Source organism: Chlorocebus sabaeus, chromosome 21 (genome assembly GCF_047675955.1).
Source record: "Chlorocebus sabaeus isolate Y175 chromosome 21, mChlSab1.0.hap1, whole genome shotgun sequence".
In the NCBI taxonomy this organism is placed as follows: Eukaryota; Metazoa; Chordata; class Mammalia; order Primates; family Cercopithecidae; genus Chlorocebus; species Chlorocebus sabaeus.
In genome coordinates, this window is record NC_132924.1 from 110,288,685 (window position 1) to 110,432,863 (window position 144,179).

At 37.9% G+C, this 144,179-nt stretch overlaps 1 protein-coding gene and 1 non-coding gene across 3 annotated transcripts; one reads left to right on the forward strand and one right to left on the reverse strand.

Moving 5' to 3' along the window:
* Positions 1 to 9,602: 9,602 nt before the first annotated feature.
* On the reverse strand, positions 9,603 to 118,847 carry PTN (pleiotrophin). 2 transcript variants are annotated; one of them, XM_007983043.3, is made up of 5 exons: positions 118,488 to 118,847; positions 36,569 to 36,684; positions 35,174 to 35,347; positions 32,884 to 33,045; positions 9,603 to 10,333 (listed from the first exon to the last, which is right to left on the reverse strand). In XM_007983043.3, exons 2-5 carry the CDS (start codon positions 36,681 to 36,683, stop codon positions 10,281 to 10,283), a joined length of 504 nt encoding a protein of 167 aa, XP_007981234.1. In that variant the 5' UTR covers position 36,684; positions 118,488 to 118,847; the 3' UTR covers positions 9,603 to 10,280. The 2 variants fall into 2 exon arrangements, with proteins under 2 accessions (XP_007981234.1, XP_007981233.1); XM_007983042.3 differs by having other exon boundaries at positions 9,603 to 10,336; positions 118,488 to 118,840.
* On the forward strand, positions 62,549 to 62,626 carry LOC119621635 (small nucleolar RNA SNORD81). Its single transcript, XR_005238181.1, has one exon. It is a non-coding gene; the product is annotated as a small nucleolar RNA SNORD81 (small nucleolar RNA).
* Positions 118,848 to 144,179: the final 25,332 nt, after the last annotated feature.

Sequence of the window (144,179 nt, forward strand, 5' to 3'; positions counted from 1 at the left end):
GCGGCTGATGAAAACCAAATTCAGAAATGAATCACATCACTTGTTAAATTTGATAAGGTGAATTGACACATATCTTACATGAATCTTGAGGACAATAATGGGATATAAGCTGTTTAGGAGTTTTATTAGTGAGGATTTTAGGAACCAGAAAACCTGAACCACCAAACCTCTCCTCAACATTCCTACTTTGAATCCCTTGCTTGAGGAAGCAGTGTCTCTCACAAGAAAAATAAAATGATTCCTCTAGCACCCAAACCTCAGTGGGGCCTCATTTCTCATTGCTCTGATGATCTCTTCCTCCTTTTTTCCTTTGCTTTCTTTACTTCATTCACCAGCTCCTTGTTATTCCTGGAATTTGCTAGAAACTTCCATCTCACAGCTTTTGCACTCACTGCCCTCATGGCTCTCTCTGCTTGAAATGTTCTTTTTCCCAGGGAACCGCATGAGTTACTCCCTTGCCTCCCCCAGGCTTTTGAACACTGGCATGTTGCCTGCTTCAGGAGGCCTTGCCTGGTTACTGCATTTAAAATTCCAACCCTTGCCCAACACTATGCACTACCCTTCCCTGCTTTCTTTCTATTGAATTTACCATCATCCAACATACATTTTACTTTTTTGTATACTTTGTTCCCAAACTTGTCCTCTGATTAACTATACCTCCCAAGATTCGCTTTCTTGTGTAGTCGACTCTCCTAAAATCTAGGCTGGACCTGGGACTTGATTTAATTATTAAAATGTGGCAGAAATAGTGTGGGGTCAGTTTCTGGCCTAAACCTGAAGAAGGTTTGGTGGCTTCCAATTGTGTGATTTGGAGAGTTCTATGCTGCCACATAAAATGGTTGGTTACCCTGACAGACAGACCATGGAGACAGAGATTGATGCCTTGTGGGAAGAGTGAAGCCTTGAGACTACATGGAGAAAGAAAGAGACCTAGCCATTCAGTATCCCACCTGAGTCCAATTTTCAACTATTTCCACGAAGAAGTTAGACATGTGATGGATACATCCCAGCCCCTCAAGCTGACATTTCATAAAGCAAAAGAACCACCCCAAGAAGTCTGGTCAAACCACTGGGAGAATCAGGGAGTAATAAGATGATTGTTATTTCAAACCATTAGCTGGTTTGTTATGCAGCAGTAGATAAACAAAGCTCTACTCCCTTCTGTGTCCCCCACAGAAACGTAAACTCCATGAACACAGATTTTTGTCGGTTTTGTTCTTTGCTGCATTCCCAGAACCTATGAAGTGTTGAGCATTTAATAAACATGTTAACTAAAGGAAAGCATGGATTAGTTAATGAATTTAAACTAGTAATAGTAGTCTATGGGGTGAAATGCATAATCAGAATTTGGAAAAGGAAATATACCCAAAGAGATTTTTCATGAATGAATCACCATAGTCTATACAATTAACATAGAATTGTATTTGTTCAAGTAGACTTTGGAGAATGAAATTTCTAAGAAGATAGAATATTATTTGGGATATGTTATAATTTCTTGATAAGGATGAATTCACCAGAAAGTCTGAATTCAATTTCCTCTAGTCAAGTTTCCTCATTCAGTTAATGAAAACCAAACCCAAATATTGCTAAACAAAAAAATACCTTGGATGGCCAGAGAGATTTAACCTTATTATAAAGAGAAGGCAGTCAAAGAGTTCAGGTGTGTTAGGTAAGAGCAATTATTCACATCTTGCCCATTCTTTCTCTTGAGTACACCTCAGAACCTCTCCCTTCATCTCTGCTATGAGACAATAGAGTGATGATTCTCTAAATGAATCAGAAAGAATTTCCATTATTGGTTATTCTCTTTTGGTCTGGAAAGCTTGAAATCTAGAGTGCTAGAAATTCAACTGAAGTTTCCATCAAAATAAGTTCTTTTATGCTAGCTGGAAGTGGAGAAACTCTGCTAATCAGGCCAGGAGGGGGCAATTAATTTCTGAGTTGATGTGGGCTTGCTAATTTTAAAAGCACACCACATGAGGAAGGATTTCTTTTGCTTGGTGGGCATGGTACTTCACTTTTACCCTAGACACAGAAAACACCAGTGTTTTGACTCCATGTCACAATCTAATTCATTGGCTTCCTCAACGTACCTCCAGATATTATAAAGTTTTACAGCATTTACAGCAACATGCTGATATGACTTAAGTTGGAAAGAATAAATATTCTAGATGGATTGGTAAGATAATGTGCAAATGGCAGGAGTTAAATCTTGCAAAAATAAAGAAGCTTGTTACAAATGAAGACTGTTTCACAATAGTCAACAGAACTTCATATTTATTTGGTTGGTGCAAAAGCAATTGCGGGTTTTCACGTTTCTTTTTTTAGTAATGGCAAAAGCAAAATGCCCAAAGTGAAGAGTCATAGTAATTTGCTCTCCAGGACAAACATGATTCTGTTATAGATCTTTGATGTTTTCTTCCCCTAGATGAATACTGAAACCTCTTTACAAATTCTAAATATTTTGCTAGTAGGTCTTTTCTCATATACTTATGGCTACCCTTTTCAAAGAGCATATTTGAAGTATGCTAATTTATGATTATGCATCTTCCTCATCTAATCTTCCTTAACTGTTATGAGGATCTTCATCCCCCTGCTAACCAAAAGGTAAATCTAGGAGTATATCTGATATTATACTCAGATGTAATACAAAGTTTGTAGGATTGGGTGTTAAAGAAGTATCTTCCTGCAATTCAGTTCCTTTAAATGGAAAAGTTTCATTTGTATATTCAAAATTCATGTTATCACTCACAATACCAGTTACCATAGTAAATTTTCCTGGGTACAATGAGCAGGGACATGTGAAGATATTCCCTTCAAAATGAAGAACAAATTATGGACTTTACAAACCCTAACAATGGAAAGGAAGTACATTATCTCATAGCCCCCCTTGGAGGGAACATATGCAGTATTTGGAGTCCTAATTGCCCTACTTACCTGTATCTGAAAAGCTACACATTTGAATGAGTCCCAAATCAGAAGCAGGCACTACAGTTGGTAAAAGCAGATTTTCCACTTGTCTTGTGTGACCTGGCAGATCCAATGATTCTGGAAAGCTTAAAATCTAGAATGCTAGAAGTTCAACTGAAGTTTCCATCAAAATAAGCTCTTTTATCCTAGCAGGAAGTGGAGAAACTCTGCTAATCAGGTCAGGAGGGGGCAACTAATTCTGAGTTGATGTGGACTTCCTAATCTTAAAAGCACACCACGTGAGGAAGGATTGCTTTTCCTTGGTAGGCATGGTGCTTCACTTTTACCGGAAAGACCCCAAAAAATATAATTAGCAGAATATTTTAGAGTTTAAAAGTAAATCACACTCCTATGTCAGTCACAGTCCTAGCAGGTAATAGATGGCATGCTCAAATAAAGAATTTAATCAAAGGGCTATTTATTTCTTAATAACCAGGAGTGCTATATACTTCTTCTGTGCACAAAGAAGTATAAGGAGAGAGAAGATACCAGAAATACAATCATGGTGTGAGAGAGAGAGAGAGAGAGAGAGAGAGAGAGAGGAAGGGAAAAGAAGGGAAGGGAAGGGAAAGGAAGGGGAGGGAAGGGGAGGGGAGGGGAGGGGAGGGGAGGGGAGGAGAGAAGAGAGACTGTTCCTGATAGGCACCAAGAACTTAATCAAGAGATATAGCTATGGAACCAAAGCTCTCTTCCCTCCTTTATTCTGTTCCCTTGTGATACTCTTCATTTGCTAGAGCCAACTGGAAGTAGAGGGCAAGGGGGCCCTTGATGAAATTCACCTGGGTCAGGGGACATGGCGCAGAATGTAGATGCTGCAGCGTGGACCTGTATGGGCAGATGGAAGGCATTTAACACCACCTCTCTAATAACTATTCTCTTTTTGATGAATATCTCCAGATTGCTTTTAAGTCTAGAAACTGAATTACTATCCACAGGACATCAGATAACCATGTGATCTGACTTGGCCAGCATGATTTTGGCATATTATGAGCCCTCTGTCCATATTTAGGGTATGTCTAGCAACACCCATCCACTAGAAGAAATAAATAACATATTTATATCTGATCACAAGCAGACTTAAAAGGTTTAATAAGAGGAATGATCAATTTGTGCTGGACTGCTTTTCTCCTCTCTACCACTTCTATGGCCCCTTTGGGGATTCCTTCTGTCCAATGGACAAGGAAAGAAAAACTCTAGGCTCTTGCCCATAGAACTTGGTCTCACTAGGGATGATTCTGTAAAACAGTGGAAAAGAAAAGTCCTTGCAATGGGCAGAGGTTGCACCAGTATATTTCTTTCCCTAAAGGAAAGATGTCCTGAAATCAGTATCTACACTAATTCTTGCATGGGAGACAAAGTCTGACTAAATATCAAGTATCTGTAAGAAAAAACAACTGAAGTATAGGTTTTGATCCATACGTAGATCATAAATTAAATTTAACGGATTGTAACCAACTTTAAGAAGATGAAATACAAGAGAAGAAAAATGTCAGTGTACATAGAACATAGTATTGAGAAATATTATTTTCCAAAACTTGTATTTCATTATTTCATTTTGTGTGTGTGTGTGTGTGTGTGTGTGTGTGTACATGTGTCTATGTGTATGCATGTGTAAATGTTGTAGGGATGCTGCCTGTCAATGCTAAATTCAATTTTACATGATGGTAGAAAACATTGTAAAGAAACTACCTTAAACTTTAAGTAAATCAGCTTAGCTATACTAAATAAATGTGGTATGCTGCTAACATGTATAACTGCACCTTTTTCATATCTTTACTCTTAAAATGCCTCTTTTATCCTCCACCAAATCCAGTCCATCTTTCAAGGGAAATATCAACCCTGAGTTCTTTATGAATTCTCTAATTACTCCAGCCCAGTGATTTCTTTGAAATTCATGGGTCTTGCCCAATCTTAATCCTTTCTATTATTTTATATTTCTACTATTTTACATTACAAACTCTTTCTTTTAATTAAAAACAAATTTTTGTATATTCAGGATCTACAAATAAATGAGTTTGGAAGCTAGGAATTCTAAATTTTAGTTGTTTTCTTCCAAGAGTGCCTAAATCACATTATGAAGATAATTGTAATTCATTGAATATTTGATTATATCACTAAAATAATTAATAAACACAAGGACTAGTCAGGCCCTTTAGTATTTTTAACTTTATCTTACTTTTTAATGCTATAATATTATAATGGATCTAGCCTTATTTTCAAAATAGGGTGTATTATTACAGAATAATATTTTTTTCTTTTTTTTTGAGACGCAGTCTCGCTCTGTCTCCCAGGCTGGAGTGCAGTGGCACCAACTCAGCTCACTGCAAGCTCTGCTTCCCGGGTTCACGCCGTTCTCCTGCCTCAGTCTCCCAAGTAGCTGGGACTACAGGCATCCTCCACCATGCCGAGCTAATTTTTTGTATTTTTAGTAGAGATAGGGTTTCACCGAGTTAGCCAGGATGGTCTTGATCTCCTGACTTCATGACCCACCCGCCTCAGCCTCCCAAAGTGCTGGGATTACAGGCGTGAGCCACCACGCCCAGCTTACAAAATAATTTTTGTAGGGAAGTTTCTCCATTTTGTAGGTTGTATATGGACCTTCTATCTCCATGATATTTAAAAAATGTTCCTTTTTCAATGGTATGGCATTAAGACAAAAATGCTAATTTACGAACAATGATGGTACATTTTTCTATTAGAGACGTTTTATTATGATAACTAATAATTTCTATTTGTTCTCAAAATGGTCAATGCTTAGTAGTGCTCCTTCATATCCAATCAACATGTGAAATGCAAGTGAGATAAAATGTAGGTTGAAAAAGGCAGAGATTGCTCATAATACCAGTAGTTGCTGATGTAGAAATAATAGATAATGCTTGAATATATCTGACAAGTCCAAGGATAAGGACAGCAAGGATTATTTTTTCTAAAAGGCCAGGAAAAAAATGTTTGCTTAATCCTGAAATTTAATTGTGTATTTCTTTATAAAAGTCACCACGTGATACTATCCAATAGCTCAGAGAGTAGTATATACTTTATTCCATCTTCATTAAGAGACAAAATTTAAAAGAAGATACATTTGTTCTGAAGGGTCTTGTTGCTAGTTTTTTACTCCCTCAAATTGAGTTCAAGGTTACATCCTGGTGGAGTGTTCATTCAATCCTATGATCCATGAGGAACACACAAGAAAATATTTACAACTACAACTGCCATGATAACAAAAAATAATAACCTGATACTCACGGGGACAGGAGTAAGTCTTCAAGAGCAGTTTAATTTACATTCACGTTCTTTAAAAAATAGTGTGGTACTTTTTTTTTTTTTAACAGAAAGATTATCAGGCAAAAATGACTACCTTAAAAGCATGCAACTTTTAGGATTTAGAAGTCTAAAATTCATGTCATTCATTGCAAATATTTCAATCTGTTGATTATTCACAGTAAGGGATGCATTCATGTAATTATCCAAGAATCTCACAAACAAAGATAATTGAAGGTTTGCCCTATGTTTGATGGATCTGACAATGAAACAATCAAAAAAGGGAAAGTTATTCTCTGTGATTATTTATCTTATGTAACATCTGTATTCCACTAAGAGCTAGTTGAATGTGTGGATACAATCTCTATGTGTTCTCTAAGTTATCCCAGGAGTTCAGGGATAGGATGGTCAAGATTTTTCATGTTTTCATTCTCTAATAAGGTATAATATGGCTTCCATGCACATTTTCAAAGAACAAAAGAAAATATGAAGTGATAATCTACATATAAACCTCTTTAGCCAACCCCATGAGTAACTTAGTACAATCATGGTAATAGATACATGTGTAAGAAATACATCAATGTTCTGCCTGTCATGGTTTCGTTCTTTTTTTAAAAAATGGCTTTACAAAAATTAAATGTTGGGAGCTAATTCTTTATTTTTCTTTTTAAATAATAATAGTTTTTAAAGTAGATCTGCTTTTCTAATGAGTACTGGAATGCTTATGAATTACATTATTTTACCTGTGACCCCAACAGGATGAAGCATTTTTACTTTCCTTTTGTTTCTCTGCTTAGAAGAACAAAGGATTGGGAAGAACAGAAACAGTAGAGGACAGGTGAGTTTCTAAGAGTAAGACGTGTTTTCCTCTGATTAAAAATGCTCCATATATTTTATTTCTGGTAAAAATAGAGTGCAAATTTTGAAGCAGGCATTCCTTGCTGGATGCTTAGAATAACATTATGCCCTTTTCTTCTTATATTAATGTATTCCAAGACTCTTATCACTTTTAAAAAGTAGCTTGAATGCTTTGATATTCTATATCCAAGGATATTGATCTGCCTTATTATTTTTGGAAAGGTTAATGAAAAGAAAGTCCCTTTGCTTCACTCTGTTAGAAAACCCCACGACTCAATGTAGATAAAGTTCTAATTTTTATATTTGGAAACTACTTTAAAATAATTCAATTTGCAAAAGACAGTACTTTCTATTTCCTTTTTCACTGCTTTCTATAGCTTATTTACCTCTGTTATTCACTTAAGGAAATTATATAATAATTCATTTAAGACTTTCAGAATTATGGAGCCAATAGATGTTACAGAAGAAAAAAAAAAGATCTGTATCTCTTATTCTTAAAGAAGTATCTGTCTCCTCAATGGAAAAGAACTATAGCCTTTTCTTTCTCAATGAGATTTCTCATGGTCAAGTATAATTATTCAATTTTTTTTCATACCCACATCTTCCCAATTTAGGAGAAATTCTCTTAAAAAATATTTAGAACTTTAAACTCTGGTTGAGTTCTACTTCTACTAAGTTAAGAAGATGTTAATATGTCATTCCAGGAATATATGAAGTCAAAATGTCTATCCAAGATCCTCTTCTTCACAACCTATATATAGAAGAATGTGACAGCATTCATATATCCTGAATAAATTAGAAAGTCTATCAGAGAACAAGTGTGAGAGATACCAACTCTGAGCTGAATGAGGACACTTTCTCATCAGGGAAGATTTGTTTTTGCCTGCATCTTGGTAAAGTTGCTTTTTACCCTCTCAATTATTGGACAGAAAGTTTGTCTTCCCTCTAAGGCCATTTAAAGGAACACAGATGACTTCTTTACATTTTTCCTTCCCTTCTTCAAGGCTTAATGAACTTTAGGGTGAAGTTTATAAAGCCCAGAACAGAGAGCTTGCTCGAGAACACTGTGAAGTGCCCGATGACGGTCTATTTTTTCCTATTTGTGAGAATCAGAGATGTGGAGAGCTTGTCCTTTTGCATTTATGTTTCAACACTTCAGTGTGACTTAACAAGATGTTTAAAGCTGAGGCTGGGGTAGAATAATTCTTGAGACTTAAGGGATGTTGAATTTCACACTCTATATAAGGGAGCTTAGCATACCAATCTTTGCTTTAGGGGAGAATCAGGAAGCTATTCTAGGGCTTGCTAAGTATCATAGTTGACACAGCAGAGAAATCTTTCACTTTTGGCTTCCTGCCATGCCCTGTGAATAAAGGAGTATGCCACAGTTATTTACAGGACTGTTTTTCCCTTGGGAGATTTAGTTCTAGTTCACCTTAACTCATTACTGATTCACGGGTTGCTGCTTTTGGCTAAATGTGTTAGAGGAGCAACATTAGCTGAGAGGTTATCAAAATTTGCAATAGGCTCTTCCATCCTCCCATCCTTTTGGAACTTTGCTGTCAAAAAGTCCACTCAAGACACTGCCTTTCTTTCTTCTCTTCCATACGTCCCCATGAGTACTTTTTCCAATTAAGGTCAGCTTATAAAAGGACTACATTTACTATTCATGTTTCTATCATTTGCACTTTACAAGGCACTCTTTTTGTTAAGCACCAGTCCATAAAATGCCTGGAAGTTCATCTGTTTTTTCTATTCCCCACTGACAGGTGGCTTTGATGTAGAAGGGAGAAATGGATCTGCTCAACATTCCTAGCTCAAGTAGAGTCATAGGCTAGATGGCAAAAGTAGTTTGGCTGCTAAGACCCTTTGGCTGCATCACTAGACCAGCATGTAATTGTGTATTTTATAGTTAGCCCAGGGTAGGCTGAAATCATCATTTCCCAAAACGGACTTAGCAATTATCTTGGTAGACTGGTATTTGTTTATTGAGTCTTATCACTTTAGAATTAAAGAGTACGTCAAGAAAAACACTTTAAAGATTATCCCAGAGAATTTTCTATTATTCCCTGAATAACAGGAGAACAGACTTGTTTACTTAAAAGTTGTGCTTAGAGACCAACAGATAAGGAAGTTATACAGATTGCCTTTGGCACTCATGGCATGTAAAAAAGTGAAAATTTTTGGTTTATGGAAACTAAGCCCAAACTACCATTTTGCACATCATTACAGTGATCCTGATTTGGACTGGTGCGAACCCAAATATATCCACTATAAGAGCATTTTCCTGCTCCACCAAACCCTAGACTATTGTGAAACTTTTGTTGAATTCAGTAGTACCAATTTAACCTATTAATTACTGATAGAAAGTACCAAAAAACTGTGTGACATTTGTGCCCAAGAGTGACTTAGCTAGTTTGTACGACAATTTCTCTGTGCTAATAAGTTGACTGGGGGAGTATAAATGACTAAAGGAGTAGGGTTACAAAAATCACATTATTGAACACAAAAGCAAATTTTTTTCAGCATCACCTTGATTTATTTTCCTAGTATTTTTTTCCTCAGATGGAAAAATAATTTCATCAAGAAAACAAATTCTTCTGCCAAAGTGAAAGAATTTTATGTTTTAATGCTTTTCTTTAAAAAAAAAAAAGTCAACATTGAACTAGGGCATGCTCTGCTTCCCCACCCCCATTGTGCTGACTACATTTTAAAAAATCTATTGGCAGAAAACAAGATAGTTTCTTCAAATAGAGTGATTATGTTTTATTGCTATTTTGTTTAGTATATATTTTTCTCAATTGGGAAAAAAGTCTAGGTGAAAAAAATTACCTAACAAGAGAAGTAGTTTACATAGTCATAACATTTAAATTGTTGCCCAAAAACTGTAAAAAAAAAATTTAATGTAAAATGTCACATAACTTCAAAAAACTTACCTCAATTGTCTATCATTTATCATGTACTATAAGTCAACTTCCTAAATAAGATTACAGTCCTTTATTATAAGCCCCTAGTGGTACTATAGTATACATTTAAAAAACACTACTACAAAAATTTTCTTTTCCTTTTGTTTTTGCTTATTGTGTACTTAGCTATAGATAATTTTTGAATAAAAAGCCTACGGTACATATAAATGCAATAGTTAACTGATCTTGTTTGCCGATGTCCTTTTTATATTCCACAGGTGACATCTTTTAATCCAGCATCTTCTCCTGTTTCTTGCCTTCCTTTTTCTTCTTCTTAGATTCTGCTGTGATTACAAAAGAGAGAGAGAGAAAGAGAAAAAGAGAAAAATGTCAAGTTATTAAATTGCAGGGAAGAAATAGCCACATTTCTTATAATTGATCAGGAATGAAAAAATCAGATTGATACACAAGTTGCTTGCTCTTGGCAGTTTTCTTGGTAAATTGAGAAAAAACTATGTGTGTGTGTGTGTGTGTGTGTGTCTGTCTGTCTGTCTGTCTGCTTTTGCCAAAAGAGTGCCTGTGAGAGTGGGCAGGAGGAACATAGCCTGCTTCTGTGTTAATTCTATAAATGCCTGTTATCTTACTGGTTGCCTTTACTTGATAGGCAAGATATTGACTTGGGGTCCTGCTTAGAAAATAGAAATACAGCAGACATCTCTTAGTAAATTACCCAGGTCACTGCTCAATGGAAAGCTATGAGAGCTCTGCTTGGCACCTCATTTCTCCCACTCCCTTTCTGTGGGACTCTTTAGTAGTATATTTTCTGAGTAAACAATTCCAAAGTGGTTCCACTCCAGGTCGGCCCTTTGCTTATATATTTGGCCACCTATCTATATAGGAAGAACCAGTTATAAACCATATGTACTCTCTCTGAATCTTTGCCTACAGGAACTCCTAGTTTGGGGTAAAACAAATGGAATGTGTCAACACAGGCTGTAGGAAAATAAAACATTCAGGATTTCAATCAAAAGACTCCATTCTTTTCCATTCAATCATCTTTCCACTTCTCTTTTCCTAACAGGAGAATGCAATATAGAATAGAACACATCTAATTTGGCTCCAAAGACAAAAATGGTCAGTCACTGGGCTAGCAAGTGAGTGGATATTGCTAAATATTTCTGAGCCACTTCTCCAATTTGGTCCATAGTAGCAGTAGAAATAGACTGGTTAAGTACAAGCTCTGGAGTCAGACTGCTGAAGTTTAAATCCTGGCCACATCATTAAGTTACTGTGAGACACTGAAAAAGTTAATTAATGTATTTGTTTCTTAGATTACTCATCTTTCAATAGGCATATGAAAAGTATCATAGCATATAGTAACCACAGGGTTTATATCCAAATTAAACTCATTCTATAAAATCTACTGAGAACAGAATATGATACAATAACATGTGGTTAATTAAGGATAGCATTTATCATTAGTGTGATAATGGAGCAAGAACAAGAAATCATTACCCTGTATAATTAAAATCCCTAATGATCATCAAGACATATTGATTGAGCAGGTCAATGAATGTGCTAAGCAACATAGGGTCACTGGGACAAAAACAATGACCAACGGGGATTAGGTCATTGTTCACTGGAGCACACAGCCTGTGTCCAAGAGGACCGTAAGACTTATGATGACAGAAGATATGATATGATGCCAACCAGAAATATTGTATGTTTCTCAGCTCATACTTAAGTAGAACTGGAAACTTTTCCATTTCTGTGTACTATCTCCATGACCTCCTCAAGTACGTTCCAAAGTCCATTACACCCTAGTAGTATTTCTGTTCAATGTAATTGTCCTAATTTTCCTTTACTCAAATTTCAAGGGTACACCATATGCAATTGGGTCAGCAGTTTCTAAACCCAGGCTAAATTGTTGCCCATAATTGTATTCATTTCATTCATGTCTTCCTAAGTTTGCCCCACTTCTATATTAAAGAAATTTAACCTTTCACTCTCTCTAGTTTTGTTCATTTTCTCAAATATCTCTCTTTCACCCTGTGAGAGGTTTAATAATCAGAATTTCCAAGTGAAAGATACCTTTTAGGTCAAAGGAGATATTCCGTGTAATTTCTGAAAAATTATTCAGTGTCTGAAAATGTAATAATTCCCAATTTTTGGTCAACATTTTAGGCAACAGCTGTATATTAGGATGGTACCTTCAGAGAACAATGTCGGATTTCAACTGAGACCTAACTTTGATTTTTCCTGTCTCAGTTTCCTCATGTCCCTTCCTGGGAAACCCTCAGGAACTTGTTATCTTTTAGATCTCCAGTAGAGTGGATATCTAAGTAGCAATTTCCATATTTTGGCTAATATGTTCCTGTTTCATACATAAGTCTGAGTGGATGACACACTAATCAGGCTTTTGTATAAAAGTTTCATAAAACTTAAAATTATTCTGAACATAGGACACTATTTTATCCGCTAATGTAAGGTTGTCCATTTCAAAGAACACTTTGGGAATAGGAATCTGTCACCAAATTCTTCTTGGTAAAGGCAACAGCACACTCTCTCTGTTACCTGAACCTGACATTGGTGTTTTATTCATTAACTGACAACTTTCTAGATCACGGGAAATCAACCACTTGCTTATTAAATCTGCACAATGTCAATGAACTTATTCTTCTGACACAAGTGGCAAGTCATCATGGCACTGCCTGGACACCCTGCAGAACTTGAGTCCACTCTGGACTCAATCTAAAGAGAAAAATGAAGAGTCTTCAGTAAAAAGGAGGGGAAGGAGGGAAGAATTCATATTTGCAATAAGGTCAGTATAGTTTCTTACATAACGAAGCGTTCAAATTTTTGTGAAAAAAAAATCAGGTCAGTATTATTGCTTCTAATCAAAAGGAGATTTTTGTGACTTTTATGTACATTCAACTGACAGACTAAATGAGCTTTGTCACTGCTTATCTCTGTGGCCTCAAAAACTTATTAACAACCTCTCAATCTTTACCTAGTATACATGAAGGGTTTAAAATAGTATCAAAAAATCTATGATCTAGAAAAAATGTGATCCAACTCCCTTATGTAATAGATGAAGAGACTGAAACATTCACATCATCCCTCTTTACTTCCATCTTCATACTTATGCTTATTTTAGTTCCCCAAATACATCTTTCCTGTTTGTCTCTCTCTAGTCTCTGGCCTTCAAATTCACTCTTCATTCCATCAACCCCACACTTCCACTACTACATATGTCTCATTAATGCCTCCCATTTTTCAGGTACCAGCATTGACATCACTTCTAGTTTGCTGACCTCTCAGTCTGAGTTAGAAGTTGTTTATCTTTCCTGCTCTTGTTAGAGCACCTATCTCTAGCATTGTAATTGCCACCAAAATACAAGCTGTGAGAGGGTGCAGTTTCTACTCTCTGTTGTACCTCCAGCCCATGGCACAGGGCCTTGTGTATAAAAGCTGATTAGTAAAGCTTTAGTGAAAACAAATGGATCCATAACATGGCGATAATATGTCTCACCCGTCTTCCTTATGAAGGTTCTTTGAATTTTCTTTGCTTCTTTCCATCTTATCCTTTTCATATTATTTCCTCTTGGCCTGAGTGTTCCTTCTCCTACTACCCCAGTTTGCATAGTCAGCACCTAGTCATCCTTAAAATCTTAGCCTCAGCTTCATTTTCTCAGGGAAGCCCTCCAAGAGCTCTCAGATAAGCAGATTCCATGCACAGACACTCTCATTGTGCCTTTCATTGATTTTTCCAAAATTAGAACTGAACTATTAATTTTTTCTCTAATTATTTGGTATGTTTTCCCTTCCTATGACAACAGAGACCCTATCTGTATTTTGCATCTGTATATTCTGTGCCTGAGACATAACAAGCACTCATGAAATACTTGCTGCATGCAGAGTGGATAAATGAATACTTGAATGGGAAATAGTTCAACCCATTACTATGTAGAAAAGAGTGTTTCTCAAGGAAAGTAGAGAGTGTAAATCCAATTAGAATCTGGTCAAATTTCAGTCTATCTTTAAAGACAAATATTTTATGAAGAAGAAAATTTACAAACACATGTATATGAAATTTATCCAGGTTTCTTAACACTTTGTCTTTAGAATAGAGACCTGATTAAACTCTGCGGGTAAAACTGTCCCAGTTTAGTCGCCTTTCAAGGTTAGAGTGAGAGAAATGTTTACTATGAGATGTGGGTCACAAATTAGCCTGGAGCAGGGCTATAATTAGTTAAAGTCAAATGCTTTTTTATTGAAGTCATATAGCAGCTACTCTAGAAGGTTCTGAGAGCCAATAGGATTCCTACCCTGATGTGAACAGTAGGGCACTTTAGTTCACATTGAACAGAGCCAAATCAAGAGAAGGAAGTACACACACACCACACATCAAATAACACTCCGGGCCACATGTCCCTTGTCCCTGCCTGGATTGAGGCTGCAAAGCAGAAATGGATGCCAACAGAGAATGAACCATTGTCAACATGTGAGAGTAAAGGGTACCTGCCTGAAAGGTGACTTGTTCTGTTCCTACCAGGACATCACTGCACTGGAATCTCACAGCAGTGCCCTGGGTACATTTTAACTTACTGGATTTTGAAACTTTCATCCTTTCTTTCGCCAGTTTTTGAGTTGATAGAGGCTAGTACTCATAATAATTGGGATACAGAGATGAGAAAAAAATAGTAGGTATGTATTTTTGTATTTCTGTAACTTTGTGGGTTTTTAAAAATATAAATATATTGTTTTAAGATATGTTTGAAAGTGTTCAGAAAGTCCTAAGGCTTTCCTAAGAAAAAGTACTCTAGAAAGGATTCCGACTTCTTATATTGCTATGAATCATAGGATCCAAAGGGCCATGTTCACCATATTCTATCCAGAAAACTCAGAATTTACCCAAGGAAATTCTTTCAATGCATAAAAACTCCTGATAAGAAAGAAGACAGGCAGTGATATGTTTTGACTTTGTGTCCCCATCCAAATCTCACCTCAAATTTTAGTCCCCATAATCCCCATGTGTCAAGGGCAGGACCAGGTAGAGGTAATTGGATCATGGTGGCAGTTTCCCCCATGCTGTTCTGTGATAGTGAGTGAGTCTTATGAGAGTTGATGGGTTTATAAGTGTCTGGCATTTCCCCTGCTTGCACTCATTCTCTTTCCTACCACCCTGTGAAGAGGTGCCTTCCACCATGATTGTATATTTCCTGAGGTCTCCCCAGCCATGTGGAACTGTGAGGCAATTAAACCTCTTTTCTTTATAAATTACCCAGTTCTGGGTATTTCTTCATAGCAGCATGAGAATAGGCTAATCCAGTAAATACAGTGAGAAAAATGAGTAGAAATTAAGATGAGCCATGTTACAGTAAGTTCTGAGCCTGTGTGGTTTATTCCATGCTGAATCGAAAACAAAATCTTGATAAATGCTAATGTATTAAGTGACACCATGGCCTTTAGGTACAGTGAGACAATGAAAAAATCATGAAGTTTTTGTTAGAATCATACTAAGAACTAAGTCCTAACCTAGAGAATTGGTTCAAATAGATGTTTGCCACTTAACAGCTCTGTGATCTTGTGCAAATCAATCATTCTGCCTCTGTTTCCTATAAACTGGGGATAATAAAATCTATATCCTCCTCAGGGGGCCATTGTTAGCATCATGTGAGATTACGTCCTCTGCAATCTCATCTTACCACTAATGTTCAAAACACATTAATTTATTGATTCAGCAAATATGCACTCCATCTCCACTATTATAGATACTAGGGTATAAAGGTGAATAAGACAAAACTCTGCCTTCACACAGCTGACATTACAAATAACACTTTCAAGGTGGCTTTATGGGAGAGTCTTTCAAAATTGTAAAGTGCTTTCAAGTACATACTTATATTAAAGATCATGAGTACGTGGCAGCCATTTTTATGGTTTTGAGACCTAGTTTTCTTGTTGCTAATTTACTACTACAATCCAGAGACATGTGTTATGAAAAATAGAGCAGCTAGGAGGAGGATTAATTACTAGAAAGAAAGAGTATACCTACAGTAGATTTACCCTAAAGGAAAAGGAGGGTTCCCCCTCTCGGGGTTATTTCATTTTTCTTACAAAATATTAATTACTTGTCTCACTTAAAAAGTATTACAGACTCACAAAAACCAAAGAAACACAGACACACACACACACACACAGATATATATATACACACACACACACACACACACATACACATAGAGAGAGATTACTCTAACTTCACAATGTAGAAACAACACTTTTAACAATGAGTTCTATTTATGTTTTCTTTCTATGACTTTACGTAGGAATACTTTGACAGTTGATACAGTATTTTATGCTAAAAATTCAATTGTATCTATTTTCCATGCCATTGCATATACCTTGAAACGTGACCAAGTAATATTCCTTTATATTATCCTACTCCATATATTTTGTAACCTTTCATCTTTTGTAGGTCAGTTGGATAGTTCTGACCTCTTGTTATTATAAATAATGATGCAATGCTGATTTTGTTCACAAATCATTGAATGCTTAAATTTTGCCTTAGTGTAGATTATTATAAAAGGATGTACTGGATCTAAGACATTTTAAAAACTCTAGATATGTACTGGGAAATTTAATCTTTGAAAGGAAGTAGTAATTTAAATTCTTATCAGCAATTTATATGAGTCTGTCACAGCAAAGTTACTCTTGAACAGCAAATAATCAAACAATATGCATCATCTGTTTTCCATCTTTTCACAGGCCCTTTGGAAATAGAATTGCCATGTAGTTGGTATAAGTAAACATCTACTCCCCACTTTCAACATTAAGAAAATCTCAGAGAAATCAGATTGGAAGTGGACCTTAGGAGAAAGACATCTATTTAAAGATTTTTCAAAGACCTTAAGGGGAGATATTTTTCAAGAAGTAAGAAAGTAGAGAATTCTGAAATAAGCTTATCTCATTTTCTCAGTAAAAGGTCTTGCTTTGATTACTTATTTTCAGATGGCCTGCTGTGTATACAGAAAAACTAAAAAGGAAATTAGGAGATGAAATGATTTCAGATTGAGGGGAGCCCAGATTTTAACTAAAGTGAGTCAGCCCCTGTTTGCTGCTGATTTAAATAAAGTGTCTTTGGGTCATTAAAGCAGTGAAAGGAAGTATTGATTAGAATAGAAATATAAAATCTGCACCTTCTAAGAGACAGAATTCACTTTAGCTAAAAGAAGCTAAAATCATTCAGAAATGCACATTGCAGAGGTCAAGAGAGACAGCTGAAAAGGAACAGCTGGAAGCATACCATCGAGACCACTGAAAGTTCACTTTTGAAGACATGTTCAATAAATCACAAGAACTTATTACAGAAAAAGGATCATATCCCTGTCAAATAGTACTATCACAATGTAAATACGTTCAAAAGCCTGGATATCACCAAGATCTTTTTAATGCTTTGTGAACCTATTTAAAGTAACTCACCTGTGCTTAAGAATTAACTGCCTAGTCATCTAGAACTGCCTAATCCCTCGCCCCATGCCAGCTATGCTTCAGAACTGATAAAAAGGCTTGTCGAATTGTGAACATACGGCTCGGTGATTCAGGAACTAAAATCCAGGTACTGGTTGGCTACCCTGCCTAACATGGCACTGTTCATTCAATTTCCAAATATTTCAGTTTAAATTTGAGTAGCATAAATTAAGTGGCACAATTGAGAAAAATATTTCTGTTAAAAATCAAAAGTATAATCTTTTAAACATTTGCTTAATGCATTATTCACAGATATACTTCAGTCTAATGCCTATGTAATAATTTTGTTGTTTCTTCTTTGATTTCTTATTTTGTAGTATCACTTGCTTCATTTCCTTTTTTATGGACTCAATGCATTTACTTCTATGATATGTGTGGAAAACATGTGTAAATGCATACTGCCCCTCAGTGCTACCCACATGCTGATACTTTGCTTCCTCCACACCTCTTCTTTCCCTCACTGTCCAACTTCCTCTTCATTCATCAATCTATTTCATAACAATACCTTCTACTCCTGCTCAACTATCTGCTCTTCTGCACTCATTTGCTTTCTGATATCAAGTATATGTGAATAAAAGATAGTATACATATTTGTGTCTAGATGCAGACTAAAAAACACATCTAGACAATTTCAGGACCTGTTTTGTCCCCACTCACTTTGGGAGCCGGCTCAGCTTTTAACTGCATCTCCTCAAAATAGAAAGTTTAGCTGTGAAAGCACTAGTGAATAAAGCAGATTTAATAGAAGGTTTAGTGAAGATGAAATTACTCCATCATCCATGCAGAACAAAATTAATAAAAGTCCCCAACATGTCAGTTATTTTTCAAATGAACTCACCAGTTGCATCAGTAGACTAATCCATCTCTCTTCACCCAAACACTCCTCTCTACCATCTTTTCAAACTCTCCCCACTCCTGTCTCTCCATTTCTCCTTCTTTATAAGAAGGAATTGAGGTATCTGCAGCTTCTCCAAGTCATAAAGGGCCCGTTTAGGATGCACTTTCTTTATACAGTAGAGTCAGGGGTGGGGGAATTAGTCACACATGAGCATGTTGGGATCAGTCCCTGATCTGACCCATACGCACATGTATACCAAGTAGAAAATTGTCAATTAAACTCCTATTTGTAGCTCAAAACATGCATATCATCCTTATTTGTTATTTATGCACACACACATGCATGCATGTGTGCATGCATCTACACACATACACACACAGAGAGAGAAAACCACAGATGTGGAATTAATGCTGAGTTTCTTTTGTTTAGCAAAAGCCTCTGCCCTTCCTCAATCTGTAGACCACTCTCAAGATTTTACATTTCTTGACAGTGACCGTCCCACACCACACAGATTCATCGACTTCTAAACCCAAACACAAAAGAATGATTTATCTCTGATATGACATTTAAACGTTTAAGAGCTTATTTCTGCAATAATGAGGGTAGAGGTAGAAAATTTGCCTTATTATAAATTATTGTAAATTAGAAATGAAATGTAGTATTATAAACAGTAATAAGTAGTTCCCACTTAGCTAATCATTGTTTTCTATGATCATATCTAACGTTTACTTTAATATAATATAGCCAGTACCCCTAGGAAATCAAATTATAATTTGTGAGAAAAGGGCAAAGTTTGAACTCCAATATATTTAAATTTTTAGTAGGTACAGTCCCATAAATGTTTTTCCTATTCATAACCAAATAAATGTTTCTTTTGGTTCAAAAAATTGTAGATATAGATATAGTTAAATAGAATCAGTTATTATGGCCTGACTTGCATCCCTCCCGAAAATTCATGCTGAACTCCTAACCCTTGTTTCTCGGAGTCAGAACATATTCTAGAGATAGAGTCTTTACAGATGCAATTAAATTAAAATGAGGGCATTCAGATAGACCCTAATCCAATGTGACTGGTGCATTTACAGGAAGAGGAAATTTGAACACAGACACATATAGTGAGGACACAAGGAAAAGACAGCTGTCTATAAACCAGGGATAAGGGCCTCATAGGGCACCAACTCTGACAATACCTTGACCTCAGACTTTCAGACTCCAGAACTATGAGAAAATAAAGTTATATTTAATCTACTGAGTCTACGGTACTCTGTCATGACAGCCCCAGCAGACGAATGCATCCGTGAATTCGATTTCAGACTATATTTTTGTGTACCTTCAGAGCATTCTCACCAGCTGTAGAGGTGCAAAATAGGATGTTAGTTTATTGTTATTTTTAAATTTGTCCTCCAGAATTAAATTAATTTTTAAATTTTCAGTCATTTAAATATGTAACTTAGGTGCTAAGTAATATAAGGTTTTATGCTCACCAGTAATGTCATAAATCTTACTGCATTAATTCTTTCACCCTCTTCAAACATGTCCTCCCAGCTGTAAGCAGTTGAGTTATTCCCCACTACGTGATTTCTTCTGCCCCAAGAGACCCAGCAGTCTGTCTATAGCAGCAGCAGCAAAAGGTAGATCTAAAGATCTTTGTCTATACTTTACATGTTTTTAGGCAGTAGCCTTCAGAGCAGCTTAATTTATTACTCCTGTACATCTAGGTGAAGATCCGAAAACATTCTTTTCTATTTTCTGTAAGAGTAAAAATAATTTTTGAAAGCCTAGCAAGAGAGAGGGCCATGAATGTGTTAACCTGCCATCAATATCTGTGGGCCTTGCCGCCTGCATGCATGAACACTAGGATACTAGAACAACTTTACCTCCTTCTTACTCTTTGGATTCCTGATGAGTTCTACAAATTGTTTGCTCCTCTAGAAAAAGTCTTTATTCTTTTATTTTCATGGCCTCTGTGCACTGAGCAACAACCAGCCTGCTCTGATTTCCCTGTAGGTTTGTATCAGTGAGAAGTAGAGCAGACTGGGAGTGTGCCAAATGTCCCCACCAGCAGTTCCAGTTACCAGGAGAGCCATCCCCTGAATCGTGGTGAAGTACCAGAATTGCTAGGAATCTCATAGCAGAGGGAAGACAGTCATGAATCCAGGCCAGGGCCCAGCCTGGGAGAGCTCTGGGTTAACAAGGCACCTTGCTGTTCACCCTTACTCTCAAGGAACATAGCTGCTATAAAGAACCCCGGATTGAAAATGCAGCACTAAGAGTGATCATTTGTCTTCAGAGTAATTTTTGTACAAAGACAAGCTCAGGCCAGAAATTATCCAACAGGACTCAATCAATCATAAATAACTCTGAATATGCTTATATGAATGTTTAGGATTATCATGGAAACAAAAAACAAATTATTAATTTCTTTTAGAATATCTAAAGAGATCCGGCAGTGATCAGTTGGTTTGGGAAGCACTGGTACAATGGAAAAGAACTTGAAACAGATTGTCCTGACTTCAAGTTCAAGTCTGATCTTTCACTGTTTGGGTAACTTCGTGAAAGTTGCAACCTTAGTGTGTTATTTTGTAAAATACGAAGATAACTACTTTAGGCTGCCATGTGGCTTAAGTGAGACAATGCAGGCTAAGGGCTTATATAATGCCTATCATATCATAAATACTCAATAAATAGGATATACTTTTACAATACTCAATAAATAACAACAGGTACAATTTAAAATACAAGTAGAAAGCCTCAGTTCAGAAGTTAGAAGAGAGAAATGCAAAAGCTTCAGGAAGGAAAAAGGAGGTCCCGAAACCCAATAACTAATATGCAGCTTTCCTTAGTACTAATTATTCTATAGCTGTTTTGTGAGTATACAGCTAATGATGCCTTGAGCATGGAATGTGCCCCGGGAGATGAAAGCAGACACACAGTTTGAAGTAAACCTACAAATATTTATAGTTCCTAGTTCTCACATCTGCCCCAGCCATTAGGACCAAAAATTCATTAATAAGGAGGGAAGTAAAACACAAAAATGACTCTGATTCCAGGTGAGCTCATTGTGCCTTAACGGTGATTTCTCTATACATTTTTGAAGCCAGTGTGAATGATGTAGTCTAGTTGGATACATCATTCATTCATTCAAGTCAGTATTCTTCCTTGAGTTTTCTCATGGGCGAGGGACTATAAGATGTAATTTTCTTTTTTTTTTTTTTCAATTATATTTTAAGTTCTAGGGTACATGTGCACAATGTACAGGTTTGTTACATATGTATACATGTGCCATGTTGGTGTGCTGTACCCATTAACTTAATTTTCAATGGTGAATAAGAGGTAGTATTCAAAGAGATTTCCTGTTAGGAGAGGCAAACATGCCCTCGGTACAGCATAATGGATGCCTTATCAGAGGAGTGACATCTCCTCTCAGAGGAGACAGTGACTTAATATTTGGGAAGGGAAATCTGGCAAGTTTTAATACTGATCCCTTTTCTAGTCATTGAGCAAAACAAGCAGTTTTTGACCTGAAGGACTTTGAACTTCCCCTTGTTTCATTTAGAACACCAGTATGGCTAGTCCCTTCTCTCGCTTCCAAACCAACTTCAAAAGTTACCTTGTCCAAGAGGCTTTCCTGGATTACTCTATCTCACGTACTCCTTTCCTATCACTCTATCACTTGGCTCTGTTTAGTTTTTAAGGTCACTTATGCCAAGATGTACTTGCTGATTTAGTTATTATTTATTTCTCTCTTTCCTTCATTGTCTACTCACCACCACCACCAGTAGAACATAGCAGTCAGAGGGAAGGAACCATGTTTGTCTAATATCACTAGCACTTAACATACTATGTGCTCCATTGCAGGCTCTTAATAGATTTTATAAAAACCTGAATACATTAGAAACAATGCTAAAGGACTCTCCACTTCTCTTTCTCATAGCATTTGCCACTCTATGTGGTACATTGGAATTTATCCCTCTGCTTCTCCTACTACACTGTAAGAGCAGTAAGGTCACTAATTTATCCCTGGTGCTAACTAGAGCACATAGCACTTGCTCACTAAAATATTTGTTGAAAGAACAGTAGAAATGTATGAAAGAGTAGAAGAAGGAAAACAGTTCTAGGTTTCAAGAACTACAGATGCAAAGAAATGGACACATAAGACATCATGGCCCAGTCTGCCATCTCCTGGAGTTTGGGAGTTTGGTATGGCTGGGGCAGAGCTTGTAAGCAACGTCTAGAGAAAGGATCAGGCAAGTACCCAGCCAAGAAGATACATTAGCAAGACAGCCTGGTAAGGATTCAGGGCGGGTCTAAAATTCATTCACTTTCTGAGGTAAGAAACTTAGATACCTGTATAAAATTGACACAGAGGAAGGAGCTGTGCATGCTGCAGGAGCTCTAGAGTTGACTGCCTTGCATTTAAATCTTCTGCATATTAGTGGTATAACCTTGTGCTAGGTATATGTATTCGTTCATTTTCACACTGCTATAAGGACACTACCTGAGACTGGGTAATATATAAACCAAAGAGGTTTAATTGACTCACAGTTCTGCATGGCTGGAGAGGTCTCAGGAAACTTACAATCATAGCTGAAGGTGAAGGGAAAATAAGGTATGTTTTATATGGCAGCAGGAGACAGCAAGAGCAAGGAAGTACCACACTTTAAAACCATCAACTCTCATGAGAACTCACTCATTATCAGGAGAACAGCAAGAGGGAAACCACCCCCATGATACAATCACGTCCCACCAGGTCCCTCCTTCAACACTAGGGGTTACAATTGGAGATGAGATTTGTGTGGGGAAACAGAGCCATATCATTGTCTAAATTCTCTATAGCCTCAGTTCCCTTGTATATAAAATTGGATATAACAGTGACTATTTCACAGAGTTTTGTGAATATTAAATGACACCCTGTGTGAGCAATGAACTAAACTTTACTCAAAACACACTAAGCTCTCCATAAATATAAACTATAATCACTATTGTTGTAATCACCATCATTCTCCTTTTGCCTGAAAAGGTGCTAAAGGAAAAACACCTACTTCAAGAAATTCATCTGGAAGAAAGGAAATAGTCTTTAAAATACTGCATATTTACCAAGCATTCTTACTTATAGTGCTTCATTTTATCTTTATAACAATGCTATGGTGTATTCACTGTCAACTCTAATTTAGAGAAGACAAAATAAGTATCATTCTACCAAGAAAAGGACAGAATTAGATCTCTCCATTACCAGTACGGTATTATGGATGGAAAATAAAACATAGGTGTTGAAAGACGTTTTCTCAAGCAGAATAAAAAAGAAATAAAAACTTGAGAACCAACGGAGTACAAGTGTTTTCCTCTGATCAAGAGGAACAGAATTCCCACAGGGTACCCCATGCTGCCTCTTCTGGCCAAGTACAAGGGCAGTAATCATCAACATCTTTAGGGGGCCTTGGAGGGGAGGGAACCAGTCCCAGGCCAGCCTGTGGTGGGATTCTGCCCCCTCACCTCTCTCAACACAGTTAAAAGTCTCCCAGCCTAGCAAAGCCCATCCATACAGTGTTGCCATGCTCACTCCTAAGGGATGTCAGAGCCCAGAACATAGACAGAAATGTTGGGGGGAACTTCTTTTATCTTTAAAAGAACTAACAAAAGAATCTATTTAGCTGGGGAGAGAATTGAGAATGCTGGGAATATCACTTTCCTGACCCCTTTTTTTCCCATGTAATAATCAGCTGCCAAAAGCTGTGTCCTGCACACAGTTGAGTCTTGCACTTAAACAGTTTCTGTTCTTTTGATCTTTAAAGATGAATTGTCAAACATAAGAGAAGGCTAGGCGGCTTTCCAAAAAAGAGCAGCAAGATGGCAAAACTTTTAGAAATAGGAAAAAAGAAAAAGAATTGAGGTTATCAAGAGCAGGAAAATTGAACGAGGATCTGGTAACAGCAGTGTGTGACTTCGTATGGACCACAGGAGGGACTGACATTCATTCCCTGACTCACTTGTAGCACAGACATCTCTCCATGTGTTCCCATCTCTGCTGTCCCAGAAACAATCTGAGAATTTCCCTTTTCCCAACAAACTTGGAGGCTGGCTTATCTGTACTAAAAAGGGCTTCACAGTACCCTTCATTTATGCATCTGATTTAAAAAGCAACAACTAATAATTGCCAGGTGAACAATAACCCCAGATACTAGAATGTTCCAAGATGATCATTAGGCAATATCAGCTGTGGCTGGAAGGATCCTCTCAGCTCTCACTGGAGCCTCTCACACAAGCCACAGCCCCTGCTTCAGCTTGGCTCTGCACTCCAGTGACAAATACCAGAAGCCTGCTCCATGGGCTGCACCATACCCTGACCCACGCAGACAGGACTGCCTATAGAAGAGCCACAGCACCCCGACAGATGGGTCCATCCGGGCAGGGATGCTTGTTCTTGCCATCTTCTAATTCCATCGTGAGCCATCATCTAAAGGGACCACTGAAAAACACGTGTGGCTTGGAGAAGAGTGATTTGCCCTCTGAATAGTTCTCTGTCGCCAGGCTAGAGTGCAGTGGTACGATCTCGGCTCACTGCAACCTCTGCTTCCTGGGTTCAAGCTATTTTCCTGCCTCATCTTCCCAAGTAGCTGGGACTACAGGGATGCGCCACCACACCCAGCTAATTTTTGTATTTTAGTAGAGATGAGGTTTAACCATGTTGGCCAGGATGGTCTCAATCTCTTGACCTCATGATCCACCCACCTCAGCCTCCCAAAGTGCTGAGATTACAGGCATGAGCCACTGTGCCTGGCCTACTCTGACATTTTATGCAAAGCTGTTAGCAGAGACAGACTCTATTTTCCAACTTTCTTCATTGTTTGCAGATCAATTATTCCTGCAGAAAATAAAAAGTAACTGGTAATTCCAATGAGGAGAGATCCAACTCTGTGTACAATGGTGTAATCACCAGTTCTAATATAAGATTACCCTTGGCAATTTTTCCCCATGGGGTGGCATCAATGCGTCATCTAGCCCCAGAGGAGAGAGGGGTAAGTCTAATGATATACCCCACGACATTTTGACATTCTTGCACACTGTGGTAGATTTGCTCACTACATGCCACGCAAGACCCTTGAAGCTTCCCTTCTTGTGTTTAGAGGTAGAATCTAGAAAGTTAAATATTCATTTTCCAGGCTCCTTCATAGCAGGATTTTCCATGTGACCAAGTTTGTATCAAGCAGGCACGCTTAAATGAGATGTGGAGGTAGAAGTGACCAACTAGAAATAGGGGTCAAATGTGGGGAGACTGGATAGTCCCTCGAGAAAGGGGACAGAAGTGTCTGGTTTTGGAAGGACACCTGTGGTGGACTTTTCAGTGTTCAGTTCTAAGTATTGTATGTGCTGAACAGACAGTAATTGCAGCAGAAGGGTTTCTGCTAGATCAGTGACATGTGGTGTGAGTAGATATTTCTTGCAGATCTGTTGACTTTGGCTGCATTATTCCTGGTCTTGCAGCAATCCAAGCCAGATCTTTGGCCCTCCCAGAGATTCTTTGAGCTATATAATACCCTTGAATAGACCTCTTTTGCTTAACGAGCTAGAGTAGATCTCGCTGTATCTAAAAGCTTTTGACAGATACAATGTTTTAACTAATTTAATTAATCTACATTAATTAAACTCAATCTCTTTTCTTAAGAAATTAAAATCTCAAGTGTCCAACACAATTGTTCACCAATTTATCCCTGCCAGACTCTGGTAATCATTAAGCAAATTCCAGCTACAATCTTTCAGTCAAGCAATGAACCTTTCCCAGAGTAATATTGCCTCCATCCCTGGGAAAGCTAAATTCCCGATGTGCACCTTTCAATTCTTATTTCTGCATAAGAGCATGAATATTCTCTCTGCTTCTTAGTATAGAATAGCAAAGTGAATAACTAAAAGCTCTCCTCAGGTTAAGTGGGATTCTAACCCAAGACAATCTTCAACCAAGGGTTTCCAACTTCACATCTAGTATCGAAATTGCAGACTGAGGCTAGAGTGTGGAATCTGTATGACATTGACACAGCAAAAGAAGGATTGCTTCTATACCTCAAGAGGTAATGCTGTTAGAATGGACTATGATGAATTTTTAACCAAAGTCTGTGGGATATTTAGTAATTTCCTGGTGTTTGGATAGCAACACTCGATATTACGCTTCTCCCTATCTCCTAACCAAGTCACTTAATCTTTTAGCTTTATTATTACCAATCAAGTAGCAAAGATATTCTCCAGCCTTTCCTCAATTTAATGCTGGGTATTCACCGACTTGCCAACATATTTATGTTTCATTCTAAAATTTAAAGAGTATGATTTTCACACTGAAAACCAAGTGGTTTGCATATTAATCCACAGCTATTTCCCAAAACAAAAGTGGTCAGGAACTAAGCAAAGACGTTCTCTAAAATGAAAAACAAACAAAAATCAAACAAACAAAACAGATACTGATCGTATGTTTGATTAGAATGATAAAGACAGGAAAAGAAGGCACTTTCTGATGATGAGCTGAGTGACTAGATTATATGTAATACAGTTACGCACCACATAGCAATGTTTCAACCAAGATGGACCATGTATAGAACTGTGGTCCCATGAAGGTACAGTAGAGCTGAAGAATTCCTATCACTGATTAACATTGGAAGGCGGCACATTACTTACATGTTCATGGCGATGCAGATGTAAATAAACTTACTGCACTACTAGTCTTATAAAAGTAACACAGACAATTATGTACAGTCATAATACTCAACAGTGATAATAAATGACTATGTTACTGGTTTATGGATTTACTATACAATACTTTTAATCATTATTTTAGAATGTATTCCTTTTTCTTGCTAAAAAAAGTAAAAAAGCTAACTGTAAAACAGCCTCAGGCGAGTCCTCTGGAAGGTATTCCAGGAGGAGGCATTGTTATCATAGGAGATAATGTGTTACTGTCCCTGAAGACCTTCCAGTGGGACAAGATGTGGAGGTGGAAGACAGTAATGTTGATGATCCTGACCCTGTGTAGACCTAGGCTAATGTGTGTGTGTGTCTTAGTTTCAACAAAAAGTTTTAAAAAACTAAAAATGCTTATGGAATAAAGATATAAAGAAAGAATATATTTGTTATAGTTATGCAATGTGTTTGAACTTTAAATGTTATTTTAAAAGAGTCAAAGTTTAAAAAAATTAAAAAGTTTATAAGCTAAAAAAGTTACAGTAAGCTAAGGTTCATTTATTGTTGGAGAAAGAAAAATATCTTCTCATAAATTTAGTGTAGCTTCAGTGTACCGTGTTTACAGAGTCTATGGTATTGTACTCTAATATCCTACGCCTTCACATTCACTCACTGTTCATTCAGTGACTCACCCAGAGCAACTTCCAGTCCTGCAAGCTCCATTCATGGTAAGTGCCCTACAGAGAGGTACCATGTTTTCTTTTATACCGTATTTTTGCTGTATCTTTTCAATAATTATACATGTTTAGATACACAAATAGCTATCACTTAACCTACAGTATTTAGTACAGTAACATGCTGTATAGATTTGCAGCCTGGGAGTAATCGGCTATCCCTTGCAGCCTAAGTGCACCATAGGCTACACATCTAGGTTTGTATAAGTGCACCCTATGATGTTCACACGAGAATGAAATTACCTAAGGATACATTTCTCAGAACATATCCTTGTTGTTAAGTGACACCGGACTGTAATTAAACTCAGATTTTGAAAACTACTGATTTTCCTCATGACTGCAATGCCCTTTACTGATCACTATAAAAAGTCCCTTTCCTATCATTCTCATGTTTGAAATAAGGCAGAAAAACGACATCAAAAGAGAACAAAACCTGGGACTGACTCCACTACCAGAAAACAGAATGGACACGGATAAGTCATTGATTTTCTCTGTCCTCATTTATTCTATGGGTATTAGACCAGACATTAGGCAAGGTGCCCAGAAGCTCTGCCATTTAAAGCTTCTAGACATAAAGATTCATCTAGTAAATATGACCAGAGTTGCCTGAGTTTATAATACCAAGAAGCAGTATTGTACAATTGAAAGGGCAGTGGGTCTTTGGTATCCGTCTGACTTTACATTTGAATCTGGTTGTGCAGCTTGCAAGCTGTGAAACCTCAAGTGAGTTGCTTAACATTTCTGAGACTATGCTTTTTCATGTATAAAGTAGGATAAATAAAATGTATGCTTAAAGTTGCTTTAAGGCTTAAATTAAATGACTGGGAGCTCCTACCCCAGTGTCCAAAAATTAGTGAGTTCCCGACTTCTCTCTATGTCCTCCACATATTGAATTAAAATAAGAAAAAATCTTGATGATGTACTCTTTCCTGAAGGAAAAAATAATTTATAAATGCATCATTTTGAGAAAAGCTTCGTTAAATGACTACTGCGGTTTCCACCCAAAAGAAAGGAACTCAGTATATTGAAAAGGTGTCTGTACCCCTATGTTTGTTGCAGCACTGTTTACGATAGCTAAGATTTGGAAGCAACCTAAGTGTCTATCAATGGATGAACAGATAAAGAAAATGTGGTACATATACACAATGGAGTACAATTCAGCCATTAAAAAGAATGAGATTCAGTCATTTGCAACAATATGGATAGAAATAGAGGTCATTAAGTTAAGTTAAACAAGACAGGCACAGAAAGAGAAACATTGCATGTCCTCACTTATCTGTGGGATCTAAAATCAAAACAAACTCAAGGACATAGAGAGTAGGATGGTTACCAGAGGCTGGGAAGGGTAGTGATGGGGGGTTAGGATGGTTAATGGGTACAAAAAAGTAGAAAGAATGAATAAGACCTACTATTTGATAGCACAGCAGGGTGACTATATAGTCAATAATAAGTGTACATTTTAAAATAACGTAAAGAGTGTGATTAGGTTGTTTGTTACTCCAAGGATAAATGCTTGAGGGGATGGACACTGCATTCTCCATTATATGCTTATTTCATATTGCAGGCCTGTATCAAAACATCTCATGTACCCCATAAATATATACACCTACTATATATCCACAAAAATTAAAAAGAAAAAAGGCAAAGTTCACCTTCTCCTATTTCAAAGGCAATTAAAACCTATGGAGGTTAGTTCATACCCCTTTGTGATTTAGGTGAAAAATCAGCAGAATACAAAAGATCATATGAATTTAGAGTTAGACGAATCTTGGCACTGTCATTTATTAGAGATATACCCCTGGTCAAATAAATTCACCAGTGTTCTTCAGTTTCCTTCATAATAATACCCACCTGCAAGGATATATGGGACTTTCTAAGTCCCTTATGGACTTTACTGTATAGAAAACACCTAGAGCAATGTATAGCAGTAGAAACTGAATAGCGATAATGATAGTACAGATTCCATTCATTACTATTTGCTTTCCCATTGACTAGTAGAATGTGAGCTATCTTAAAGTTAGAGATGTGCAAAGGAAAAACTGTAATATCTATCCAAGTTTATTTGAGAAAAATAGTACAAAAATAAATACAACTCACATATGCCACTCATTACATTTTGGTTTAAACTGGGAAAAATATGCCATGGAATGTGTGTGTGTGTGTGTGTGTGTGTGTGTGTGTGTGTGTGTCCCCTACAAAGATTTTATATCTGACACATCTTCCTGGTTCAACTCCTACAATAAGAATATTCTTTTTGCCAGGCACGGTGGCTCACGCCTGTAATCCCAGTACTTTGTGAGGCCAAGGCGGGTGGATCATTTGAGGTCTGGAGTTCAAGACCAGCCTGACCAACATGGTGAAATGCTATCTCTACTATAAAGACAAAAAAATTAGCCAGGCATGGTGGCACATGCCTGTAATCCCAGCTACTCAGGAGGCTGAGGCAGGAGAATCACTTGAACCCAGGAGGCGGAGGTCACAGTGGTCCAAGATTGCATCACTGCCCTCTAGCATGAGTGACAGAGTGAGACTGTATCAAAAAAATATATATATATATTCTTTTTGCAGAGTGTCTCAGTGCCAAAACAGCATTTATAAAACTCTCCACTGTGGGGATGGAAAAGACTGGTTAGTTTTAACAAAGATATGTTATACACAAAGGGAAGGATGAATTTTAATGACTTATAAATTGCATAACTGGTAGTTCGAAATATAAAACTCAGAGTAATCACATTTTCAATTAATTATATCAATTAATTATAAACCATAATTTATTTATATATGAATATTACAGAATGTCTACCCACTTGAAATATTTTTAGTGTCATTTTTTCAAGCTGAAAGCCTGAAACAAACTTAACGTTCATTATTAGATGAGATACTGTATAAAGGTGAAATATACAACAGTTCAGGTAAAGGAAGACTTCACTTATTTCCTACATCTCCTTTAGGGGTCTCTCTTAATCATGTTCCCTGCTGTGTTCCATTTATTCCAAACTTTTCACCATTTTATGTGTTCATCTAGCCCTACTATCTTCCACCTAATCATGTCCCCAGTTTTTCTCCCCTATTATTAAGTTGAATTTTCTCTTTCCCATAGGAAATAACAGGACAGTGCACGTGTGTGTGTGTGTGTCTGTGTGTGTGTGTGTGTGTGTGTGAGACATGTGCATGCATGTGTGTGTGGTCTCTTGTCAATGGATTCCATACTAGGGCAGCAGTTCTCAATTTTGGCTGCATCTTGAAACCTTCTGAGATGTATTTACAATTTTTAAACTACTGATGCTGATTGGGTTAGTCTGTGCTATACTTGGGCACTGGGAATTTTGCACGTTCCCACACAATATTCTAATGTGCAGCCCAGGTTGAGCATCACTGTGCCAGAATGTGGAAGCTTCTTTAATTTCTTTTCCTTTCAATTCTGTATTTATGCTGCATATTTTGGTTCTACAGCTGGATTAAAAATAAATTATTTTGATGACAGTAACTCTGAGTTCTGCCATTTTTGGAAATGTTTCACTTAGTAGTTATGGCCCTGATTTGGCTTAGATTTATGTGGTTGTCTCTGGACAAATGACATTTGGGAAGTCAGCATAAGTACTCACTGCAGTCACTCCAGCCCTGCTTCATGCCTTCCTAAAACCATAGGACAACAGGTAGAGATTTCCATGATCTGGAAAGGGCAGCCTTAATCCTAGATTCACCATTTGCAGGTCCAGCCTGTACCTGGCCATCCTGAAGTTGGAGATAACCATTTCTATGGACAACTCCATCAGAGGCCGAAAAGCCAGGCCTGTGAAAAATAAAGTCCTTTCTGGTCACCAGCAGGAAACCAGCCAATCTCCCTCAGCTTCTGTAGATTTGTTTTCTATTTTTATTTATTATGAGCATTTCTTACATGGTCATTTTTCTGAATCTCTCCTTACAATTTCTCTGGCAGTATGAATGTTCAGGACCATCTTAGAGTTGAAATATATGAGTAAAGGCCAAGAAGGTATTTGAATTTGGAGTTCATTGAGGCCCATTTTGTTAGTTGGCTATAGCTGCCATAACAAAGTACCACAGAGTTGGTGGCTTAAAAAACAGAAATTTATTTATTTATTGTCTTGCAGTTCTGGAAGCTACAAGCCTAATGCATCTGTAGGGCTGATTTCTTCAATGCATCTATAGGGCTGATTTCTTCAATGCATCTGTAGGGCTGATTTCTTCTGAAGGTTCTCCCTGTGGCTTGTAGATGGCATTCTTCTCCCTCTGTCTTCACACAGTCTTCCCTCTACGTATTTCTGTGTCCTAATCTCCCTTCTTATAAAGACACCAACCACACTGGATTAGGGCCTACACTTGTGACTGTATTTTATCTCAATTATCTCTTTAAAGACCCTGGCTCCAATACAGTGACATTGTGAGGTACTGGGGGTTAAAACTTCAACATATGAATTTGGGGAAACACAATTCAGACCATAACATCCATGATAAAAGAGTTTATTTCCCTCAGTTGGGATCCTTGTATGTATGAATTCATGGCCATAATGATTGGTTTTACCTTCTCCAGCAAGCGAGCAGAGCCTGACTTTCTGGGAGATACAGATCCCTGTCATTAAAAAATTCTGTGATGAATGTAGCTGGTAATCAAATTGAACTCAAAAAAATGTAAAGGCTCTGAAAAGAAGTGCAGAACCCATTAAGTTATGCAGTGAATAAAGGGAAAATGTAAAATAATTTTCCTGATTTTGTGAAAACTATATTTCAGATAATCTGGGAGAAGTTTGAGTTAAAATTGTCCCCTTTATAAACATTCTGAGTTTGTTTTTCTTGTCAGGATACAGTTCCAATTAAGAGTTTGGAATATATGGTCATCATACAACTGTCTTAGCTGGCTTCTTTTGCTATGTTATTTATTTGGGTTAGGAGACTGTACCAATCCCCTTATTTATGCAGAGGACTTCAATTTGCACTCACAGACTGCCTGCTTAAAAGTATTTTTGTGATTCTCAGTGTAGGGGACTTTTTCAGTCACTTTCTTCAGGTAATTCACCTGATAGTTCCTTCCGGAAAATGTGGGTTTTCCAGATCTTGCCTGAGTCCATCAATCCATTAAAATTGTGGTATGATGGCAAGGACTTACCTTGAGGTTTGGGCTTGGTCAGTTTGCCGCAGGGCTTGGAGATGGTGACAGTCTTCTGGCATTCGGCATTGTGCAGGGCTCGCTTCAGACTTCCAGTTCTGGTCTTCAGGGCCGTGTTCAGGTCACATTCTCCCCAGGCCTGGAACTGGTATTTGCACTCCGCTAAAGGCAGGGTAGAACCAAACAGAAATCCTTGAAAGATCCTATTGTACTTCCAGGATAATAAAGGCACACTTTTGTTTGTAACTATTTTTATTGAAATAATTATAGATCCATGTGCAGCTATAAGAAATAATACAGAGTGTATGCATGTGTATTGAGTTCTGTTCAATTCTATCACATGTGCACATGCATGCAATCACCATCAATATACACCATTAATATACATTAATATACACCACTAATATACAGTCCCAACACAACACTGGGTCATTCTTTATAGTCATAGCCTGGCCACCTTCCTCCTTCCCCACTTCCTTAATCCCTGGCAACTCCTAATCTGTTCTCTAGCTCTATCATTTTTCTAACTGAAAAATGTTGCATAAATGGAATTCTACACTATGTAAACTTCTGAGATTAGCTTTCTTTTTTACTTAGCATAATTACCTGAAGATCCACCCAAGTCGGGTGCATCAATAGTCTGTTTCTTCCTATTGCTGAGTAGTACTCTACAGTGCCAATGTACCCTGGTTTGTTTAAACATTTATCAGTTGAAGGACATCTGACTTGTTTCCAGCTTTGGGTTATTACAAATAAAACTCCTGCATAAATTCATGTATAGGTTTTTGTGGAAACATAAGTTTTCATTTCTCTGGGATAAATGACCAAGAAACTGCTGTGTTACATGGTAAATGCATGCTTCATTTTGTAAAAAACTGCAATACTCTTTTTCCACTGCGGCTGTACCACGTTACAATTTCCACTGGCAACATGTGAGGGATCTAGTTTCCCTGCACCCTCACTAGCATTTCGTCTTGTCACTATTTTTTATTCTAGCCACTTTGATAGATGTAGAGTGATCTCTCATTATGGTTTCAATTTCTAGTTCCCTAATAAGGAAAAGATGTTGAATACATTTTCAGGAATTCATTTGTTGCCTGTATATCCTCTTTGGTAAAAGGTCTGTTAACGTTTTTCCCCACTTTCTTACTGAACTGTTAAGTTTTGTTTGTTTTGTTTTGTTGTTTTGTTTTTGTTGCTGTTGTTTTGTTGTTTACTGTTGAATTTGAGAGTTATTTAATATTTTCAATATAAGTCTTTAAGATAGACCTTTTAAACTTTTTGAAAATGGGTTTTTGAGGTGCCCACATACAATTTAAGACCAGATGTACCTGTTCTCCATCACACTTTTATAGAACTTATCTATCTCCATTCAAATAGAAAATACCCCAAAGATTACAGAGGGAGAAAAAGATGTACGTGTATACATCCATTGTCCTTCCTCACTTGTCTATGGGCCACAGTGCATTTCCACAGAACACAGGTAGGACATTTCAGGAATCATGTTCCCCCATGATTAAGAAAGACAAAAAGTCTAGATCGTGGAAGAAAGAGGTTATTTGAGGGTTCAATATTGGATATAAAGTTGAAAGTGTTGACAGATCCTGTCTCAGATAGATAGATCAGGCCAGCATAAGACTGACTCTAGTCAGTGGGAGAAAGATCTATGGAAAGTGGCTGTGAGCAGCCCTGCTGGACTCAATAAGTGAATCTGTGAACCTGTGTGGAGGGTGGTGAGGGATCAAATGAGAGAGAAGGCCTGAAAGTGACAGGGAGGGACATGGAGAAGAAGGAGAATAAACAAGAAAAGGGGAAAGGAAAAATCAAAGGAACTTAGAAATAGAAGAAAGGAGAGAGAAGATAGATCAATGAACATTATTAGGAGGAATCAAGGATATATTTTATGTCCCTTTGGAAAGGCAGTGGTTCCCAACCAGGGATGATTTTGACCACAAGGAGACATTTGGCTACAGATATTTGGAGACATTTTTAGTTTTCACATCTGGAGTGGGTGAGGAATCCTACTGGAAACTAGTGAGTAGAAGCCGGGGATGCTGCTAAATACCCTAAAATGCACAAGACAACCTCCACAACAAAGAATTGCCTGGCCTGAAATGGGACCAGTGTCAAAGTTGAGAAACACTGGGGTTGGGAAAGATATCTGGTCACTTTGTGTCTGATAAGATAAAGTTATTTAAAATAAAAAGTACTCATCCTTAAAAAGACATTTGGTTGAAAAATTTGAGAATTATCCTAGGGTAGGAGATTAACTCAGTAGCATGAAGCTTACCTCCAAATTGCTTCTTCCAGTTGCAGGGGATCTTACATCTCTGGGTCTTCATGGTTTGCTTGCACTCAGCTCCAGTCCGAGTGCCTTCCCGCGTGCCCAGTCCACAATCTCCACTGGTGGGCACACACACACTCCACTGCCATTCTCCACAGTCAGACTTTTTCACTTTTTTTTCTGAATGAAAGGAAGAAAACCTAATCAACATACAGAAAACTCCTTAACTTCCAGATATAACCAGGTTCATTCCTGAGAACCTTAATTGTAGGATCTGTGTGGTTTTTTTTTATCTCTATCCTTATTGTCCAGTGAATAATAGAAATATGACGAATATTAACCAAAGTATTGAACCAAAGAATGATCAAGAGAAGAGAGAAAGAAAACTGAGAAAAGAGCTAAAACTAGTATTAATTTAACTCCCTCTTACTATGTGCCAGAGACTTTGCTAAGTGATTTAGTGGCATCTCCTTTTAGAAGCAAATATTTCTATAAAAGAAGAGATGATCAAAAATAGTTAAGCCTAAAAATTGAGAAAATATTCTATTAGAAATGACAGTTGTCAGCCAGGCCCAGTGGCTCATGCCTGTAATCCCAGCACTTTGGGAGGTCGAGGCAGGCAGATCGCAAGGTCAAGAGATCGAGACCATCCTGGCTAACATAGTGAAACCCCAACTCTACTAAAAATACAAAAATAAGCTGGGCGTGGTGATGCATGCCTGTAGCCCCAGCTACATTGGAAGCTGAGGCAAGAGAATTGCGGGAGATGGAGGATACAGTGAGTTGAGATTGCACCACTGCACTCCAGCCTGGTGACAGAGCAAGACTCCATCTCAAAAAAAAAAAAAAAAAAGAAAGAAAGAAATAACAGTTGTCAAATGAGCCATTTCAGTGCAAGTTATTGTTCCTTTCTCTGTCTTGTAGAAGGAATGACATCATACATATATGGTGGATCACAGATTTAAACAGACTGTAAGTTCCACAGCCTACTTATGACTTTGTGAGTGGCGTAGAGAAGGTGCTTTAGCTTCTCTGTGCCTCAGTTTCCTCCTCTGTAAATCTGAAATTAAGGAGAAAAACAAGTTGCAGTGCATTTTTTTTTTTGAGGTAGAGAGGAAACATAATAAAGCACCTGATTGCTGGTCAATGTTCTATACATAGTAGCTGCTAATTTGATCATTATATTAATGATCATCATCGTCATGCAATCCAGGACTTGCAATGGGAGACAGGATATTTCTTAGGTTCCTCTAAATAATTATTTTTAAAAAGGGAAGATTGAAGGAATAGAGGAATAGGAAGGGAGAGAGGCAGAGTAGAAGAGATGAAGGAAAAGCAGGTAATTAGGCTAGATGGACATTAATCAATGAAGCATCTTGCCTTCAGAATCCTACTGCTTACCTGGTTTCTCTTTCTTCCCTGCTTCAGCAGTATCCACAGCTGCCAGTATGAAAATGAATGCCAAGAAGGCAGCTGCAAATTTTCGACGCTGCTGCTGGTACTGTTGAGCCTGCATTCTAGGAATAAACAGAGAAAGAGAAGAAGGTGGCATTAACCTAAGTCAGAGAGGAAGACTCATTGAACCCCTTGATGAAAGGCTCCACTTTCCATTTCTGGAATGTTAGATTTCAGGAAGATTCATATCAATTATCTTGGGTAGAATTTCATCTATTCTCACCAACAGCCATTGAAATAAGTGCTCTTCTGCAATCAATCACGTATTCACTGACAAAATGCAACAGTTCTTCACATAAGACTTCACAACCATTTGCTAAGTATGACTCAGAAATTATGGAAGCAAAAGAACTTCGAAGGCATGCATTTGAACACAGTTCTACAGCCTTGCTGATAGCATCACTTGGTAATATCGACAACTATAGCCATCTTCAAAATTTCTGACAATCTTAGAAACAACCACAGCAATGGCATCACAGTACACAAGACCAATCTGAGTAGACATGATGAATGAATTACCTATACAAGTAATGTTTACTGATTCTATTTAGATGCATACAAAACAACCAATATCTCTGACCTTTTTAAAATCATTGTCATAATCATCACTATCATTTTATCACTATTCCATTACTTATCCATCTACCAAAGACTGAATCCCAGAAGTAGAGCTAGCACACCTGTGACACATATCAAACACACTTATAAACTCACACGTGCTAAAAATCCTCAAATGTTAGGATATGGTAAAGTCTTCACACTCACTCATAATAGGAAATGCTCACATTTGATGTGAATCAAAAATCCCAAGATATCATTGGAAAGACTCTCCTAGAACTTGAAGCCACCTGTGACAGCCTAGTGTCAATATGGTTACTTGGCCAAAACACCCTTGAGAAAGTCTAGTCCAACAGCCAGGACAACCCACTTCCCAATGGCTATACCAAACCATGGCTGCAGCAACTTGCCTGGCAGTTATTGAGCTCCATCTGCTGTGTTAGTGGTGTTTTACACTTTACGTAAAAATGGTAGTAATGACCTATGGTCACAGGCTGATAAATTTTTTTCCAGAAGTAGTAATAGATTAGTTTACGTGTTCTAACATTCTCTTTAGTGTGAATAATAAGACATTTCATGTATATAAGGGATTGAGGTTATTCTCTTCTCTAATTTATTTTTCTCATTCAAAAATATCTATGAGATGATATCCTTGCCAGTGAATTTTCCTACTTTTCCGTGGCATTGGATATGCTGTCTCTTATTAGTGTTATTTTTATTTATTTATTTATTTATAACTTTACTTTAAGTTCTGGGATATATGTGCAGAACATGCAGGTTTGTTACATAGGTATACATGTGCCATGGTGGTTGGCTGCACCTACTGACCGGTCTTCTAAGTTCCCTCCCCTCACCCCCCACCCTTAAACAGGTCCTGAAATGTGTTGTTCCCCTCCCTGTGTCCGTGTCTTCTCAATATTCAACTCCCAGTTATGAGTGAGAACATGCGGTGTTTGGTTTCCTGTTCCTGTATTAGTTTGCTGTGGACGATGGCTTCCAGCTTCACCCATGTCTCTGCAAAGGACATGATCTCATTCCTTGTTATCGTTGCCTAGTATTCCATGGTACATATGTACCAAATTTTCTTTATCCAGTCTATCATTGATGGGCATTTAGGTTGGTTCAATGACTTTGCTATTGTAAATAGTGCTGCAATAAACATACGTGTGCATGTGTCTTTATAGTAAAATAATTTATATTCCTTTGGGTATATACTCAGTAATGGGATGGCTGGATCAAATGGTATTTCTGGTTCTAGATCCTTGAGGAATCACCATACTGTCTTCCACAATGGTTGAACTTAAATTCTGTAATTTCCAGAATTTACAAGGAACTTAAACAAATTTATTTTTGAAAAAACATCAAAAAGTGGGCAACGGATATGAACAGATATTTGTCAAAAGAAGAAATTTATGCAGCCAACAAGCATGAAAAAGAGCTCAACATCACTGATCATTAGAGAAATGCAAATCAAAACCACAATGAGATTCCATCTCATGCCAATCAGAATGGCAATTATTAAAAAGTCAAGAAGCAATAGATGCTGGCAAGACTGTGGAGAAATAAGAGCACTTTTACACTGTTGGTGGGAATGTAAATTAGTGTTGTTTTTTAAAACTGATGACTTTGAATTCCAGCGTATGGATGAAGCATACTTCACTTATCAATTAAAATTAATATTTTGAACCTTTATTTTTTTCCCTGAATCACAAGCCTAGACTAGCTACTCACCATCTCCAGCACTTTCTACAATATAAGATAATGTGCTTTGGTCTTCCTCCTGAGGCTAAATTCTTATTATATTAGATTGGTGCAAAAGTAATCATGGTTTTCACCCTTAAAGCAATGGTAAAAACCACAGTTACTTTTGCACCAACCTAATTCCTCATGAATGGTCATGCAGAAAATTTCTACTGATTCTGAGGCTTTTCCTCTGCTTTTAATTGGGTGTGAATGATAAAAGAAGCCAATCTAGACTCACTAGTTTGCAAGTCTTTTCAGAGTTCTTTGAGTTGGGCACTGGCACATCAGTACAGCTATATCTTTTCACAATGTATTCAAATGTATTTAAAATTATTAGGTGTAAAGTAAACCAAAGTGGAAGTCGTTGAGCTTTCCCCAGAGGCTGCCTGAGAGCCTACTTTCTGCCACTTTGGCAGAAACTTTTCATTTCAATTTTTTAAAAGAACAAATCAACTTTTTGGTTCAGAACTTTTGAATTACAATATATTTCTTTCCAAGTTAAAATTTACCTGCATTTTCAACAATTACTTACAAATATCAGAAGTATTTAGGTTGTTATGAATTAGATTACTGTGAGAATTTGGAAATTCCCATGGAGCATCCAGAACTCTTGGGAGAACTTGCTGCCCGAGCCATGGGATGCTCCTCCATAGTCCTATGATTCCTACAAGCAGGAAGAGAGGCCAGAAGCACCTCAGAGCCCACTGGAGAAATATGATAACTTGGCAGAAATAGAAAGACTCTACCTTCCATAAATAATACAATAACACACATATACACACACATGCACACACAGAGTTATTCATGGCAAAGTGCTATCACTGGCAAGTTTTAACCTCAGCATTTCTAGTTTTATCGTTAAACTCTTGTTTTCATTATTATTTTCAAAAAGATTTCTCTTAATCCAGTTCTATTCACTGATTTCAAGGAAAAAAACATACAGGTCAAAATTTTCAAATCAAATAAATTTTTTAGTATAGAATAGTCTACTAAACAAGTCATTATAACTGAAATATGAGCTGACTGGAAAGAAGGAAAGATAAGTACTGGATGGGAGTTGGAGAGAGAGTAGAACGGAAATACACTCTATCTGCCTCTGATGTTAATTTAGAATAATTAAGAATATTAAAAATTGAGTAAATGGTGGATTTCAGCACTTAAATCTATGAAAAAAATGCACACAAGTCCCTGTGTACAGTGGGTCACCTGTGTATAATACGTGTTCACCAACAGCTTTGAATTGGAGAACATCGTTCTCAACCTCTTCTCCCCTTCCTTCAATTTTGCCCATCATTCTACCTAAGCCTATATTTTGAAAGCTTAGATTTTTCTGGGTAGAGAAATCAATAAAGGTTATTTAAAAGAGGAGAGTAAGGAGGTTTAAAAATGCAATGATTAAATTTATCCAAAAATTCAAGTATGCCCAAAACAATACCCAACTAGCCTGCTGGTGCCTTGCTGTTGTAGTAAATACTTGAGTAATTAGTATATGGGTAGATAACAGTTCCCCTTGCTTGTGATATTTGCATAGTTGATTGTTTATTTGTCCTTAGCACCAAATGAGGGCAAAAGCTCTTCCTGTACGAAGTTTAACCCTATCTGTTCTCCAACAGACTGAGTGCCAAATGAGAGCAGAGGCAAAAACATTGATTCTAAGGAAGTGATCAGGATCGTGTCATATTTTTTTAATCTGGGGAAAATAAAATAGTGCAAGAATAAAGCCTTACTAAATTGACTCCATTCTTTTGAAAAATTTACTTATTTCTCACCCCCTTTTTTCTACTGCCATCATTCTTGTACTTGCCCTAACAGACTTAATTGCATATTAACAATTAAGTTGAAGACTACCATATTTGGGTGCTGATACCTGGAAATTATTGTTATCTCAATGAAATCTGAAACTCAATGATTAAAGGACATTAAAGAAACCAACTTTAAGGGAATGTGTTTATCTATTAAATCTCAACCTCTTTTCTGGATAAATAGCTGATTAGGAAAAGAGAGCTCCCCTTTTCATTAGTATTTTAATGAGATGTAGAATTTTCAAATGGTAATATCTAAAGTAAATACAGGGAAATGATGCTGGAAACTGTACTTTAGCAATCTATTTGGGGGATTAATACAGGATCTGGAGGGAAAAGTTTTGGCCCAAACTTCAGCTACAGCACCTACTTTTTGAGAGTGTCCTTGAACAAATTACCAAATCACAATGGATTGAACTGTTTTGATATCTGCAAAATGGGGGTGGTTGTAACAATTACTTGAGAGACTTGTCGTGAAGATTACAAGATATAGACATAGAGATAACCAGAATATTAACAAATATAGTATTAGCTGCTGAATAAAATTAGTGTACCCCTTTACTCTTATTACTTACTACAAAGAAGTGCTTTTTTATTAAAAAAAAATAAGCATTACACTTTGTTTTATCTAGTATTATCCAAAAGCAAAACAAAACAAACAAAAAGGGACAGAGAGAGACATTATTTAATTAAGACCAACTAAAGTTGTGTTCAGCCTTATCAGGGCACAAATTAAATCTGCCTTTGCTCCTTGGAAGCTTAATAAGAACTCAAGGACCTTCATCCCGAGTATTCCTTTTGAGTTCGCTGAAGTCAAAAGGTCCAATGTTGCAATGTTGATAATTAGGAAATATGTAAATGCAACTTAACTTATATGAAATGAGAAAAAACATCTCACTTCACAACTACATATTATACCCTTCATGTGATAAAACTATTACACCTCCCACTTTTTAAAGTACATAAGATTTTAAAATAGCTACTACTCATTACACTTTTTGCTAGTGAAAAATATCACCAAAACATGGCATTAAACAGAGGAATGAATAGCCATAATAAAAGATTGTCTCTGTCCTTTGTCAATACCTGGGGATATGTAATTTACCAAAGTGCTGGAAACAATCAGTTTTGAGAGCAGCCTCATATGACAGTAAATGATTTGTGATGCTTCTGCATTATTCGTTTCGCATTGCTAGATCATTCTAGATATTGTGTGATTCAGTTGTGTAAACTCTCGTGAAATAGTAATTTTCTGACCTCTTTATTGTAAAACAAAACACAAGTTATAGAAAAACTACATAAACCCACTAAAGAGCTTAGCAAATTATTATAAGATTTTCCAGTCATGTGAGAAGGCTTTACATGTTCCCCATCCCAATGACAGTCCCATCCCTCCAAAAGTAACTCATACAGTAATTATTTATTTGTATTATTTGAAGGTTTTATTCAAGGGTGCTTCCTTGACTTGTCTAATTTTATTTTATTTTATTTTATTTTTAAACTGATACATCTTTCAATTTGCTTTTACTATACAGGATTACCCTCCATCACTTTCTTTTTCTTGATTTTTACTTTTACAAAACCCAGGCCATTTAATCATTAGTATCCCATAGTCAAGATTTTGATGATTGCAAATTCATGGTGCAATTCAATATTCCTCTGTTCAGCTGCAAATTGGCAGCTGGAAACAGAGGTTTAATCAGACTCAGGTGCTATCCCTTTGGTAAGAATGTAAATAATATTGTGTGCTTTCCCCATGAGCTACAAAATATCTGGGTTTTGCTCTTTTATGATGTTAACAGCCATTGGTACTTAGTGAGTATGGATGGGGGTTGCAAAATGGTGATATTTCTCATTCTAGTCTTTCATTTTCATACAATACTTGACATAATTCCGTAAAGAAATGTTTTCCTTCATCTAATATTTTGTTAAGCTGTTTAAAGTTCATAAAGATATATAGGATAAGTGCTTGATTCTTTCCTTTTATTTATCTAGTTTTCAAGATTATGAATTTGCTCTCTACTATTATTAAAATATGGCCAATCACTTTTTCTTTTTTTAATGTTATTATAAATTCATGCATTTATTCATATTTGATAGGTTTTAAGCCATCACATTCTTTTTATCTTTACTGAAGCTCTAATTGTACCATCTTTGGCCTGTGTAAGCTTCACTAAATTAAGTTGTCTTGTGAATTATTTTAACACTAGCCTTATAATCTTTTATAAGTTCCATGCTTTCTGGTATATCAAGATTTTCTAGGTTTATTCTTCAAGGATTTTTGTTCATTTGATTATAATAAATGATATTTTAAGACCAAAATCTGGGTACTAGGGATGCTCAGCTTTGACGAGTTCATCTTTATTTCCAGGCCATTTTCTGTAAGCAGAGTGAGAAAGGGACAAAGGAAATGATAGAACTAAACATAAATTTAATCATTTATCTTACATTACATAAACATTAGTCTCATGATAATATCAATACTAAACCTACCAATTATGAATTTTAAAAGCAGTTAAAATGATTTTACATAGGTGATCTTCTTTTGGCTCTCATTTTTATGGTTGCTTGACATCTATGTAATCAGACATTTTAGTCATTACATACTTACAGGGGCCAAGGGAAAATTTCCCCTTTGCCTTGCGAAGGTTATCTAAAAATCACTGAGAAAAGGTAAATAAATAGGAGAAATGGCGTATCAATTTACTTGATCATATTTTTATGTGACATGGGAGCATTCAGAACAAAGACCCAAAGATTCAGAAGAAAAACTATCTATTTTTACGCCTAGGCTCAACAAAATATGGAGGACAGCTTTGTAGAAGTATGATTAGGCAAAAGGTGTAATCTAGTGCTAACAACAGGCTGAATGAGGAAACCCAGCAAGGCCTCCCTGTTTAGAGTCTTCTTGTTCTCTCTCTGTGTACCTTTGCTTTCTCTGCATGTCGGGCAGGAATGGAGATCTTATGATTTATACTCAAACAAAGTAGGTCAGATAATTTATTTATGGCCAGTTTTTACACAGAAAGGTGTAGGGAAGTTAGAGTAATATCTTTAGGTTCTATGGCTGGTTTTGGGGAAAAAGAGTTCTAGCTTCTATGACATGCCTTGTGGAAGAGTTTCCATGACTATTCAGAATCTATTTTACTTTCCCTTATAAATATAGTATTATTTTAGCTGTGATGCCCAAAGGATTTTTTTCTTTCAAGTACAAAAATTTTCCTGAAAAATAACTAGGTGTTTTTCATTTTGGTTAAATATTTTCAGACAGTGATGGAATCTTTGCTTTGCCTATTTTCAATATTTGTCATTTTATCTCAAATCCTTTTTATATTTTTTATTTAAAAGCAATTGCTTTTTTACCTTCAATTTATCTTAAGGTATTACTTGTGTGTATTCAATATTGTGTTCCTTCTGGTTTAGTCTTCATTTCTAAAATAGATTTCTTATAATTCTTATTCTTTCCTAGTTTTGTCACCTCATTGCTGAGTTTTTCTAATTATGATTTGTGATGCTCTTTTACATTTTATATCATTTTCTTAGTGTTTTCTATCTCATTTTGAAACAGTAGGTTACAAAGAATTTTGTTGTTCTGTTTCTTGAGCATATTCAGAAATTTTTGGATTGCCCATATAAATAATGGTCTTCCCCTTTTTCTGTTCATTCTCTCCTTTTAAGTTACTTTATGTGAGATTTGACCTCAATACATTTCTCTTGTTCGTATTTATGTTCACATAGCTTTTCTAATTTCACTAAATCTGTTCTTCTGTTCTTTCATATAATGGTGAAAATATGGTATCTATCTTTCTGAGATTTTCAGGTTCTGTTCTCTTCTTGCTTTTATCATCTTTCTCTTTCTCTTTTGTTTCTGTTGTTGCTCTCTTGATCAATTTTGATTTTGTTCACAGCAGTTTATCCTTACAGTGGGTTCCTGTCCCAGAAGGGAGTCCTTGTGGGTCAGCTTTTATTCTCACATTGGCTCACCATGATCTGCAGTGCACTTGTGTGGGCTGTTTTGGGTTCTCCCCCTTTCAGATCTGTCTGATGTTTTGTTGCTTCTCCCTGTCTTGTTTTGTTCAAACACCAAATAGCATGCAAGTCTTGTGGTTACCAGTGGTGTGCTCCTATCCACTTTTGTTTTCAGGTTTGTCAGAGAAAAATTATACTCATTTTTGCTTTAAATCTTGACCATGGGTTTTGATCTTGCTATTTGTCAAGCTGCTACATCTTTTTTTTTTTTTTAGACAGAATCTCGCTCTGTCACCAGGCTGGAGTGCAGTGGCACGACCTCTGCTCACTGCAACCTCTGCCTCCCGGGTTCTCCTGCCTCAGCCTCCCAAGCAGCTGGGATTACAAGCATGCACCACCATGCCCAGCTAATTTTTGTATTCTTAGTAGAGACAGGGTTTCACCATGTTGGCCAGGGTAGGTCTCAATCTCCTGACCTCGTGATCTGCCTGCCTCTGCCTCCCAAAGTGCTAGGATTACAGGCATGAGCCACTGTGCCCAGCCTGCTCCATCTATTTTTATGTGAAGATTCAGGAAGTTTCCAAAACTATCTTGACACCTCTTTCCACTCCAAATTAACACATTATTTCATTAAATATTTTGGGGGCACCTACCCTATGCCAACTACTAGGTGGTATTCTCAAGACACAACAGTGACAAGTGATAAGACAGATGTTTTGGCTTGTTCTCATGAAGCTTGCACTCTAATAAAGCATCCGTGACAAATAAATAGCCAATTATAATTCACTGTCCTCTCATAAGAAGTACAGAATGTCATGAAGTATAAAGGAAGGGCAATTATTTTGCATTTCCCTTTTTTGATTGTCAATTAATTTCAAGACAGGGATTCAGTTAAGGCCAAGGATTTAATTTCCCTGAAGTTCTCTATAAAGTGAATAAAATCACTTATAGGTAGAAGTTCTTTCATAAGGTATTAGCTATTAATAAATGTCCTGATTATTTTAGTCATACAGTCAAATGCTTGTCTTTTCTTACTCACCAGAAATAATTTTAGTTTAAGAAGTTACAGTATTCATTTAGTTAACAAATTTATTTATAGTACTTACCATATTCAAGGATCTGTTTTAAGTACTTTACAAATATTGACTCATGGTAATATTAAGTGATATTTGGATCATTACAAATAGTGTATCCATTTACTAAATTATTCAAAAACTTTGTATTTGTAGGAGTTGCATCCTTTGTGGCATACATTATTCTAGGCAATAAAAATAAGGAGTTGAACAACACAGACAAGATTCCTGACCACACAATGCTTATATTTAGTGGGCAAGTGAGAAAATAACATGTAAACAAATAGAGGAGTAAAGAGATTCATAAACAAGGTAATTTCTGATTATGGTAAATTTGTTAAAAGAAAATTAAAATGATATCATAAAGAGTGACCCAAGGAGGACTATTTAGGTAGGGGGTTATGGATGGCTTCATACCTACAGAAAGAGCAAGTGAGGTATGGTATCTCTACTGAAAATATTTTGCATCATGGACTCCAAATTATCACTTTTCCTTCCTCATTATTCTCTTATGAGACTAGAAGGCCCCCGGGCTTTTAACATTCTTCTAGAAGTCAGTAATTAGCCATCCATTTCTCCTAATCAACATTGTTCTCCCCAGTCTACTGCAGGCTCTGCATCCACATAATCTTCCTAGCTTTGACCAACATCAAACAATTTATCACTCTTATTGGCTCACTAGTAGGCAATCTGATCAAACGTGAAATTGTACCAATTCATAATCTGTATTAATATCCAATGTCATATAATTTCAGAATTAAAAACAAATCATAGTTTTATGAAATGTTTACCAAGAAAAATAATGACCCTTTTAAAATTTAAACATGGCATCACAAAGTGTTCTTTTCCCATGTGTTCTGACTTGGTAATATAGTAGAAAATCCATTTTGACTAAAAGCATGGAGCCTTATCACCTCTGCTCCCCATTAATCTTTACAAGGATGAGCAAGTTTCATGAAAACTGTCTTCTACTTCAAATTCATCTCTAATTACTCAGAAGCACACAGGCGTAAGAAAGAAACAAATAAAGCAACCAAAACAAGTATTCAAAGGAAACGTACTGGGTTTTCTCTTTATAATATAACTGTGATAGTAAAGGTATGTTTGTTCAACTATTCTGGGGAACCAAATGGGTTCAAACAGGACTCGGCTGTTTGTATTATTCCTTTACCGCTTTGATTTATTATAATTGAAAAGAGCTGGAGACTGACTTTGAGAATCATAGAATTGCTTAGCTTCCTCCTACTCCTTTTCATGTCTATCTGCTGCAATGTGGTATAGGGGAGCAAATAAGAGTTTTAGACCAAGTCTGAGCTGAGTGAGAATCCCATCTCCGGCTAGGGAATGTGAAGCAATACATTTAATTTCTCTGAAACTTATTTTTCTTAGCAATAGACCTGGGTATAATATCTTCCCCACAAAGTTCTGGGATTAGAGATTACATATGAAAATTAAGCAGCACAGTTCCTGGCACACCGCAAACCCATAATATCTTTTCTCAGTAGCTTTTCTAACTTCAATTGCAGCCCCTTTGCCCCTTCTTCTTTAATTTTACAAAGTCAATAAACGGACACAGTGGGTATAATTTCCGTATACCAGCATGCAAAACACTGAATGTTCCTTGGGTAAAAATCGCAATCCAATTCTTCCTTTTACCAGATTATTGTACTATCTTCCTAATTCATCTTCCTGTTGTCTTTCTTACTTCCTTCTAAACCACTAAAAGCTTTCCTTCCTGGAGGCACCTTTCAGTCTGTCTTTCCCTCTCCTGCACCCAATCTATGTATCTTTAGCCAGAAATAAGTACTTATAATTATTTAAAGCCAGAAATGTTTTAATCATCTGATCTTTTGCTCATGCTATCCTGTGTGATTAGAAGTTCTTTCCCAATCCCCTTTCTTGGCAAATCCTTATCACTGTTCAAGGTTTAGCTCAAGGCTTTCACCCTCAACAAAGCCTTTGCCAAAATAATAGTATCTCTATCTCTGGAATACATTGTGCCACATCCATTCCACGGACCCTCCTCATTCACAACCCTGCATGTGCACATGGCATATTATTGATTCCATAAAATGTGGCATATAAAACTGAAAAGGAAATGACATGAGCCATCGAGACCATTATATTTAGTAACTAACATGTCTTTAAACCTCTTCAATTTCTCTTCTTTGATTACCAATGCTAGCAATTGACTTTCTTTTAAGAAGTTATTTCTCTCTAAAAAAAAACTACATTAAAAATAAAGTCCCACATTATAATTGTAATACATAAAGGAAGTAGAGAATAACAAAGCTGTCCTGAAAGGTAGATACTGAAAGTTCACTATAGTTCCTTACTAGCTGATTGATTGGTTCACATACACTAGCCAATAAGTAAAAACCACCAGCAACACAACTCATGGACGTTTGAGGTCCTATTAGAATAACTGATATTTAGAATACTGTCTACTGATGAAGTTCTATCAAAAGACTTTGGATAATAATGTAATTTTCTGTGCATGCACGTGTGATTGTGATTGTGTTTGTGTATGTGTATATATAATAGTGTGTGTGTGTATACACAAACACTTGTATTCATCTTCCTTCAGTAATCAATACATCCTTTAAGGGAGAGAACAGTATCTCTCTGTTATTCATTTGTGAGGTTTAGAACAGTGTTGACACATAGATTTCATTTATATTTGTTAAATAAATGAATAAAATAAAGAAGAAAAATGGCCTTGGTAGTCAATATAATAACTGACTATGGTATCTAAAATAACACCCACCTACACATCTCTGTTCCCTCACGGGCTTTACTTTTCCCTTAGCACGAATTAATGTTGGATGTTGTATTAGTCTGTTTTCACACTACTATAAAGAACTGCCTGAGACTGGGTAATTTATAAAGGAAAAAGGTTTAACTCACTCACAGTTCAGCATGGCTGGGGACGCCGCAGGAAAGTTACCAACATGGCGGAAGTCGAAGGGACAAGGCGGCAGGAAGGAGAATGAATGCAGGAGGAACTACCAAATACTCAGGAAACCATCGGATATCATGAAAACTCAAGTGGAAGGATCACGAAAGCAAACGTGTGGAGGTGGCATTTATAAAATATTCAGTGACAAATGTGTAGAGTCTAGAGCACACAGTAGCAAGGAACAGTGGATGCACCTCAAAAGAAGACAGTGGAAATGAGTTAATCCTGGGAGCTGTGAGGGGGAGAGGAATAGAGACAGAGTCATTAAGTAGTCTGGAGAAGAGACAAGGAAAGACCACGGAGAAAGGAAAAGGCTGTGAGTTGTAATGAACATGACTGAAACCCTAAGTTACCACCAAGGGATCAGCCGCCATATTCAAGAGTTCCTCAAGATAGCCTTTGCATAATTCTGTGGTTATTGTCCTGGTTTTTCTTTATTTTTTATCAGTTTTGTGGGTGTTTTAGGTACTTCAGTTCACTTTTGCTTATTTGTTTATTACAAAAGTACTTTAATTAGGAGTCCAGAATAAGCACTAAGACCTCAAAAATTCAGAAATGCACACACACACACAAATAGCCTCTTATTTTCATTAGGAAACAGAGCACTGGTGTTTCCACAAGGAAGCACCAAGGGTCGCAACAAGGCATTAGGAGGAGCCTGAGAAGGTGCCCTGACCTCCTCGCCACACCCAATAGCGCCCCCTCCTTACCCTAGCTGTGCCTAGAGCAGCACCTCTTTCATTACTCACTGACTTCCTTGTAAAATTCCATTTATCAAAAAAATGAAAATACATTTATTTATTTATTTATTTATTATTTAATTTATTTTTCTGAGGCGGAGTCTCGCTCTGTCGCCCAGGCTGGAGTGCAGTAGCACGATCTCGGCTCACTGCAAGGTCCGCCTCCGGGTTCACGCCATTCTCCTGACAGCCTCCTGGGTAGCTGGGACTACAGGCGCCCGCCACCATACCTGGCTAATTTTTTTGTATTTTTAGTAGAGATGGGGTTTCACCATGTTAACCAGGATGATCTCAGTCTCCTGACCTCGTGATCCTCCCGCCTTGGCCTCCCAAAGTACTGGGATTACAGGCGTGAGCCACCGCGCCTGGCTAAGGAAAACACATTTAAAAGTCACTGGTCTACCCAATGTCAAGGTCTATCTAGTTAAGAGATACAATAGTGACACAGAACAATGGTTTTTTTTTATATACTTTAAGTTCTGGGGTACAAGTGCAGAACATGCAGTTTTGTTACATAGGTATACATGTGCCATGGTGCTTTGCTGCACCCACCAACCCGTCATCTAGATTAGGTATTTCTCCTAATGTTGTCCCTCCCCTAGGCCCCCACCCCTCGACAGGCCCTGGTGTGTGATGTTCCCCTCCCTGTGTCCATGTGTTCTCATCAGAACAGTATTTTCTTAAAAGATAGAATAGGAAAAATGCCTCACAGATGGTGATGTAAATATGAAATCTATTATTAGTATGAAAGATGCCTTGCTCGCATTAGGTACTCAAAAATATTTGTGAAATTATATTTAAAAATAGAAATTTTATAGTTAACTATTCTATACTTTATAAAGTCTGAAATGATTTCATCTTGTCATCAACGATCAAACACATAGCCTAACAAGTATGATTATAATCATGAAGAATTTGTGACAGAACATCATAAGGCATTAGACGCCTATTTTAATATGGTGGAAAGAGAAAAGGTTTCGAAGTCAGAATTTTTCACACTGGCTTCATCACTTATATGTAGGCAAAGTAGTCGATTTCTTTTGCTGTGTGTATCCTCATCTATGGAAACGCAGAGTTTTAATATGCACGCTTATAATTTGTTTGAAGAGTACGGTGAGATAACATATAAAATGCCTGGCATCCTGTGGGACGTATATTCGGTTCTCCATCAGTGGTGGCCTTTGTGGTTCTTTGAGGAAGGGAGGGGAGGTGAAGAAATGTATATCTCCCCCAAAAAATGTCAGAGGCAGCTTCTCACAGAGGGTGACAATGCAGCCTTTTAAGATGGTTTAGACTTTGATACGTAAATCTAGAATGGAAAGCATTTCCAGTGGAAGAAATAGAATAAACCAAAGTTTCAGGTAAGAAATCAAGAGAACAATGCGAAGCATATAGGTCAGTTTAGTAATAAAAGAAGAAAGTATGGTACAGATGAGCTGAAGCCCTGGAATTATCATTAGTATCAGCAACTATTTCGTAGACCACCTACTATATGCAAGATAATATCTCAAGTTACGAGGGAGATACAGATGGGAATTACATATGATATTAGAAACCCTACAAGAGTACAGGCTCATTAAGAGGGTTGAGACAATAAGATTATATACCACGTCTTTGTGCAAGATATAAAAATGCTGTAACTAAAAGCGAAGTGTTTATGATAATATTCTTGCCAAAATCTCTTGTGGGAAATTAAAAGGACACTTCTCAACTTTTGGCAGTAAATCTTTAAAAAAAAATTGTCTGTATTGGCAAACTGAATTGGGTTCTGAAGGCAAGACTCTCTAGTATTGGCAAGTTGCAAATAAATGCCCCACGTTGACTAAAAACACAAATCCATAATCATTCAGCCTAACTCAGTAAGAAACCACATTTAAAAATGTATAGATCTCAGTTTCAAATTAAAAGGTATTTCTGTCATGATTCCACCACGTTTTCATACACTTCTGAAACAACTCAGTATAGCTTTATTAGCTACTGACTTCAGATGGCATTTCTAATAACTGGTGGCTTTATTTGTTCAGATGAAGTGACTCAATTAAAAACATAATTAACAAAACAGCATGCAGATTTTCAAATTCACTGCCATACAACTAAGCAAATGAAGAGTGTCCCACATTATTGGGTATTTGGGAGGAAGTAACAAATAGCTATTGCATGGCTGCTCTTGGCTATGTGTGTGAGGCAGAAATGTCTCAGGTCAGCATCAAGCCCCAACTCAGAGAAAAACCTCTCCTACAAAGGTCAAACACCTAATGAAAGTGCCCATCCGAGAAGTGAGAATTTTGAAGATGAATCTAAATTTGTTAATTGATCTGTTACAGACTATTAAATTTGTGCCAGAAAAGGAATCGATTATTGCAAGACAAGTCCCTGGATGACCCTAGAGACTCAGATCTTCCTCCTTTCTCTAATGTAGTTCAAGAGCAACTGCAGAATGTGCTGAGAATGCAGCATCCTGAGATAAAGAGAAACTATTAGAACAGTCCAGGCTCTGTTCCCATCCCTCTTAGAAAAGGATATGCTGCAATGCTTTAGCTCGGAAATTCCAGTTACCCCTGGATATAAAACCAGGGTGAAATAGGTTTTGAGGGACCCTCAGCCGCAGTGTGATATGGGGCACATATACATAAGACTTCAACTACCTTGGGCAGTTTTCATGAGGTTGGGGGCCTAGCTTGCCATTGATTCCAGGCATCTATTGTCCCTTGCGGCCTATCTGTGAGTAATATAGTTGTTTTGCTTCACTTGTGTGAGTGTTTTGTTTCACCAAACTCATGCAAGTTGACTGATACTGGTGCATGGTATTGGTGAAGTGTTTAGAGTCCTCTTCTCGGATGTATACCAGTGCACAGTGAACTTGCTTCACAATTATTGCTTTTAACAGAAAAAAAAAAAATCACAGAAAATATTTACTCAGTAAAGTTTGATTGTGTCTGAAAAACTGTACCAGTTTTCTCAATTTGATACTTAGAATTATCAGAGCCTTAATGAAATAGTATTTTATTTACAATTCAATGGAATCACTTAAAAAAAAAAAACTACCAGAATTGATAAGTGAGTTTAGTAATGTTACAGGATTCAAGGTGAGTACACATATATAAATTATATAACTATATGTTTACAAAATATGTATCTGTCAAATGAATTTTATCCATAATATATAAAGAATACAACTCAGTAGTCATAAGAACACTTAATAAAACTTATGGGCAAAAAACTGGACACTTTATCAAAGAAGATACTCAGATGGCAAATGAGGACATGAAAAGATGCCCAGCGCTATTAGGAAAACTTCAATATGATACCACTATGTAACCCACTCAACCAACCAAAACTTACAGACTGACCAAACCAAGTGTTGACAAAACTGTGGAACTTTAACTCTCATACTTTGCTGGTAGGACTATAAAATCATTGCAACCAGTATTGAAAACATTTTAGACTTTCCTTTAAGAATATTAAAATACACCTATCATACAACCCAGCCACTTTTCCAAAGAAAAATGAAAATTTAGGTCTACCCTAAGGCATACACAAATGTTTATAGCAGCTTGCCTTATTTGTAATAGCCAAAAATGGTAATAACCAAAATGTCTATCAGCAGGTAAATTGATGAATAAATTGTAGAATAGTCAAATAATGTTATCTCCAGCAAGAAAAACAATTTTTTTTGAGACAAGGTCTCAGTCTGCCACCCAGGATGGAGTGCAGTGGCATGATCATGGCTCACTGCAGCCTTAACCTCTCAGGTTCAAACAATCCTCCCACCTCAGCCTCTCAAGTAGCTGGGACTACAGGCACATGTCACCATACTTGGCTAATTTTTCTATTTTTCATATAGATAAGGTACCACTATGCTGCTGAAGCTGGTCTCAAACTCCTGGGTTCAAGTGATCCTTCTGGCTAAGCCTCCCCAAGTGCATGGATTACAGGCATAAGCCACCATTCCCAGCCAAAAAATATAAATCTAGATAGAGAGGTAGATGCAACAACATGTTGCATGATCTAAACTAAAATGTTAAGCATAAATTCATTTTTAAAAAAATGACTACTAATCAGAAAGCCAGATTTTCAAATTAGATAAACAAGCAAGACCCAATTGTATGCTTTCTAGAAGAGATCTATTTTAAATATACATATTTTCTAAAAGGTTGAATCTGAAAGGATGGAAGAAGTTATTTCACATAAATAGTTATCATAAGAAAGATGGTGTAGCTATAGCAGTATTAGTCAATTTAGACTTCAAAATAGAATTAACAAAATAAAGAGGGTTATTTTATAATTAGAAAGGTTTATATTGATCCAAAAAACATAACACTATCAAATGGATTTGCAAACAACAAACTTTCAAAATACAAGGATTAATTTGGCTGGGCAGGGTGGCTCGCACCTGTAATCCCAGCACTTTGGGAGGCCAAAGCAGGTGGATCACTTGAGGTCGGAGCTTGAAACCAACCTAGCCAACATGGTGACACTCCATCTCTACTAAAATTACAAAAAATCAGCCAGGCATGGTAGCGCACACCTGTAATCCCATCTACTTGGGAAGCTGAGGCAAGAGAATTGCTTGATTGCTTGAACCCAGGAGGCAGAGGTTGCAGTGAGCTGAGATCACATAATTGTACTCCAGCAAAGTGACAAAGTGAGACTCCATCTCAAAACAATAATAATAATAATAAAGAAACAAGCCAATCCAGAATCATAATCTGAAGTTTAAAAACAAACTGAGAAATTCACATGAGTAGAAAAAACTCAGTATGAATGAACCTGACCTGATACCAAAACCTGAAAACACATTACAAGAAATTGTATACCAATATCCTAATAAACATAAACAATGAAATCTTTTTAAAATGTTATTAAAGCAAGTCCAACAAATACAAAACTAAAGCTAATAAATCATAACTAGTGGTGTTTACTCTAGGATGCAAGGTTGATTTAACAATTGAATGTCCATGTATTTTACCACTTTAATACAATACTGAAATAATGGAGAAAAATCACATGGTCATCTAATCAGTTACAGTAAAAATATTTGATCAAACTCAATACTGTTTCCTGATGAAATTAAGATGCACTAAAATTAGAAAACTGCTGTATTAAAATTTTATTTTAAATTGGAATTTAATAATTACCCAAGTATGTTCATAGAATTTAAGAAAAGCTTCCAGAGGAGCATAATTTTGAGTTTAGTCTAACTTAACAGATTAAGTTAGAAGAGGAAGAACCTTCAGAAAAAGATGTGGATTTGAGTTAAGTGTGATCTATTTCAGAAGTCAAAGATTAGTTAAATATTGCTGGAGCATCCGTGAGAAAAATTGGAAATAAGAAATAGACGATAGAGGTAGAAAAGACTAAGCTTATATTTCTTTCTTGTCATATACAAGGGTTATGTAAAAAAATTAGTGACACTATATTTTAAGAAATATGGATCCATGAAGAATTTTGAATGAAGAAAGGCCACTATGAGATGTGAATTTCCGAAAGGACACTCAGCAGGCAATAAGCAGAGTGAGTAGTGGTTGATGAGGCTAAAGTCAGCCACTTGACATAGTACAGGTTAAACATTACAAACTTAAACTGTGACTTTGAAAAAAGTTGCTGAGAAGAAAAAAAGTTAACTTTTTTAGGAGATAAACTTATTGGACTTATCAAATTAATTGAATATTTGATGAAAGGAGAAATCTAAGATATCTCCCAGATTTCTGATCCTCAATCCAGAGATAAGTTGTCAACATATAGAATATGGGTTCATAAACAGTTCCCTAAGTAATGCATGCTATGAGCTATACTAAGGAAAATAGTCTAAGCATCTGACTTATGTTAAATGTGATTTAATTCTTAGAAAATCTAATTGCTTGTATTCTTTTACTCTCTCTACTTTTAATACTAATAATTATGGCTTAAATAAGTAAGTAAAGTTAAGGAAAGGTAGTAAAGATCTGTTTGGATATATTTAATTTAAGGTGCCAGTAGGACATCTGGGTTGAAGTAATTGGTAGATATGGATCTGGAAGAGAGCTCTAGTCTGGAGATAGAAATCAAAGCATTGTCAAAATATATTTGAGTAAGTAGGAGGATTTTATATTGCCCAAGGACATCATAGAATAAGAAGACATAGAGCAAGGACTGAAGAAGTAAGCAAAAGGTGAGAATTCTAGTTCTTATATAAGTGAATTAGGGGAATTAGGGGTAGCGGCCAGAAGAGTAATAAGACACAAACAAAGAGAGCAAACAGAAACCATGCAAACTGGGGCTGTGTGTGGTGGCTCACGCCTGAAATCCCAGCAATTTGGGAGGCCGCGGCAGGTGGATCACTTGAGGCCAGGAGCTCAAGACCAGCCTGGCCAACATGGCAAAACCTTGTCTCTACTAAAAATACAAAAATAATAATAATAATAAAAAAAATAACTGGGTGTGGTGGCACGCACCTGTAATCCTAGCTACTTGGAAGGCTGAGGCCCAAGAATCAGTTAAACCCAGGAGGCAGAGGCTGCAGTGAGCCGAGATCATGCCGCTGCACTCCAGCCTGGGCAACAGAGCAAGACTGTCTCAAAAAAAAAAAAAAAAAAGGAAATTTTCAAAAAAATAAGAATGAAGACCAAGGCCAAATTCTTCAGAGAGGTTCTCCATAGGGATTAGCAATAAAAAGTCACTAATAACCTTAATGAGAGGAGTTTTAATGAAATTGTGAAGCTAAAAGATCACATAGCTGTCTCAGAAACAATCATTCATTTAAGACAACATTGGTCTAGAGACTATTTCTTGGCTACTGAATAGCCTGTGTGATTCAGCCAAGTTATGTTAGAACAGCCTAATAAATATGCCACATGACCTAATGAAAGTCTACGGGAGCTCATAGAATATAAGGGAAAAGACTGTCCAAGAGTCAAGGGACCAAGTGCCAACTAAGGGGGCTGGTATCATTCAAAAGGACAGAAAAAAAAAAAAAAAACTGAGAAATAGAATCCCATGTGATTCTTTCAGATTTTGGTTAAAGCAATAAAACTTTTACTCATAAAAGAGTAAGATATAAGACACCATCTCACTGCTTTCATTTATGATTCAAGGAGTTCAAGGAACAAAATCAGCTACTGTGTCTTTTATAAAGCTCTGAGGATGATATCCACACCTCTCTTCAGAATCCCTGTGCAAGGCTACTCTCAGGGCAGGGTCAGTAGTGTGGGCCTTACCCAGGTGCTTGTTAGAAATGCAGACTCTCAAGTGTTACTCCAGCACTTTTGAACGAGAATTTCCATTTTGATGAGATTAAGACCCCCCAGGTGAACTCTTATTTCTGCACATGAAAGTTGGAGAAACTCTTCTAAACCACAATTTCTTTAAGGATAAAAAAATTCAATATTTGGTAATTATTTGCTTGTTGACTTATTTAATTTATTTGTAGCCCAAATTCTTCAAATAGGTGCTTAAGACACTTTTTAAAGATATATGTGCACTCTAGAACAATTTAAAATAAAAAAAAAAATAAAGACCAAGGGAAATAAGAATAGGAACATTTAATAATCAATATGTATTGAAGACTTTGCCTGTGCTAAGAGCTTTATATCTAACTTTTATTTTCACAATAACTTTAGAAAGTAATCAATATTATTTCAATTTTTCAGGTGAGGAAAATGTGAGTTAGAGAATTTAAGTAACTTGCCTAAGATTACAAAATGTTAGAAACAGGGTTTGAACTCAGGCCTGCTTAACACCAAACTACACCTGTGCTCTCAATCATAAAATTAAACAGTAAGGTCAAAATACAAACTACCTGTTATGTACTCAAATCTATTTATAATGACTCACCCTGCATTTGGCTTCAAACTTTCAGAAGCTCATGTGAAGAGAAAATATCAGTGATTACAACATTCAGAAAGTCTGTATTTAATGTTCCGCCTATCATAACATTAACTGTGTGGTAGAAGAGAGCTATCACTTTTGTTTGTAGAGAAGCTACGTATTCTTACAAAAGTGTAAGCTATGTAAAACCTCAACAGAATGAAAGGCATACCATGACATTAAGGTCCTGTTTCTTAGTTAATGTGTATATAAAATATATCCAGAGAGTTTTCAATATTTTAGCATAATCATATACAAACTTTACATAGGTGACTGATAATTTATTATTCTGAACTAGAAAATGAGGAGGTAGGTGTACAAGCAGTAGCACAGAGGCAGAACAGAGAGTCAGGAACTTGCTCCCTCATCATGTCCACTTTATCCATCAGCCATAATAGAGCAGCTAGCACCTTAGGCTTTTTGGAGGCCATCAAAAATATTTGAGACACAAAGAAAAAAAATGATATAACCACAACAAGAAAATACCAATAATTGAATTGATAATGTGATTAAAAAGGGCTACATCACAAAGCATCACATTAATTTAATACAGTATGATATTTAACAATCAAAGTTTGCTATATTTAAAAGTCATCTTTAGATCAGATTTTCTCTCTTTGTAAGGATTTTTCAGTATACTTAGTGATGAACTAAAAGTAAATTAGTTGGAGGCAAATAATTTCCAAAAGCAAAATTGCAAATAATTTCCACTCCAGAAAATGTGGGTGTGTATGTGTGTGTATGGAGACATATGTATCTCCCACAAAAATAGAAGTCCTGGCCCTTAGCATAGGTACCAAAGTGAATGAGGATGAGGCTATTTGATTTCCAGAGCTCCTAGTTTCTTCACTGTCTGTAATTTAGGCCGTGTGCTAGGCTAGAATGGAGCAGGAAATATCAAAGAGCTTGAAGGCTACCCCCTCCACTCCTATCTCCACTCCACAAACGATGTAAAATTCCTTCCCACACAGTTCCCACACTGCTAGGAAGTGTCCACATGGGTACTAAGGCACTGCAAGGTAAAGATGAGATGTGTATTTTCTTGGTTTAACTGGCAAAAAATAGGTTATTAATGCCTGGTTCCATACCAGGAACAAAACCCTAGAATAATCAAACAATTGCCCAGGAAGCCATTTGGATTGAAGTTAGCTACTCCTTCAAGAACGGAAGAGCTGAACTTGCCAGCTTTGATTTGCACGCCTTTCAGCTACTATTTCCAGCCGATTCAGTTCATACAACTCCAGCTTTCATTTAGGGCTGAGCTCATTGACTAAAAAAATAAAGAAGAACTGAAAAAAAAAGAAAAAAACGAGAAAAGAAATCAAGGAAAGGCTTCATTGATTATTCAGAGTGTTGCTTTGGGAAAGAGAAAAATCTTGTTAGAAGCCTGGCAAACTTATTTCATTAGAGACCCAGTGACATCTTCCAAAACTAGAACATTACATGAGGTTAGTTTAAAACTTCAAGTGGCCTTATAGTTTGATAAGGATACCCATCCTCATCCACTCTACTACATTCTTTGCATTCGTCATACTTTTCGCAATGGTGAAAGGTTTGCTACTAAAAAGTATGCCAAAAGAAAGAAAGAAATGTGACTTATTAGAAATTAGAAATGCTAAAATCAGGGACGATGATTCTGATCACTCAATGTGTCCTCTAAAAGTCCACTTTTCTTTCCTTCTAACATGGTCATTTGGACCTCATTTTCACCGTCCTCCTTCCTCATACACATAGTCCTACTCCATCTCCTTCTACCTAATGATTCAATGCACGGTGTTGATAAATGAATGTGAAAATGAGCATGAGATTTTATAATGGTATGTAAGAATCGATTGCTTCCCGACCCTTCAGAAAGACCCTTCCTGGTCTTCTGAAGTTCTGCACAATTACCATGTCAAAAGAGAGGTCTTTTCTTTTCTTTTCTTTTCTTTTAACTTTCTTTCCTTGGAAGCATCAAATGCTCCCACTCACTGACCTATCTCTTTCTCAGAAATAATTAGCCTAAAGGCAAAACTACCATGGAAATTTATTAAAGAGTAACTAAAAGATCAAAATGGTTTGGTCATGACAAATAAACTTCATTTAGTTCTGTGAGAAAGTGGTTAATAATAGTGATTTTATTGCCGTAGAGTATCTTGGTTTCAGGAAATTATTTGACAAATACTCTGAAAATACACCACTGAGATAGTGGTGTTTTAGTTAGACAATAATATTATGAGGTACATGCACTGTTAGATGACTACATTCTGGAGAAGTCAACTTGGAGAGGTGTCTACAAGAAACTGATAGAAGATTCCCTCCTTCACCTGTTCTGTAAAGACTTAATAATTAGAATAAAAACATCAAAAGGATTCTAGTTCAAGCAGGAACACAAAATCAGAATAAATGTGGAATTACATTGGTGAGAGAATCAATATTAACTATATTCTCAATGAAGTAAATACTGACTTGAAATAAATTAACATCTAAGAATAACTTTAAAATCCTGTATTTGAATACATTTAAATCAACAACTTAAATAAATATTAGAAGGTAACTTGTTTCACATTGGTTCATAGGATACACTGAAGGTATTACTTGACTACAAGTTTTATATATATATATATATATATATATATATATATATAGAGAGAGAGAGAGAGAGAGAGAGATGGTAAGTATACATAAAAAAGCAAAGCTAATGAGGAAATTAGTACGTTCCATTTTTGAGAAGCTCAAATTGTTAGAAAGTTTTTCCTTATATTGAGCTGGATTCTATACACTAAATTTCATTTAATTTTTCCCAGTGAGAAATGAAGTTGAATTCCTAGCAACTCATACATAGATAATAGGACACAGAATTAACTCTGATTATAATATAATGTACCTCATGTGACTATGAAGCAGGAACTAACACTCAAATAGATTAGAGACTATTACCTTGCAGTTGCAAATTTTAACTGAATTTAAAGTAGTTGCTAACCTAGGTCAGGCGCGGTAGACCACGCCTGTAATCCCAGCACTTTGAGAGGCCAAGGTGGGTGGATCACTTGAGGTCAGGAGCTCGAGACCAGCCTGACCAACATGGTGAAACCCCGTCTCTACAAAAAATACAAAATTTAGACAGACATGGTGGTGTGCGCCTGTAGTCCCAGCTACTCAAGAGGCTGAGGCAGGAGAATCACTTGAACTGAGATGGCACCACTGCACTCCAACCTGGGCAACAGAGTGAGACTCCATCTCAAAAATAAAAATAAAGTAGTTGCTAACCTAGATCACAGTATTTCCTTTAGACCATAAAGTAACATCTTTTTTTAATTAGAGTGTAAATCCAGCAACTTCATGCATCTAGAAATACGTGTCCTATATAACTTTCCTACCCCTGTCCCAGTAAAGTGCCTAGGCACGTGGCAAATAGTGAATAAGTGAATGAATTTTAAAAGACTGATCAGCCAAACCCAATGAAACAATAGCATGTGGCTGATACTCTTAGAATACTAATCATTATCTTTTGAATTTTATGTATGTTCTACAATCTTAGTTACTTAGTTTTCAAGTCTACAGGAAATAGAAGGAAAGAAAATAAATGCTACAGCCAAGTATTTTGGTATCCAAAAAAAATAAAGGAAAACATGGGGAAATTATTTTTAAAACTCATATGCACCTAGTTTAGAGTCATTTAGGGTAGAGTCAAATAACTCTCAATAACTCAGTTTACCCTAATAGAAGCACCCACAGACTTCACAATATTGATATTAAGATAGATAAAGTCATTGAGGTATATTTGTAAGGCATTATGTAATCAGCAATATGGGAAAGTATTGCAATACCTTTTATAAGACTATACCTGCAAGGTTTGTGAGTTGAAAAAATTAGTACATAAAGGCATGAACCCTTAGCTCTCTAAAGAAATCCCACTCTTCATGGTTCCTTGCTCCCTCTGGCCTACTGTTTCATTGCACTTTTAGAAAATCTCAACAGCAACTTATGTTACCAGCTTCCAGCAAGAGATTCTTCTTATGATCAATTCCTATTTTCACCACAATTATCATAATACCCGAGAGGGGTAGAATAAGAACATTATATCCAACTTATGAATATGTAAACCAAATTAACACATATAAGAGTATAAAACAGGAGAAAAGTGAGCCAGTCTATCCATCGAAGATAAATAATTTCTTTTTTACTTAATTATTCATTTAGACTGAAAAAATTTATAGTGTGAATGCATAATAAATACCAGGTACCAGGCTGAGTGATGCAAATGTAGAGATAAGCACCTCGATTGGGAAAAATACACAAATATTTGGAAGAATAGTTTCAGAATGAGTTAAAAATCAGAAGTTACCATATATATGGTACTAAACTTTCTTCTTGAAAGCGTGTTTCCATACTTAGTTGGACTAAATAAGCCTTAACTACTGTTCAGCCCCCAAATGGTATGATTCTATCTTGCTTAATTCTGCAAAATCACTGTGAGATAAATATGGCAGGCATTGTTAATTTGCAGTTAATAGACTATAAAATTGAAGATTTAATAGATTGCATAACTTACTCCCAACCTCACAGATAGTTAATACCGAAGCCAGATAAGAAGTTAACTTGATTTGAGTCCTAATTATTCTATTTATTATGTAAAAATTCTCATTTGTGCTTCATGAACGTTATCATCAGCTTTCCCATTTCATAGATTGAAATCTTTGTGCTATGTTTACAAAGCAGCACATTGAATAAACAAGGCTTGCTCCCCCAAATGATGTGATATTTGCTGTTTGGTTAGTAAAAATGTTTCCGCTGCTTCCTTTGGCATTTCACATGCACAATTTATGAACAATTCGCTGTCACCTCCACTTACAGTGTTTCTTTCAAATAACTTCTATTTCCAGAGGACTTGTAAAAAGTAATTTAAGTGGCCCAAACCTGATCACTATGTATATTTAAAGCTTGTTGGCTATTGTTGGTATGACATGGAGTTCTTTTCTGCTTAGGGTCACCCAGGATGTGAAATAAATAAGACAAAATATGCATTTTTTTCAGATAATTTTTAAAAGGGGAGTGACCTTAAATTGGTCCTTAAACTCCTAATCCAACAACCAGAATTTGTTTAGTTCTGTTATATACAAGATTCTGTGGACATATAAAATATACTATATGACGCTCATTCATAAAGAACTTAAACTAAAACTTGAAGGTTTTCATGAACATGTGATAATGCCTATATTCAATATGACAAAATATTCCATATAATTAAAAGTCTTAAAAATGCATGATGATCTCACCTCAGTTTGAACTCTCTCACTGATTACTTGATGACAATAAAAAGATCTGATATTGTGTCAAGAAAGAATAAAGAAAAAAAAGGGCTTCCATTGTATGTGCTCCAAAATGTCTATAGTACAGTTCATTCTGAAGCCAGGGGGTGTGTGTGTGTGGGGGGGGGGGGTGCTATTAGATGACTTATCTTCTTTAATAATGTTTTTTCCAGACTATAAAAGATATATATGATAATTACTTTCAACAGTTGAGTTCCCCTAGAAAACCAACCAAAAACATCTATTGACTAAGCAAAGCTAATTTAATTAAACCTACAGCAGCAGCAAAGAGGATAACCTTGACTACATCTTAGTGTCTCAGAAGGAATAAGTAAAAGAGGATATTTCCAGGGCTTTGGGGTCAGGTCTCAAGTGGTATAAATTGAATCTTTCAAAGCAGGGAATTGATTAGGATTCAGCAAAGTTCATATTATAATAGTTCAGTGAGGTGAAGGTCTTACAGTGAGTCTTAATAAATGAATTGCTTAATAAACAAGCTGTTGCCCCAAATAATTTGCCCAGATGAGTTAATTGTTTGGATATATTGGCTTTCAAAAATTTTGTGATGCAACAAAGTTATGAATTGGTTATACTGCCTCATTTTCTTGGCCCAACATTTGCTAAAATAATGGGAGTAACTCAGGAGCTCTGCCTGGTCTTCATCTTAATTTTGTCCCTTGGTTATCAGCAGACATGAAACACACCTTGCCCACCCAGTTTTCTAATATGCTAAATGCAATTTGTAATTATTGTTTATGCTTTAAAGGATATTTGACCACATTCCAAGGGCCTCCAATGAAAACAGCACAGATTTTTATCATCAGATGTATTTACTGAATTTTATCTAAAGCTAAATGTGTTTTTTAAATTTAGCATTGGGACCTTAATATCAAAGAATAAATATTTGCATAGAGATGGAAAGAAAAAAATTGCTTCTCAGCCTTTTGGCTAAGATCAAGTGTAGAGATGGAAATAAACATTTATTTAGGGGGAAGAAACCTTTTATTTGAAGTTTGAAAACTTTAGACCTATTATTCCTCAAGAAAACTGAAGTTATACATAACGTATTCATTAATAATGATATTCTTATGGGAAAAGACTTTCAGTAAAAGTACAAAAAGGGCAGAATCATACCTTCTGCTGGATGGTGGACTTAATTTTAAAACGCCAAGAGAAGAAAATACTTCAAATCAGACAATAACGAAAGCCTCCACACTGGATAATAATATAAACCTCCCGGCTGAAACAATGTTTTTTTTTTTTTTTTTTTTTTTTTTTTTTTTTTTTTTTTTTTTTTTTTTGAGACGGAGTCTCGCTCTGTCGCCCAGGCTGGAGTGCAGTGGCGCAATCTCGGCTCACTGCAAGCTCCGCCTCCCGGGTTCACGCCATTCTCCTGCCTCAGCCTCCCGAGTAGCTGGGACTACAGGCGCCCGCCACTGCGCCCGGCTAATTTTTTCTATTTTTAGAAGAGACGAGGTTTCACCATGGTCTCGATCTCCTGACCTTGTGATCCGCCCGCCTCGGCCTCCCAAAGTGCTGCGATTACAGGCGTGAGCCACCGCGCCCGGCCTGAAACAATGTTAAGATTACTATTTATTTTGCACTTACATGCAGGTGCTATAGTAAGATGTGTTTATATACACATATATTCTTCTTTAATAGTCACAATCACCTTGCAAAGTAGGTAGAATTATTACCATTTACAGATGGCAAAGAGAATCAACAGGTTCAGCATGTCACTCAACTCAGGAGAAGTGGTAAAAGCAAGATTTGAACTTGGTGTGTTTGACTTCTAAACATATTCTCTTAGGATCAGTAAAAGAAAGGAACATAGCTATTGTCATGAAATTAGAGCCTTGGTATTGAAATGTGATCTCGAAGCACCCTAGCACTTTATCTTTCAAATGACTTTTACACTGGAGGGTTTCTTTTTTTATTAAAGGGAAAGAGCAGTCCTGTGAAGACAGCTTTGGCTTTCAGGTATGTGTTAGGCAGAATTCAAAGATACTCCTAAGAACACACGACTTCTCTTATTGATCAAGCAGCCATGAATCCAAGTGTTGCTGTAAAGGGATTTCACAGATGACACTAAGGTTCCAAATCAGTCAACCTTAAAATAGGGATATTATCTAGGTGGCCCTGACCTAATTACATAAGGCCATTAAATCTGGGTCTTGTGGTCAGAGACAGAGAAAGTCAGAAATTTCAAGTGTGAGAGGGAGCTGGTCCAAGGAAATTCTGCTGGCTTTGAGATGGAGGGATCATATGGCCAGGATGGTCTCTATGAGCTAAGTGGCCCATAGCTGACAGGAAGGAAAGAGGGACCTCATTCCTGCAACTGCAACAGACTAAATATGGTTGATGATCTGAATCAGCCTGTAAATTTGCTCTTCCCCAAAATTTCCAGAAAGAAGCACAGTTCAACCACCATCTTGATTTCAGTTTCAAGACCCTGAGCAGAGAACTCAATCATATCATATCTGAACTTCTGATTTAAGTAACTGTGAGTTAATCAATAGGAATTGTTTTAAGTCATTACATTTATAGTAATTTGTTATATGGTGTATTCATCCATTTTCATGCTGCTGATAAAGACATACTGTAGACCAAGCAATTTACAAAACAAAGAAGTTTAATTGGACTTAGAGTTCCGCATGGCTGGGGAAGCCTCACCATCACGGTGGAAGGCAAGGAGGAGCAAGTCACATCTTATATGGATGGCAGCCACTAAAAAGAGAGAGCTTCTGCAGAGAAACTCCCCCTTTTAAAACTGCCAGATCTCGTGAGGCTTATTCACTATCATGAGAACACCATGGGAAAGACCTGCCCCCGTGATTCAATTACTTCCCACCACGTCCCTCCCACAACATGTGGGAATTCAAGATGAGATTTGGGTGGGGACACAGCCAAACCATATCATATGGCAATAAAAACAAATGGTGTTCTAAATAGGAAACAAGGGTTAACCTGTGATTGAGACTTTAATGGGTACTTCGGGTTAACCTGAAAATGAGCTTGCTTTATCTGTAAAAAAATATAATCAATTTCCTACAAACACATTTGCAAGAAAATATCAATAGTAGTAGGTTTATCAGATTCCTCCAGTTATCTGATCATATGGAATTATAAATAAATAATGGTTATAGTAATAATATGTAAGTAATGCTTTACAGTGTACAATGTATTACCACATTCATTATATCACCTGGACCTTATTATAACCAAGTAGAGTAGACAAATTATTATCTCTTCTTATAGTGCAAGAAATAAATACATAGGACAAGCGACTGACTCAAAATCAACTTGAAGAATTTGGAGGTGAGCTGGGGTGGCCAGAAGATGACATTCAAGGACTTCTGACTTCCCTCAAAACCACATTTCATTTCCAGGGCTGACTTAAAATGTTTCAGCAAAACATAGCATTATGTTCCCCTTTTCTATTCTCTTCCAATTAAAAGAAAAACAAAAAATAACATATATTTTTACTTGAAATAAGTGTTTTTCCCCCACATCAAACATTTCTCTTCATCACACAATGTGGAACATTTTAAAGGTATTTTTAAAGCAATATTCAAACTGGTTTTATAAAAGTTTGAACTATGGTTTCAAAATGGTTGAAGTTGAATGACAAAAAATTGTCAATAACCAAAATGGGATTCATTAAATACATCTATAAAATGTGACCTATAGTTATGTACAAAAATTGTGATATATATTTATTCCCATGAGTAGTTGTTGATTCTGTCTGTATACTACAAACCCATTTTGTTTAAAAAAAGTACATATGTATACACACACATTCACACACACACATATGCAATATGAGCATTTTTTGAAAGAAGTTATCTGTGGAATGTGGGGCATTTAAAAATTACTTTTCAAAAATTTCTACATTTTATAAATACTATATTTTATAGTATATGTTTATTATCAGAAAAATGGCACTACAGTCATTTTCATTTCACAAAATAATTTGATTGAAACTGTGCCTCAGTCTAGTTGTATCAAAGCAACATGATTATTATTAAATATCCAACAGTCTTTATGAAAGTTGAAAATTAAATGTAGAGCAAGGCTCACATCTTCATCAAATCACTATTTGCTCACATGAAGGCAGCTGGGCACCTGTAACTCACAGGCTGGGCATCTACAGCTTTAGTGACCACTGCCTACGGGTCTCTCATTGTCCCTGACCACCAGTTTTGACTTGAGTATCAAGTGCCAGTTGACATCCCCAACGGCATCCCAGATCTGGTCAGACACTCAGAGTACCGGAGTGAGCCTGAGGGAACATTTATGTCCTCTGACATAAGTGCTGACTCCATTTTTTCAAAGCTCCTACTGAAGTAAGTTGAGGGAAATTGTCTTACTTTACTTCTCCTTCATATATTATGAAGATGCCATACTCTGAATTGAGTGTCCCATCTGAATTGTTGAAACATAAATTTCTAGCCAGAGGCAGTGCAATTAGAATGACTGTGGGTTCTTTCGACATACTTGAGAAGTAGATGTAACTTGGCCAGGGTTTCAACCACTCACCCTTATTGGAATTAGATTCTTTGGCATCCCCCTCTAGTAACCCAATGGCATTTAGTCTCTGTGTTCCCTTGTGTCTGCAGAATAAAACTACGATTCTGACAAAGTGTGAGAAACCATCAGTCTTGGCCTGCTCTGAACCAACAAAAATGCACATGAATTTTGCTACTTTATTACTTTATGTTCATTGCTACTCATGTAAAACATGGCCATCCCTTGTTATTGGTGGGGGATTGGTTCCAGGACCCCTGTGGAAACCAAAATCCGTGAATGTTCAAGTCCCTGATATAAACCAGTATAGTATTTGCATATAACCCACACACATCCTCTGCATACTTCAATCATTTCTAGATTATTTATAATACTGATATGATTTGGTTCTGTGTCCCCACACAAATCTCACCTTGAATTGCAGTAATTCCCATGTCATGGGAGGGACCTGGTGGGAGGTACGTGAATCATGGGGGCGGGTTTTTACTGTGCTGTTCTTATGGTAGTGAATAAGTCTCACAAGATCTGATAGTTTGAAAAGGAGAGTTCCCCTGCATATGCCCTCTTGCCTGCCATCATGTAAGGTGTCCCTTTGCTCTTCTTTCGTCTTCTGCCATAATTTTGAGGCCTCCCCAGCCATGTGGAACTGTGAGTCCATTAAACCGCTTTCCTTTATAAATTACCCAGTATCAGGTAAGTCTTTATTAGCAGCATGAGAACAGACTAATACAAATGCCTAAAACAATGTAAATCCTATGTAAATGGCTGCTATACTGTATTGTTTAGGGAATAATGACAAGAACAAAAGTCTGTACATGTTCAGGACAGATGCAACCATCTATTTTTCTCTCCTGAATATTTTCAATTCAGGGTTAGCTGAATCTACACATATGGAACCCCCAGTCAGGGAGGGCTGACTGCATTCCATTTAGAGTCAAGTGGATGGGTGAGTTTTGGCATGTTGGTGGGGTCATTTTCCAAAAGGAAAAAAAGTAATCAAAATGTGGCATAACACAATATTTTAAAAACTTGAAAAAGAAAATAACTGAATCTTTATTCTTAACACCCTACCAAAATTGTTTTAATTTCTAATTACCTTCTATCCTTTACCCACATGCATATTCATTCTTTTTTACATAGTTGCCATCTCATATCACTTACCATTTTGCATTCTTCTCAAAATGTAACAAGCCATAAGGCTTTCCTCTCCTCGAACCACTCCTGGTCTTCTAAATGGGTTAACATAAACTGGGTCTTGTGATGGAGCTGAACAGCTGAATTGGCTTAGGCCTAAAACTGCTCAATGGTAAAGGTGAGAGATGAAAGAGAAAAGGTAGAATCCATGAACAGATGGAGTGGAACTAGCTCCTACTTCCTGACTCGCTCCTACTTCCTGACTGATGGGACACAGGTGATTGAAGCTAGTGTGTGTGCATAGGGGGCAGCCAATCCTTCAATCTCCCAGGCAGTATAACTATACTGAGGATGAATTTAAAAAGCAAACACTCCTAAATACCTTTAGAAGTTATTCCTCATATGATTGATAAAGTTTCTGGGCTAGCATACTTGAAATGCTAGTAATTAGAGTGGAGTTACTTGTGCAGGGTGCTGAGGATGACAGAAATATTTTATCTTGGAATGTGAAGCTGTGGATGATTCTACCATACTCAGCATCATAAAGATGGCAAACTCATGTCCTGACTTTACTTTTTTTAAAAATAGACTTTATTTCTAGCACAGTTTTAGGTTCACTGCAAAACAGAGTGGGAAATAGAGATTTCCTGTATACTCCCTGCCCCCGCACATGCGTAACCTCCCCCATGATCAGCATCTCCCACCAGAGTGGTACATATGTTATAATTAATGAACTTTCCTTGACACATCATCACCCAAAGTCTGCATTTACATGAGGGTTCATTCTTGGTGTCATACATTCTATGGATTTGGACAAATGTAGAATGTATCCACCATTATAGCATCATACACAGACGTTCCACTGCCCTAAAGACTCTCTGTGCTATGACCTCCCTTTTTAAACAGAATGATTTAAAATTGAAGGAAAAAAAGTTTTGATATATCATGCAAGCAAAAAATGTTAATGGAGAATTACAATTATATCTTCAGTTTGTTCTTATACATGTATTTGCAGAGTTTCACCATCATTTCCCCCTTTTATTTTACTTCCTAGAAAGGAATAATACTCATTCAGGCAAAAATTTAGATATATAAAAGCATCCATATTTTAGACCTTAGTTGCAAACTGATTTCTTTTTATTATTGTTGTATTTTTTGTGGCTTAGCTGGACGGGGAGTTCTTCCTTCTAGCCATAGCTCGGATGTTGAATACAGTCTGCTTAGGTACTTAGTAGGGCTGGTGATGGCCCATGAAGTGCCCTTGAACAAAATTTCAGAAGGCACCTCTTCCTCCAGGTGAACACAAGGCCACAGAGGAGTACACTGGGTATCATACAGAGAAGATCTCCCAACTCTCTCTCTGGCTTGGGCAGCCTTGTACAGAGCACAATTTGCATCACGATGGACAATAGCCTTGGTCCTGACATTTAAGTTTCCTTTTTAAATTTAGACTCTGTCTGCTTTGCTTGGCAGTCAAGTATCTAGTCAGAAGCCAAATTAGAATCACCCACTCCCTACCAGGCCATCTCATGCCCTACCAAGAGAGTCTGGCTTGTTAGCAAGTTTCTCTGCCATCCACCTCAGCTACCAGAAAACAGGCCAAGTTGCAGTTACTGAAAAGCCCAGTTATGTTGTGTCTTGAGCTCCTCTCAGTGCTTCTAGCTATGTATTCTTGTGGCATGTGTATTTGTACATTTGGAGGAATACGTGGAAGGCAAATAAAGATGTATACCATTTCCATTAGCCAAATTATTTGAAATAGTAATAAAGATGGCTGTTTTAAGTGGGTCTGGGATTAGGTATGGGCATCAGATACCACTGCTGTTTTCTTTTGTTTTACTTTTTTTATATAAAGTGACTCACAGAACTTTAAGTTGGAACTCATGCCTTCAGAGAATTTGGCAAACAATAAAAGAGAAATAAAATAACTTGCCCTGGGTCACCCATCTGGTGACTGACATTGATGACAGAGTCAGTCTTGTATCCCAACAATCTAGTTCTCTCCTATCTAACACAGTAGTCACTGGCCACTTGTGGCTATTAAGCCCACAAAATGTAAGTAGTCAGACTGGAAATGTACTATAAGTGTGAAATACACATCAGATTTTAGAGACTCTGTGAACAAAAAAAGAATGTAAAAATATCTCAAATATACTTATTCATTCAAACAGTCATTACACATAGAACAATGAGTAACACAGACTCGGTCCTGACTTTTGTGGAGTTTAAAATATAGTAGATATTATTCAAAATGTTCTTTTTTATTGCTTGGACTTTCATATGAATATTTTGATTATCTGCCTGATATTCTCAAAGCAGACACCATCGTAGCTCTGCTGAAATATCGAGGACTGGGATGTGAGCTAGGAGTGCCTTACCAATTGCCGCCTGGCCAAGATGCAATTTCTCATCTGTTCTAGAGCCTCATTTTTAAATCAAATAGGCATTAGTCCCATGTGACTGGTGAATACTTAAAACGTGGCTAGTCCGAATGGAGACATGGTGTAAGTGTAAAATACACACTGAATTTCAAAAGCAGTATGAAAAAAATGAATATAAACTACATCAATCACAAGTTTATATTGATTTAGATGGTAAAATAATATTTTGTATATATTGGATTAAATAAAATATATTATTAGAATTAACTTCATCTGTTTATTTTTCCTTTTTTACGTGGTTATAAAAAATTAACATTACGCATGTGGCTCACATTATATTTGTATTGGCCAGTACTTCATATACTAATTTTTTCCACTTCACCAGTGTTAAGTGGAGCTCTGCCCTCCAGAAAGCTGTGGAGCAAACTGATGAAGAAACTTGAACCTAGCTAGAGAACTGTCAGCTGCCTCAGCCCCTGCTCCCACCTCTTCTGCTTGAAAAGAAGCAGAAAAGAAAGGTCACTTGAAGGGTCACTAGTACCTTGAGTGATTAGTGAGCAAGATTCAAAAGCCTAGGTAGCATGATGCCACGGAGAGGCAGTAGAGTTTAACTGGAAATCTCATTCCTCTGATCTCAGAGTTCTTTCTCACTTACTTAATGAAAATTCCAAAGCAAATCATCAGATCTTGCCAAATCTCCATCTCTTTAAGTATAAGTATTAAAAGAATCTGTCCTCTCCATTTCAGATAGAATTATAGCAAGTGAGATAAACGTCTGTGAAATTATCTGATAAGCTGCAAACCATATTGCCATTATCATCATTTGTAATAATCATGATAATAAATATTTTGGTAAGCAATCAAGAAAAACTGTGAGAGGTAAAAGATTAAAATACCATACTCCTGGGGAAATTCCAAAACCAAGAAAAATTCAAGTAGACATGTTAAAATACTAATGTATAAATAGAAAGGTTGACAAAGGAAGAAGAGAGTTAAGGCAATGGGGAACTAGAGTGAAGACAGGAGAAAGAGTAGAGACAACTTGGTTTTGGAGCTCACATCTCTACCAATTGCCAGATGCCAGGAGATCACTTTGATATTATCTGCCTTTCCAATGAGTATTCTCTTCTAGGTTCTATTAAAAAACTACTGATTAAAAATAAAACCCTCACCCTATTTATATTGCGGCCAATTGTTTGGGGATTTCTGTGGTGGCAGGGGGTGGAGAGTAGAACTCTGATTTCACACTGCATAAGTTGAAGCTTATTGAAACAGAGGGGACTCTGTACAATTTCTGGCTTAGCAATACCAGGCACCACACCACTTAGGCCATAATTGCACACTAGTGAAACACAGAGGCTCCATTATTTTTCTGAGGATCGGAGCTGATCTTAACATTCCTGGCTCTCCACCAAACCCCCCAAACTGAAGCAGATTGGATGGCCTAAGAAGTCCTATGTAGATGTAGGTTATGCTTGTAGTTGTCTGGGAAGTTTGTTACAGTGTGGAAAGTTGAGCTATTTTATGCTTACTTGAATGCACAAAAGATTCAAAAAGTATTCCAAATCAGAGCTAATTTAAGTCAGCAAATACATTTTCCAGTGTGCATGGCAAAGAGCTTGATGCCACAGAGAAATTCATAAAGTGGAAAGAAACAGACTTTGCCCAAAGAAGCTTGCATAAGATATGGACAGACAAAATAATGTTGATGAAAATACTTTTAAAAATAAGACATGTTATAAAATTGTACATGATCATTTTTTTCCAAAAAATCTGTACCGTCATTTTGCTCACATAAGCATAGTTAAATTTGGTTTGGGTATAGTCTGTGGGATAAAGGGGCATAGGCCATTACATATGTGGAGGTGGGGAAGCCACCATGGATATCTAAGACACTGTGAGTAAACCTGTCTAAATAGAATAGAAGTTTTACATAGCAGCACTGGAAGAAGAGTCCCAGCAAGAGGTAGATGGCATACTCAAGTGGATGCATTGAGGCTAATTTCATGAATGCATTATTTAAAATTGCATGAGCTGAGTTAACGAACACCAAGGAGAGACTGTTGGAACATACTTAGATGAGCAACAAAAAAAAAGATTTACCACCTTTAGATCTGGGGTGGAAACTAGAAGGGGTCATTGTCAGAATCTACAGAGAGAAGGAGAAAGCAGCCTGAGGAACAACCTCTAAATACACACAACAACAACAAAAATGCAGGCAGTGAGGGAGAGAAATAAATAGCCCAGGCGCATTCTTATCCAACACTTTGAATTCCCAACAGTTCCTCCATTGGCCAAGGCAAAGCAGAAGCCAGATGGCAAATGAATCTATTGATTTTTCCATGAAGGTCAGCCTCCTGATAGAGCAGAAAAAAGGTGGTAGGAGAGTAGAGCTGGAGGTGCAAATAGAAGATATCCAGAAGAGCTGATAGTTAGATCAAGAGGATATCTAAGGGGCTAGAAGCTTTCCCATGGTGGGCAGGAATGGGGAATGTTTACAGGTGTTGTTTACTGTCTGCACCCACAAATACTGTCATGAGCTTGCTCCACGTCTATCTCTAATTGTTCACGTGTCAGAAATAGCTCACTCTGCAAGAACAGGGACCAGAAGCTTTCCTACTGAGTTCCAACATAAAGTACCTGAGTCAAGGATTAAGGAGCAAGAATTGATAAAACATAGATCCATATGCAACTTTAAGAGCCTGTAAGGATTCTTAAGTATAAAAATATTGTTGTTTTTAATCTTGAATTTTTCACAGTCCTGAGGTTTGTGTTAATCCAAATTTTGATTAAATTTTGATTGAACTAATCCTCAACTCTGTATTCATTAGTTCAGTAAATATGCTTTAGATTTTCTTTTTCTTTTAACTTAGCCAAATATTGACCTGTAACTGTCCAAAAGTTTACTGAGTTTCTGATTAAATATTAAACAGAGGCCAGGCGCGGTGGCTCACGCCTGTAATCCCAGCACTTTGGGAGGCCAAGGCAGGCAGATCACGAGGTCAGGAGATCGAGACCATCCTGGCTAACATGGCGAAACCCTGTCTCTACTAAAAATACGAAAAATTAGCTGGGCTTTGTGGCGGGCGCCTGTAGTCCCAGCTACTTGGGAGGCTGAGGCAGGAGAATGGTGTGAACCTGGGAGGGGGAGCTTGCAGTGAACAGAGATTGTGCCACTGCACTCCAGCCTGGGGAACAGAGTGAGACTCCATCTCAAAAAGAAAAATTATATATATATATATATATATATATATATATATATAGAGAGAGAGAGAGAGAGAGAGAGAGAGAGAGATGGATAGATAGATAGATATAAAAAACAGAAAAATGACTCCAAGCTATTTAATATAGTAGTTTCTCTAATGTGGACATTTTTTTTTCAAATTTTCTAATCCTTCCACAGGTTTTAACATAAAAATAACTGAAGTGTTGTAGACCTCTTATAATTCATGTTAAAAAATGCATGGGCACTGGGTGGCTGGTCACTGAGACACAGCGAGATCTGGTCAAAATTCTGTGCACACTCTTGGTGGCTCAGCATACCGTATTGAGAACAGATTGTTTCCATAGAGGCTCTACTTTATTCCTAGCTCTGTTGCCTATAATTATTGTAAAGCAGGACTATTTCCTGCCTTCCTGCCCAAAATAGCAGGAAGCATCCAACTCTGTCAACTCCCTTTGCTCTTGGCACCACCTCTCTGCAGGGGTTAGGGTTTCCTGCCAGGAATTTCAAAAAAAGTAACTCTGTTTTGGTTTCTTATCCAAAATTCAGCTTGCAAGCAAAGAAATCGAGCAAGATCTATAATACAGTGAGGGATTCGGAGAAATTACATGGCTTTTGGCCTGGTTAATAGCACCAAGCTGGGGTTAGACTCATTGTGAGAATCAGTTCCAGGTAAGACTTGATGAGCTTTGGAGTAATTGAAGCAATTGAACACTCTAAAGAGTGTTTTATTAAGTACTGATAGCAAAGAAAACATTCATTACCCGTGGGGTTTAATGAAAAATTGCACTGAGCATTCCTACATATTTCCTCTATGGACCCATGCTATGTCTCCGTGGGCACATCGTATTCACAGCCAGAATACTGTTCATCGCTAATATGACTAGCCCTACCTCCAACCTTTGCTAGCTCCCGAGGTCACGTCCTTTAGGCATCTGGTGCCTAAAATGAATGTCGTCTAACTATAACAAAGCTCTCAACTATCATAGCTAACATTAACTGCATTTTGTTGTTATTGATGGTGGCGGTTATTCTCTTTGGCTCTAGGCATAACACTAAATGTTTTTATATGCTTGTATCTCAGCTAAGTTTACCATAGCTCCATTAGGGGATGACTGTTAGTCCCCATTTTACAAATGGGGAAACTGAGTTTTAGAAAGATCCAGTCATTAGACCAGGTTCATAAGGAACAGAGCTAGGGCTTGAAGTAGGCAGTGCTGCACTCCTCATCATAGGGTCCCCATGGTATGCTCCTCTGAGAACATTTAATGGCACAGTGCAGAATAAAAAGAAGCCTTCCTGACGACCCCACCAAATATGAGGGGCAGTTATTTCCAAAGAGGAGACAGAAAGTGCTGATATCACAAAAAAACATGCTCTGGTATGAAAGACACACTTCCATCAAATGTACAAGCTTTAACCTTCAAGAGAGACTGTTCCCTGACTCCTCGCCCCTGTGCCTACCCTTGTGAAAGAGACAAACATCTTTGTCTCTTCTGATTGTACACTCCCAGTTTTTGTTACTGTGCTTAAGAATCAACCCTGAAAAATTCAGATCTGACTCTTTTGCCAGAGACCCTGTCCTGACCCTAGAATCATGGTAGCCTCCAAGTAAGAGGCATCACTCACTTAAAAGGCCAGGGAAGACCCAAATCATCATACATGCCAAATACTCAAAAGTCACCTTCATTGGGTCTAGATTTAAAATTCTTTCATGGAGAGCCCATGGCCTTTCATCCTCAGTCTTTGGGCTAAGCACATGAGGAAGAAAAGCCCAAGATGAAGTGGCTGCCCCTCCATGAGAGCAATGTCACTTCTCTCTTTACAACACTAATCTCTCTTTCTCAATGGGTAGATAGATGACAAGTAGATGAACAGGTAGATGGATAGAACATTGGTATTACATTAAAATTCACAATTTGAACATTTTTATATCTTTTACCCCATTTGACTCAGAATTTTGTGACCATCAGAGTGGCCTTAGGGCCTAAGGCATAGGTGGCTGATTCTAGCAGCATAATATGAGAAGCGTAAAAATTCATCAGGTATTTCAAATGAACTTGATTTTCTCTTAGTTCTTCATGCATTCATTCTTATGGATATTTATGAAGGGCTTTGTAGGTGTCAGCCCAGGTGCTAGGGACCAGAGACAGGGCAAAACACAGGGCAGTACCTGCCCTCAAAGATCACAGCCTGGTAGAAGAAACTGACAAACAAGCTAACAGTAACAGAGAGGATATTGGGGCATTGTGGAAAGAGACAGGAGCAAGAACCTAACTCTTCCTTGGGAGGCAGGGGTGAGTTAGGGAGTTTTTCAGAGACAGTAAAGCCTGCCAAACCTGGAAGATATGAGCAGATATTAGCGAGTTTGATAGCAGAGACAAAGAGGTGCTTGGAACTGGCAGACCTACTCGGCACAGTGGGTCTCCCAAACAATATGGGGGTTTGCAGAACACACTTCCCTAGTAACAACACAAAGGCATATCTTCTCTATGTCTCAAATTCTCTTCACAGACCTTTGATTTTCCCCTGCCTCCACCCTGCTTCAGCCTGAAAGAATCATTAACTCCAATTCCTGAGTATTACCTTGCAATCAGCTGAAGTTTCCGTTTTCAAAATGTCATTCTGAATATCGCACAAAGTTCATTTAACTTACTCTTGCCATCTTATTGGGGATCAGCTCCTTTATGTTTTCATCCTTCTACCTATACCTTAAGCTGAATTCTCATTCATTCCCCATTCTTAATGCTGTCCTAACAGCCTTTTAAAGGATAGTTTGGATAATTATAAAGAAGTCAGGCCTAGGTTCCAGGGATAAAATGTATAAAGGGTATAGTACAGTATTTAGTAAAACGTAGCTTCTGCTAACAACATCCTTACACGACTAGAGTCTCCTAAACAATTTGCAATATGTGTCAGAGTGAAAAATAAAATAGGCAATGTGGGGAATAGAGCTGCATGAGAAACTAAAGCAGGACTACAGGGAAAGACTGGTATGGGGAGAATGCAGGAAAGAGATGGCCCTAAGTGACCACGAACAACCCAAGGGCAGTGTAAAGACCACCGGAGATGGCAGACAGTGTAGGCTGCTCATAGCACCTTTACCGTAAATGCTCGCAAATCCATCAGGAAGGAGACAGCAGTGAGAGTTGTCATCGTCAACAACTATGACAGGTGAACCAGTTCATGTAAAGATTGGACTAGATGTTTTAAGAGACAGGAATAATGAACGATATTGGTCAATTCAGATAGTGTAGTAACAACTCAAAGAGTCCATCACTTTGCCTTGGATGCCAAGACAAGCTGAGAAATTGTGTATATTAAGTAAAAAAAAATGTATAGCAAGCCTACCCAGTGCCGAACACCATGCAGAACAGAAGCTTAAATGTTGGATTCCCATGGAAAGTACCAATGAGCTCCTTTATAGACACAGAATGAGCAGGACTCTGGGAACTTAGATTAAAACAAACAAACAAAAAAATCAAACATGCTAACAGTTTGCTTGTTCTTTGAACTCAGTAATGAAAGCACGTTTTATCCTGTTTTGTTCGCTTTTTAATTAATGTAAAAATTTTAAAATGTATCTTGGCATTTGAAGACTAAGATCTAGCTAGGTAGAGGTAACGGTGAATCTCTTTACTCTTGTGTGTCAAAAATTCAGGATAGTAATTAAAATGTTAGTATATGTTCCTTAAGACTTCTAGTAACTGACTATTTTTGTTATTGTTTTTTCAACATTAAATCTTAAAAGCATTATTTTCAAGAAATCAATAGCATTAACAGTTATTTCTGTATAAAGTAAAAATTATCTGGAGATTTAAAAGAAATCAGTTAAGTAAAGAAAGAAAGTAAACCCTAATAAGTCACTTTATTTATATAGTAATTTATGGCTTAAAAAGATGTTGTGCTTATTATCATATTTGATCCCAACCATTTTGTGAAGCACACAGGACAGCTTGTATTATCCCCGTCTTCCACACATGAAACCTAATCCTCAGAGCAGCTAAATGCCATCAAGAATTTGACACAGCTAGTAAGAAAAAAACCAGAGGCAATGTACCATGTCCTCTAAGTTCTAGTGGCCAAATTGCATGAACCTTGTCAGTATGGTAACATAATATTTAACTATTGGTAAAAGGAAGAATGTGGTTGCTTTTAAAATAAAAATAGGCAACAATCAGATTTTAGCAATCAGCCAAAATTCAATGAAAAAAAAAATCAGAAGGATAAATTAGACAAAGCAATGAAGAAAAGAATTTAGAAATGGATGCAAAAGAATTGGGTTTATTGCCAACTTATACCAAATATCACAAGGAGTCTTATGAAACTATCAGTGCCTTCCTCTCCTCTTTACTCTCTTGGTATGTTTTCCAGGTTAATATTTTTGATAAGGAATGTCAGAAGTTGTCCAATATTGTTAGTGCTGTTATTGTAGTGAAATTTTGTTAAGAACAATGTAATAGTGAACTCCATCTTATATTTATCTGCTGCTTTTATAATTCTAAGACATTTACATTTGAATTGTCTCATTTTCTTGTGTAGGGGGGTAACTGGAACATATAGGATGTGCCATTTAATGGTAGGACACAGTGGCATAAATAGCTCAAAATAACTCAAAAGTCTATCAGTTCAGCTCTGCTTTCCCTGTTCTCAACGTAAGCTGTATGCAATTTAGTTCCTTCATCAAACAATAACTATTACTTGTATGGTCTCAAAAAGAAAGCACTTGATGTTCATGTTTATTCATTGTATAGTACTTATTGTAATCATATCAATAAGGCACTGTTTCCATAGGCCAGCTGCATGAGACATGAAAATGTTTTGTTTTATAACATTCTCACTGTACTTTTCGTTGTTGTCATAATGGAATTTTATTGTATATGGCTCTGAATTCCACTATGTGTTTCAGACTTGAAGAGTTTACTTGCAAAGATTTATTCCCTGTGACAGCAGTTTACAAATAAGCTTCACATCTGAATCACCAGTTATGAGACCCAGCAAGAAAAAATTTATTTCCTAGGTAATTCTGATGAGCTATACAATTTGAAAAGAATTCTTCTATGTATTATCCTTTTATTTTATTGTAGACTCAGGTTGAATCATTATATTTTGGGATTCAGTCAGATTATAATTATTATTATAATGGAATCCTTTCCCCCAGACAAAACTAGAAGGCTGATCACATGAGACTTCTCTTAGTATGACTCTTAATTTGCATTGAGATTATTTGAAATAAACCAAGTACTATCCTAGCATATAAAAGTACTTAAGATATTTTAAAAAACATAAATTTTATCTGTTCATCATTTACCATTTCTACACACAGTTATTAAACACTGTAGACGTCTGTGTTATTGGCATAAAGACAAATAAAATGGAAAGTAACCCCTTAAAAAATCAGTAGGAAAATCATAATTTGTTTCTGATGTTAATCCAATTCTCATCAAAATTATATTTAGGGTGTTAAACAGCACAAATGAGTTTGAAAAAGCAAACAAATTTCATTTGTTGACTATTTCTATAGAATTTCTTGCAGTTTAACTATGAGACAACCACTAAGAAATTAAATCAGCTAAGCTTAAGTTCATATATAACACCCAAAAGGATACTAATCGACTCTTCAGTGCTGGTCTTCCAAAGTCTGTAAGAAGCGACAATAAATTGCATATGTTGCATTCCCCCCAACACAAAAAAATATTTTATGTTGCACAATAGTTTGCCACATAATTAAATTGTTTTAAATAAAGTTGTGTATAAGGTGGGAAAGCTGTAATCTTCTGTACCTAGACTGCACAATGTACTTCCAAGTCCAACAGTTGGGAAGATATGCTGCGTGGTTCAAAGAATAATGACTCCCATACAGAGTTAACAAACACTATCTTAAAAAACACTGCAAATATTGTTAACTGACCCCAAGATTTGCATTATTCTCCTTTCCTCTGATCTTTCCCTTCTTTTTTCTCCTCCTTCCCTTTGCTTTGAGCCTCCTGACAGCCAAGTACTTGCACAGTTACTTTGGGTTACAATATGTTATCCACAGTGGAAATCAGAAACTTTAATTCAAAAGGTGGCCACTCTTGACCTCTGACCCTGGTGCCTCCCACCCTGCTGCTCTCTTCCACTTTCTGTCTCCATGGAACTGAATAGCCAAGTGGAAAAATGGGAGCAGGCAAAGTCTATGCTATTCATAGACCACCCCGCTCCCCTTCCCCATCAAAAAAAGAGAGAGAAAAAGATGAATGAAACTCATTCATCAATAAGCAGGAGATGAAGAAGAAAGCTTTATTGCCTAAAAAGAAAACTGAAAAACAGGGAGGGCAAAAGAGAAGGAATGCCAAGGAAAGACATGGAGAGAAGTAAGGAAGTTCATGTGGAATGCAAGCTGCGAGTTCTCAAAAATAAAAACTCTGAAGATGAAAAGCAGCATAGCACATCTCTCCAAACTGAGGGGTTAATAGTTTCAAAAATGAATGCCTACTACCTGTTTTACATCTTCTTAAAACAAAGGCATGCATCTAGAGGAGAAGCAAAAGGAAAAGCCACAGAACTTCTGAGTTTGTCTTCTTAAAGCATCCTGGTGGCACTGTTTGGGAGCTGACAGAAAAAAGACATTTGCTAAGAGTTGGGAACTGAAGACTCCCATAAAGTTCAACACTGATCTAAAGGAAATTATTTTACATATCAGCGAGAAAGTTATGGTGGCTATATTATTTAGACTACTTATGCAGTTAGTCTGTATTTTAACAAGCATGGTTGAGCAATTCAAAGTGCTCAGAACCAAACCACAACATAAGAAAGTGACGAAAATCAGACAGGCCAATGTCCTCACGTTCGGCCAACTTGATAACAACACAGAAGCTGACATACACAGAGTATATCCTCTCAGTTTGAGAATGTTAGAGCTTAAAATATAAAAATCAGCACTAAATTCAGATCAACCTCAAAACTAAGTAGAGCTCAATAATTCTGTAGCATTCACCATCTTCCCTCTCCACAAGATGAAAATATTCTTTAACCTATTAATAATATCTGAAATCCTGTTTTGTTTTTATCATATGAATGCTGGCTCTGAGATTAGTACACCAAAGCGTTTTCATTCCGTATGAATCAGAGTAACTACCACATGCTTCAGATCAAATACAGTGGGGCAAGATGCTGTTTCTATCACCTTTCAGACTATTCTCCTTTTACCAAAAGGACATCATCTACACCATTAGGGCTGGATAAAGATTGTTCTTGCAGCAAATAAAGTTCCCCTACTTCTTCACCGATATATTCCAGCTACTTTCAAATAGATTTTTTAAGTATTTCGTCAGGATATGTGGCATTAGTCCTAAATAGCTTTTTGCATTCTTCTTCTTATTTCATCTCTACTGACACTCTCTGACTATATTTTCTAAGACTGTCAGATTTCAAGAATATAAGAATGTGCATGAAGAAGATGATGTATTATGATTGGAAAAAGATAAAGAGGCTGACAGTCAAATTGGCAAATTCAAATGAGCTCAAATCAAATGGCAGCCTTAGGGACTTCAAGTATATAGAGTTACCACCACCTGGAGCAGGGAACTTCAGCATCTCCAAAAATTCCAAAATAGGACATAGAAATAAGTGCGGAAGAATTCGTAATAGAAGAATCAGAGATTCTATCCATTGTCACTGTAATAAGAAGGAAACTGGAGACGAATCTGTAGCAAATACTCTTGTGAATGCCCACTCCCTGCACTGCTTCCTCACCTCCTCCCCTTATAATTCTACAGATTCTCATGAATAGAATCCAAAAAAGGGACTAGAATGCAGAGGCAAAGTGGATTCAACTCATTTTGGGCCACTGCCAGATTCTCATTAGGTCCTGGACATGTGAGCCAATGCTGATTTCCATGGCTGATCTATCCTGAATCTGCCCTTCCTGAAACACTAGCCTTTGTCCTTCCAGTCGCCCTCTTTAAATGGGGATTTGGGTGAGAGCAATACCAAGGGGACTGTCATTATTCACCCATTATTATGAAATTGATGGGCTCTAAGTCTCTCTAGCTGAAAGCTCTGACAGGGTGAGATCACATTGGATTGCAGAATCATTGCTTTCCCTGGTAAATCGGGTTACAAATGAAAATGAGAGTTGGGAGGGAGCGTAGAAAGAAGGATAAAGGAAGAGTGTTTTTCCTCAAATTCACCTCACTTCATGCTGGAGTGAGAGGCCATCCATACTCACGAAAGGCTAATTATATAAATCAAATGCCCTGGCTGAGTTTCCAACCCCCTGGGAGCAGGGAGAGCTAGGAATAAATGAGGTCTTCTGCAAAATGAAAGAAATCCTTTGAAAAAATGCCAAAGCCAATACAGCTCAACTCACCAATTTTTTTTTTTTGTAGAAACAGAAAAATCTGAACCAAGGATAACAAAAATAGCTGAGTTTTCACCTTCCAGAAGATTTGGAAATGTATTCACAATTTATTTACTTTCTTGCTAGAATTTATTTATCTTTACTTTATATCACTAAATATGACAACCCTTGAGCTAAATACATCTTCAAAATAAAATCTGACTTACTGTTTTGGAAAGATCACATTCATGTTAGTATGTCATGAGAGCAGACCATTATTGTGTAGCCAGGACTAAATGTGGCGGGAAAATCACTGCACTAGAAACAGGGATATCTACCTTTAGTGCTGGCTTTACTATTCCCTGGTACACAATCTTGGGTGGTCACTTCACCTTCCAGTGCCTCAGATTCCTCATATGAAAATAATGGGTTTGAGGTCCACCTGCAACCCTTTGAGATGTGCCAATTTTCCATACATGCCACAAGCAGTCAATGCTCAGTAGAAAAACTGAAATTCAATCAGCTATCAATGGCATATGTGGCAGCTACTTTGAATATCAAATTTAAAGTCTGGGCTTTGGTTCATGTGACATTTTATCTTCCCTATGGATAGTTTCAGCCTCCATGAAAATTTATTCTTATTCTTGTCCCTCCTCATTGGCACTTCATCATGCTGGGCCCACTGAAGCACAGCATCTGACAGCTGTTCGGTTCCTGACAATCTAAGTTTCTTTTTAGGGCAACTCAGGAAAGGTACCTATTCATATTTTACTAGTAAAGTTACCATTCACTGAGTTTCCAAACCAGGTACCTGGGAGTAATTCAATATATGTTTGCTATAATAGAAGAAATCATTACACAAATTTTTTAATGAAAAGGCCACCTACACTTGATTTAAGATTGCCTCTAGTTGGATGAAGAGCTGATTTAGTCACATTGATTTCTATTCCAACAATCCATTTTTTAAAATTTTTATTTCTGACCACAAACAGCTCATTAAAGTTCAGTCCATAATTAAGAACACAAACTAAATATGTCTACGACTATAGATATATATATATATATTTAATAAATATACATTACATCCACAGATATGTATACACATATATATATATATTTTTAATGTGAGTAATCCATTTTGTTGTTTTCTGTATGTAATATGGCTTATGATTCTGAGATTCAAGTTGATAGTGTACTTTAACAAACACAAACCAATGCCAACAACCCTGCCCAATGGAAAGGTAGACTAAGTAATTTGCCCAAAGTCACTGATGAAGGGCACAGCCAGAGGCAGAATGTACCCTTGCACTCCACTTCCAATCCCATCCACAGCTGCTTCTACTTCTGCCCTTGTTCCTGCCATGAGTTAGAGGGAAAGGATATTACAAGATTTTCTGTGTTCTTTGGAAGGGAGAAACAGCTTCATCTGTTTATGAAATCTCTAAAGCACATAGGATTATATTTTCTGTCCTCTTTTATTAAAAGGGAAGGGTACAGGATCCCTACTGAGGGACACACCTATGTCTTTGCAATCTTACTCTTTCTGACTGCTCTTCTTACAGCCTGCATCTTTATCTAGCCCAGAGGGAGGAAGAACTACTTCTCACTGAGCTAATTCATTGTTTATTTTCTTTATGAATTTCATGTCCTCAAAAGTCATGAATTGTTACTCAAAAGTCATGAATTTTATTCTCTTTTCCTGTGCTCTGCCCTCTCTTGAGAACTAAATTATGATTTTGTCTAGCCATCCTATAAGGAAGGAAGGTTATAGGAAGACTGGACTTACCAATAGGAAAAGAAAAATCAGTACAGAATGAATCCTGCTATTTAACATCACTATGTCACAGAAATACAAATGTACATACGTACATATATACAAACTACAGTGGTGACTAGTTTCTCAATTTGGATGACTGAAACCTTTTGAAACCACTTGAGGGAATACCCATCTACTTTCTTTCTTTTTTGTGGTAGATTCTGCCAGGCTGCTACTGGGTATTGTGGTTCAGAGCTTGGTCAGGTGAATTTTTGTGACAAATATTAATATCATGGTAGGGTGTTCTGGTAATAATCACAGTCTATATCCTAAGAGGTGGTAAGGATTAAACCTTTATGGCAGGCAGATGATGACCAAGGACAAGATGCTCCTGATCCAGTCTTCATGTCTGCATCTCCCCTCAGCACATTGGCTCTCAGTAAGTTCCGTGGAGCATAAACACTATTCTAGGGATCATAAATATTAAGCAGGGATAGGAAGATTTGAATCAATCAGATAACCCTAAACTTACTTGGTTTCCCTAAATTGTCTGAGACTGACATTTTGACCCCTGACAGGCCCAGATGAAAATTAAGTTACCTCTAAACCTAAGAGGTTCACTTATTCTACCAGTTCAAAAGACCATTTGATGCAGGGACTGAAAGAAAAAAATACGAAAGACAGGATCGAAAGTACATACTGAAATAGATCCTATAGCAGAGTAAAGAGTGAGGGTTACATACAATTTTCTGTGACCTGGAGAACTGGAATGGCTGAGGAAACTGATTTACAGCCATACCTTGGAGATACTGCATGTTGGGTTCCAGACCACTGCAATTAAAGTGAATGTCACAATAAAGCAAGTCATACAATGTTTTTGGTTCCCCAGTGCATACAAAATTTATGTTTATACTACACTGCAGCCTTTTAAGTGTTCAGTAGCAGTATGTCTTTAAAAAGTATTTATCTTAACTTTAAAATGTTGTATTGCTAATATATGCTAATGATCATCTCAGCCTTCAATGGGACATGACCATTTTGCTAGTAGAGGGTCTTGCCTGGATGTTGATGGCTCCTGAGTGACCAGGGCAGTTGGTTGTGAAGTCAGGGGTGGCTGTGGCAATTCCTTAAAATAAGACAACAATGAAGTTTTTCACATCAATTCACTCTTTCATGAGTGATTTCTCTGTCGCATGTGATGGTGTTTGATAACATTTTACCCACAGGAGAACTTCCTTCAAAATTGAAGCGACTCCCCTCAAAACTTCCCACTGCTTTATCACTTAGGTTTATTAATATTCTAAATACTTTGTTGTCATTTCAACAATGTTCACATCTCCACTAAGAGTAGATTCCATCTCAAGAAACCACGTTCTTTGCTCACCCATAAGACACAACTCCTCATCTGTTCAAGTTTGATCATGAGATTGCAGCAATTCAGCAATATTTTCAGGCTCCACTTCTAATTCTGGTTCTCTTGTTTCCACATCTGCAATTACTTCCTGCACTGAAGTCGTGAGCCCCTTAAATTTATTCATGAGGGTTGGAATCCACTTCTTCCAAACTTTTGCTAATGTTATTTTGACCTCCTCCCTTGAATCAGGAATGTTTTTAATGGCATCTAGAATGATGAATCCTTTCCAGAAGATTTTAAATTTACTTTGCTCAGATCTATCAGAGGAATCACCATCTATGGCAGCTATAGCCTTGTAAAATGTATTTCATTTCTTGCAAAATGTATTGCAAAATGTATATAACTTGAAAGTTGAAATGACCCTTTAATCCATAGGCTGCAGAATGAATGTTGTATTAGCAGGCATGGAAACATTAATACAGTCCTGATACATCTCCATCAGAGCTCTTGGGTGACCAGGTGCATTGTCAATGAGCAATAATATTTTGATAGGGATAGTTTTTCTCAGTAGTGGGTCTCAACAGTGAGTTTAAAATATTCAGTAAACCACGCTGTAAACAGATGTGCCATCATCCAGGCTTTGTTACTCCTTTGATAGAGCACAGGCAGAGTAGATTCAGCAAAATTCTTAAGGGCCCGAGTATTTTCAGAATGGTCGGTGAGCAGTGGCTTCAACTTCAAGTTACCAGCTGCATTAGCCCCCAACGAGAGTCAGTCTTTCCTTTGAAGCTTTAAAGCCAGGCATTGACTTCTCTCTAGCTATGAAAGTGCTAGATGACTTCTTCTCCTTCTCCTTCTCCTTCTCCTTCTCCTTCTCCTTCTCCTTCTCCTCCTCCTCCTCCTTTTTTTTTTAGACAGTCTCACTCTGTCACCAGTCTGAAGTGCAGTGGCGCGATCTTGGCTCACGGCAACCTCCAACTTCCTGGTTCAAGTGATTCTCCTGCCTCAGTCTTCTGAATAGCTGGGATTACAGGCCACCAGGCCCGACTAATTTTTTCTTTCTTTTTTTTTTTTGTATTTTTAGTAGAGATAGGGTTTCACCATGTTGGTCAGGATGGTCTCAATCTCCTGAACTCGTGATCCACCTGTCTCAGCCTCCCAAAGTGCTGGGATTATAGGCATGAGCCTCTACTGCAAGCCATCTAATAGAAGTCTGTTTCATTTACATTGAAAATGTGTTATTTAGTGTAGTCACCTTTATCAATGATCTTAGCTGGATCTTCTGGATAACTTGCTGCAGCTTCTGCATCAGCATTTGCTGCTTCACTTGCACTTTTATATTAAGGAGATGGTTACTTTCCTTAAACCTCACGAACCAATCTCTGCTGGCTTAAAACTTTTCTTCTGCAGCGTTCTCTCTTCTCTCTGCCTTCATAGAACTGAAGAGTCCAGGCACGGTGTCTCAAGCCTGTAATCCCAGCACCTTGGGAAGCCGAGGTGGTGGATCACTTGAGGCCAGAAGTTTGAAACCAAACTGGTCAACATGGCAAAACCTCCTCTCTACTAAAAATACAAAAATTAGCTGGGCATGGTGGTACACACCTGTAACCCCAGCTACTCGGGAGTCTGAGGCAGGAGAATTGCTTGACCCTGGGAGGCAGAGTTTGCAGTAAGCTGAGATCGCGCCACCGCACACCAGCCTGGGTGACAGAGGGAGACTCCATTAAAAAAAAAAAAAAAAAAAAAGGATTGAAGAGAGTTAAATCCTTTCTCTAAATTAGGCTTTGGACTGGAAAAAAATGTTGTGATTGGTTTGATCTTGTATCCAGACCACTCAAACTTTCTCCATATCAACAATGAGGCTATTTTGCTTTCATTCGTGTATTTACTGGAGTAGCATTTTTAATTTTCTTCAAGCACCATTCCTTTGCATTCACAATTTGGCTATTTGGCACGAATGGCCTTGCTTTTGACCTATCTTGGCTTTTGATATGCCTTTCCTCACTAAGAGTAGTCATTTCTAGCTTTTAATTTAAAATGAGAGATGTTCAATTCTTCCTTTTATTTGAACACTTAGAGGCCATTGTCCCATCGTTGGGTTACTAGTTGGTTGAATTTCAACATTATTTTGTCTCAGCAAATAACGAGGCTCAATAAGAGGAAGAGAGATGGGGAAATGAGCTATCAATGGAATAGTCAGAACACACACAACATTTATCTATTTTAAGTTCGCCATCTTATATGGGTGTAGTTCATGATACCCCAAAACAATTATAACAGTAACATCAAGATCACCGATCACAGATCACCATAAGGACATAATAATAATAAAAATTTTGAAATATGGTATAAATTACCAAAATATGACACAGAGACACAAAGTGAGCACATACGATTGGAAAATGATGCTGATAGACTTGCTCAGTGCAGGATTACCACAAATCTTCCATTTGTAAAATATGCAATCTCTGAGAAGTACAATTAAGCAAAGTCCGACAGAATGAGGAATGCCTGTGTATCATCAATGGACCATGTCATACAAAGTTGATGGACTTAGTTTTAAGACACAGGTGGCAGCTCCTAATCTCTAATGCATAATCCATAAAATCCTTAATCCCTAATCCATAAAACCTACCTGACATTGCCAATGAGAGAACTGTGATGTCTCCCCATTTAAAGGACAGGAAATTAATTATTGTCAATTTTGAGTGCCAATAGCGAAGGCAATTTTTTAATTATACAGTTTTAATCATTCTCCAGTGACAGTGAATATAAATTAGGCTGTGTAGCAATGAGGCATTCAAACAAATCCGTCCATTTCTCTTTTGGGAGTTTCCGCGATGCACATTTCTTAGAACAGCTTTGCTTAAGGGTGCTTTACTTGCTTTTCTACCAGTGACAGAGAGCAGGTAAACGAGACAAGGAACTAAGCAGCAGGAGCCTACTAAAATGAGAAATAGAAGATGCTCAAAGACACACTATGCCTGCTGACATTTTGCACGGGTGGCTTATCCTGCCCGTTCACTTCCTTCACCTGATGCTCACTTGCAGTCTCCACAGTCTTCTCAGCTTTCAGATTCAGCTTAAATATTCATCTTTTGGAAAACTGTTGCCATTTAATTTTTTTTTTACCACTCCTCCACCCCCTCTCATATTTATTGAAAAATGTGAAGCTATTAACCACTGGAGAGATTTTCAACAACTGGTCCAAAAACAGACAAAAAAGTAAGAAAAAGGCTAGAAAATGCCACTTTTAAAAAGAAAAAAATGGAAAACTCTTAAATTTTCAATAAAGTTACACTCCAGTTTAAAATAACTACCTATACAACAAATGTATAAAACATATAAATTGGGTAGTGAATGAATTAGGTGATATTAAAATTAATTCAAACTAATTTACTACTCTTTACCTGTTACACAGTATTATTGTGATAATCATGAAAACTGTAAAATAATTTTATACTGTGATATTTAATAACTTACATACTCTGCCAGGTGTTATTTATAATGTGGTATTGTTACAAAATACTTCTAGGTACTTCCTACAGGGTTATTAGTAGATTCCTCTAACTCCCTTCGGGTCCCTGACTCTCACCCATCTTGTTGAAACTGAGCCCTCCTGGCAGCCCTCCCCACATATGTCTCCAAAGAGACATTTCACTGAGGGCCTTCTAATTTCCCCATCTTCAAGTATATATCATGTCTTGGCTTGCTCAATATCCACTCCAACTCTCTTCCAGCAAGCAGAAAGGGAAAAGTAAAAAGCAGAAAACAAAATGAAACAAACTTTTAAAAAGAGATAACAACCACATATCCCAGCCTAACTCACAACTAGTTTGGAGATGACTTAGGGAATTGCTGTTCAGATGCGTTCATAAGGGAATTGAGTCATGAGGGGACACAGGCACGGCGTATGGCATCTGGCTTGCAGGTGAGGCCTGTGTCTCTGTTGTGTGTTTTTAAGAGCTATTCCCAGAAGTCCAGCTTTGAATTTATTCATTCAGCTATCCCAGTAATTGTGGGAGCTAGCTCTCCCCCTTAATCCATCTCTCACTGTTTAAACTATAATAGCTGGAGGAAATTTTATTGTTTGCAACTTTAAAAAATTGACCTGTACTCACTCTTTCCCTTATTATCAAATTCTGCTCCCAGCCAACACTTTCATAACTATCAAAGGATTAAATAAATAAATTCACACTAAGATTTTAAAATTTCAACTCACACGAGTAACTAATCTGAAAATCATGAGGCAAAGTCCTCTCTTACCTCCTCCAAGGTTATAAAAGCTAATGTACTACAGATATCCTATCTGTTGTACTGATAAGCTTCATTTAATCCACTTAGAAATTCAAAAGAACCTATGCCTTCTTGGAATTTAATATCTCCTCAGAATTGGATGTTCACCATGCACAGACCAACCGGACTGGGCCAGATGTAGGTTTATTATTCAGCCTTTTTCATCAGGTGCTGGTTTCTGAGAAGGGTCTGAGAAATCACATTTGGAAAGCAGAAGATAGTCTCACCTATTTTATCGTATTTTAAGTTATGTATTATTTATGACATTTTCATCTATAATTCTATTGTTCAGCTGCTGAGTGATGAGCAGGACTAGAAAATCTCATTTAGAAAAGCAGAAGAAAATATCTATTTTTAGAATCATTGTGGCTCAGCGTTAAACAATGAAGAATTACTAAAATTTCCAGAAGGCTCTATAGTACCGTAAAAGACACAACCCCAAGACAGGAAGACAGGCTCTCCAGAATGGGGCATACATTGAACACTCCATTCATTAAAGTGGCCTTAGCAGTATCATGGATCATTACTCTTTTCTGTGTGTATTAACTTACTTTGTTCCACGAACTAGGGCATACAGCAAAGACAAATAAGATCACCAATGAGGTACCAGCAATTGATGGATGGTAGACATATATAAAAATATGTGTAGCACAATGCAAAGTTTACATGGCAGAAGCAAGTGAAAAGTGCTGCAATAACACAAACTCTCGCGAGATTGGATGGGCTTACAAGTCAAGGGAAACTGTATATACAGATGTGTGGTATACATTATGCCTATTTTTATGGTATTATCTCTCAGGTCCAAATCCAGCTTTTTGCATGATGCTTTTTTTTTTGTTTTTTTGACAGAGACTCACCCTGTTGCCCATGCTGGAATGCAAGCTATGGTGTGATCTCGACTCACTGCAACCTCCGCCTCCCAGGTTCAAATGATTTTCCTGCCTCAGCTTCCCAAGCAGCTGGGATTATAGGCACCCACCACCACACCCAGCTAATTTTTTAATTTTTAGTAGAGATGGGGTTTCAACATGTTGGCCAGGCTGGTCTCAAACTCCTGACCTCATGATCCGCCTGCCTTGGCCTCCCAAAGTGCTGGGATTACAGGTGTGAGCCACCACACCCAGTCCATGCTGCTTTGTGATACTAGATGACTCTCCACATTTTATTTCAGTTACATAATTAATAACTTTAGACATTGTTAACTATTATTCATGTTCATTCTATTAAAGTAATTGATGTGGTGTATTTCTTGGCTGATCCTGACACATAGAAATTGGTAGCCGGCACAAGGTCAGGAATCAGACTCTCATAGGTGGAACAGAGGGATTGGTTTGGCTGTGTTCTGGGGCTCAAACGGTGATGGGCTCCTTGCCAATGCAAAATAGGATGCTAATAATTATGCCGTGCAATAGTGTCACCACTAATCAAATGAACACCTGTGGTTGATTGTGATAAATTACCTACTGAAGAAAGTGCCTTAAGAGCCCAGATGGCTGCTGTCCTTGACCATTACAAAAGTAATGATTACTATGAGGACTGTGGTGTGGGATGGAGTCTCCTGAATGTCCCAGAACACTTACAGGGAAAAAAAAAAAAGTGCAAGCTCAAGTGTAAATTCTTATCACAAACCACAGATGAGGACTTACTTGGTAGCCTTCAATGAATCTCATCTCTTGTAACCTCTGGGCTGATATTATTGAACAGCAAGCACAGCATTTAAGTGTGTGTGTTGCAGAATTACAAATTAAGTTGAAGTCACAGTTTCACCAACTCTCATGGGCAAGTTGGGACATTGGAAAGGGAGTTCCTGAAATGTGGAAAGGGGCGATCTAGCCGGATTCGAACACCCAGGATCTTAAACCACCTAGTGACTCTGGGTTTCCCTCTCACACTCCTTACTGACAGCCTGCTGTGGAGCCAACTGAGAAACAGAAACATTCTCTGGCAGGGTCACATCCCCAGCACTCCAGGGTAGAGTATAGAGGCCGGGCGCGGTGGCTCACGCCTGTAATCCCAGCACTTTGGGAGGCCGAGGCAGGCGGATCACGAGGTCAGGAGAGCGAGACCATCTTGCCTAACACGGTGAAACCCCGTCTCCACTAAAAACACAAAAAAATTAGCCGGGCGTGGTGGTGGGCGCCTGTAGTCCCAGCTACTCGGGAGGCTGAGGCAGGAGAATGGCATGAACCCGGGAGGCGGAGCTTGCAGTGAGCCGAGATCGCGCCACTGCACTCCAGCCTGGGCGACAGAGGAAAAAAAAAAAAAAAAAGAAGGGCGACTTTGGAGCTGGGACATGAGAATGTAGTAAAAATATCCCATGGTATAGCTGATGAGAGGTGGCATTACATGCTGGGATGGCCTAGGTAGGCAGTTCTGTGATCCTAAGTCTCTGCCTCTGCCTCTGTATTCGCATATTGAAAATAAAATGCACTCTACTAGATTGGTAGCTTCACTTTTATTTTAAGTAGCAAAAACCTCCTATCAAATACAACTATGTCTAAAACTCCAAAATACACAACTGATAAAAATATCTGCTCTGATCATTTCTTGTGCTCACTGGGGGATCTCCTCTTGCCTACTGCATCTACCCTGAGGCATCTCTTCAGAATCCTCAGCCTCCACTGAATATAGTCAGTAAACCTCTGAATAGAATCAGCTCTTAAAGCTCTTGTTGCTCTCAAGGCAGCTCATTCCAAGATTCTCTCTGCAGGTCTGAAATACTTTTCCCAGACGGTCAATATCACCATCAACTGGGAACTTGTTAGAAATCAAAATTCTGAAGACGCTAAACTCAAACTGCCTCACCTCCATTCTCAGTCTCTCCATTCATTTCTGTGCAAACTTGGAGCAAGGTGCAAATCCTACACCTCATTTTCTACCCCTAGAATTTTGATCTTGAGGGCATCGTCCATATTCAGGGAACATAAGTCTTAAAAGAAAGCCTCTTTGGAGGCCTAACAAGTGTTCCTGAGAAATTCAGAGTGAAGTATTTTTCATGATTGCATCTGTCAAGTGATGTAATGGAAGAGAACTTTATAAAGGCAGGCCAAGGTCACCTTTCATTAATAACAGGGGCCTCATGCTTTTCCAACAGGAGGGGGCAAATTTTGAAAATGACCCACGTCAGATACCAGAGGATCGAACAGTCCCAAAAGAGAGTGGAGATTACTTTGCTTTCTGCAGAAAATGGCCAGGCAATTCAGCAAGAGCATAAGCAGGAGAGGAAAGCCCTCCTGGGGAGCATTGGGTTGCAGACTGGGCTGCCAGAGCATTACCTTTCCAGCAAATTAGCCAGCTGCCAGGTTGGGTGAACATCATAAATCTCTAAGAACAGGGCTGCACTCATGAGGTAACCCAGGTGTTTGACTGTCTAGGATGTGGAAATATGCAAGGCAGCGGCGCCCGTGCCAAATGGGTCACAGCCACCCCTCAGTGTTAGAATTTCCCAGGCCCCTTAGTGGAACTGCTCACAATTAACTGCTTTGTCTGTCCCCAAGCCCAGCCTCTCCATTGGAGGTGGGGTTCCTCTCAGGTTGGTGGTCTCTCTCTTTCTCTCCCCCTCTCTCTCTCATTTCCACAAATGCATGCAATCTTAATCAGAAATTACATCAGACACCTAGAGCGTTTCTGAGGCTGTGTTTGTGAATCTATCACTCCGTATGTCAGGCTTGATGAAAATCAGCCTGGGTGAGTCAGGGAGAGCAGAGGCTGGCCATTCAGATTCAGGCTGTGCTTCCTCTGTTCCTGGGAGTTGCCTCCAGCCATGGGGGGCTTTCTTCATTCCATCTTTGAGTGCCCTCAGTGCAGAAATTGGAATATGATTTTTAGGTATTTTTCCTATGTAGTTAGTGAAAGTTAAATTTTAATATCAAGAATTTTATAAATGCCCAAGCATCTCCAGAATCATAATGACTTCTTTAAATTTTCTAATCGAGCAGTCGGTGTGAGTATGTGGGTAAAGAGTGTGGGAGGAATCCCAGAGATCCCCCATGTGGCAACCCCGATATCTCACATCTCCTGACCACACACGTGGGAGTGCCATCTTTGGGAAATCCTATAGACTTTGGAACTTTACTGAGTTCCTTCTCATCTCAGAAACTGTAAAATGTTCTAGTCCTACATCAACAAATGCTTTGACGGGTCATCATGTGCTTATTTTCTTTCTTTCTCTGAATTGTATAGGGCCTTCTGGAAAGAATCCTGTACTTAAATGATAATTACATGTAGGACATTCAATATGTAAATAATATTGCATGGTAGAGGACTCTGGTTTTCTTTTTCAGGGGGTGGGGGAAGGCATCGTCCCTCTCTCAAATATTATAGTTTATAGTCTTTGCAGGAAGATGCGTCAACCGAGGCATGAGTGACCAAGGACAGGTGAGGGAGGTTCAGGATGAGTAAGTGCCCTGGGAGTTCAAGGAGCGGGTGGCCATGTAGGCTGGAGGGATGAAAGAAAATTTTCTAGACAAGATAGACTTGACCCTTTCTTCATAAGAGGAATCATGGCCAGGCACAGTGGTTCAGGCCTACAATCTCAGCACTTTAGGAGGCCAAGGTTGGTGGATCACTTGAAGCCAAGAGTTTAAGACCAGCCTGACCAATCTAGTGAAACCTTGTCTCTACTGAAAATTTAAAAATCAGCCGGGCATGGTGGCACGTGCCTGTAATCCCAGCTACTTGGGAGGATGAGGCAGGAGAACTGCTTGAACCTGGGTGGCAGAGGTTGCAGTGAGCTGAGATCATGCCACTGCACTCCAGTCTGGGCAACAGTGTGAGACTCATCTTAAAAATAAATACAATAACAGAGTAATCTAGTGGCCAAGAGCACATTGAAGAAAAGGCTGTGAATGAACCAAGTACTTTAGGACTTCATCTCTCTCATGCTGGCCCTAATTGTAACTCCAGCAATTCCAGAGACTTCGAAGAGCAGAAAAGTCAGGTAGAATCCTACAGATTATTTCATACAGCATTTTATCATCTGTGGCTCCACATTAAATATTAACTTTTTTATATACTTGCACTCATCATATATGATTTTAAGAAAACAAATGGTAAGCTCTACGTTTCATTTAACTTTCTCTTTCCATGACTTTGAAAGGTGAGACAAGTCAATGTGTATGCTGTGAATGAATACATGAATGAACAAATGACAACAGGCCTTATCTGAATGATATGATCCTCCTGCCCCATCTTCCTGGGTGTCTGCCTTCATTCACCATGAAGTTGCAAACACAACATTGATTTTGGAGTCAGACAGCCTAAGTTCAAATTTAGCCTTTGCTAATTACTGGCTGAAATCACTGAGAAATCTACTTAACCTGCCTGAGACCTCAGTTTCCTTATTTCTAAATGGAATAGTAGTGCCTCAAGTGAGATAAGGTATGTGAAAGCAGTAAGCATTGCCCTCTATAAGTAGAATAAACTCTCCCTCCCCACCACCATCACCAACCCCAAGATTTTTTGTCAGCTTTCTGGCATTTTAGTGACTACTGTCATGCTTCTTCCTTGTTAAATTACTGTAGGGAGACTTTTTTCTGATCCATCTATCTTTCTCTCTACTTTATCCACCACTCTCTACATTTTGTCCACCTAAAAAGACCTAAGCTTTCTAGTTCAACAGATACCGCATCATTGCTGACTACTTGAGTTCTGGAGTAATAGGAAATAATTGCTTTGAAAGTGTTTGTATTTGAAACCCAAAGACCTTCTGCAGTTTATTTAACATCTCTCAGCCTCGAATTCCTCATCTGTAAAATGGGATTAATTAGTTTCCACACTTTACAGAATTCTTGTGAGAACTAATTGAGTCACACAGATAAAGCATTTATCAGTCTCTGGTTTGGTAAATGTGAGATATTACAAAGGGTTATCTTTTACTTTCTTCCATTTGTTCTCAGAAAGCTTAAGTCTCCAAAAAGGGCATTACTTTAATACCCACAACCTGAGAGTTCTTTGGGGAGACGTTCCTTAAAACTTGACATTGAATCAAGGCACTCCAAGGGACTGAAAGCAAACATCTCTTTGTCATTTCACCAAGACCACAGTCCTCCTCGTTCAGCGGACAGATCGGTTTTTGGCCATTCAGCTTCCTCTATAGTCATTGAAATGGAAAACTCAGGAGGTCTCCCCTGTGGGGTTTTGTTTTCCATTTTATCAGGATCTCAGAAGGTCTCTGTGTGTCCACAAAGGTATTGAAACCTGTACAGATGAGAAGCAGGACAAACTGCCACGACTTGGAGACCCCAAAGCTAGGGGCAAGACCTGTGCATTTTTGCCAGAATGGGCTGGGCGGGTACCTGTACTCCAGCTTCATACAGCTTTGCTGGGACTCCTTGACATTACAGTCTTGTACATTTAGGATAGCATTCAACTAGCTTATAGTGTAACATCCAAGGGCCAAAGGGAGTCTCACGTGGTCTAGGTCAGTTTTTCAGTCCATACTCAATACTTCTAGGTAATCCCCTCCACAAGTATTCTGCTAATTAAAAGGCCGCATGTCCGTATGTCTGTGTTCCCAGGATATTCAAAAAGGCAGAAAACAAATCTCTCTCTCCTTCTAGCTCCAAAATTCCCTTGCACGATATGTCTCTGCTAATTTGGAAGCCATAAATATATGCATTCATATCTAAATGACAATCATTGAGCATCCTCAATTGTGTGATTATTATTTTATACCTTTATGCCATGGAAGAATAAAACAGTATTCTAATTGTTTCTGTTTCTACTCATCTTTCACCAAAATTCACCCACACACTCACAGGCACTCTCTCTTCCTAATGCTCATACTTACTTCTTACCTTCCTGATAGAAAGAATAAGACCCACACATAGGACTGTAAAATCTTTCTCTAAAGCAGAACATTTTAGTGTCAACTTTAAAATGAAGACTCCATTTTCTAACTAGCTTATCTACTGCAGTGCAACTGTAACTGGATCATTTCACAATTCTAGGAAAATTTAGCATTGTGCTTTTCTCTTCAAGTTTAACACTCTTCCTTGCACAATCAAGTATGTAGTGACTTGTATTTATTATAGAGATTTAGAGCACTTTTGCTCCATGGCAAACTTAAAGCTATTGTTGACAGAAATAAAAATGGGAAAAATTCCCTGGGAAAGGGTTTAGCTAGAAGAAAGAGAACTAAAGCAAAATTTAGATTTTTTTAAAAAGACTCCAAATACTGAATACAGAAAAATGAACTTTTATAACATTATAGGTTTGGGGATTTTTTAAAAAAATTTTTGCATTATATGCTTTCTTGTGATTTTCTGACACTGGCTTGTCAATTGAATTTTATTCCTAACAGCAGTTGCCTTACAGAAACCTGCTCTGCCTTCTCTAGTCCTGCAGCTCACTGTCAACCTGCCCCACAGGATACCCTGTCATTCCTCTTCACACATCTTGATATGGTGGTTATTCATCTTGCGGAGCAAGCTGGGATTGGAAGAACCCTCTGTGTTATAACTTCTGGCTTTATTTTTCACAGACTCAAAGTAAGCTTTGAGGTCAACTGTGTTGTGGCTCTATAATGAATATTCAACAATGTACTTCGTGTCCACAGGTGTCCCATTCAGAGCATCCAGGCTAATGGACAGTTAAGGAAACAACCCAACAGCTATCAGGGCTCCCTTGCTATTGCCAAGCTTGTTTTCATGCTCCAGGCGGTCCTGAATTATATAACACATGCACAGCTAAACAAGCAAAGACCCCACAGGTTCACCACACTCTCTCTCCTCTAAACTCTGAGGTTAATACCAGTTGTCAAACTGGCTTACAGGAAGACTTTATACCTGCTCACAGCTTGGCTAAGAATCAAAGAGATGTTTGTTTTGAAAGAATAAAATCCTTTAAACCAAATATGGTTTGCATCTTTCTTTGGCTTTAATATCGTTTTTAACCACATCTTTTATATTGATTTCTCCCTCTCACAGTTCATGTTTCATCACCTAAAAAAGGAAATCCAATGTCTTTATTCATGCTCATGTGTTAATTGCAAAATTAGTGGCAATATTTCTTCTGGCACTAATAGTGTTTATCATTGATGCCAAATTCTTGGATGGTAGATGCTCAAAGATATTTTATATGTAGGTTTATAATTTCTGTATAACAATGTGATTTTTGCTTGATAGTAATTAAAGACTGGGTGGCTTTTCTTCTGTTTAATCACTACCAGAAATAATTTCTTCTTCTTGTCACAACACTATTTAGTAATCATTTCTCAGTAGTGCTATGGCCACAGTCTTTGGAATTCAAACATGTGACTCCAGATTTAAATATATGTAATCAGCAAAAATAAAATATTCTTTAATGCTTAAATTATGGAAGTTACCATAGCATAGAATTAATGCTCTATTTATAAATTAATTATTAGCTTTTAAAATTTGTTTTACTTAAAATAGGCCGTATGTGACTAGGATAATTAAAAATAAAAAAAGTGTTTAATATTGATTAAATATTTAACTATTTAATTTTCAAAAATACATTGTACAACAGGTTATAAAGTAAGAACTTTGGACTTAATCACTGAAACAGTTATTTTATCTCAGCGCATGAACAGAAACGTGTTTGGTTGAAACTTAGAGGCCTTCCCTAGCACTCTCCTTCCTAAGACACCCCTCCTTCCCTCGTACAGTCATTTTCTATCTCATTATTCTCTTTTATTTTCTTCCGTAATACTTGCTGAAATTTTTCCTACTTATTTGCTTTTCCTTAATTGAGAATGAAAGCTCAATGAAAGCAGATACCTAATAGGTGTTTACTCCTGTGCTATCAGGGCTTAGAAGAATAACATGTGGGCATTCAATAAATATTTAATTGAGGGAAGCAATGGATGGAGGTTTTCAATTGGTGACATCTATAGCCCATTTTAAAAATATAAAACATATCAGTTCATACAGTTATTTTTTAGGAGTGATATATGAGTTCTGGAGTAATACACTTGCTTTCAAAGTGTTTATATTTGAAACTTAAGATATTCAGGCAGTTCCTGCTATGCATAGTAGTTTAGGGCCATAAAACTCACCTTGTTTTAAGATCAACCTTAACTATCAATAGGAAAATTATGTTTTTTCTATGACCTATCATTAAAAACTCTGTATTCATAAATGTATAGAAAAATTAAAATATAGTAAAATTGATATTTATTTAGTATACTGCCACATAAAACATTAGAAATATTGAGATGTAAAACGTTTGGTTTTGTAAAATATTTATCAAGAGTCATTAGAACAGTTTGCTTTTCTTTTCTCATAGTACACATTACAATGCAGAATAAGCATTTTTCCGTGCCTTGGCAAATCATCATACACCTTTCTACATTTGGATTAGCTTCCAATGTTTTATTCTTCACTCTTTCAGTGTCATAAAATAAATCCAAGAATCCACTGAAGTGAGTTACTGTCAGCATAAATTCCCTCAGGACAGTTTCATCTTCTTAGTCATATCCGATTTCCTTATTTATAGCTATTAATTTGCCTTTCCTAAGTGCCTTTGGCTGCACGTGGAGAGTCTTTCCAGTGGGAGCAGCATCAATGTTCCCACCTTCAGTTACTTCTGTAACTCCACTTATGTTTGATTTGAGTTTCACTTCCAGTGTTAAATTATTCCTATTTTCTTGCCTGCACTTTCATCTTTGTTGGCCAATTTCTTCTTTGGATTACCAATTTTCGAAAAACATCTTGTGAATTTATCATTGTGAGACAAGGAGGCAACAAAAGTACATGGTTTGCTGCCTGTGCCTAAAGTGAATAACAGATTCACGGTGACCAATTACAGACAGACTACGAAAGAAAGGATGTGATAGGTCACTAATTATAAAGCAAATTTGTTATGTATGTGGTGATTTGTAGATTGAGCAGCTAGCAGTGAAATTTGCATTTATGCAATTTTAAGTATTTTATATACTTTTAGTTAATATACTAATAAATTATGTTGTTGGGGGACTGGTGTGAATTAATTTTACTATGGTAAAGTGAAGACTGTCAGTAATTTAAAACTTCATTTCTTTGCCAAACTTTCCAGTGATGTCTGAATACCTTAATGTATGAGAGAAGCTACTTTCAAAACATGGAAAGTTGAGTTTTTACCCTTGGAAGTCATATATTAAAAACAAAGAGGGATTTTGCTTTCTTAATGTCTTTCCCTGTGAGACAGATAGCAGTAGATAGTCTAGCCATAGCCTAAGTTTAAGAAAACAGAACGTTGTAACTGTGTAGTTATAGGCTTGAATTTACTAATCAGGATTATCTCAATGGTCTCAAACTTGATCATGTATTAGAATCACCATGAGGGCTTATTAAAGAGCCAGATTGCTGGCCCTACCCTCCGAGTTAGGGTTAATAGTTGAGAATCTGCATGTCTAATGAGTTCTTAGGTGAAGCTGATGCTGCAGAGCCACCAACTTAAACACAATCAGAAGAGTATTCCATGGGGAGAGAGAAGAGAATCCACAGATCATAATCTAGGAAGAGCACAGACACTGAACCAAAGAAATTAGCGGGATCTTAGAGATCTTTTAGTGTAGGTCATTTGTTTTACAAATGAAGAAATAGAAGCCTGAAAAATTCAGGTGATTTAATACAAAATTAGCCAATTGTAGAGGCTGGTCTAGAACATAGAGTCTATTATATTCCAACAAATTCTGGAAGACTTCTAGTGCCATAGTAGGTCGTATTTTCAATAGATATATGCCAAATGTATTACAAACACACAAAATAGTTCTCAAACTTTAGTGTGTCTGAAAGTAGTCCTGTGGCCTTGCTAAAAATTAACATTCTTAAGCTGGGCAGTGTGGTGCCCACCTATAGTCTCAGCTACTCGGCAGGTGGAGAAAGAAGGATCGCCTGAGCCCAGGAGTGAACTCCTGGGCTCAAGCTATAGTGTGCAATGATTATGCCTGTGAATAGCAACTGCACTCCAGCCTGGGCAACACAGTGAGATCCTGTCTCTAAAAAAAACAATAAAAAATAGAAATAAAAATTAACCTTCCTAAGCCCTCACCTAAAAATTCTGATTCATAGATAAAGTATGGGACACTTTGAGACCACAGCCCCATGAGATTCTAAAGAACAGGTAAACTGTTCTTTAAGAGACAATGTTCTATGATTGTGTACGCTGATGTTTTAAGCCAAATAATGTATACACAGAAAATAACAAAATGCCAACTTTTAAAAAAATTTTTTTGCAGAATACTTTCACAGGTTATGATAATTCCCTCCAAAGATCCTGTAAGGTCTGTGAGGCAACTGTCACACTCCCTTTTTGAAGAAATCTTGGAGAATTCTCCATTCTGGAAACCTCCTTCTTCTCATCTATGGAGAGGGTAATAATACTAAAATGGATCTTATAGAATTGTTTGGGGGATAAAATGAGATGAGATATAGGAAGGCAATTTGTCAATAATAAAATATTACATGGATATTAGCTGTTAATGGAAGGCCAAAACAGAGTATGAATTGTTTCAGAGTATGAAACAGAGTATGAAATATCAATTGGGTCATCTGCAGATAAAAGAGTTTTAATTGTACTATAATAGGCTCATCCTGCAGAAGCTTCCTGATTGGTCAAAGGAAACAGATAAGGCAAAGCTTCAGTGAAATTGTAAGATTTTACCCTCCCAGGCCCCAGATTATCTGGACCAGGAATTGCTGACTAAATCTGAATCTGGAACAACATTAAGTATAATATGCCCTGTGTTAAATGGCTTTCTTAGAAAAGATCTTGTCTGATCTCTGTCCCCAGGACATTTCCTGCCTCTTCTGACTGATAATTAAATTGGGGATTGGAAGCCAGACAATATTTACTTCCTGAGCGTTCTTTTCTTTCAGCAAAGCTGAAAAAATAATTTTAAAGGAAGAAAACTGAAAATGATCCATTTACCACTGATTCTGCCCTCCCTAGGAAGAAGGATCCCTGGAGTGAGATAAAGAAAATACAGAAAAGGAAGGGAGTGTCTTCACATCCCAGCGGGGCACGTGGAGGAGGAGGAGGTGCTGACTATGGACAGCAAGAAGCAACATCACCATCACAAAACACCCAGCACAGTGGCCCTTTCAACAAGGAGCATAAGAGACTGTTTCTACCTCTGATAAAAGTTAAGCATTTTGTTTTTCTCCACATATTTTAATCAATATTTACCAAGCCATAACAATCTGGCTTTCACTGTCACCCTGGGGTTGAGTTCCATGAGTAACTACCTTTTCCACTGGCTGCAGAAATAATGACTCCATGCATGATTGGCAGAAGGTCATTCATTTGAGTACAGGAAAATGAGCATTTTCAAGAAAAGAGCTGGCATCTCTGCATGGGTGAATCAGTGCAAATCTAAAATGCAGTTACTGAAATTACAGAAGCCTCTCCTCGGTCAGTTGGCCTCTTTTGGAAGACATGGCCTCAAACCATTCCAGTGCATGTGAAATGTCTAGACATGATTATAGAGCTTTCTTGAAAGCTGATGCATCCAAGGAACATTTAAAGTAAGAAGCAAAGTAATAAAAACCTTTTCTCAGAAAATTAAATGGTTAATATGGTCTTACCACATTTTCTAGTGAAAGTATGCTGTGAATGCTCAGGAGGAGGAAGGTGCAGTAATGAGACTAGAAATTTACAGCTTAGATGGGAACCCAGTCACCAATTACCAAGTGCTACAAGCCTGAGGCTACTTCTCATTAAAAAGCCTCCCAGGCATCGCGGGTGTCCACAGTTCAGAGAGACCTCAGAAACCTGCACCTAGTTCATGCTCGGTTCTTAGGATAATCCTGTCTCTCCACAATTCCTTTAGGCTTGCAACACGCTCTTGCCCCAAATCAGCTCTTCGTCTAGATTTCCCCTTTCTATCAATGGCACTAGAATTCTCCCAAATTGATCAATTTCAACATCTCATTTTTTACTCACCCTTCATGTACTCACCTCCCACTGTAATGTCTAGACTACAGATAGCCTTTATTTTACCTCATGGTGTGTCCAGAAAGAATCCATCTCAACTACCTACTTATACCAAGGCATCAGCAATTCACTTATTTATTCATTCATTTGTTATTGTATAAAGTATTGGCTAAGAGATCTATAGTGAAGTAGGGAGAGATGGTCATTTAAGGTAACTGTTACAAGATAAGAATGAGTAAGCATTGACACCGTTGCCTCTACCAGAACTCACACTTTCTTCCTTATGTTTTTCAATATTTAAACACAAGTCAGGAGACACTACCTCCTGGAAGCCTCCCCTGAATCCACCCTCAGCTGACTCAAATGTCTCTCCAATGGGCTTTCATATGTGCATATCTAGTTCATTGCACTGAAATTGCACTGATTAGCTGTTCCTGTGCCTGCCTGCTCCCCCCAGTTAGACTGTCCGATTCAAAAACAGGGACTGTGAGGTATTCATCTCTGTATTCCTGATACTTAACATAGAGCCCAGCTCATTGTGTTCATTGCATATTTTTAAGTGAATGAATGAATGAATGAATGAATGAATGAATGAATGACTATAAAAGGAAAACCATAGAAAGTTGTGAAACAGAGAAAGGGGTAAGTAATCATTTTAACTAGGGGAATAAAGGTAAAATGTTCACGGAGGTGACGGTATTTAAGCAAAACTTTAAAGTATGCACAGGATTTCCAGAATGTGAAAGGATCAAGGGGTGGGGTGAGGGGTGGTATACAAAGCACTACTTTTTAAAACCTAACTGATTCTCTCCACCTCTGATCTGTTACTTCTTTAAAAATAATCTTTTTATGCCTTACTTTTACCAATTCTTTTCTTCTCTGTTGTGGAGAACCTTCAGTGATTCCTTACCATCTAACTTGATATAATTTAGGCAGGTTAGCTTCCACTTGAAAGGTCTTGCTATCATTCCTTTTTTTTTTTTCTAACCCTCGCTTCCACTCTTGGCCACTCATTCTCTACACAAATCAGGCCCTTCTGTTTTCTGCCTCTGAGGTCTTGCCTTGGATCATCTCTTTGGCTTCCCTCTTTCTTCATGCATTACCTGAGATGCTTTCCTCATGACGTTCTGCCATACACAATGCAACTCTGCCTTTGAAAATCCTACCCTTTCCCAGAACTTTGGGATGCTACAGCAGGAGGATTGCTTGAAGCCTGGAGTTTAAGGAGTTTAAGACCAGCCTGGGCAATATAGCGAGACCCCATCTCTAAAAGAAAAAGAAAAGAAAATCCTATCCTTTACACGAGGCACCCTTTTCCACTCCAGACTGGAATGTCTTCCTTCTCTGAAAAAAAAACCCACTGAACCACTCTTTTATCATTTCATTTTATATTCGATTTTCTAGCTCTAAGTCTGCTTTGTCCCTTTGATGAGGATGCAACTAAGATGCCTACAGGCCAGGATCATGGGCAGCGTCTTGTTGGAACATGCCCAGTGTCTCAGACAGATATTCTATTGATTAAAAATCCTGGACAACTGAAGCAGCCCTCTAAGGATATATGAGAGACTCTTGACTTCAGGTAGACACCTTGTTATTCAGCTACTGGATGGTGGGTAGGGGTACCTGCAGTAGATTTAATATTTAATTCAGTGAGAAGAAATATAAATTATGTTACCAGTTTGGTAAAGGAAATCACTAACTATATTATAAAATAAAAATGTCTTACTTCCCTGTTTCAGCTGTAGAATTATAGTCATAGTTATTTTAACTTCTTCCATGCTGCCAGATTAAAGACCTTTTTATAAATTTTACTGTGTGACTAGCCCTTTAAGATAGATGCATCATTTTCACTGCTTTTGCCCTAGCTGTTGTAATCCTAGGATTCCTTCATGCTTTGCAGCTTTCTAGGTTTTGCCCTTTGTCAAACTACATCAATACCAGTCTCAAACCTGAATCATAAAAGACATTTTAGAGAAATAGAGGCTCAAGGCTCATGTAAAGGAATGACCTATCACACACAACAGGCTGCAGGGCATGGAGAATCCATCACCTAACCTTTCCCAGCCTCTGTTCGTCTGTGTCCCACTGTTGGATGTCCAAGCTTGACAGTGAATGCTTTCCAATGAGAAACTGTAGCAGGATTTTTTTTTCCCATCCTTTGGTCCCTATTGTATGTTCAGCTGCACTGGAGCTAGCTGCTAATCAAAGCCAGAGACTCTCAACACAAACAAACCCGGCATTGTGGCCTCCCCCCGGGATAGAACACAGCAATCCAACGAACAATTTAGTCAGGTGATAGCAGCCTGGAGAAACAGACTGAGCAGCTCCTAGACACCCTCCGGCTTGTACTCCCAGCGGTCCCTTTCCTCAATGCAAGCATGTTGAAATACCATGCCAGGCAAACTGGTATTTGAGAAAACAATGGGAATGAAACAATCATATGCAATCAAGGAGGGTAATCTAATGGCAGCATTCTTTATCCAAAACATGGTAATCTCTTGATCACAAGGAGGTAGAAATAAATGACATAGTGTGAAGAAATATTCCTGGATACTGGCTAGAGAGAAGAAAGGAATCATGAACCAAAATATCTTCAAGTACTCCCTGGACCCTTGACATTGAATAGGGGAATGGAGGTAGAAGAGTATGACATTTAAGAATTTTGTGGTTAGAAATATTTGCACTACACCCTCAGTTTTATTTTTTACTAGCTTTTGATCTTGAACAAGTTATTTCTGAGACACGGTTCCCTCATTTAGGAAGAAAAATAGCCTTTACCCCATAGGGCTATTGGGAGCATTTAACCCAGCACTGAATGTAAAGTTCTAGTATTGAACTACCCACTGTATAGAAAGCACTCAATAAGTAGTAGCTATTATGACAGTACTATTAATGCTGGTGAATTGTGCTCAGAAATTTAAAATGATGAGAAATAATAAGAACAGAAAGCAAGGTCTTCAGCTTCTAGAACTAGCTGGTGATAAGGGAGCAAGTCTCCTTGCTCTTAGTAGTTCCTATGAACAACGTCTTAAAGGTGCTGGCAGGTCTTGATTTTGACTTATTGCCATGGGTCCTCAGAACACAGCAAGGGAAGTTAGGGACTCCACTGTCCAGTGTGAAGGTAGAGGACAAGGTATTCCTTCAGACAACAGCAGAAGCTTGGCTCCAGGTACCTGAGCACTGATGATGGAACCATCCTCTAAGTACAAAGGACAGAGCAGAAGAAAAAAGCTGGAGATGCCAAAGAAAATGATTACCCATGTCACAATTTCGCACTAGGCCAGCCAGTTAATATTAATTCTTGCCAGAGTTTCTGGAGGTCCAGACATCGGACAGAGAGGAATAGAAACTAGTAAAAGGTTACTACAATTCTATGCAACAATAAGCATGGATTGAGTACTATATGCAACTGGCATATAGTGGGTACTCAATCCCATACTCAGTGCATATTCAGGAAGTGGTAAAGTGAAGGACCTAGACACAATCGTAGGAACAAACAATGGGGTTCAGCAACAAGAAACATAGCCAGTGAAACTCAAAATTAATATAGTGATTTCCTTTAAATATAAAAGACAGGGATGCAAGATTAGCAATTGAAGTAGCTTCTTATGGAAACCTCCAAATGAAAACAATGCTAGTCGGTCGGGTGCGGTGGCTCATACCTATAATCCCAGCACTTTGGGAGGCTGAGGAAGGTGGATCACCCGAGCTCAGGAGTTTGAGACCAGCCTGGCCAACATGGTGAAACTCCATCTCTTCTAAAAATACAAAAATTAGTCAGGTGTGGTAACATGCACCTGTAATCCCAGCTCTGTGGGAGACTGAGACAAGAGAATTGCTTGAACCCAGGAGGTGGAGGTTGCAGTGAGCTGAGATCACACCACTGCACTCCAGCCCGGGCAACACAGCAAGACTCTGTCTCAAAAAAATGAAGAAGGAGGAGGAGAAGAAGGAGAAGGAGAAGGAGAAGGAGGAGGAGGAGGAGGAGGAAGAGGAGGAGGAGGAGAAGAAGAAGAAGAAGAAGAAGAAGAAGAAGAAGAAGAAGAAGAAGAAGAAGAAGAAGAAGAAGAAGAAGAAGAGGAGGAGGAGGAGGAGGAGGAGGAGGAGGAGGAGGAGGAGGAGGAGGAGGAAGAGGAAGATAAAGAGGAAGAAGAAGAAGAGAAATACCCAACCTAAACTTTTTCTGAACTGAAACAGAATGTTGAACATCACACATTACAGCAAATAGCAATCAAGGCAGAAAACCAGCCCCCAAATCTAGAAGGCATGTGTGCAGCAAAGCCCTGGCTGAAGGAACCCTGATGTGCTCTAGCCCACAAAAAGCACATTTCAGTCTCCTGCTTTCATGATCTGCCACTAAAGGTGGGGAGGACACGAATGCATGAATGAAAACAATGTGTTAGAGGGTAGAAAGGTTTATGGAAGAGTTGGCTTCAGGGATCAGACTGTCTAACTCCAGGCTCTGCCCCCAAGATTCTTCAGACCCTGTTTTGGGAAGGAACTCTTCATTAGAACAGCAGATACCCCTTTGTCTTGAAACACTCCCTCTGAGAAGAACAAGAAGAGGACCAGGTTTGCTCCACAGAGCTGGAGTGATTTCATGGGACTTTTATGGCAAGATGCACCTGGAGCCGAGCAGATGTGGAAAACAAAGAAGGCAAATTCACCCTAGAGGAATCTCCATAGGATACACCATGACAGCCAGATGGGCCATAAGGGCCCTGTGGCATGCTTAATACTTCCTTTTTAGTGGCAGAAGCCTCAATGCTATCTGATAGAATTTTCTGTGAGGTCTGCAGTTCCTCTCTCCAGGTACAGGGCTTCTATCAATGGAATTCTTGGATGTTTTCTCTAAAGCCTCAGTTCAAGTCCAATGCTGTTTCTTTTGTCTTATTGGTCTTGCTGCCTTTGATATAAAGGGCTTCCATTTAACATCTTGTGAAGGAATGTCACTGGATAAGACATTAGAAACCCACAGAGTCAGCCTGCTTTTAGGAAAAGTGGATCTGTCTGTTTAGAGAGAAATTGGTAGAAATCCACATCTACCCACTTACTCCTGCTGAATTGCTTCTAATCTGCTTCTCCAAACCAAATTCACTTATGACAGCCTTGAAGAACATCTTCAAATCCCCAGATATCATGTATCAGAAGGCCAACTGTAATTCCCTAACCATCAGACGAAAGCCGCAATGTAAAAAGGCTAAAAAATCACTTCAGGCCAAAGTTGGTGGGAATCCCAATACTGGCACAGACACTAAACGCATTTGACTTTCACTCCTCCTCTGCGATCGGGAATGTGGTGGTCAAACCCAAATGTGATCTGACTCACTTTAAACTCAAGCCAATTGTCCACTAGTCATTCCAAATAATAACAGAGCAAATAACTCCCTGAAGGATGCCAAGCCCTGGAGCAACAACACATCAAAGAGGTTTGCTGATCTTGCAGTTTACCCACCTGCAGTGCATCAGGCCCACTCCCTTGGGCCCCACAGCAACTCACAAGTTTTTCAGGCTCTTGAGAGGAGCTAAGGGGTTGGATCCAACCTGGGTGGGACCAGGCAGCTGTGTCTTCCCTGGGGAGACTTTTACCCTTGGGTATATGGAAGGGTCCTTTAGGGTAAGAAAGAAAGACAATGTGTACTCAGCTTGGCCTTTAATTGGTACACACTAAGTTCTCTAAGATTATTTGTTCCCATCTAAACAGCACATCCTTTGCAGGGACAAAGATTTGCATTTGTTTGTTTGCTTTATGAGATGTTTGTTTGTTTGCATTTTTCCAGTGCTGGCTCTTTTATGAGCGTTCATAACATTAATTTACTTAGCATTTTTTATGATTCTAATTTACCCATATCAAGCTAAATAAATTGAACTTCCATCTTAATTGGTTCATTTGGTAGAATCAAGTGCACATGTTAACATGTGCATAGCTGTTAAGATATATCGCATGCATCAATAACACTGTTAAAAAGCAGGACACCCAATTATGCATCTAACTATTTGTAAAAGTTACATCAGAAAAACTGTAAAGGTGTATCAGGGTGCCAACAGTGGAGACTATTTTAAGAATTATAAGTAAGTTTGCTTTTTTATAAAATTTGAATATCTTGTACCACGAACATGTATTTTTGTAGAATGGGAAAAATAATGTGTTTCTTCAGGTACATTTGTGATTTCCTAATAAGCAACCTCATAATGGAAAAAAAACTTTCATTATTTTTCACATGGTTAAAATTAATCAAACTTTTCACACATTTGACCTGCATTGAGCTATATTTGAGATTCTGCATATTCCCAGAGACATTATTCAATAATGAAATGTATATTGTAAATAAGAAAAGATAATGGGAAGAAAGGCTTTATTTTATTGTTTCAAGATATAAGCATAGACACGTGTTAAAAGTAGCCTAATAAACTACCCGTTTCTCTCCTCTAGCAGCTTCAGCCTTGCTCATTTGAATCCCTTGAAACGTATCTAAAGAAATACATTGCACAGAGAGGGCAATTTGTTTCTGTAATAAATATTTTTTGAGGAGCTGACTTGACCCTTGAAATCAGGTTCTTTCAAGATGCAAGATATGCTTTTTAAGTCAACGATCTGATGTTCATAAGCTCACAAATGAGGGTCACCATATGTTAAAACCTTAGAGATGATTCTGCTGCTGGGTACAATGATGCCATGGCTATGTCTTGAAAAAAGCCATATTCACATCAAATAGGAAAGCCGTTATGAAAACACTGTTCTCGAGTTTTGTGTGGTTTCTGCTACAGTTTGGATGTGTGTCCCCACCAAACCTTATGAGGAAATTTGACTTCCCAATGTTGGAGGTGATGCCAGACGGGAGGAGTTTGGGTCATGGGAGTGGATTCCCTCATGAGTAGATGAATGTCCTCCCTGGTGGGGTTTGGGAGGGTGGGTGAGTGAGTTCCCATTCTTAGTTCCCCTGGGAGCTGCTTGTTAAAAAAGAGTCTGGTACCTTCCTGTCTTTCTTGCTTCCACTCTTTCTGTGTGATGCCTGCTCCCATTCACCTTCTACCATGAGTGGATGCCATCTGAGGCCTTCACTAGATGCCCAATCTGGAAACTTTCAGCCAGCAGAATCATAAGCCAAATAAACCTTTTTTCTTTATGCATAACCCAGCCTCAGGTATTCCTTTATAGCAACAGAAAACAGACTAAGATAGCTTCTATTTGTTTTAGCCTGAGTGAAGATTTTCTCCATTACCTAAGACTGTTACCACAATATGCTCCTTATTAATTAAATCTGGACTCTGAAGCAAAAAACCCTGGTTCTTTCTCTGGGCAGCCCAATGTCTTCAAGGAAGTCACAAAGATGGATGATTCCTGGTCTAGTTCCATTATGGTATGGAAGGAAAGAGTCTAATGCAGTTATAGGAGTTAAAATGTGAAAGAAGGGAAGACTCTAACACTAAGTCAACATATTACATATATCTTTTTCATATTAAGAATGAAGTTTTCTAAACACTTTTCATTAGCTTTTAAAGCAAATGAAGAAGGCAACATTTGGATCACTGACACCCTCTTGGAGAAAGACCCCAGCAGAAGTATTGGGAAGGAGGCCCAAGTGCAACATCTGGCCAGGGTCTTTTTACGCTTAAGGGAACTTCAGTGAAGTCAATAGCAAATCAGGTGGTGTCCGCAATTTTCTTTCATAAATAATCATACATTGCAAATATTATTTGGCCAAAGATGTAACTTTGAGAAGATTTTGCGTATAGCAAGAAGCATTACTGACAATGATCCTGATCATTTTTATTAAGCTATGGACATCATGACTGGAGAGTTCTGATTTGTTTCCTGTTTCCTCAAGTTTGTTGAATTAAACTGTTGTGGCTTGCTACTCAAAGAGAGGTCGCCAAGCCAGCAGCACTGCAGTCACCTGGGAACTTGGTAGAAAAGCAGACTCTGAGATTTCATTGGAGACCTACTGAATTTTGGCAAGAACCCTGGGTGACTGGTAAGCACATGAAAGTTTGAGAAGCACAATTATCCAGCAATCATGTAAATGAACTGCTGCTAGCCAATTACTAAAGCTTATATTTAGTGAGAATAACCAATTCAAAAAAAGTGACATGTAGCTTTTAAGACACTCCAGAAGGAACTATAACATGATCTGAAGTAAAAGAAAGCATGCCTGTTTCAGTTTAGCCTCATTTAAGATGTCTTCTTGCTTTTTTTTTTTTAGTATGACTCATTTCTTTTTCTTCATTCCTGTCACACATCTTACCTCCTCCTCACTTTGTCAGTCAAACTTACCTTCAGGCATCTGAGGCAATCTCTGGGTGTCCTGAGAAAATGACAATGACAACAACAGGATTGGGGAACCAGAAAAGCAGAACTTGCCCCACTGACTTTATTAAGTTCAGTTCATGTTCAGTATAACAATTTGGAGCTTACAGATGTTACATCGTGACCATTGACCTTTACCACCAACCTATGAGGTTGGCAAAACAAGTGACATCATCATCATTTCTCACAGCTAAAAAACCTAAGATTCCAGGAGATTCAGTAACACATTCAACAGCCCATACCAAACAGCAGGTGGACTGTGGTGAGATGCTGGTTCCTGACTCCAAACCTTAACTCCTTCCCTGGACTGAAGCCTCTATCAGCAGGGGTCAGAGAGAATGTGGTTATGAGCATCACTAAGGTCAGCAATAAGGTGCCTGTCTCTTGGATTGGGAGTCTCCTATATGCAAAATGCTCCCCTAGACCTTATGGGAAAGCATAAGGTCAAAGAGTCTGTATTGGAAATTTTGCCTGCCCAACCCCCAGGCCTTGAGCATGATCAGATGATCCACGCTCCATATGTTTCCTTCCAGAAGAAAGGATTTTCAATCTGCATTTAGAAAGAAGGAAGAAAATGGTATGAGCATGTGGAGGGGCGAGATCTTTCAAGAAGCATGGAATTCCGCCTAGGATTTTGCTTGTATGTTTGTTGCAGATGCCAAGTGGGCATGAGAAAGAAAAGCAATTGAGGAGGGGGAAGAAGTGAGAACTTGCATCTGGTGCTGCTTCACCATGATCATCATTTTCACCTTCCTGCTCAAACACTCCCAGCAATCAGACTGTATGTTCAGTACCTCACATTGATTTTCTCCATTACTATTCAGACGTCAGTCCTAGAAGGTAAGTATGTGCTCCCACATTAGAGAGAAAAACATTGAAATAAGGAAGACCACAATATTTGCTCATGGTCACAGAGCTACTAAGAAGTGTAGTAGTTTATACCTCAATATTTTGGACCTTGTAGCTCAAATATTGAGCCACCAAGGCTACCGTTTCTTTTTTTTTTTTTTTCTTGAGACGGAGTCTCGCTCTGTTGCCCAGACTGGAGTGCAATGGCGCGATCTCCACTCACTGCAAGCTCCGCCTCCCGGGTTCATGCCATTCTCCTGCCTCAGCCTCCCGAGTAGCTGGGACTACAGGCCACCACGCCCATTTAATTATTTTTGGATTTTTTAGTAGAGACGGGGTTTCACCGTGTTAGCCAGGATGGTCTTGATCTCCCGACCACGTGATCCACCCGCCTCGGCCTCCCAAAGTGCTGGGATTACAGGCGTGAGCCACTGCGCCTGGCCAAGGCTACCTTTTCGAATGCATCATCTGTATCCACATGCCCTGTCATATGTCCAGTTTACGCTTAAGGGAACTTCAGTAAAGTCAATAGCAAATCAGGTGGTGTCTGCAATTTTCTTAAATCCACCTCTTAAATCAGAACCACTGAAGATGGGCTCCAGGCAGCTGGCACCTACACGTGACCCTAGTTAATCTGATAAACATTGAAGACAGGCAACTGCTTCTGTAGGTTATTTGACCTCTAACTGTACATACATTGGACTTGGGGTTTGACATGAGAGACAAATGGGAGATAAGATCAATTTATTAGCCTAAGAAAGATGGCATCATATTACCGAGGAATAAACTCAAACCAGGAATTTTAAGACTTTTGTTTTCATATCTGTATGTCATTGAATGTGGCCCCCTTAACTTCTCTAAGCCTGCATTTCTGTATCAATGTTTTAAAAATCCCACTCAGTCTACCTGAGTAGAGTTACAAAAATATGATGAAAAAATAAATGTGAAACATTCTGAGAAAAAGACCTTATAGCTACATAGAAGTTAGAATGAAAATAATGCTTCAAATGACTAGCTTTGTCACTTTGAATAACATGGTTTGTTAAAGAAGTGGTAAGTAAGGTTTTCTGCATTCTGGAGGTAGTCTTGAATCAGAAACTATGAAAAGTTTAAAATTATCAAGGTGAAATATGATTAGGAAGACACTCTAGAGACCTGGCAAGCCTATATGACATTTGTAATGAAGAGAGTGAAGGAAAGAGAGTGGGAGAAGTTTCTGGAGGTTCAAAGTTGAGCATGGGAATGCTTGGGCTTAAACAGGAAATAGGCACCAGGTTGTTTGGTAAGGCGAGGGGATTAGGCATAGAACACAGACGGTCAAGGTGGGTGGAACAACATGGGCAAAGAGAATGAAAGGCATTTAGAGCTGCCTATTTATTTTCTCGCTCGTTTGCCATCTTCAATGGTTCTATGCTAAATACGCTAGGGTTCTTGAGAGAATGAGAGACAGCCTCTGCCTTAATAGGGTACATAGGTTGGATGGGGTGGGGCTGGTGTCAAATGGTGAAAAAGGAGGAGCTGAAGTCACTCTAAGGGTGACGGGGAGACTTTGAAGAAAAGAGAAGGGGAGAAATACAGCTCCACCTAGAGGGGCATTTGCCTTGGAAAACCTTTGGTGCCTTCAATTTCTGACTCAAGATTTCATCCAAATTCCACAGCTGAAGTACAAGGATTTGCCTTCTTTTCCTTCATGTATATGTTTTCATTAAAGGACGCTCTTCTTGTCTGGTATAAATTTTCCTGAAAATGACATCTATAGTGAGTGCCATGTCTCAAAAATTGTATTGATTCTAAATAAAACTCAGTCTGAATTCTTAAGATGTCACTTCCAATAATTTGTTTCTGCTACGTTATGTGGCAAATGTGAAATGAAAACACGAAGGAATTAGGAGTTCAATTTCTCTTCCAGAATAAACAGCATTAAAGGAATTAACAGACATAATGCTTTTGAAATAGATGTTGGGTACCATTTAGCCTTTTGTGAGCTCCCCTTTCCTTTTTCTCATAAAAATGTGATCCCTTTGACATTGGAACTGCTTAGGGCAACAGTTGTACATATCTTATTCTAACTTGTGTTGTAGTAATTAGTGTTTTAATATTCTTACGTATATATTGAGTAGATCATTAGCTGCTTGAAGACGTATTTATTTGTCCTGTGTCCCTCATCACACCACCTACCATAGAATACGGCGGTCACTATCCATAAAAGTCTGGTAGGGATAAAAATAAAATAACAAGAAGTCCTTTACTTCAATCTCCTCCTCCCAATAGAATTGTGCCCGAATGATTTCCTTCAGTATTCATTGAAAAAATATTAAAAATGTGAGTCTAGAGCTCATTAGAGAGAATCTTCCTCCAATTCTCTTCAGATTTGAGAATTTTCCTTGTGAAAGAGTTAAAGCTCGAAGAACAGTTGTGACAATACTGAAGCATTTGGAGAGGAGAGAGGAAGGCAGGGAACTGAAATATTTGGAAATAAATGTACACATTTGGAAGACGAGGGAAAAAAAAAAGCAAAACAAAAGGTGAAAAAAGGAGTGCCCAAAGAAATTAGGAAAACATTAAGATAATAATATATCAAGGAGGTTACAGTATGAGATAATCATAAAAGGTTGGGGTTAGCAACCTGTGACTTTTAAAGCATCTTTTCCAGAGATGGGTGAGGGCATAATGGACTTTAATTGAGATCTCCTTTAAATACATTTCTAATAAAGAATTTCACAAGTTCACACCACTTACCAAACACAAAGTATTAGATAATGTTGAACCATAGAGACAGACACCATGTTCTATTTCTTAAACATGCTACATTGTCCAGCACAATGTAGTATTAGGCATCTAACATACATACAATAAATATTGTTAAACTGGCTGGCCATAGGAGCTAGAAAAATTGTATTGTTGGAGTAGGACCCAAGAGGATGTGATGTAACTCTAGCTGCGCCACTACATTGATACTGGGAAGCTGAGAAGAGAATGAGGTCAACACATTGCAGTGATGAAAATGTTGGCTGACCCTTTGCCAGGGTTTTGAGTCAAAAAAGAAAAGGGAAAAATACCACTGAATCAGTAGAGAGGGCATTGGTGTTGAAAACACCAGCTAGGAAGGTCCAAGTTTCCAAGAATGCCAACATATGGGCAGACATTCCTGGTACATCTGTACATAGAGAAATGTATACCATTATAGCAATAGGGAATTGGGCAAGACGTTCTGGGACCTGTTGGGTGGGGAATAGTGGCAACAGAATTAATAGAGAAATGAGAGAAAGGAGGAGAAATAGGTAAACATAAAAGCAGGAAGAAAAGGGAGCAAAGGGTTAGAGACCCAGAATGCTATTTGTGTTTTAAAGTGATGTTTTGGCTTTTGCTAAGAGCAATTCTTAGAATTAAGAGCCCAATTATCAGTTACTATGACTCACTTCTTTCAAGATTAATATACAGAAATTGATTTTTTGTTACACCATGTGTGAAGTTAAAAAAAATCTAAGAATTCTATTTTTAGAAAACTGGATATGATGTTTTTTCTATTTGAGATATCACTTTATCTAAACCACTATGAAAAAAAATGGTTCAATAAATAAAGCCTAGAAAAATGAATTAAATTTTATTTCTAAAAATATCTCAAACATGAAGGAGTCATTGTATTCCTTGTCCACCCTGAAGAAATAGGGATTTGTGGTGAATGTGATCTACATAATTAAGTCCACAATATTACCATGTTTATAATACCCTCTGATAATGTTTCAGCATAGCTACATTTTTAAGCTACTGTTTACTAAATGCCAAAATAGAAAAAAAAAAAAGAGGCTTGTTATATTTTACAATCTAGAAATATTTTAATGACACCATGAAAACTATGCCACACACTAGACTGGTGTGAAGTGGATGGAAAAATTGCCCAGTGGTGGAAACTTGAATTGTCCATAAACATCAGAAGGAAAGATAACTTTCCATGAGGCCACGGCCCAAATTCCACTTAAGCCAATTGACTCTGGGTGGAAAAAAGCAAGCCTAGCTCATAAAAAGAAGGCTCATATCTGAGTATCATTTTACCTCCCCTCCCACAGCAGTGACATGACCTTGTGCCAGGAGACAAAATCTCTTCGATTATTCATTTAGAAAAGAAGCCAGAGGAAAAAACATTCCTCACCCTTGTGAAGAAGCCCAATTGAACATCACTAGCAAAGCCATGAAACAAAGGCCATTGGAGGGCTCCCACTCAGCCTCATGCTCCAGAGAAAAGTATATCTCAAACTGGGCCGAGTTGCACTCAGGTGTGGAGGACGTTTGCACTCATCACGTTGGGTGGTTTCAGTCTGGACACCTCCTTCCGAAGAGAAGTCAGGAACAACTCCCCATATCATTATGCTGCCATATTAAAAGGCATAATTGTTTAGAGAACTGGAATTTTTCTTCCGAATTTAGACTTCAGGCCTTCAATCTATTGTTAATTTATCACACCATTTTCAATGAGCCAGGTAAACTCAGTTTTGTGGGAAAGTTTTGAATAGTAATTAAAAACACCACATCACAATGGGAAGATGATCAGAATTCATGTGAGAATGTCATGTAAGTGAGAAAGCAAAAATATCTTCAAAGGAAAAATAAAATATTTGAGGTTAAAATATTTGATATCTAAGATTGATTTTATTTTTTAAAAAAAATGATTCAACTATCTGGAGATCTTATTTCTCTCTGTTGTTTTCAACAACTAGGTTTTATGAAATTTTAAACCAGGCCATTGACTTGACTGAAATTTTTTAAAAAATGAAAATGCTCATTAAAAAGAAATGTATATCTTGTTATGTGTTGCTATATGCGAAGCCCAAATAAGGCACATGGAAAATATCAATAAATTAATAAGTTTATTATTCCAAATCTCATGATCTCATGGAAAGAGGTCTAAAAAACAGAGAATTATATATCATACATTAGACTATAAGTATAGTTAGGTATACCTTATTACTCTAATTCTCTACAATATCTCATTTAAAGTCAGATAATTAAAAAGTCATATATTTAATAGGGCTTTTATTTATCTCAAGCTCTAGCTTTGAGAACATAATGCATTTGCATCCAGAAGCAAACAGCTGGAACACAGCACCTAATGCTGGTATTTGTGGCTTCAGGTGGGAGTTCCTTATAGTGGCTTTTCACTAAATGCAGAAAAAGATGTCCTGAAGGGAACCAGTGAGCAGTGGCAGGAAAAAGATCACCTTCTATGTATTTAAAGTACAATTAGAGAACTTAAGGCCCAAGTTTCTTAAAGCACAAAAGAATAGTATTAGAGGTTTTTTTTTTTTTTTTTTAAATAATACAAATTTTAAAAATCTCACCTTCTAATTTAAATGAAAGAGTACAAATATTGCCAGTCTGAAATAACTCATGTCCCAAAGGAAGAAAAAAAAAATTCAAATTTCCTCTGAATTTAACTGGACTATATTTTTTAAATGACTTGGCCTTTCAAGTGCATAATTTACTTAAAAAGAAACACAATGAAGATGGAAAACACAGCTTTATTTTCTGCGTTGGGAGACTTCTGTTTTGTTTCATTGTCATTACCTTTTAATATTCCTACATATCAACGCATTCCCAGATAATTAAGGGGCTAACATGGGCCCTGCTGTTTCATCAATTCCACATTTGCCTACGATCATAAAATTGCTTCATTATGTTATTAGTTCAAAAGTTCTTTTTGGTAATTCCTGAATCTCCTCCCATACCCCTCTCTCCAGCACACACACACACACACGCACATGCACACATCACCCCTTTCTCAAGCTGCTAAAGCAAAATGCCTGATAACTCTTAACATGAGAAATGTTCAAGGACTGGAGCTTTAATGTTCTCTCCTCTTAGGACCCCTACCCCTCCTATTTTCTGAATGTGTCCCCAACCTTACAAAGCAGCTCTTAACAGACACAAGGGTGAGTTAACACTAGAGTGTATATAAACTGCATGTGTGTATTCCTGTGTGTGTGTGTTGTGTTATGTCATGGAGAAAGGGGTGTGTGTGTGTGTGTGGAGAGGAGAGAGAAGGCTTCACTTTACATCTATTAAGTAAGAAAGGAGTTGAATATATTCCTCTCAAAAAAATATTTTCTTAACTTATTAGAAACAACAACTCAGAAACTCTAAAAATCTAGTAAATTAGTAACAAATATATCCTAAATTTATGTGGGTCAAATTAAAAGTTTAAGGGGTCTATGTACAGGGCAGTTCTTTAAATTTGCATTCAAACGAGAGACGGGACTCCAGGTGTGTCTTCTAAACTTGGGTTCTAACCATTTCTGGAACCATTCCTGGGCTGTCAGGTGGGAAGACGGGTGCCAGTAGTGCTGTGAGAGAGGTTCCATGTCAGCTAGCACTGTCAGGAACAAACCCCCAGCTTACCTAGAAATGCCAGCTAAGAGTCATGGGCTGGAGGGCCCTGGGGCAATCAGAGAATCAGAGAGAGGTTGGGAAAATGAGAGCTGCTTGTTCAGGCTGCCGTACTTTCTCTCCAACTACCCAGCCAGAGACACACCTACTAAAGCTCCAGGTTTTACGAAAAGCAAAGATGCACTCTCCAGCCCACCACTGGAACACGGTCCAAATGCACGCTTAACATCACAAAAACTTCTTTCCTTTCACTTACCTAAGCACACCCTAACTAACCTAACCTGAAACCCCCAAAATACGCCTCCCTTGGCCTCTGGAGCAAGTCAGTTTTGAAAGCAGTCCTATCAGCAAAGACACCGGGCAGCCTCTCTCACTCCTACCACCATCATCTGCTGGTACCCAGAAAAGTGGCACAAGGTGAAGGCAAACTCGATCGAAGAGCCCTCCGAGAAATCGCACATTCCTCTCACTTACTTTGAGTTGCAAATGTCCCCTCTGGCGCTCAGTCTGCCTTTGTTGCAAGGGGCGAGGTTGCTACGGCTGAGTCCAGGTACCCGGCTCGCTGCAGCTCCTGCTTGGTCTGCTGCTGCTCTCCCCGCCTTCTGGACGGATGACTCACTGGTCTCTTTCTTCCCCTCTCTCCACTTTGGATTTTCCTCTGCTCTGGGGCTCTCTTGGCGGGATATTTGGACTGGAAGGCGGGGAACCTGATCCTGCCTTTGACTCAATTACGCCCTGACAGGGAGGGAACGGAAGGGAAATGGAGAATGGGAGGGATGAGAGGAGCGGGCCAGGAGGACGCAGGCTGGGCGAGGGAGGGAGAGCGTGTTGCACTCGAGAGCTGATTGGGAAGCTTATTAAAAGCAGAATACTCCAGAGGCAGTCTCTCCCCGCGGAGCAAGAAAGAAAACGGATTTGAACCAAGAGGCCATGAGATGGTACCTTGTTTCGTTTCTAGCAGAGACCAAACACAACATTTCTTTTCCAAACTCCACCCATGATCTATTCTTCAGATGAGTGCAAAGCCACTTTGCCAAATAGGATATTTTAAATGGACAATTGATGGCATTTTAGGTTACAGTTTTGGCCCCCCACAATCCTTTAATGATATTCAGGATGAAAAAGCACTCTCTTCAAACCAGCCTCTTCTTCCACCCACGAAAGCCCTCCCTATACACAGAGGCAGTTACCCAGCTGTCAGTCACATCTCACCTGCAAAGCACAAAATGTACAAAGTACTTTTTCTCAATTGTCACAGAGTGACAGACGTCTGAAAGTTCCCAATTAAGTGCTACTTACCTTTAGGGAGAGCTCTTTCCTTTTTTGGTTTCCTTGGCGCCTTTAGCAACCTATTCAGTAACATGCCTTTGACACCCAAGAATTTAGAGGATTCGTCAATGTAGCTCAGACTCTGAGGTTTGTAAAACTTGGAGGCTGGGCTTTGCATCTCTCTGGAATTTTCATTTCATTCAATTGAGGAAAGATGCTAAGGCAATGCATAGGTAAATATTTATGATACAGATGAGATAAAAGTATTGTGTAAAAGGATTAAGACGTATTACACAAATTCACCCAAACATTTTCAAAATGTAAATTTCGAGATTTTCTGCCACTTATCAGCTTTTCCTGCTCCTTGGTTAGTTCCTTTTACCTACTTTTACTGCTCAGCTTATCATTTGATGGCGTCCATCCCAAATTGCTTGTAAAATAGACTCGCATTTTTCATAGTTCTGAGGTTACATCCGTTCATTTCAATTTGACGAATATTTATTAAGCAACGTATTTACTTAGAACTATCCTTAAACCCCCAAACTAGAAGCATTGTCTTGTGGCAAGTAGTTTTTAGGGACTTGGGGCTCTTATATTGACTGCTACCTGTAGAAATGTCTCTTGGAGAAGTTAGCTGGAACCAAAGAGGTGGCTCTACAAACTCAATCAAGCAGTCAATCAAGCTTTTCAAAAGGAACAGCATCAGAGATGCACTTACACACATACAGTTTATCCCCCTTCCCAAACCCTTCATACACATACCACATTCAATTCTCAAATGAAATAACTAAATAAGGAAGCTGTGTTCCTTTCTTCTATACACAGGCTTCAGGTTACCTATTTTCCTTTTGTGATTCCACTTCTGTGTGAAGAAAGCATTGTTTGTTTTAACCGGATTTCACCTGTATAAAGTGTGGCAGAATGCACATTGTCATTTTTATTAGTATTTTGCCCAGTCCCTTTACAGAAAAAGATGTCTCAGCATTCTATTAACACTCCACAGGGGCAAAGTTTCTAAGGCATTGAACAAAGAGCTATCCATTTTCTTTCTGTTCTTCAGCTTTATTTTAACATGTGTAACATATGTACATACAAATGTATATACAATATATATATACAAATGTAACATACAGCTAGCTACCAGTTAGGTGAACAATGCTGGCTTGATTGAGGTGCTTTCTATAGGGTTGATAAAGTAAGCAGAAGATTCCTATGATTTCTACTCAATTACATATGTTATATCAAAAATATCACCCTTTATTCAGATAGGTATATACTAAAATTGCATACATCAGTGATTATCAATTGGGAGCAATTTTGCCCTCCAGGAAAAGTGAATAATGTCTGGAGATAGTCTTGGTTGTCACAAATTGGGGGAAGAAGTTGCTCTGGCATCTAGTGGGTAGAAGCTGGGGATGCTGTTAAACATCATACAATGCATAGTTAAACATCATACAATGCCTACTTCATAGGCAAAGCTGCCCCAGTGGCTGCTGGCTATCCACCTTTATGGTCTTTTCCTGATTGTATGCTAAACAAGGGGTAGTTTATTCATGAATTTTCCTGGAAAGAGGTGGGCAGCTCCCAGAACTGAGGGTTCCTCCCCTTTTTAGACCATATATGGTAACTTCCTGACATTGCCATGGCATTTGTAAACTGTCCTGGTGCTGGTGGGAGTGACTTTTGGCATGCTAATGTGTTATAATTAGCATATAATGAGCAGTGAGGACAACCAGAGATCACTCTCCTGGCCATCTTTGTTTTGGTGGGCTTTGGCTGCCTTCTTTACAACAAGCTGTTTTATCAGCAAGTTCCTTATGACCTGTATCTTGTGCCAACCTCCTATCTCATCCTGTGACTTAGAATGCCTAACCTCCTGGCAATGAAGCCCAGTAGATATCAGCCTTATTTTAACCAGCCCCTATTCAAGATGGTGTTGCTCTGGTTCAACCGCCTCTGACACCTCCACAACAAAGAATTATTTGGCCCAAAATGTTAACAGGGCTGAGGTTAAGAAAACCTAGTGTTATTCACCATGGTATTTTAAAAATGCAAAGACAGATTCAAGAGAGTTTGTGTTTTTTTAATAAATAGAAATTTATGAGATTGGGATTAGTCATAATTTAATTCAATCCAGCATTTTCATGAAAGTTGAAGTAGAATATGTTTTTTAATACACAGTGAAATACTCAATTTCAAATCCAAATTTCATTCTAGGGCATAGTCTAGGGTCTATTGATTCCAGAGTTCAAGTTATTTCATTCATTAGGCTAATATCCTTTAAGCACTTAAGTCTTTAGCTTAATAGAACCATGAAGAAAAACTGTTGACAATCCCTACTCTCAGATAGCCTATGTTGTTGTTCTTTCTTTTTTTTTTTTTTGAGATGGAGTTTCACTCTTGTTGCCCAGGCTGGAGTGCAATGGCGTGATCTTGGCTCACCCAGGTTCAAGCAATTCTCTTGCTACAGCCTCCCGAGTAGCTGGGATTACAGGCATGTGCCACCACGCCCAGCTAATTTTGTATTTTTAGTAGAGATGGGGTTTCTCCATGTTGGTCAGGCTGGTCTCAAACTCCTGACCTCAGGTGATCCATCCACCTTGGCCTCACAAAATGCTGGGGTTATAGGCGTGCACCACCGCATCCAGCCCTATGTTGCTGTTCTTAATGAGTCAATTAAAATTTTTTAATAGATGTGATAAGTAACATGAAAAAATAAGGCAATGATGGAAGATAAAGTGTCAATTTGGGGGAGAAAAGTCTCATTGGGATGATATTTGAAGAAGACTTAGAAGAATTGAGGATGCTGGCCAAGTAAATATTTGGGGGAAGAGCTTGTAGGCAAAGGCATCAACAAAGGCAAAGACTCTGATGTCTGACCTTGCCCCAAGTTTTTTGGGGAAGAAAAGGAGGCCACCATGGCAGGAACTCAGTGAGAGGAGGCAGGTATTAAGGGAAGTAATGGGCCAGATCACCTAAGACCTTTGTCCACTGTAAGGAATTTCCTTTTTGCTCTGAATGAGGTGGGAAGCCATGAAGAGTGACTAAACCTGACTCTGGTTTAAAACGTCCTCTCTCTGCTGTGTTGAATAGAGCACAGGAGGATGAGGATGGAAGCAGAGAGCCCAGTAGGAGGCTACTGCACTAAACCACTCCTCAAAAGTCTTCCCCTTGTTCCTGTTTCTTGTGCAAAATAATCAACTCCAAACTTGCTCTTTAGTACTTTCTCTGCCTACACAAGCTCCTGTCAGCAGTATCTTTGGCTTGCTAATGTCAGTTCTCAGCCTCTCCAGGTGTAATGAACATGCCCTTGCGTGAGTGTTACCAGGCCAAAATATAACTAATGCAAGGTGATTTGAAATCACAGAAATTATAACATGTCCCAAGGGTATTTTGAAAATGAGGCTGCTGATTTTGCAGTGGCAAATGCAAGGAGCAGTGTGATCAGCATGAAGTTAAAAAAGGTGAAGGAACCTGATGAAAAATTTGCCAGCTTGTCTCTTTGATTGCCTACTTGACAAGATGTTTAGAATTCTTGATTGCCACTCCAGGTTCTTCAGTATCCCTAGAATGTAAAAGGACAATTCATCAAACTTTCACAGCATTCTAGAAGCCCCATTAATACATCTCTCTCCCTCTCTCTGAAATATTTGAAAGGTAATAAAAACAAACCTTTTACTTTTTTATTGATGTAGCAAGATTACAAAATTTACTTCTATATTAGATATATTTTTATAATAATTATGATTTTTCATTAAAAAACATAAAGCAAACAACAATGGCTTAGAAATTCTAGGATTTATCTCACAAACAACACAAGTGGATAGTCAATGCTTCAAAGTCTTCAAGAACTGAAGTCTTTCTATCTTTTGACTCGGCATTTTCAAATTTGCAGCCCAATGCTCTTCAATATGATTTTAAGGAGCTCCAATCATATTTGGCTTAAAAAGTTTAAAATATACCCAAATTCTAGTGCAGAGTAGGTCAGCTTCTCTAGTCACATAGCCACACAGGCTATGTCAGCACAAGGAAGAGGCAAACAGAATTTGGGAAGCAAACAAAGCTTGCTACAATTTCTCCCTAAAAAGTTATAAATTTGGACTTTATCAGTGTCTTATGAATCTAAGCAGCTTGACTTAAGACCCTCAATCTTGTCTTTTTTGCCAAGAACTGCTAAAATCAAGGTTCTGAAAGAGGAGGTCTTGGACAATGACCTCACTCAGACTTACACAGAAAACTAGACCTGAAATGTCAAAAGAAGTTTGATCATACATTACAAGAAAACCAAATATACAGAGCAAAATATAAAATGAACATGGATGCAAAAGTCTTTAACAAATATCATCATATCAATGCGATTAATGTATAAAAAGTGTAATACTATGCATCATATTGGATATTTATTTCAGGAGTGCAAGTTTGGTTTTACGTGTAAAAAGTAAAATTCATATTTAAAGATTAAGCAGGGGGAAAAGGGAATACATTAATATATATAGGAAAAGCATCTGACAAAATTCAATATCCATTCATAATTTAAAATTCATTAACTTAAGAATATGAATGACTACTCTTATTCTGATAAGAGATGTCCACAGAAAGCTAAAGGATACTTAATAGGAAAAGTAAATGCTTTCCACCTAAAATCAAGAACAAGGCAAGAATTGCCACTCTTACCATTTTTATTCTATATTAAATGAGAAATATTAGCCAATAAAATAAGTCCAGAAAAAGAAAAAAACATGAAAAGGAGGGGCATGGTTCACTTTATTTTCAGATAACTTGAGTATATACATAGACATTGATCAAAAATGCACAGAAAAGCTTCTAGAACTAATTTGTGACTTCACTTGGATACAAGTCAATACTATAAAGATCAATTTTATTTCTAATGATGAACAATTATCAAAATATGAAATATTTGGTGGTTTATGCCTGTAATCCCAGCACTTTGGGGGGCCGAGGTGGGCAGACCACGAGGCCAAGAGATCGAGACCATCCTGGCCAACATGGTGAAACCCCATCTCTACTAAAAATACAAAAATTAGCTGGGCGTGGTGGCACCCGCCTGTAATCACAGCTACTCGGGAGGTTGAGGCAGGAGAATCGATTGAACCTGGGAGGCAGAGGCTGCAGTGAGGCGAGATCACACCACTGCACTCCAGCCTGGCAACAGAGTGAGGCTCTGTCGAACAAAAGAGAGAGAGAGAGAGAGAGAGAGAAAGAGAAAGAAAAGAAGGAAAGAAGGAAAGAAGAAGGAAAGAAGGAAAGAGAAGGAAGGGAGGGAGGGAGGGAGGGAGGAAGGAAGGAAGGAAGGAAGGAAGGAAGGAAGGAAGGAAGGAAGGAAGGAAGGAAGGAAGGAAGGGAAAAGAAAAGAGAGAGAGAAAGAAAGAAAGAGAAAGAAAGAAAGAAAGAAAGAAAGAAAGAGAGAGAGAGAGAGAGAGAGAGAGAGAGAAAGAAAGAAAGAAAGAAAGAAAGAAAGAAAGAAAGAAAGAAAGAAAGAAAGAAAGAAAGAAAGAAAGAAAGAAAGAAAGAAAAGAAAGAGAAAGAAAGAGAAAGAGAGAAAGAGACACTTAGGGATAACTTTAGCAAAATATTTTCAAGACTTATTCATTGAAAACCACAGAACATTTCTGAGATAACTGATAAAACACCTAAATAGAGAGATTCATCATGTTCAGCAATTTGAAAATTTAAGATTGTTATGACATACATTCTTTGTATATTTATCTATAAATATCATTAAAGCCAAATCCCAATAAGTACCTTTATAGAAATTGACAATCTGATATCAAAATTTATACGGAAGTGCAAAGGACATAGACTAGGCAAACAATTTTTGAAATTAAAAAAAAGCTAGAGGACTCTACTTGGTCTCACTATAAACCTACAATAATCAAGATTATTTTACAGTACTGGCATAAAGATAGACTTACAGAACAATAGGAAACAATGGTCAGTTCACAAATAGAAATAAACATTTTTCAATGGGGAAAGGATAGGTTGTCCAGTAAATGATGCTGAAAGAACTGGATATCCATATGGAAAGACATAAACTCTGAGATCATAGAGAAAAATTAACTCAAAATGGATTAAAGGGCTAAACATAAAAGCAAATGCTATAACATTTCTACAATGTAATAAGAGAAAATCTTTGTTATTTTGGGGTAGGCAAAGATTTCTTAGCTAGCATGTAAAAATTACAAACTGTTATTAAAATATTGATAAATTAGACTTCATCAAAATTAAAATTTTACTCTTTGAAAGCCATCATTAAACATAATAGGCCAGGCACAGTGGCTCACACCTGTAATCTCAGCACTCTGGGAGTCCAAGGCGGGAAGATTACCTGAGGTTGAGAACTGGAGACCAGCCTGGGCAACACAGCGAGACCTCATCTATACAAAAAATAATTTTTTGAAAAAATTAGCTGAGTGTTGTGGTACATGCCTATAGTCCAAGCTGCTAGGAAGGGTGAGGTGGGTGGGTCAGTTGAGCCAAGGAGTTCAAAGCTGTAGTGAGCTATGATCACACCACTGCACTCCAATCTGAGGGACAAAGCAAGACTTCGTGTCAAGAAAAAAGAAAGAAAGGAAGGAAGGAGCGAAGGAAGGAAGGAAGAAAGGAAGGAAGGAGGGAAGAAAGGAAGGAGGGAAGGAAGGAAGGAGGGAGGGAGGGAGGGAAGGAAGAAAGGAAGAAAGGAAGGAAGGAAGGAAGGAAGGAAGGAAGGAAGGAAGGAAGGAAGGAAGGAAGGAAGGAGGGAAGGAAGGAGGGAAGGAAGGAGGGAGGGAGGGAGGGAGGGAGGGAGGGAGGAAGGAAGGAAGGAAGGAAGGAAGGAAGGAAGGAAGGAAGGAAGGGACATTAATTAATAATCATAATAAGGCAATCCAGAGAATGCAAGTATTCTCGTAATACATGTCTGACAAAGCTAACCGAGTAATCAGAAACCAATCAATCCAACAAAAAATAGGCAAAAGATCTCAATAGACATTTTGCAAAAGAAAATATATAAATGCCAATAAGCATATGAGAAATGCATACCTTCATTCGCCCTGTCAAAGAAAAGCAAACTAAAACTTCAATGAGCTGCCACCTACACACCTACCCAAAGAGCTAAAATTAAAAGGACTGGAAATCCCAAGTGTTGGTAGGAATGTAAAATAGTACAACCACTTTGGAAAACCATTTGACAGCTTCTTATAAATTAAACATGCACCTACCATATGATTAGACTTTCCTAGACATATTAGATTGTTCACTCTTAGGTATTTGCTCTACAGAAGTATGTGTTCCAAAAAGAGGTTTGTACATAGATGCCCATAGCATCTTAATTCATAATAGTTCCAAATTAGAAATCCATCAATTGATGAAATTATTATTAAAGTTTAGTAGAGCCATTCAATGAGATATTATTCATCAACAAAAGAATAATCTACTGATAAATGAAAAAATATGGATTAACTTCAAAAACACTGCACAGAGAAAAGCAAGCCAGACACTTATGAGCACATACTGTATATGCTGATTTCATTATAAGAATTTCTAGAAAAAGCAACCCTAAGGGTTTGCACTGGCAAAATATGGATCAGTGGTTGCCTGGGACTGCAAGTTGGGGAGGGGGAGAGAAATTGATAGAACTTCCAAATATTCTACTAATGTGGTGATTACATGGAATATACACTTGTCAAAAGTCATCAAACTGTACACTTAAATGGGTGCATTTTATTGTATGTAACTAAAATTCCTGACTGTATCTCAATGAAATTTATTTAAGAAATAAAATAAGCTGGGCACTATGGCCCAAGACTGTAGTCCCAGCCACTGGGGATGCTGAGGTAGGACTGCTTGAGTCCAGGTGTTCAAGGCCAGCCTGGGCTACATAGCAGGACCCTGTCTCTAAAAAAGTAAGTAAATAAAATAAAATAAAGAGATAACATGGTGTAATGGTTAACACCATTGACTGTGTAGTCAGATTGCCTGATTTCAAAGCCTGGGCCTTTTACTCACACTATCTGTGTGACTTTTGGTATGTTACTTAACCCCTCTGTGCCTTAGGTTAACATTTGTAAAGTAAAGATAATAATATTCCTTGTCGCATTCGTTTGCTAAAAATTAAACATTTAACATGTTTAGAATGCTGCTTGGTAATTAATACACACTGTATTGTCACTTATCAAATTAAAAAGAATCTTTAAAAATACCCACATTCTGGGCCAGATATTGCATTAAGTTGGAACTCCATTCACGTGAGAAAAAAAAAAAAAAGTATGCTATGAAGTAACAAATCCTTTAAACATACATTCTGTTAAGGAAAAGTTGTATCCTGAGACTTTCAATAGTAGTTTCTTCATTTTAAGAAATAGATTTCATTTGTTCATTGCTCCAAGTAGACTCTGAACTCCTATTATTAACAGATACTCAATTGGTATTAACCAGGAAGGATGTCTGCAGTGTGTAAGTGCCTGGCCAGTCAGCCCTCTTGAGATTCTGCTTCAGGACTAGCTCATCCAGGACAGCAGGTGCTCTGTCCTCAAAGAGATTACATACATGGCAGTACTGAAAAATGCATAAGAGTTTACAGTGATAGTTTGTTTTCTTGGTCCAAAAGAGAAAGCATCCAAGATTAGGGAAAATGAAAGAAGACTCAATAGAAACGAAAGAGTTTATACTGGGTTTGAAAAGGGGGTTTAGAAACAATGTGATGAGTGGAGTCGGTGATGTCTATTATTCTAGACTAGGAAGCCCCAGAACTCCAGGGGGAGTTCTGGAAATGGTTCATAGGACATTTTGGCTGAAGCAAAGGGATCAGATCAAGAAGCAAACCTGAGGTGAGGTGAAATTTACCTTGTGGCAGATCTTGAATTTGCTTTTATTATAGACACTGCAGTGACTTGGGAGTGTTCCAGTACAGACTGACACAATGCAAGTTCTATTTAGGAAGATTAATTTGGCAGATGTGTAAAGCATGGAGTCAGCCTAAAAGAAAAGAAATCTATTAAGAACTTGTCAGTCTTTCTTTCAAAACTATAAACTTTTACAGCATTAGGCAAAATTTACTCGAAAGGAATTATCTAAAATTTGGCCTTTACTAATGCACATGATTTTCTGTACAATCTCCAGTGCATTATTTCTCATAGCCATAGCCAGGCAACTCTCCCCAGTGGCCTCTGTATACAACGTGCTTTTTCAGGCCTCATAGGTTCTTACTATTTTCCATACCTATAAGGGCTTTCCTGATCTGCTACATGTACCTAAATGCTACCCTTTAGTCAAGTTCTACCTAAACTGTAAAGCCTTTCTAGGATTACTTGGCCATGCTGAGCTGCCCAGTACCTGAGCTACCTCTCTCAGAGCTCACTCTTTATTAAAAAAACAAACAGTGAGTTGTCCTTTGAAAGGCATGCAGATACAAGAATCTGGAGTTAAAATGAGCTGAAGTAGAATTCCCTTGATCTGCTGTTGAGTTGTTTTCTGACTTTGGATAAATCACTAATGGCTCTTGACCTTCATTTTCTTATCTCTAAAATATGATAAGACTGGCAATATTTAAAATTCCTGCTGTTCTGAGTATGGAACTAGACGCTTTATTACAATTTTAGGAACTTAGAAGCCCTTAAAGATACAGTCGCAGGAACACACCCCCTTAAATATTGACATCTTCAAGTACTACAACAACACTGCCTTCTCTGAATAATGTAAATTTTGCAAAGTCTTTCACATACATTTTATCATTTAATGCACATCATGCACCCTGAAAGTTTAGATATCATTATTCCTACTACATAGCTGAAGAAGCTAAAGTTTAATCCTCTAATGAAGAGGGTGACAACTTTTAATCAGGGCATTTATGTGTTATCTAACGGTTCTTCTCTCCCTCTTTGCCTCTACCACTCAGCTGGTTCCAGAAAATGAGAGTATTTTTGTACCTGGAATTAACTGATTTCTCACTAATGGCAATTCGGTAATGTAATGAAAAGGAGCAAGGTTATCTACATGTATTCAATTAAGACCTTATTTAAGGCATTAATATTTCTATTTGTATATAAATTGACTTTTAAGGGAATCAGGCAAAGAGATAAAAGCTTGGTCACTTTGTTATGATGTATTGGAACTCTATGGTTTATTTTTAGATCAGTTGCTATTTAGGAATTAATGTTCTTGGTTTTATTTAGAAAATTACTTTCAGTTTCTGGGCATAAATATCTCAGACAAGATTATTATTATTCAAGATCAAAGTTTACCCTATGGAACTCAGCAGAGCATTTTCCAAGACTCAAGCAGAATGTGGCTCTAGGGCATATTATTACTGATAGATTTTGCAAAGCATACACCACATACATGCATACAAATACACAATTACACATGCATATATAAAGGAAAGACATGAAGGAAAGTTGTCAACAAATGATACATATGGCTTTTTTTAAAGAGTACACACACAGACTCACACACATAAACACACACACACCCCCAGGAACTGAAGAAAATGTGCCCACAAATTATGTTCACCAAATTGTTCTTTGAGATGAAATTTCAAAATAGTCACTAGTTCATTAGGGAAGGTGAAAGAGGAGAAAGGAAGAGAGAGGGAGAAATAAAAAGAAGCCGTAAGATACTGAATATCTTGTTTATCCAAGGTTAACTTGCAGTATCTTATATCTTTAGGGCACTTCTCCTTTCAAGGACATACCAGACTATCCACTTCCTGATAAATGTGCATAACAAAATACATACAGATGTTGGATGGCTGAATTGGAAATGGACATTTTCTTCTTTCTCTTGGGGTACAAGAGCTCAGAGTTTGCAGTAACTTCTGCTTCTGCACCCCCTTGTCCCCCGCCTGCATGGGGCAGCGGGCAGGGGGTGGGGGCGGGTGGGTTGTAAATGAAAAGGGAGATTCTGTGACTAATATCAATGAGACAAAGAAATGAAAGCACTCTAATCCCTGGGCCAGGCGCCAGCCATCCCACTGTACGGGGCCATTGGCCAGAAATCCCACTGTATACTGGGACCCAAGCCAACCAGAATTGGATACAATGAGTTTCACAGCCACCTTTTCAGAGCTGACAGCAAATGTCGGGGCACCAACACCCTTTGATAAGAGTTCCAACTTTCTCACTAACATTTCTACCCGATAATAATAAAGCTTTTTTATTTATAAAGCGGTACTCTCTTGAAGATTGCTTAGTGCTTTTAGAGACATAAATTCATTGATCTGAATACTTATAGTGAGAAGAGGTGGGGCTGGTGGCCAAGACTGGGAAATCAATATTCTCTTCCTGTTTTGAGAGAGAGAGAGAAAAAAACACATTACTTTATGCAACAGTTCATTCTATTATTGAAATTTCTAGACAAAAGTCTCACATGAATATTCTTCCTTAAATTAAATGTGTTTGTAATGAGCTAACCAAACCTTGCTGTGTGATTCCTAATGAGTTGTTTACTTAAAATGTCTTCTCTCCTCTTAAGACTAGGTTTCTTTGAAAGGCCAAACACATACACAAACCAGTTAATACTGGCACCCCTCCTTGAACTTTCTGGCTGTTTCAGATTTAAATATTGATTTCTTTCTCTCACTCTCCACGTCTCCCCATAATGGCAGCAGCTGCTAGGAAGTTGGGAATTTCTTGCCAGGAAAGCACCCAAGAGAATGTGAACACCATTAAAATATTTCTTACCTTTTACTTTATTGTTTTTCTCTAAAGCTCTTGAGTAGCTAGCTGAGTATTGGGTAACCAAGAAAGGCTGTTCCTTCACTGGGGAAACACTGGATCTGATTTCCATTAGAGATGCTGAATTATTTAGTGGTAATTGAGTGCCCCAATCAGCTGCTTTCTGAGTGGTTACCTTTCAGTGTCCATTCACATTCAGTTTGTATTGAGGCTTTCTTCTCTTGAAAACAGAGCATGCACAATTTGCAACTTGTTTATTTTAATTCTGAATAGTTTGAAAAAAGCTTTCCAAGAATTGAGGTGAATATAGTATATATCCAGTATGCAATGTGAGGCTTAGTATATTGAAAATTAAAAGTATTGTAAATACCTCATTTATTGTAAATACCTCATGACCTGTTCTCATGTCATAATATGTTATTATTGTCACAATAAATCTTGTCATAATATATTCTGGCATATGATTTTCAGATTTTTGCATTTTTTTCAAACTGCAAATGAATAATAATTGTTATAAGAAATTAAATTCTTAGCACCCATATTACCTTGCTTACTAATTCGTTTATACTGAATGGATTGATGTCTTCAACTGACACTGATAGAGATTACAGTGGAAATCTAGACAAGAAAATGAAAGGATGAATTGAAAGAAGTCTCTCTCTCTATATATATATATATGCATATATATTCCTTTCTATCTTAGCATATGTGTGAAAAAGTAATCAAAACTGAAACAAGACAACTAACTCCTTCTTATAGCTTTGCCATTTTTTCATTATGTAACATGCAAGAGATTGTAGGGGATGAATCTGAAAAGATAAGCATCGGCAACCTTGCCAGTATTATTAAGAAAGTTAGACTTAATTTTATGTTTATAGGAATGCTTTGATATCTTTAAGCCAGATAATACTATATATCAGATTTGCATTTGTAAAAGGTCACATTCTGGCTGCATTGCGTAGTTAGAGTAGAAGGAAAAGATGAAGCCTGGATGAAGCACAGCAAGTGAGCCCCAAAATTGGGGCTTAGCCTGAGAGGGTTCTTGGCTTCACCCAGGAAAAAACTCAGGGGCTAGCCAGTGGTGAGAGAAAGCAACTCTTATTGAACAGTGCTGCTCCTTGTGGAGCAGGGCTAACCCATAGGCAGTGTGCCCAGAGTCTACAGCATATGGGCCATTGGTGGCTGAATGTATACCCACTTTATTTTATTCTACTTTATTTTATTATTTCATTTCATTTTATTTTATTCATTTCAGGATACATGTGCAGGACATGCAGGTTTGTTACATAGGTAAGTGTGTGCCATGGTGGTTTTCCACACCTATCAACCCATCACCTAGGTATTAAGCCCCACATGCATTAACTATTTATCCTGATGCTCCCCCTCCCCCCACCACCTGGACAGGCCCCCAGTGTGTGTTGTTTCCCTCCCTGCATCCAGGTGTTCTTATTGTTCAGTTCTCACTTATAAGTGAGAACATGTGGTGCTTGGTTTTCTGTTCCTGTGTTAGTTTGCTGAGGATAATGGCTTACAGCTCCATCCATGTCTCTCCAAAGGACATAATCTCATTCCTTTATATGGCTGCCTAGTATTACATGGTATATATGTACCACATTTTCTTTATTCAGTCTTTCATTGATGGCCATTTGGGTTGATTCCATGTCTTTGCTATTGCGAATAGTGCTGCAATGAACATACACATGCATGTATCTTTATAAGTGAATGATTTATATTTGTTTGGGCATATACCCAGTAATAGGATTGCTGGGTCAAATGTTATTTCTGTTTCTAGATCTTTGAGGAATCATCACACTGTCTTCTACAATGGTTGAGCTAATTTTCATTCCCACTGACAGTGGAAAAGTGTTCCTATTTCTCCACAGCCTCACCAGCATGTTTTATTTCTTGACATTTTAATAATCACCATTCTGACTGGTGTGATGGCATCTCATTGTGGTTTTGATTTGTATTTCTCTAATGATCAGTGATGTTGTGGTTTGTTTCATGTTTGTTGACTGCATAAACGTCTTCTTTTGAGAAGTGTTTGTTCGTGTCCTTTGCTCACTTTGGTTGTTTGGGTTTTTTTTTTTTTTTTCCTTGAAATTTTGTTTAAGTTTCTTATAGATTCTGGATATTAAAACTTTGTCAGATGTATAGATTGCAAACATTTTCTCCCATTCCATAGGTTGTTTGTTGACTCTGATGAGAGTTTCTTTTGCTGTTCAGAAGCTCTTTAGTTTACTTAGATCCCATTTGTTAATCTTTGCTTTCATTGCAATTGCTTTTGATGTTTTTGTCATGAAATCTTTGCCCATGCTTATGTACTGAATGGTATTGCCTAGAATTTCTTCTAGGGTTTTTATCATTTGGGGTTTTACATAAGTCTTTAATCCATCTTGAGTTAATTTTTGTATAAGGTGTAAGGAAGGGGTCCACTTTCAATTTTCTGCATATGGCCAGCCAGTTTTCACAGCATCATTTATTAAATAGGGAATCATTTCTCCATTGCTTGCTTTGGTCAGATTTGTCAAAGATCAGATGGTTGTAGATGTGTGGTCTTATTTCTGAGATCTCTATTCTGTTCCATTGGTCTATGTGTCTGTTTTGGTACCAGTACCATGTTGTTTTGGTTACTATAGCCTTGTAGTATAGTTTGAAGTCAGGTAGCGTGTTTCTTCCAGCTTTGTTCTTTTCGCTTAGGATTGTCTTGGCTATACAGGCTCTTTTGCAGTTCCATGTTAATTTTAAAGTAGTTTTGTTCTGCTAATTATTTGAAGAATAACAATGGCAGTTTAATGCGAATAGTATTGAATCTATAAGTTACTTTGGGCAGTATGGCCATTTCCATGATATTAATTCTTCCTATCCATGAGAGTGTTATGTTTTTCCATTTGTTTTTGTCCTCTCTTACTTCTTTGAGCAGTGGTTTGTAGTTCTTGAAGAGGTCCTTCACCTCACTTGTTAGCTGTATTCCTAGGTATTTTATTCTTTTTGTAGCAATTGTGATTAGGAGTTCATTCATGATTTGGCTCTCTGCTCAACAATTTTTGATGTACAGGAATGCTTGTGATTTTTGTACATTGAATTCATATCCTGAGACTTTGCTGAAGTTACTTATCAGCTTAAGGAGCTTTTGGGTTGAGATGATGCAGTTTTCTAGATATAGGATCATGCCATCTACAAGCAGAGACAGTTTGACTTCCTCTCTTCTTGTTTGAATATGTTTCTTTCTTTCTCTTGTCTGATTGCCTCGGCCAGAAGTTCCAATACTATGTTGAAGAGGAGTGGTGAGAAAGGGCATGCTTGTGCCAGTTTCAAAGGGGAATGCTTCCAGCTTTTGCCCATTCAGTATGATATTAGCTATAGTATCCCCACTTTTAATCATATGTTAATTAAGGTGCAGGTTATTCAGAACTTTCTGGAAAAGGACAGAGAGTTTCCAGAGTCATATAAGATAACTTCCAGGCCATTGCCATGGTCCACAGCCATGGCATTTGTAAACTGTCATGGTGCCTGTAAAAGTATCTTTATGCTAATGACCAGTGGGGCAACTAGAGGTTGCTTTCATTGCCATTTGCTAGTTTTGGCTGGGTTTTTCACTGCATCCTTTTTGACCAGAATTTGCTTCAATCAGCAGGGTCTTGACTAGAAAACAAGTCCTGCTAGCCTTCTATCTCATTCCTCCCCTCAGAAATTATACACTCTTCCTTAATCTTTAGGAAGTTTCAGAAGGACAGAGGTCCATCTTCTGTAACTGCTTCTTGTTGATTTCATGGGCATAGGCCCTCCTAGGTTGGAGGAACAACAATTCCTGGATACCTGATCTAAGGGGACCAAAGGCATAATGTTTTCATTTTCCAGGTCAGAAGATGGGATGGGTTCAAAACCTTTTGCCAGCTTCATCTTTATGTGGAATTGTTGTAACCCAAAAGACACAAACTTTACAAAGGGGTTAAACAAGCAAGGGCCAAAAATTAGTAGCAACACAATAGATAACAAAGGTCCTAGAAAAGGTCAAAGCCAGGTAAGACTTGGAAAGGCAATTTTAATAATTGACCAGATATAGTTGGGATCAGTGCCCTGGTTATAACTATGTATCCAGGTAGCTTGTTCATCATTTTGTTGAATGTTAATCTCCGTTTGTTCAGAGTTATTAATACAGGTAATGGTCCTCCTCTTGAACTTGGGGGGACTCATAAGAAACAGGCTTAATCCTGAACAGGTGTACCTAGCTAGTGATTCTCCGAAGTTTAACAGCATTAGGGGTGTTTAAAAATACCTGACATAGGCTGTTCCATTTTAGTTGTAATTGATCCTCAGGAAATCCTTCTTTCCAGGTTTTTATTGGGACTAGATCTCCTGGTTGAGCAGGGGAGCTAATCTTTTCCTTTGTGGCAAAGGGCAACTCAATTTCCATACTCTTGGAAGACCTTTTGAACTTGGCCTAAATTCCAATGGGAGGCATAGTTAGGAATGTCCAGTCCTGTTTCTTGCCATAGCCTGAATTAATATTTCAGGTTTCTTATAGCCAATTAAATGTTTTAGGCCAGACAGAAATGGAGGTAGGCAGGCACTAATTTACCCTTAAAACTGTTTTAAGCAATATAAGTAAAAAACCAACAGCCAAAACTAAAGTTACACGTTAAGAAAAAACAAGAGTATAGAATGAAGTTATACTGAAGGAAAACTTTGCTTTTATAGTCCTCTAATGCAAAATACTTTAGCATCAGGCCTATAACAACCATTAGAACTGGAGAAGAATAAATTACAAAGGCTGATGAAAAAGCTGAAGACAGTTATTTTAGACCTTCTCAAAAGGAAAATATGTTAAAAGTAGGGAGACACGACAGTTGAATTTCTGAGATATGAATCTGAGAAATGTAAAAAAAAAAAAGGTTATAGTATTGAAAAGCAAAATTTCTTGAAATTTTATTAACAGCAAATCTATATAGGAGACTATCTTCTAGAAAGATTATTTTAAACAACTGCCTTTGAATGACAGCCAACTTAATCGTACACAAAATTCCTTCATAAATCCCCCTTCATGAACCTCATCATGACTTACACAGACCATCTACAACATACTTGAACTTTCTGACTAGTCCTATACCACCTCTTTTATAAATAACCAGTCATTTTACTGTAGGACAATAATTTATCTTACAAGATCCTTTCTCATACAAAATTCTTTTACATTTATGTCATCCTTTACCAAAAATACACCTTCATATCCTTATCTTTCTTCATATATCTCTCTCTCCTACTTACTAGTTACTTTCTGCCTTATTTCATAAGTCACCTTCTCATGTCCATAATTTTATTTAACCTTTAAGTACTTTTAAGTGGTGCAAAAACAGTCTTTTTCACAAAAAGAGCATGTCGTAACTTAGTATTTTTACCTGCCACACCAAGGGTTGCCCAAAGTTCCTCTGTAGAGATGGTAAGGTATCTAATGGGAGTCATGGGAGATATTGGGCTGTTTAAATCCTCTGCTCCCTTGCAAATGATGGGTTTGGGTATCCAAGGCTCCCTTTGGCAATGGGGGCAGTCCCTTTTCCAATGGCCCTCTTGTTCGCAGAAGACATATTGATTCTGGCTTAAGGGCTGATGGATTAGGGGTTCTTATCTGAATATCCCAGACATCTCTCTTGGGACACTTATTTGGATTGAGTAGTCCTGAGGTGTCAGGGGGCTTAAAACAGTCACTAACAATTGTATTTTGCCTATTTCTTTTGATTTTCTCCTCTTCCTCTGCTCTGCTCTCATTGTAAATTCTAAAGGCCATGTTTAAGAGTTGGCTCGTAGGAATTTGAGGTTCATTTCTGCCTTTGATGACTTCTTCCTAATGTCAGAGGCAGAATGAGTGATAAAATGCATACACATGAAAGTCTGCCATTCTTGGGAGTCTGTTTCTGTATTAGTATATTTCCTGAATGCCTTAACCAAATGGCCTCAAAATATAACAGGAATTTTAGCCTTTCTCTGAGTTACTTCTTTAATCTTGTCATAATTAACTGGCTTAACTACATGCTTTTTTGTATCTTTTATTAAACAAGTTACCATGTGATTTTTGCATTTGAGATCTTTGGAAGCCCTCTGGTACTTCCACTGAGGGTCCATGTCTGGAACTGTATCTCCTTCCACATGATAACTGGCATGGTCTAAGTTATATGTGGCCACTCCATCTGCATATTTATGGACAGTACTCAGATCCTTCTGTTTCTTATCTATGGTACAGCAGGTGGACAATAATTTTTGTAAATCATGTGAAATTAAGTCAGATGACATAGTCAACTCAACAAACTCCTCAATGAACTTCCCTGGATCCTCCAAAAACTGGCCAAAGTTCTCCTTGCATAAAGCCAAATCACACATAGAAAAAGACACATGTACTCTGATCGATTGTCCCTCCCATCTCCATCAGCTACCTCCCACAATGGACACAGGTTTCATTTTAGGGGCTGATATAGGGGTCCCCTCCTGGTGGTACTGGTAAGGCTTACTTCCTCGAGCAGTGAGAGGTATAGGCTGGGGCAAGTTGGATAAGGGGAAGGGGTGCCTGATGACCTTGTGGTGGAATCCTGCACTAGAGAACTGATGGGCCTCCCCTTAGAATTGGGAAACAGAGGAGGCTCCAGGGGACTATGGAACATCAAGGGGGAATAACTAGGAGGGGTCACCTAGGTGCAGTTTCTTGGTGTCTGAAAGTAACATGAGCCAAACACATCCTACAGTTGTCCAGTAAAGGGCCATAAAAGCCATTACATAAGGGATCCCTCCCCATTTCCTTCCTTTTTACATAATAAGCCCAATTGTAAAATAGTGTTATGACATAAACAACCATTTTTGGGTCTAATTTCTTGGTTTTCCAATGTGTATTGGACCCAAATGATGTTACAATAGAAAATGAGTTTGTTTTCTTTTAATCCTTCTGTACTGGTCCATTCTCATTCTGCTATAAAGAACTGTCTGAGATTGGGTAATTTATAAAGGAAAGAGCTTTAACTGACTCAGAGTTATGCATGGCTAGGGAGACCTCATGAAACTTACATCATGGCAAAAAAAAGATGGAAACACGTCTTTCTTCACATGATGGCAGGAAGGAGAAGTGTTGAGCAGAAGGGGAAAAGCCGCTTATAAAACCATCGGATGTTATGGGAACTCTCTCACTATCACGAGAACAGCATGGAGGTAACCACCCCCATGATTCAATTACTTCCCACCAGGTCCCTTCCACAGCATGTGGGGATTATGGGAACTACAATTCAAGATGAGATATGGGTGGTGCATTAGTCTGTCTTCAGACTGCTAATGAAGACATATCCGAGACTAATTTATTTAAAAAAAAAAAAAAAAAAAAAAAGAGATTTAAAGGACTCACAGTTCCACATGACTGGGGAGGCCTCATAATCATGGTGGAAGGCAAAGGAGGAGGGAAGGCACATCTTACATGGTGGCAGGCAAATGAGAGGAATGAGAGCTAAGCAAAAGGGGAAGCCCCTTATAAAACCACCAGATCTCATGAGAACTCACTCATTATCTTGACAACAGTAAGGAGGAAACCACCCCCATGATTCAATTATCTCCATCTGTCTCTCCCTTAACACATGGGGATTATTACAATTCAAGGTGAGATTTTGGTGGGGACAAAGAGCAAACCATATCACCTTCTAATTTAAATTTGGTCCAGTTGTCTAAAAGGCACCGTAGTGGCAGGTCCTTCAGGATGCTCACTGCTGCTTCTTTGTCTGACAAGCATCTCTACTAGACACAGAAGTTTTTTAAGTCTAATGAGAGGGGAAATAAATTAGCTCTCATCACTTTCCATTTCAAATTCTCACTTCCTGCAGGGAATGTGTAAATATAGATAACAAAGCATTAAGAAAGTGGATTATGAAATATAAGTGGGAAGTAGGATACTACTGTGTTCTCCATGAAATATGGCAAAAGAAGTATTTTCATTAACCGAAACATAGAAGGAAAAGGGAAAATGCAGGATTAAGCATTTTTGACTTTAGGGAAGGAAACAGAAAAAACAAGAATCAAAATGATCCTGGAGTGGGTATCCTCAAACCCACAATGCCTCCCTAGAGTAGGTCTCCAAGTCAAAATGCCAAAGCTCCAGAGCATATACAAGGTGGCCAACAGTGAAGGTAGGCCTCTAACCCACAATCCTGGAGTGAACACTCTCACAATCAGGTATCCTGTCTTAAACAACTGTATAAACACAGGAGCAGGGAGCCAAAGCAAAATCTGGAAACAAAACATATATTTCAGGGGGGAAAATAAAATAACTGATAAAAAAAATAAAATGGCATTAGAGGAGAAATGACCAATTGTCATAGCTGATTAGTTGTGCTTCTGTCCAGAGCCCTCAAATGGCAGGTGACTTCAAATTGACTACCTAGTCAAAGGCCTTATTTCCTGCTCACCCAATATTGAAGAAGGGGCAGAGGGGTCACTCACTAATCCACATGAGCCAAAATGGCTCTAACCAGTCTCCAATGTGGAGCTCAGGTGAAAGTCTCCTCCCCAGGTTTCCTTGGCTTGGACAGGCTTGGCTGCCATGAGGGAATTGGGGCATGGTCCTGTGATCAGCTGGCCAGAATGGTGAGTATGATACGAGGCAGCACTGTGGCCACTTGCCTGTTCACTCTGCTCTGCTGCTGCCACCTGCCAGGAAAGCCAATGGCGCTGAGGGAAGACTTTGGCTAACATTGCAGCTCTGCATCTACAGCCTCTGTGTTAGAGCTCTGCAGCTTCGATCATCTGTCTTGCCATCTGTTGCTGGCTACTCATTGCCTCACAGATCACTGGTCTTAACATGTTGTCTCCTTGCTTATTGCCAACTGCTGATTGCAGTCTCACCATCTCACCAATCACCAATAGCTGTCTTGCCACCTTGCCATCTTGTCTCATCCCTTCATTGTCACCATTGTGATGCAGGGCAGGCAATGGGGCTTAGCCTGGAAGGGTTCTTGGCTTCACTGAGGAAATAATTCAAGGGCTAGCCAGTGGTGAGAGAAAGCAACTCTTATTGTACTGGTACTGCTCCTTGTGGAGCAAAGCTAACCCATAGTGAGTGTGGCCTGCATTGTCAATGTGTGGGTTGTTGGCTGCTATATTTATATCCAGTTTTAATCATATGTTAATTAAGAGGCAGGTTATTCACAACTTTCTGGAAAAGGGATATGGAGTTTCCAGAACCATATAAGCTAACTTTCAGGCCATTGCCATGGCCCATTGCCATGGCATTAGCAAACTGTCATGGTACCAATTGGGGTATCTTTATCCTAATGAGCAGTGAGGGCAACTAGAGGTCACCACCATCTGCTGGGTTTGGTTGACTTCTGTTTTTTTTTTTGAGACAGAGTCTCTCTGTTGCCCAGGTGTGCAATGGCACAATCTTGGCTCACTGCAACTGCTGCCTCCCAGGTTCAAGCAATTCTCCTGCCTCAGCCTCCTGAGTAGCTGGGACTACAGGTGCATGCCACCACACCCAGCTAATTTTTGTACTTTTAGTACACCATATTAGCCAGGCTGGTCTCAAATGCCTGACCTCAGGTGATCCACCTGCCTCAGCCTCCCAAAGTGCTGGGATTACAGGTGTGAGCCACTGCATCCGGCCTCGACTTCTTTACTGTATCTGTTTTGACCAGATCCTGCTTCAATCAGTGAGGTCATGACCAGGAAACAAGTCCTGCCAGCCTCCTATCTCATGGATGCCAGTTGAAATAATCCAGGTGGGAAATGTTGGGGATCTAAATAAGTAAACCAGAAATGCTGCTGGAGGGACAACAGAGGAGAGAGAAAATAATTGATAAGAAACAGTGAATGATTGTCTATGAGTGCTGAAAGAACAAAATTATCAAGAATCACCCCTACGACTCCAGCTTTGTGATTGATGGTGCCAACCTTTGAGCCAGAAAACAGAATTGAAATATTAGAAATGAGTCCACTTTTAGAAATGTTGAGCTCAGATGTTTGTGTGAGATCCAAGTTGAGAATGTAGTATTCAAGAAAAATTTAGAAGTATATACCATGACACAAATTGACAATTTTATATTCAACTTTTATGTGTGTTTTCAATGAATAATCCAAAACCATGAACCAATTTATTTAATCAGCCCATTTATAATGCCTCTCCAAATTAATTTATACTAGAAGGTCCAAACTCCATAATAAAAATCTTTCCAAACTAGAGTTTTCCATATTAAATGGGGTGCCTTTTGATGCTTCTATTCTATATCCAAAGTGAAAAAGAGAAACTTTGCTAATGACTAATTCTTTAATTTCTCCCCCACTCTGAGAAGTAACCAAATTTTGATGGTTTCTTACATCAAAGTGTACTAATGGAAAGGGAAGCCATGCCTTTGTTAACCAAAAAATCTTTACTTAAGTGATGAAGTTGGTAGCTTAACTAATCCTTGTTCCCACTCCAGTCACTCTCCACTCTTACCACTCACACTGTCCGTGCCGTTCTCTAAACCATTTTAATAATTTTCCTAATGAATATTTAGTTGGCATGCAAGCAGATTTTTTTCTATTGCCCAAGGCCAGCAATTTCAATGTCTCAAAAATCTGCTTTATTTATTTATTTATTTTTTTTGTGGAGAGGGGAAGTTGTTGTTATTTGTTTTACATACTTCTGTCAGTTTCTTTCCAGTGCTGTTTTGTTTTGTTTTGGCCTTGTGTTTATATGTGTGAGAAGATCAATGGTGCCATAACTTCTGCTCCATTTTCACACCCTCACTGAAATCTCCCTTACTTAGGTACTTGAAATTTCTCTGGAATTGTTTTTACATATGTAGGGTTGGATAACTGCCTCCAGCTAATTTATGCCCTCATCATGTACCCTTCTCCCCACTTCCCTTATACTAATTTGGTTTCATCCTAAGTGGGTGAGTGAGAGAGACAGGTAAAAAGACTGCAATGATTACTTCTAAAGCATTTGAAAACTATTCAGAAAAAAATGTGGCATTCATGGGAATTTTGTCAAGAAAAGGAAAATTAGTACATTTAAGAAGTAAATAAAGGCTTTCTGGAAAACTGGAAAAGAAAATACAATTTGATATAAAGAAAATGACTACAAAAATTGAACATTTATTTTGCAAATTAATTCAAGGGTATATAATAACAAGAGGGTAAAATCATTGTAATCTCCCAGGCATGGGGGTTAGCAATTTAAAAATATCACATGTAATTCTCACAATAATCCTATGATGTAAATGACTCTTATTATTACTAACTTTCAGGTAAGGTCAAACAGCTAGAAGCAATCAAGTTGGAGTTTGAGTCCGATAGACCCAGAATGTACTCCATTTCCTTTTAGTGATATTCCCCAATTTTTTATTACATGTTTGCCACATCATATAACACTTTGATCTGTGGGAAACAAATCATTGTGTTTATTTGCCTTATGAAACAGAAAAAAGTCATGATGAAATTCAGATGATAAGTGTCATTTTAAAACACGACCTTCACTTTTAGAAATAGTTAGAAATGTTTTCAGCTTTAAATAAAAGAAAAACCTAGCTAATAGTGATGCCTCACATAGCAAGACTTTCAGAAATAAGTGGTCGCTGCATTGATTCAGCATCTCAAAGATTTCACAGCCTATTTGGTGTCAGTTCCTTGCTGTTCTGTTCCTTATAGTTTCATGATGGCTGCATCTCAGGAGATAGTATTAAGAGTGCTCCTTCTTGAGTACCTCTTTCTAATGGAAAAAGGAGAAATTCTCCCAAAAGCTCCTAAGAGACCCTCTTTTCATATGTGACCTGACCTGGAATGAAAATTGAATAAACTGAAGATAGATAGAATTTTTTTCAGCCTCTGTAATAAGAGCCAGGCAAATGAAATGGGGCTGGAGAAGGCAAGGCTTTGGGGCAGCCAATGAACACATTTGCTACAGTGATTGCATGGCACATACAGATATTCCTACCTTTAACAGGATGAACAAATTGTAATCACATGATGTTCTCTTCCCCCCAAAAAAACAGTCTTTGGTACCAACTTTTGTGGGGTTTTTTGTTTTGTTTTGTTTTTACTTAATGCTGCATTTCAGTATTTCTTCTGTATTGAGTTTCAGTGATTTCATTTTTTAATAAAAAGCTACTGTGATGGAAAAGTTGTTATTTTACTATTCATTTCATCAGATCACTTCAGTGCTTCTGCCTGTGCTAACATTCTTAAAACAGTCATATTCTTTCCATTTTATTTTCTATTCCAGTCTCTTTCTTTAGAGTTTTTGGGTTGATGTTCCCACACAAATTCAGAATTTCTTCTCAAGATCTACTGATCACTAGTTCACATACAGTGAACTTGACTGTGTATTTTGACCAGGGATCCCCAACCTCTGGGCCATGGACAGCCTGTACTGGTCCATGGACTGTTAGGAATCAGGCTGCAGAGCAGGAGGTGAGCAGCTAGCAAGATTACTGCCTGAGGTCTGCCTCCTGTAAGATCAGTGGTAGTATTCCAATCTCATAGGAGTGCAAATCCTTTTTTGAACTGCACATGCAAGGGATCTAGGCTGTGCACTCCTTATGAGAATCTAATGCCTGATGATCTGAGGTGGAACAGTTTCATCACAAAACCATCATCTGCACCTCACCAGTCCATGGAAAAATTGTTCTCCACGATACCAATCTCTGGTGCCCAAACAGTCGGGGACCACTGTTTTAGATAACATTTTTATTTCTTTGGCTCAATAAGGTAAAATTAGTAGGTGAGAAATATACTATTTCAAGCACTTTTTCATCATAGTGTTTAGAAGAGGCACTTACTAAGAGCACAAGATGTATTCCCAATAAGTCATATCAATGTCTCATTCAGCCAAGTGTTTTATCTCTGATAATGGCACATGAGCTGTGTGTGTGATGAAATGCTATTAAAGTCTGGATGTATGTTTTAAAAGCTTTATTTTTCCTGAACAGTCAATGCTATATCTCTTGTTGATGAATTTTTAAAACCCCAATTATACTAATTCACATTTCTTTTGGACTTCAAGGTCGGGTATTAGTCATTTCTCATGCTGTTAATAAAGACATACTTGAGACTGGATGATTGATAATGAGGTTTAATTGACTCACAGTTCAGCATGGCTGGGGAGGCCTCAGGAAACTTATAATCATGCTGGAAGGCAAAGGGAAGAAAGGCAACTTCTTCACAAGGTGGCAGGAATGAGACCTGCTGAGCAAAGGGGGAGAAGCCCCTTATAAAACCATCA

What these genes read in the sequence shown, in the direction of transcription:
- PTN (XM_007983042.3), bottom strand. Translation starts at nt 36,683, where the DNA reads ATGCAGGCTCAACAGTACCAGCAGCAGCGTCGAAAATTTGCAGCTGCC. An exon ending in CTGGAAGAAGCAATTTGGAG is followed by an intron (nt 33,046 to 35,173) that starts GTAAGCTTCATG and finishes CCCTGCCTTTAG; the next exon opens with CGGAGTGCAAATACCAGTTC. An exon ending in GACCAAGCCCAAACCTCAAG is followed by an intron (nt 10,337 to 32,883) that starts GTAAGTCCTTGC and finishes TTGTAATCACAG; the next exon opens with CAGAATCTAAGAAGAAGAAA.